Raw genomic sequence first — 121,896 nt, 5'->3', positions numbered from 1 at the left:
CAACATGATTTTAGCCTTTATAAGCACACCTTGAAAACCTCTAGGTGCTGCTCTCTGAATCTTCCTTCTTAGAAGTTTCTGGGGCAGTCACTGGCCGGCTAATAAAGACTCCAAATTGGCTTGCAGTTTTAAATTATGTGATCTCTCTTTCGGTGCACCCCACAACATATAGGAGGTTAATAAAATATATTATTAAAATGACTTCCACCCATTTCCCTTGACTTTTTAGAATGGCGCGCAAGCGTGCGCTCTGCTGGGCCAGGACCAGCTCTTGGGGTGGCGGTGGCAGGTGTTGCAGGGACGGAGAACAAGCATCTTGGGCTTTGTAGCCACATGGCCACCATCACAACCACTCGATTCTCCTGACATCCAGAGAAAAAGGACAGAAAAGATAAGTAAATGCAGGGGCCATGGGTGGTTAACCCCAGAAAGGTCTAGACCAATGAGAGGGATCATGAGTGAGAAGCTGCTGGGGCGCGGGGATGAGTCCTGGCATGTGCGTCAACCTTCGCTCTGTGCTCGTGTGCATGAGTGAGAGCAACCATTAAAGAAGTGATAGAAAGAGGTGACAGAGAGTAGATAGATACTATGTGGACAGATGATAGAGACACAGTGATGGCCAGGCACACCGAAGGTAGGTGGGTGATGGAGATGGGTGGAGATGATAGATGGCTAGATAGGTAGATGATAGATGCGCTCCCTGTGCCTAAAGCTGCTCCTGTGGGGTGCTGGGGAGAGCAAGGAGCTGGCACTGCCAAGGCGTCTGTGCCCTCCGGTGGTTACCATGTGGCCTCCTTGGGTGTAGCAGGAGACAGTGTGCGTGGGGTGTGGGGATAGGGTGCGGGGCGTGGGGACAGTGTGTGGGGAGTGGGGACAATGTGCGGGGCGTGGGGACAGTGTGCGGAGTGTATGGACAGTGTGCGGGGTGTGAGGACAGTGTGCGGGGTGTGGGGACAGTGTGTGGGTGTGGGGACAGTGTGCAGGGTGTGGAGACAGTGTGTGGGCGTGGGGACAGTGTTGGGGGTGTGGGGACAGTATGCAGGGCGTGGGGACAGTGTGCGGGGTGTGGGGACAGTGTGTGGGTGTGGGGACAGTGTGCAGGGTGTGGAGACAGTGTGTGGGCGTGGGGACAGTGTTGGGGGCGTGGGGACAGTGTGTGGGGCGTGGGGACAGTGTGCGGGGTGTGGGGACAGTGTGTGGGCGTGGGGACAGTGTGCGGGGTGTGGGGACAGTGTGTGGGCGTGGGGACAGTGTTGGGGGCGTGGGGACAGTGTGTGGGGCGTGGGGACAGTGTGCGGGGTGTGGGGACAGTGTGTGGGCGTGGGGACAGTGTGCGGGGCGTGGGGACAGTGTGTGGGTGTGGGGACAGTGTGTGGGGCGTGGGGACAGTGTTGGGGCATGGGGACAGTGTGCGGGGTGTGGGGACAGTGTGTGGGCGTGGGGACAGTGTGTGGGGCGTGGGGACAGTGTGTGGGTGTGGGGACAGTGTGTGGGGCGTGGGGACAGTGTTGGGGCATGGGGACAGTGTTGGGGCTCGGGACAGTGTGTGGGTGTGGGGACAGTGTATGGGGCGTGGGGACAGTGTGTGGGCGAGGGGACAGTGTGCCGGGCGTGGGGACAGTGTGCCGGGCGTGGGGACAGTGTGCGGGGCATGGGGACAGTATGCAGGGCCTGAAGCCATCACCTGCTGTGTCACGCATCCGATGAACACCTGGGAACCTGGGGGCAGCCCTGAGCAGCAGCATCGTGGCCTCGGCTTGGGTGGCTACTCTGGCCCCCGAATGCCTGGTGTGACCTGCGTGGCCCATTGGAAGTGCTGCTGGCCCTGTCCTCCGCTAGCCAGCGGCTAGTTCCCAGGAGCCAAGTGGCCCACACAGACAAGCCCAACCAGGAAGTGTCGCCAGCGCTGACGGCCACACCGCTGAGGCTGAGGCAGGACGGCTCCTGGAGTCTGGGGCAGCCGACCTGTCTGCGTCCCACTGGAGCTGGTCTCTGCCTCGCCGTCACGGCCCTCCCCCAGGTGTCCCTGCTGTCCTCCCCGTCTAGTAGGCACCCTGACCACTGACCAGAACCCTCCTCCCACCCCCACTTATATGATGTGGCTTTACTAACTGCCGCTGCTAAGGCCCTTTCCCAATAAGGCCACACTTGGTGGCCCCGGCTCAGGGCATGGGGGTCTCGTGGGCTGCCCTGCCGCTTCCCCAGGGGCTCCTCAGTGCGATCCCCGGGCCCAGCCCCAGTGAGTGCCCCACCCCAGTGCCGACCCAGCATCTTCAAAGAAAATTGCAGGTAGGGGAGGTGGGTGGGCTCTCAGGAAGCCAGGCTGGGCGGGGACAGACCAGCTTGGCATGGGGTGGGAGCTGCCCACGCACGGCCGCACATGTCCATTTGGAGTTTCCACCGTGTCGCCTTCGTGATGATAAAAACCTGTGAGGGGGTGGGGGCTTCCCCAGTGTCTCCTCACAGGGACCTACATCCTGGCCAACTCGGGGCAGCGCTGGATGGGGAGGGGGGGTCATGGGTCCACCTGCTGGGTGGACAGACGCGGCCAGTCTCACTGCTTCTTTTTTTATTTTTTATTTTTTTAAATACAAAAAAAAAACACTAAATAAATGCAAACATTCCTATTTCGATCATTCCGTTCTACAAATATAATCAGTAATTCACAATATCATCACATAGTTGCATATTCATCATCATGATAATTTCTTAGAACATTTACATCAATTCAGAAAAAGAAATAAAAAGACAACAGAAAAAGAAATAAAATGAAAACAGAAAAAAAATTATACATGCTATACCCCTTACCCCTCCCTTTCATTGATCACTAGTATTTCAAACTAAATTTATTTTAACATTTGTTACCCCTATTATTTATTTTTATTCCATATGTTTTACTCGTCTGTTGACAAGAAGATAAAAGGAGCATCAGACACAAGGTTATCACAATCACACAGTCACATTGTGAAAGCTATATCATTGTTCAATCATCATTAAGAAACATGGCTACTAGAATACAGCTCTACATTTTCAGGCAGTTCCCTCCAGCCTCTCCATTACATCTTTTTTTTTTTTTATTATTAACGGAAAGAAAGAAAAAAAAAAAGAAATTAACACAACATTTAGAAATCATACCGTTCTACATATGCACTCAGTAATTCTTAACATCATCACATAGATGTATGATCGTTTCTTAGTACATTTGCATCGGTTTAGAGGAACTAGCAACACAACAGAAAAAGATATAAAATGTTAATATAGAGAAAAGAAATAAAAGTAGTAATAATAGTAAAAAACAAACAAACAAAAAAAACCCTATAGCTCAGATGCAGCTTCATTCAGTGTTTTAACATGATTACTTTACAATTAGGTATTATTGTGCTGTCCATTTTTGAGTTTTTGTATCTAGTCCTGTTGCACAGTCTGTATCCCTTCAGCTTCAATTACCCATTGTCTTACCCTGTTTCTAACTCCTGCTGGACTCTGTTACCAATGACATATTTCAAGTTTATTCTCGAATGTCCGTTCACATCAGTGGGACCATACAGTATTTGTCCTTTAGTTTTTGGCTGGACTCACTCAGCATAATATTCTCTAGGTCCATCCATGTTATTACATGCTTCATAAGTTTATCTTGTCTTAAAGCTGCATAATATTTCATCGTATGTATATACCACAGTTTGTTTAGCCATTCTTCTGTTGATGGACATTTTGGCTGTTTCCATCTCTTTGCAATTGTAAATAACGCTGCTATAAACATTGGTGTGCAAATGTCCGTTTGTGTCTTTGCCCTTAAGTCCTTTGAGTAGATACCTAGCAATGGTATTGCTGGGTCGTATGGCAATTCTATATTCAGCTTTTTGAGGAACCGCCAAACTGCCTTCCACAGTGGTTGCACCATTTGACATTCCCACCAACAGTGGATAAGTGTGCCTCTTTCTCCGCATCCTCTCCAGCACTTGTCATTTTCTGTTTTGTTGATAATGGCCATTCTGGTGGGTGTGAGATGATATCTCATTGTGGTTTTGATTTGCATTTCTCTAATGGCCAGGGACATTGAGCATCTCTTCATGTGCCTCTTGGCCATCCGTATTTCCTCTTCTGGTAGGTGTCTGTTCAAGTCTTTTTCCCATTTTGTAATTGGGTTGGCTGTCTTTTTGTTGTTGAGTTGAACAATCTCTTTATAAATTCTGGATACTAGACCTTTATCTGATATGTCATTTCCAAATATTGATTCCCATTGTGTAGGCTGTCTTTCTACTTTCTTGATGAAGTTCTTCGATGCACAAAAGTGTTTAATTTTGAGGAGCTCCCATTTATTTATTTCTTTCTTCAGTGCTCTTGCTTTAGGTTTAAGGTCCATAAAACCGCCTCCAGTTGTAAGATTCATAAGATATCTCCCTACATTTTCCTTTAACTGTTTTATGGTCTTAGACCTAATGTTTAGATCTTTGATCCATTTTGAGTTAACTTTTGTATAAGGTGTGAGATACGGGTCTTCTTTCATTCTTTTACATATGGATATCCAGTTCTCTAGGCACTATTTATTGAAGAGACTGTTCTGTCCTAGGTGAGTTGGCTTGACTGCCTTATCAAAGATCAAATGTCCATAGATGAAAGGGTCTATATCTGAGCACTCTATTCGATTCCATTGGTTGATATATCTATCTTTATGCCAATACCATGCTGTTTTGACCACTGTGGCTTCATAATATGCCTTAAAGTCTGGCATCGCTAGACCTCCAGCTTTGTTTTTTTTCCTCAAGATGTTTTTAGCAATTCGGGGCAACCTGCCCTTCCAGATAAATTTGCTTATTGGTTTTTCTAATTCTGAAAAATAAGTTGTTGGGATTTTGATTGGTATTGCATTGAATCTGTAGATCAGTTTAGGTAGGATTGACATCTTAATTATATTTAGTCTTCCAATCCATGAACACGGTATGCCCTTCCATCGATTTAGGTCTTCTGTGATTTCTTTTAGCAGTTTTTTGTAGTTTTCTTTATATAGGTTTTTTGTCTCTTTGGTTAAATTTATTCCTAGGTATTTTATTCTTTTAGTTGCGATTGTAAATGGGATTCATTTCTTGATTTCCCCCTCAGCTTGTTCATTACTAGTGTATAGAAAAGCTACAGATTTTTGAATGTTGATCTTGTAGCCTGCTACTTTGCTGTACTCATTTATTAGCTCTAGTAATTTTGTTGTGTATTTTTCTGGGTTTTCTATGTATAGTATCATATCGTCTGCAAACAGTGATAGTTTTACTTCTTCCTTTCCAATTTTGATGCCTTGTATTTCTTTTTCTTGTCTAATTGCTCTGGCTAGAACTTCCAACACAATGTTGAATAATAGTGGTGATAGTGGACATCCTTGTCTTGTTCCTGATCTTAGGGGGAAAGTTTTCAATTTTTCCCCATTGAGGATGATATTAGCTGTGGGTTTTTCATATATTCCCTCTATCATTTTAAGGAAGTTCCCTTGTATTCCTATCTTTTGAAGTGTTTTCAACAGGAAAGGATGTTGAATCTTGTCAAATGCCTTCTCTGCATCAATTGAGATGATCATGTGATTTTTCTGCTTTGATTTGTGGATGTGGTGTATTACATTAATTGATTTTCTTATGTTGAACCATCCTTGCATAACTGGGATGAATCCTACTTGGTCATGATGTATAATTCTTTTAATGTGTTGTTGGATATGATTTGCTAGAATTTTATTGAGGATTTTTGCATCTGTATTCATTAGAGAGATTGGTCTGTAGTTTTCTTTTTTTGTAATATCTTTGCCTGGTTTTGGTATGAGGGTGATGTTGGCTTCATAGAATGAATTAGGTAGTTTTCCCTCCACTTCGATTATGTTGAAGAGTTTGAGGAGAGTTGGTACTAATTCTTTCTGGAATGTTTGATAGAATTCACATGTGAAGCCGTCTGGTCCTGGACTTTTCTTTTTAGGGAGCTTTTGAATGACTAATTCAATCTCTTTACTTGTGATTGGTTTGTTGAGGTCATCTATTTCTTCTTGAGTCAAAGTTGGTTGTTCATGTCTTTCCAGGAACCCGTCCATTTCATCTATATTGTTGTATTTATTAGCGTAAAGTTGTTCATAGTATCCTGTTATTACCTCCTTTATTTCTGTGAGGTCAGTAGTTATGTCTCCTCTTCCATTTCTGATCTTATTTATTTGCATCCTCTCTCTTCTTCTTTTTGTCAATCTTGCTAAGGGCCCATCAATCTTATTGATTTTTCTCATAGAACCAACTTCTGGTCTTATTGATTTTCTCTATTGTTTTCATGTTTTCAATTTCATTTATTTCTGCTCTAATCTTTGTTATTTCTTTCCTTTTGCTTGCTTTGGGATTAGTTTGCTGTTCTTTCTCCAGTTCTTCCAAGTGGACAGTTAATTCCTCCATTTTTGCCTATTCTTCTTTTCTGATAAAGGCATTTAGGGCAATAAATTTCCCTCTTAGCACTGCCTTTGCTGCGTCCCATAAGTTTTGATATGTTGTGTCTTCATTTTCATTCGCCTCTAGGTATTTACTAATTTCTCTTGCAATTTCTTCTTTGACCCACTTGTTGTTTAGGAGTGTGCTGTTGAGCCTCCATGTGTTTGTGAATTTTCTGGCACTCCGCCTATTATTGATTTCCAACTTCATTCCTTTATGATCCAAGAAAGTGTTGTGTATGATTTCAATCTTTTTAAATTTGTTAAGACTTGCTTTGTGACCCAGCATATGGTCTATCTTTGAGAATGATCTATGAGCACTTGAAAAAAAGGTGTATCCTGCTGTTGTGGGATGTAATGTCCTATAAATGTCTATTAAGTCTAGCTCATTTATAGTAATATTCAGATTCTCTATTTCTTTATTGATCCTCTGTCTAGATGTTCTGTCCATTGATGAGAGTGGTGAATTGACGTCTCCAACTATTATGGTATATGTGTCTATTTCCCTTTTCAGTGTTTGCAGTGTATTCCTCACGTATTTTGGGGCATTCTTGTTCGGTGCGTAAATATTTATGATTGTTATGTCTTCTTGTTTAATTGTTCCTTTTATTAGTATATAGTGTCCTTCTTTGTCTCTTTTAACTGTTTTACATTTGAAGTCTAATTTGTTGGATATTAGTATAGCCACTCCTGCTCTTTTCTGGTTGTTATTTGCATGAAATATCTTTTCCCAACCTTTCACTTTCAACCTATATTTATCTTTGGGTCTAAGATGTGTTTCCTGTAGACAGCATATAGAAGGATCCTGTTTTTAAATCCATTCTGCCAGTCTATGTCTTTTGATTGGGGAATTCAGTCCATTAACATTTAGAGTTATTACTGTTTGGATAATATTTTCCTCTACCATTTTGCCTTTTGTATTATATATATCATATCTGACTTTCCTTCTTTCTACACTCTTCTCCATGTCTCTCTCTTCTGTCTTTTTGTATCTGACTCTAGTGCTTCCTTTAGTATTTCTTGCAGAGCTGGTCTCTTGGTCACAAATTCTCTCAGTGACTTTTTGTCTGAGAATGTTTTAATTTCTCCCTCATTTTTGAAGGACAATTTTGCTGGATATAGGAGTCTTGGTTGGCAGTTTTTCTCTTTTAGTAACTTAAATATATCATCCCACTGTCTTCTAGCTTCCATGGTTTCTGCTGAGAAATCTACACATAGTCTTATTGGGTTTCCCTTGTATGTGATGGATTGCTTCTCTCTCGCTGCTTTCAAGATCCTCTCTTTCTCTTTGACCTCTGACATTCTAACTAATAAGTGTCTTGGGGAACGCCTATTTGGGTCTAATCTCTTTGGGGTGCACTGCACTTCTTGGATCTGTAATTTTAGGTCTTTCATAAGAGTTGGGAAATTTTCAGTGATAATTTCTTCCATTAGTTTTTCTCCTCCTTTTCCCTTCTCTTCTCCTTCTGGGACACCCACAACACGTATATTTGTGCGGTTCATATTGTCCTTGAGTTCCCTGATACCCTGTTCGAATATTTCCATTCTTTTCCGGGTAGTTTCTGTTTGTTTTTGGAATTCAGATGTTCCATCCTCCAAATCACTAATTCTATCTTCTGTCTCTTTGAATCTATCATTGTAGGTATCCATTGTTTTTTCTATCTTTTCTACTTTGTCCTTCACTTCCATAAGTTCTGTGATTTGTTTTTTCAGTTTTTCTATTTCTTCTTTTTGATCAGCCCATGTCTTCTTCATGTCCTCCCTCAATTTATCGATTTCGTTTTTGAAGAGGTTTTCCATTTCTGTTCATATATTCAGCATTAGTTGTTTCAGCTCCTGTATCTCATTTGAACTATTGGTTTGTTCCTTTGACTGGGCCATATTTTCAATTTTCTGAGCATGATCTGTTATCTTCTGCTGGCGTCTGGGCATTTAGTCAGATTTCCCTGAGTGTTGGACCCCACAGGTTGAAAGATTTTTCTGTGAAATCTCTGGGTTCTGTTTTTCTTATCCTTCCCAGTAGGTGGCGCTCGTGGCACACGTTTGTCTACGGGATCCACCAGTAAAAGTTGCTGTGGGTCCTTTAACTCTGGAAAACTCTCGCCGTAGGGGAGGTTCGGCAGCCGAAGCGTCTTGGAAGAGTGCCAGCCGGCCTGGGGGTCTGAACGCGGGGAGGGTCGCCGGCCGCCGCAGCATGTGAGAGCGCCCGACCGAATTTCCTAGTCGGCCCGGGGCACCAAGCGTGGCGAAAGGGCGCCAGCTGTCGCAGCCCGGGAGAGTGCACTGTTCCCAGCTGGACCGGGGAGTCACGTGTTTGGAAGGGACCCCCTGGCCACCGTTCTCCGTAGTCTGGGGATTTCCAACCCAACTCTCTCAGTTGGTCCGGGGGGCCTCGCGTGGTGGGGACGCCAGCCGCCGCGGCCCAAGGGGACCGGCTGCCCAATTCTGCCAGCTGGCCTGGGAAGGAGGAAGGGAGGGACTCCGGCTGCTTGCCGTCCCGCCCAGGAAAGCCCGCGTCCCTCGGTGATCTCACCGGAGCTGGTTCTCCCAGACAGTCAGCCGTTCCAGGATGGGGTACGCTGTCCCTTTGATCTCCGTCCTGGCTCCGGGAGCTGCTCTGTATTGTCTCCACTCCCCCAGTAGCTGTTCTGGAGGAGGAAAGGTGAGGGTGGCAAGGCTGTCGAGGCTGGTGGCGGAGGAGCCGGTGAAGGCGGAAGAGGGCACCATGGTAGTTGGAGAGCCGCCAGAGCAGGAGGGGGAAGAGGGGCTGGCGGATAAAGAGGGGAGAGGAGGGCGGGCGGGTCGGCTGCTGCGGGGCGTGGGCGCCGCGCAGCGGGCCGGTGGACAAAGAGGGGAGAGTCTCTCCATTACATCTTGAATAACAAGGTGATATCTACTTAATGCGTAAGAATAACCTCCAGAATAACCTCTCCACTCTGTTTGGAATTTCTCAGCCATTGACACTTTGTCTCATTTCACTCTTCCCCCTTTCCGTGGAGAAGGTTTTCTCAATCCCTTGATGCTGAGTCTCAGCTCATTCTAGGATTTCTGTCCCACATTGCCAAGAAGGTCCACACCCCTGGGAGTCATGTCCCACGTAGATAGGGCGAGGGTGGTGAGTTTGCTTGTTGTGTTGGCTGGAGAGAGAGGCCACATCTGAGTAACAAAAGAGGTTTTCTTGGGGGTGACTCTTAGGCCTAATTTTAAGTAGGTTTGAGCTATCCTTTGTGGGGTTAAGTTTCATATGAACAAACCCCAAGACTGGGGGCTCAGCCTATAGCTTTGGTTGTCCACAGTGTTTGTGAGAATATCAAGAATTCAACTTGGGGAGGTTGAATTTTCCCCCGTTCTCACCATTCCCCGAAGGGGACTTTGCAAATACTTTTTCACTCACTGATCAAATCACTCTGGGATTCATTGGGGCATCACTCTGGACAAACCAACAAAATCTCATGTCCTACCCAAGGTTCCACCTGAGGAGTTTGCCGGCAACCTCCTGCACTGGTGGATGTCCAGTGACAACTGCCGGGGGCACCTGGCAACAGTGAAGAAAATAACAGAAGCAGTGACCCCGGCACACAGAAAGCCACTTCCTTGCCAGGAATGCTGCTCCGGGCACAGCTGCAGAGAGCAAGATGAATGGGTGTGAGGAAGGAGAGACTGAGGCAGATGGAATGCCTGCCACTTGGGCTGGCATGTCCCTGCAGAGTCATCTGCCTTATGGAAAGAAAGGGGCAGCGCTCGGGTGCTGACATGGGACTGCTAAGATGTGGGAGCAGAAAACAAGCCGCGGGCTTGCTTCCGACAGAGGTGGGACATGCCCTCCCCGGCCCCTGTCGCATGACCACAGCTAAACGGTCTGGACAAAAGGACACAGCGGTGGCCCAGAGTGTCAGAGGGAGAAGACGCAGGTGATGGAGGAGGGAAAACAGAACTTGAAGAGCTGCTGACATTGTGGGCACAAGATTCCAGGGGCATTTCTCCTTCAGTCCCTAGCTTTGATCTGTGTTTGCTGTCAGCAGTGCCGCCCTCGGGACCAATCCCAGCCTGGCAGCTGCTGCCTAGGACCACCTGTGACATAGGAGGTGATCACAGAAAGGTCAGTGGGGAGTGGAAAGGCAGGACGGGGTGGGGAGGGGCCCATGCCAATGTGCTCTAAGGCAGGCCAGTACTGCGGGACCTGGAGCCTACCCCACTGGGAACCCTGGGCGGTAGCATGGAACAGTGTGAAACAGTCAGCATGGAACAGCCAGCATGGAACAGCCAGTGTGGAACAGCATGGGACAGCGTGGAATAGCCAGTGAGGAGCAGCCAGCATGGAACAGCCAGCATGAAGACCAGCCCCTGTGAGTTGGCTGCGTTCACCACCAGAATGACCAGGGGTACCCCTCTCTTGGGCATACCTATTGAGTAGGGGTGAAAAGGGAAAGCTTCTGCAGAGGTTGTGGTGAGCATTTAGTCACTCATGGTGCCAGGTGGATTCTGGGGGCAGCCTCGGTGTAGGGGCAGCCTTGGAGAGCGGGCTCTGCCGGACAGGGCAGCAGGGCAGCAGGGCAGCGGAGACCTTGGAGATCTCTCAAGTGAGGCTGTGCCGACTGGCGGGAGCTGGGAGATGGTCCTTCAGAGGCGCCCTGGTGGAGGGCATTGGAGGTAGCTGCCCCAGGAGCGCAGCAGGGCAGGGCTGAGGGTGAGCGTGGCCCTGAGGGAGGGTCTTCTGCTCCTGGAGGGGCCTTTGGCCCGCGCACACCTATTCCTTGGCCGAGGAGTATTTCTGGAGCACCTCACCTGTGACCTAACAAGGTGATGTGGAGCCTGACGTTCACAGCCTGGGACAAGCCCGCCCGCCTCTGCCCACACCAGGGCTCCCTCCCTCACCGCAGGTGTGGGCCACGCCTCCTATAGGTGCTGGGAGGGAAGGGCTCCGCCCAGGCTTCCACTCCCTGCACTGCTACAGCCCTTGGGAGGGACAGCTGGCAGGACTCCAGTCCCCTAGAGGGCCAGCAGGGAGGCGGCTCAGAGGCACGGGCTGGAGCTCTGGGCCCTGTCTTCTGCCCCCCCTCCAGGCCCCCGCTCCCCACTCTCCCTCTCAGGGCCCAGGACAAAGACACGTGGGAGCCTTCTCGGATGCTGGAACATACCCGGGAGACCCCCAGGCCCTCAGGGCCTGAAGCTAGGTCCTTCAGCACAGCCCCTGCGGGCTCATTTCAAGGCTGAGAACTGCCAAGAGCCTCCGAGCTGGTTTGGGGCTGTGTGTGCCCCAGAAAAGGCCACGACCCTTCAGTCCATCCTGTGGGGCAGGCCTGTTTTGGGTGGGACATTCAGTTAGTTTCCATCAGTGGAGAAGTGACTGCCTCCTCAGGGGGGCTCTCCTGGAGTCCTCTGTTCAATGACGAGGCCAGAGAAGTGGCCAGAGGCTGGAAGCGAGGGACCCAGGGAGGGGAGGCCAGCAGACACCCGGATGCCGCAGCTGTTTTCAGAGCAGGTACCTTCTCTTGAGCCCTCCACTGGGACATTTTCATGGCCTTAGGACTGCAAACGTGTAATCTAATAAATCCCCACTGTAAAAGCCAGCTCATTTCTGGCATATTGCATTCTGGCAGCCTTAGCAAACTGAAACAGGGCCCAGGCCGCACTGCCGGGGTGGGGGCCAGCTGGGGCCAGCTCCGGAGAGCACCTGCCCGGTGCCCCGCCCTGAGTACATGGAGGGCCTGGCACCTCCCTTCCTCCTCTCGTCCGGGGTGCTGAGGGCGGGGGTGGGCGCAGGGGCCAGCGCTGGGCCTTGGAAGATGGTGAGCGGGTGCCACTGTGGCCTGTTTCAGGGCTCCGGGGCTCGGACGCCTGCCACCAGCATGTCCCTCCCATGAAGTCAATTCATTTGATGCTGGCAGGAGGTGCGCATTGCAGACGAGGGCTTCAAGGGGGGCTTCAGGCAAGGGCTGCATTCCCCACAAGCCGACAGAGGGCCAGAGCCCCCGCCAAGGAGACAGAGCCTCAGGGGTCTCTGCCCTGCCTGCGAGGGAGGGGCTGGCCCGGCGGGGGCACCGCCGCAGCGAGTTTCATTCTAGTCCATGCTGCTGGGGGGCCCTGGGGCTTTACCTTCTTCCGCTGGCTTAATTCCTGCCAGAGCATCCTTCATGCTGAGGTAGAGGGGGGTGAGGGCTGGACGGCAGGGCGAGGGCCTGAGGTGTGGCTCCCAGACCCCAGGGGGCCGCAGCGTTGCGGAGCATGTGTGAGCACATGCAAACGTGTGTGTACCTCTCTGTGTGCGTGCATGCGTGTGCCCCTGTGCGTGCCGGGGAGGGACCTCGCCACGCAACATGGGACTCCCACCAGTGCTCCACTCCCGCGGCCCACTCCCTGCCTCGCCTTCCTCCTGCTCTTTCAGGGCCGCCTTGTTCCTTTCATAACTTCAGCTGGGACATGGTTTCCATGGTACTCAGATCAAAACTGGAACTAAATCATAATTGCAGAGGGTGGCAGGGAGATGGGGGAGGAGGGAGGAAGGAGGATTTTCTTGTAAAAGAAACTCAGGCTCGGTGCGGCTATTTTATTTATTTAGTTAGTTTCCTTCAAATGTATTTAAAAATGTATAGGCTTCTCTTCCAACCCCTCCCCCTGCTGCCTAGCAACAGCTGATGGAGCCAGAGATGCCTTCCTGGGCGGCTGGCTTCCTTTCCAGCCCATTTCCTGGAACAAGGACCCGAGCTCAGAAGACCCACCAGGAGGGGTGGAGGGGCTTGTCCAGGGTTTCATGGGAGGGGTGACCACAGGGCTGGCATTGAGGGGTGGGCAGGGTCTGGGGCTGCCCACCCATTGCTTACTAAATTTCTCTCTGTGCCTGATCTGAAATTCCACCATTAGAGTTTCATATCTTTGGATCTTCTTGTAAAATATAAACATGCCTCTTGGAGGGGTACACCCCCAAGCCCCTAACTCCTCCGAGTGAATGGGGCCTGGGCAGCCTCCCTGTCGACTGAGTGCAAAACTGGAGCAGGCCCAGGAACAAGGCAGGAGTGGGTTGCCAAGACAGCTGCTTCCAGGTTCTCGTTGCCTGGCTCTGGCAGGTCACAGGCACTCAGTGAAGGCAGGTAGATGAGGGGTGGTGCTGGACACAGGTGGAGGAGGTTGTTGGGGCGGGGGTGTGGCTGGCGGCTGGAGGCTGGGGAAGAAACAAAGTCAATGCCCGGGCACAGAGCCAGCAGGCACCATGACAGCAGCTCTTTTTGGGGAAGTTGCAGGAGGGGCTATGGCTTAGCTTTTTCAGCATGTCCTGCCTCTGTGGCCACTACCTCCCTTCTGCCTCTTCCTGAAAGGTTTCCTGTTTGCAGTGCCTGTTCCAGGCCTCCATACCCGACAGAGCCCGGCCCCTCCCATGCTCCAGAGGCTGTGTCTCAGTCACCCAGCGCCCTTGCCCATCCACTCACCCCTCAAGCCCTGTCTGCACCCTGGCTGGGCACGCTATACCATGGTGACATGGCAGCGAGGTCCCTGACGCAGCCGCCCCACCCTATGGTCACCACCTGTGGGCGCTGGAGGACAAGCCAGGATCCCCAGGGGGTATCACGGAGGGGTGGGCTTTGCTGGGACCCCCGACCGCTGGGCAGTCCCCGAGACACCGAGGCTCAGGTGCTCACGTGACCTAGGAGGTGTCTGGATCCCGTAGCGGGTAGAGGCCAAGCAGCGTCCCCCAGGGGCCATGTGGTCTCAGAGGCCAGCAGATGGGCTGCCTTTTAGCTGTGGGTCTACAGCATCTGAGCTTACAGTCGAGACTGAGAAACGTCAAGAGAGGGCATCATCCGGGGATGCCCCCCGGGAAGACCCTGTGCGGCCATCCTAGCTCCCCCCATGTGGCCGGGTTTGCCCCCCTCTCCAGGCCTCAGCGTCTGCTTCCGCGGACTGCTCTCTCTGTGTGAGGGGAACCGTCATAAAGGCCTCCAGGCGGGGCTAGCCCTGGGGAGTACTCCTCACCGGTTGCCTCATCAGAAGGCCCTGCTCGCGAGGGGACACTCCTCCAGGGGAGAGACAGCGTTAAGGACCAGCTTTTCCAGGGAGCACACAGCCCCAAGCCAGCACACCCCGGGCCTGGGTGAGCTGGGCTGTGAGTGACTGGGGCTGGGTGGTCTGGGGTCTGGCTGTGTCTCAAGGCCTGGAGCAGTGGGCTTTGGCCATCTGAGATCGGGGGGAGTTTTCTCCTATTCTCCCAGGGGCCATGATAGCCGCCCGTGAGCCCCCAGGCATCTGCCCCCCTTCCGGCTGGGCCCCTCGGTGCTCCCTCCTCGCACACGTGGGCCAAACCTGGCTTCTCCCCTGCCTGTCCCCAGTCTGCACGGTCCCCATCTCCAGACTACCTCGACTTGGCTTTTTTTTTTTTTTTTGGCTGTGTATTCTGATATAATTTCAAACAGAACAGCAGAGTGGCAAGGACAGCACGAAAGTGTCCCCGGGCCTTCAGCGCGGCCCCCGTGACTTAGTTTCGCCATTTGCTTTATCTTCTCTCTCTAGCTGTGAGTGTGGGACATTCCTCCCTCCTGACCCCTTTCAGAGTATATTTGGGGCCATCAGATCCTTTCACACCCTAAATATTCACTGTGGGTTTCCTAAGAACAAACACCTGTCTCACATAACCGCTGTGCAGGTACAAAATCCCAGCCATTCAATATCATAAAACTATGCTCTAATTCACCGCCCACCAAAAATTTTGCCACTTGTCCCGATCATGTCCTTTATGGCAGGTTTTGCTCCTGGGCAGGCTCCATGCGGCATCGCACAGCAGTCGCCTGTGTCCTGTGCCTCCTTTGACTGACCTTCGGCAGGTACCGGCCATCACTGCAGATGCCCCTCCAGTCGGACTACTCTGGGGCTCGTGATTGGATTCACCCCGTGCATTTGGGCAGGAATCACACAGAAACAGCTTGTCCTCCCCAGTGCAGCGTCTTGGGGGGACTAGCGTCTTTGTGGCCCTTGTAGGGGAATTCACTTCAACCCCTGGGTCAAAGGTGCCTGCGGTGCTCCCCTGTGGAGCCGGGACCCAGGACTGCCGCCTGTGCCCACCCACCTGCTGCTGGCCGAAGGACACAGAACTGGAGACCAGGCGCCTTCTCCGGTCACTGCAGAGGAGGGGACAACTGTGAGACCCTGGCCACCCCACAGTGGTCTTCCGAGCCTGCTAAACCCCTCTCATTTGCTAACCAGGGCCCTGAGTCACCCCGCCCAGTGCTGGTGTTTCCTCTACAAATAAAACCAGTTTTGGTCGCTGTGGGCCCTCAAGGAGTAACAGAGATGTGGGCACAGTATGAGGCCCTAACTCTTGCCCACCCCATGCCCAGGTCACTGTGATAGTTCTGTGTTCTTCAACCCAGCATGAGGCCTTTGTGGTCATGCCCACCCCAGACCCACTACCCCAGACCTGCGACCCCAGACCCCTCCTCCTAGACGCCCCCCAGACTCCTGTTTTGTTTCACGGCCACGCCTCCGCCTGTGCTGGTGGGAGGGGCCGCGGCTTTGCTGACCCCGCACATGCTGGCTGGACTACAGCACGTCGTGTCCTTGAACCGGGCGTCACTTCGGGCGGGGAGCCTGGCTTGGCGTGGGCCACGGCCTCTCTTTGTAATGGGGAAGCATCTCCGAGGCTGGGAACTTTCACCCAGAAGTTTCGCATCCCCTGGTGATTCCCTGAATCCTTCTATACTGTCAAGTCAGCACTGTGCTGTGAGGAAGCACTGTCCTCTCTCCCGTTAATTTACTCATTCGTTGTTCACGTCAGTCTAATGTTAGCATGGACTCGTGGACTCTTATTTTGTTAGTGAGTCATAATTCACTACTCTCATATATTCTGAGGCGCAAATTATCCAGGTTTGGCCAGCAGAAGCCCTTTCACGCTGGCTCCTGTGTCCTTTCAACAAGGCCACGTCCTGTTCTGAGACTTTCCTTAGCCTCTGAGTTATCAGGAGGCTCCAGGCTGGTGCTACCCAGCCCAGCCCGGAGCAGGGACTCCTGCTTCCTTTTGGAGGACAGCAGATTCTAGAACCCAGGTCTGAGTGGCCTGTGTGGTTGCCGGGCTGGAATTGTCCTTGCCAGGTCCTCTCCGCCAGCAGAATGAGGGAATTTATGTATATGTCCTTATTTTCCACACCAAACAGCCCCGGCACCTCCAAATCCCAGCCAACCCCACAGGCATCGTCTAATCCCCCCTTCCTTGCTTGCAGCCTCTTCCCCACTCCCAGCCTAGGGACGTGGCCCCCTCTCACCCTATTTCACCTGCTCCGGTTGGGAAACCCTGGCATGGGTTCAGGATTAGTCACCTGGCCACTAAAAGACGCAAACCTGCTAATTAGAGTTCAACGTTTATTTACAGCTCCTCATTTAGGTAAAATGTGCGTGTAGTGAAATGCAATTCCACACTGCTGGAGGCAATGCAAATGCAGCAGAAGAAGGTGAGGTCTCTGTGCTGCGATGAGCGGAGGCATCCCCACCTCCCACCTGGCTTGGCCTTGGCTTTAGGCACAGATGGTTGTGAGTTCTCACTCGCGGGCCTTTGGAAATGTATGTAAATGTGAAATGCACAGAGGAGGTTAAATACATCTGCAAATTTCACCCTCTAGGATGCCTCCTCTATGGAGTGTGGTTGAGGAAGACATGGCCCCTTTCTCCCAGGGTCCTGGGAAGAGGAAAGCAACTCCAGGGGTTTCTCGCTGCCCATCCAACCCATGTCTGGTCATGAAGATGCGAGGAAGGTCCCAAGAGCGTGCTGGTGACGGCGGCGTCCACTTGACCATGGGACAGTGAGGTCTCCCTGTCTGCCACCTGTGATGGCAGGGGAGACCTCAGGGGACCTGTGATGCAGCACATTCTGGACTCAGCAGTAAAACTGCTTTTCTTTCCCTTCTCCCTTTGTGGAGAGGTTTTCTGGGTTGCGAGAGCTTGTTTTTAATCACGTTTCCCCATTCATTTGACAAATGCACATGCATGTGCCCATGTCCCTGTGAGGTGTACCGCTTTCCCACAACCTAGCTAGCTTACATGTGCCTTGTGGTTTCATCCCCGGGGCCCTCCCAGCTTCCCCAAGGAGTGGGAGCCTCAATCTCAGACACGTGTCACTTAAGCAGGCTGACCCTGGGGCCCCCCCATAGGCGGCATCAGGCAGAGAGGGGGGACTTGGGGTGTGCTGTCCCAGGGCCTGAAGCCACACCCCAACCCTGTGCTGCGAGCCGGCCCTCCCGAGGGGCACCTGGCAGGTGAGGGGAGGGGTGGGGGGCAGTTCTCCCATGTCAGTGAGTCTCAGAGTCCCCTGTGGAGGAGCGAAAGGTGCACATCTCTGGGGACCCGAGGCTGCCCAGCCCGGCTGGTTCCGCTCACAGGCTGCCCTCAGGCCGGAGGGGAGCTTGCCTTCCTATGCCCCAGACAGCAGCGTTTGTCCTGGGGTGGGGGCTGGGGTGGGGGCCACGGGGTCCCCCGCTGTCGGTGGGATGACGGCAGAGGCAGGAAGGGAAGTGGGGACTGGCAGGTCAGAGGGCACCCCCTGTGGTGGGGGCCTGCCCCTGGGCACGTGAGCCCTGGCTTGGCAGCTCCAGAGAGGAGCCTTCGGTTCTGTAGAGCTCGGTGTGCGATTAATCCCCGGACACGGCGCCGCCCTCTCCCTGTCCCCGGGCACCCGGCTCTGAGTCCCGCAGCCGAATCCACACGATGGCTGGAAAGAGACAGGCCTGGAAAGAGCCAGGACACATGAAATTGTTCAGTGGAGGATGTGGTGGCCGCACAGTCGTGAGTGTAATTAACACACCACTGAACTGTGCGCTCAGGAGTGGTCAAAGTGGAGAATTTTGGGATGTGTGTATGTTACCAGAATGAAAATAAAAAAGCATCTGTGGAACTGTACAGCACAAAGAGTGACCTCTAAAAGTATAAACAATGGGCTGGAGCTAATGATATAATGATACATGTTTCACCAATTATAACAAAGTTTCTAAACTAATATAAAATGTGAATAAAGAAAACTGTGTGGGAGGGGTACATGGGAACGCTGTATTTTCTGCATAATTTTTTTGCAAACCTAGAACTGCACCAATAAAAAAGAAAGGGGGGCGGGCCGCGGTGGCTCAGCGGGCAAAGTGCTTGCCTGCTATGCCGGAGGACCTCGGTTCGATTCCCGGCCCCAGCCCATGTAACAAAAAACGGAAAAACAAAATACAATAAAACAAGAAAATGTTTAAAGATGTTTCCCTTTCTTCCTTCCTTCCTTCCTTCTATCTGTCTATGTTTCCCTTTCTTAAAAAAAAAAAAAAAAAAAAAAAAAAAAAAAAAAAAATAAAGGGCAGGAAAAGACCTGGGGCGGGGGGTGATGCCTGGCAGCCGGGTCTCTGCTGCAGACAGAAATGCCGAGAAAATGAGGTGGCCGCATGGCTGCTGGGCACCCAAATGACGACGTGTGAGTTGCTGAAAGCTCCTCTGTGGGCGCGGGGGTGTCCCAGGTTAGGGGTCAAGGCCTGCTCCTGTGGGAGGGGGCTGCGGGGGCTCCAACCCCAGTCATGCCGGCTGCCCGCCACCGCCGAGGCCCTGCGCCTTCTCTGGATGAGGGACCAGCCCAGCTGCCGTCCGCACACCGTCCGCAGGGCAATGCCCAGTGGCCTTGCCAGCCATGTAGCAGCACCTGTCCTTCCTGGCCCTGGACACAGACTTCATTTTAAGGAGAATTAGGTTGCCTAAAATCCAGGGATCATTTTTTTAAAACTTTAAAGGTGATGAACTGCTTGGAAAGAGCACTTCATGGGGAGCGTTTCTTGCCCCAGGACAAATCAGGAGGCTGAGCCCGGGCAGCCGGGAGCAAGGGCAGGCCAGGGCCTAGGCGGAGGATGGGGCCTGGGGCTCCACGCGGCTACCGGAAGGCTGACATTGCTGGTCTGGCCTTCCAGGGGCACTCCGCCCACTGGCCCCTGACTTACACCCCCACTGCGCGGCAGCTGCGAGCCGGCACCGTGCTGAGAGTCCTGGACAGGCCCCCTCCCCAGGCCCTGAGGTTTCCCAGAGAGCAAGTAGGGTTGGGATTCGAACCCAGGACGGCCCACTCAGTGGCCAGACTCCTGTGGGCACCAACCAGCCTCGGGTGCCCAGTGCGACATCCCTCTCCCAGGGAGCTTTGCACAGGCCACAGCTCAGGCCTGCAGGGTATCTCCTGGGCCCCATTATGCTGAAGGCACAATCCTCCTGCCCCACATGCCCCATCCCCCTTCCCAGAGGCCCCTGGCTTTCACCCCGCAAGGTGAGCCTATCAGCTAGGAGAGCCACCCGGGAGGCCTGCAGTCTCTTTGGGGTCAGGGCCTGGGAGTCCTCTCCCCACATCCTGCCCCCGAGCCAGGCGCGTCAACACTAGGCAGACTTTACCCCGGAGCGGCGGTGCCTACTGTGCCCTTTGGGGGCAGGCATGGGGATCTTTGTTACCAGGGAAAGCTATAGACACTCACACTTTAGCATGAATAAGGACAGACTGGACTTGATGGGGAGCTGGGAGAGGGCAGGTGGGAAAGTAAGGGTCTACAGCTCAGAGCTGAGCCCTCTGGGGAGGGCGGTGATTGTGGACTGCTGGAATGGGCTCTGCCCATGGGGAGGAGGGTGGAGAGGAGGTTGGTGCCTGCAGGGTACTGTAGAGTCAGGAGTCTTTTGTATATGATTGGGTGGGGTGGTTTGTCTCCCCCATCACCACCCAGACCCCTCCCTGGCCATGCTGCCATCCCACTGCACAGAAGGAAGGTGCTCTAGGCCCCCAAATGCAAGAACATGTTGAATACATGGGCAGAGTGGGCTGCAGAGAACTGGGTGCTCCTTACTGTCAGGACCCTGGGGACCGGAATTCGGATTTGGCAGAGCGTGACAGCAAGTGGGACCCAGGTAAAGTTCCACCCCCTCTGTTGGCCTCCAAGGCCCCCATGAGCCCCTAGCCTGACTCTCAGACCCCTCTACTGTTTCCCTAGCACCCACCCTTTCCCTGTTGGCCACTTTGAACCCCTCAGGTCCCCGGGGAGACCCTGCCTTCAGTCCTGCACCCTCCTTGCTCTGGTTGTGCCTCCTGCCCCATCTTCCACCTCCAGGCAGCCTTCCCAGATGGTTCCAGCCCAGGCAGATGCTCCCTTTGCTGAGCTCTCTGGGGCTGAGCCCAGGCCCCCTAATCCTGAGTGGCTGTGGACTTGTGGGTGGGGCCCCACCTGGGGCATCACCACAGCTCTGCCTCCCTGGGGGCCCTGCACCCAAAGGGTCCCCCCCCCAAAGTCTCTTCCTCCTCTGTTGCTGCTCACAGCCCGAAGAAGGGGGCAAGACTTAGGCAGGGGGTCCTGGACGGTCACGGGGCTTGCACAGGAGGCCCCGGGGAAAGCTGCTCCAGTACTGGGGTTAGAGTGGGGGTCGGAGACAGCGGTGGGGCCCCCTCAGCCTCTGGGAGCCAAGCCTCACAGCTCACGTGTCCTTGTAAAAGGGTCCTCAAGTATGGCTGGCAGCAAAGGTCTGAGGAGTGAATGGGGGAGAGAATAGATGTAGGCAGCTTGCCCCTTGACATAGAGTCCAGGCCGCAGGGTCCACACGTGTTCTTTATCCACGGATACAGGCGGAGGCATGTCCTGCGTACCCCAGGTACAGTGCCTGCACCTCCGGGGGCATCCCTCTTGTTCCTTCCTGCAGGGACCTCCAGAAGTCCACATCCCAGCCCTGGAAAAGGGCTGAGAGGGCAGAAGGCCCTGCCTGTTTCTAAGATGGGGAAACTGAGGCTTGGAGAAGCTGGGCCTGCCCGAGGCCCAGGGAGCGCCAGGGAGGGACGTCTGCCCGAGCCCTTATCCTGCCACCCAGTGCTTGTGCCCAGCTGGGGCCGCAGTGATGGTCTCAGGCTGAAGCCCCTCCTGGTGGGGCCTCAGGGGCTGGGCGAGGCGGGCTCCCCTGCCCAGAGCAGACCTGGTGCAGAGGTCCCTGCTCTGGGCCAGCCCCATCCCCTTAGAGGGCAGCAGCTAGGGGCCTATGGGGGTTGCTCAGTCCGAGGGCCTGGCTTCTGGGAGCTACACTCGGCAGGACGCTTTCCCAGAGGCCCTGCCTGCCCTGCCCTGCTCTGGTGAACAGAGGAATTCTGTGGGGTCCCAGGAACCCAGCCAGCCATGCCAATGGCAACGTCCACCTCCCATCCAAAGACCAGGGGACAGGCCCACGCAGGGCCCACGCCTCCCGGCTCTCCGTGGAGCCAGTGGGTCCATACGGGCAGTGGCCCCTCCGGCCTCAGGAGACCCCAGATGAGGGAAGACCCCCTGTTATGAAGCTTCAGTCTGCTTGGGGACCTGTCTGCCTGACACCCCTCCCCCCGTGGGAGATGAGCTCTGGGAACCTGCCCGTGGCTGGTCAAGGATGGGCTGGGGCTTGCCCAGGATGCTGACCTCTCCTCTTGCGGCCCTGGGTGCCCAGACCTGGCATCTCGCCTGGAGACCTGCAGGTCCCCCCCCCCCACTGGGCATGTACCCGAGGGTGCCAGGCCCAGAGCCCCTCAGCCGGCAGGGCAGGAGGGCGCCAACCCCTGCCCAGGCAGGATGGCTGACCCGAGCGCCCCTCCTGAGCTGAGGCCACTGGAGGATGGCGAGGGGGTGGTGGGCCCCAGGGGCGAGGTGACCTTCGTGGGGTTCATGTCGGGGCCTGGTCCCTCTGGAGTCACAGCTGCCCACAAGAGGGCAGTGGGGTGGCCCTGAGCCCACCCTGGCCCCTTCCTCAGCATTGCCTTTGGCTGGGCATGAGGGGGGAGGAGGCAGCATTTGGGGGGGCCTTGAGTGGCCCCCTGGAGGTGGAGTATGTGCCCTGGGCCCGGCTGCCCTGCTCCTAGGCTGGGCCGAGCTGGGACCCGTAGGCAGGGCCGTGGCAGTGGACGATCCCACCCAGCGGCCTCCTTCCCAGCATTCACTCCCGGGGTCACCCTGCCTGCCTGGCCTGCTCGGGGTGCCAGTGCTCAGGGGGGAGACCAACTGCCCGTGAGCCGGCCCGTGAGCGCCTTTCTGTTTCCTGCTTCTCCGGACAGCTAGCAGATTGGGGACAAAGCAGACTGCCTTTCACCCACACTCCCTCCTCCTCCTCCCAGGCCCCCCTGGATGTGGGGGGAAAAGTCTCGCCAAAGCAGAGGGTGGGGGAGTGGGCAGAAGCCGAGAGGAAGGGGGGCCGGGGTGCAGGGTCAGGTGTCCCCGCCACCCCCAGCTAGTAGAGCGTCTCGCGGGTGGTGGCGTTGCTGGAGAAGGTGTGGTTGGTGGACACGCTGCTGCCCTTCCTGGATAGTGCCGGCCTTGGGCGTGCACGCGGCCGCCGCGGGCACAGGCAGGCCAGGGTGGACAGGAAGGTCTGGCGGAAGTTGGCGGACACGAGGTTGTAGAGCACGGGGTTGATGGTGGAGCTGACGTAGAAGAGGGCGTTGGTCAGCATGTAGAAGTAGTGGTAGAAGTCGTAGAGGAACCTGGTGGAGGGCAGGCGGCTCAGGCCCGGTGCCACCCTGCCAGGACCCTACCCAGGAATCGACTCGCTTGGCCCTTCCTCGCAAAGTGGCACGTCTACCATGGGACCCCGCGACCCACCCCAAAGGGCTGATGGCAGGGACCAGCCGGCTCCGCACACCCCAGCATTCAAGGCGATGCTCAAAACAGCCCCAACAGGGAACCACCCCAGCGTCTGTCTGCAGCTGCACGGACAGACACAAGGTGTCCACTCATACAACCGGAGCCCACTCAACCACCAGAAGGAATGACATGTGGATACACTCTACACTGCAGAAAGAAACCAGACACAAAAGGATAGTGTATGATTCCACACTAGAAACATGAGAAAAGGCAAATTCATGGACAGAAAGGTGACTGGGGGTTCCCAGAACCAGGGTGGTGGGGGGCAGGAGTTTTTGTTTAATGGGAGCACAGCTTCCAATGAGGGGGATGAAAATATGTTGGCAATGGATTGCATGATGATAGCACAACATGTAAACATGATAAAATTAAAAATAATAACAACAAAACAGTACTTGTTAATGTTTTAACTTGGGGATATTCCCTAATAAGTTCCAGGGTTCTGGCTTCTCTTGAGACCCTGGGAATCTGGCCTGGCAGAGCTGAGCTGTGACTGTCCTCTTGGGACAGGGCATGGGTGCTCCACTTTGCCCCAGACCTCAGCGCTCCCTGTAGCCCATCTGCTCTGCTGGCTTTGGAGTCTGTGCAGAATCATCGCGTCCTGGGGCTGCAGGGCTTCAGCAGCAGGACAGGAAGCCCTTCCATGTCTCTCAGACAGATGTGCACCTCACCCTTGGCTTGCTTGCCTCCACTGACAGGCAGCTCACTTCTTCCCCAACGGTCAACCCACGTTCTGGGTTGCCTCTGTAACTCCCCCTGCCCCATCCAGGCCTTCCGTTTGAAGCCCCTCACACCCCTTAGACCTGGCAGATCTGCTGGGCAGTGGAGAGTTGCCCCAGCAGGCCCGAAGCTGCTGTCCTGATAAAGGTCCTCAGCCGGCATCTGGGGACCTGGCTCTTTCTCTGCCTCAACCATTTCTTTGGACAGGGGTCGTGCCTGACACCTGCTTCCTTCTGGGGATCTGGACGTTGGCTGTGCCAGGCCGAGGAGCCCACGTGACCAGTAAAAGCCCTGGGACGGAGTCCCTGAAGGTGCCTCTGGCTGACAGCTTCCCCACGTGGGGTCATTCTCCTTGCTGGGGATTCAGCAGGTGCCACAACCATGCAGGGAACTTGAGGAACCCCCCCAACCCAGGGTCACCCCTGACCACGCCTCAGCTGCCCCTTCCCCTGCTGAGTTTGCCCTGCATCCTTTCTCAGGAAACTTCTCAGCCGGGGGAACCATCACTTCTCAGACCCTGAGTCCTGGAGACACGCCAAACCCTGTGTGCTTCCCTGGCCTCTCCTCAGGCTGTGTCTAGGACGGACGTGGACGCAGATCCCTTAGGATCGCCTTTCCTTTGCTGCTCCAGAAGCCGCCACTTGGCTGAGCCCCTCCCCAAGGCCCCCCACCCACCCGCAGCCACTGCCCCTCCTCTCTTGGGCCCCCAGCTGCCCTCTCGAGGCCTGTGGGACCAGCCCTGAGAGGTCTGACCTGCCCTCCTGCTGGGCATCTGCCCTCTGCCCGTGGGTCCTCTCAGAGGGATGTGTCCATCCCGCATCTCCCCTGGTACTCACGGGGTCCACTGCTTCTCGGAAACGTAGCAGAACATGAGGCGGCGCACGTGGTACGGCAGCCAGCAGACCACAAAGGCAATCACCACTGCGCCTGGGCCGGGAGAGACGGGGAGACGCACTCAGAGACACGGAGAGACAGAGAGACAGAGGGATGCAGAAAGACAGAGGGGTGCAGAGACACAGAGGGACACAGGGAGACACAGGCTCGGTAAGGCAGGGGTGACTTCCCAGCAACCCCTGGTGGCTTCAGAGGATAGTTCTCCTAACCCATCCTGGCATTTCTGGGTTTTAGCATGGCCCAGCTCTTGTGAGATGAGGGAGCACCCGGTCTTTTCCACAGGGTTCGCCGGGTCTGTGCCATGGGCAAGTTCCCCTTCCTGAGACTCAGTTTCCCCACCTGTGCCCCTCCATGGCTGGCTGTGTGGATGAGGAGGGGTGGTGCCTGGCATCACCCAGCCCCAGGCCTGGCACGGAGGGGCCTCCTGCGGTCAGTGGTCAGAGTCACCGTTACCCCTAGGGGCACGGCCTCGGGCAGAAGCCCAGCTCCCCTGAACTGCAGATCCCCTGGGTGCCTTGGAGGGCAGGGGCGGCCATTCCTCCTGGGGTCTCTGTGCTGGGGCGGATCTGCCCAGTGGGTCACCCCGAGGTTACCTGTGCCTTGGAGGGGGCGTCCCTGCGCCCCATCCCTGTACCCTGTTCCTGCATCCCATCCCTGCAACCCACGTCTGCGCCCCATCCCTACGCCCCGTCCTTGCGCCCTGTTCCTATGACCCACGTCTGCGCCCTGTGCCTGCGCCCCATTCCCCCACCCTCACCTGCGCCCCATCCTTGCAATCCACGCCTGCATCCCATCCCTGCACCCCATCCTTGTGCCCTGCCTGCAACCCAGGCGTGCTCCGTGCCCTGAGCCCACTACTCTGCCTCTCTCGCTCAGGGTCTGGTCTCTTCTTCTCTGTATCCGCGCCCTTCTCTCCATCTTCCTCTCTAGGTGGGTCTGCCTGTGTCACTGTGTCCCTCTGGGGGGAGAGAATAATGGCCCCCGAGGATGGCAGGCCCTCGTTCTGGGCACCTGGGGTGTGATCTTAACTGTGGATGTGACGAAGGTGGAGCCTGGGCAGAGCGAGGTCATCCTAGCCACCCAGGCCCACAGGAGGACCCAAGGGGGCTTGGCACCCCCAGGAGGACCTGGCTGGGGGCAGCGGGGGCAAGCCCACTGGGGGCCCCCAGCAGCTGGGAGAGGCCAAAAGGAAACAACCTTCAGCCAGAGAAGTACTGCCTGGGCCCCACCTCAGCTGACCCCGGCTCCAGAAGGGACCCCGTTTGTGGCAGTGGGTTACAGCAGCCACGGACGCCCCCATTAGGCCTGTGTCAAGGTGAGGTGCCCCCAGACCCCCTCTCCCCGGGACACTGGGGTCTCTCCACAACCCTCCAGAGAGCTGCCCTTGACGTCTGCCCTGGGTGGGTCACTACCTCCAAGGGGTGTGTCCCCTTCCAGCCCGTCCCACGGGCCCACCGGGTGGGCCACAGAGCTGCCAGATGTGGGGTGGGGGCAGGCACTTAAGGGCAGGAAGGTTGTGTCGGGACTGCCCATCCCAGCAGGGACGTGGCATATGCCACACCCTTACCTCGGGCGAGCCCTGAAAAAAGATCCGGGCAAACTGTGAGCAACTGGAAACGTGAACCATGCTCCCCACAAGTGAGGGGGTCTCTGTCACTCTTGAGGCATTGTCATCTGGCTGGCGTCAGGCCCCCTCCCCAGCCTACATAGGGCGTGGTCTCTGCCTAGCCCCTGCCCTCTCCACCCTCGGGATTTCCTGCCGAGCGCCCTCCCAGCCCAGGGCCTTTGCACAGGCCGTGCCCTCTGCCTACAGATCGTGTCCTGCGTCTTCTCTCTGTTCATCACCGTCTGAACTCCGCTGCTTGCTTCTGCGGCTGCGCGTGGCTCCCAGCGGAGAGCAGGGCTGGACCCGCCCTCCATTCCTCCCTGTAGCCACCTTGCTCCTCGCTATGAGCAAGATGCCTGGTCCAAGACTTGATGAATGAATGAATGAACTAATGAATGGGTGAAAGGATGTAGGGATGGATGGAAGGATGGAAGGAGGGGGTGAGGAGGGATGAAGGAGTGGGCGGATGGGTGGGCACGTGGAGGAACAGGTGGAGGGAGGGCGGGAGGCTGACGGTGGGCGGGGCGGGCGGCAGAGCGGAAGGGCACCGCTGACGGCGCCAGCAGGGGCACCCGGCCGTGGCTCTGCCGTCTCCGCCCTTCGCCCTTTAGCACTGCTGTAGGCCGGGGGCCGCCCCCCCACCCCCAAGAGGCCCCAGAGGCTACGCACGTAAGACACGGACGCCGTGCCGCAGGGCCTGCACCCGGCCGGGCTCGACCGCCATGCTGAAGGGGGCGGGCCGCCCCCCCAGGGTGCAGATGTGGCCCTGCGCCGCCGCCTGGCGGGCCATCTCGGTCAGCTTGTTGGCGATGATGGTGTTCAGGACGGAGATGACCAGCATAGGGAGCACGAAGGAGACAAAGGCGTTGACCTGGGGGAGATGTGAGAGAACGTGGGCGACAGCACGCTCAGAAGAGCTCCAAGGCTGTCCGTTGTCTCGGTGACCCCTGGCCCTCGGCTCCGCAGGCCCGGACACGATGGCCCCGACACAGGCCCTGGCCTCGCTTCCAGCACGGCCGAGCCCCAGACCTGCTATCCACGCCAGGGCACGGACGATGCTGGTCTTCTCTCCCTGCCCCAGCTGCCTCTCAGCTGTGAGAAGCGGGGGCCCCTCTTTCTAGCACCTCGGGGCTGTCTCCACCTCTATCTTCCACATCAACCCACAAGGCTGGGCCCCCACGTCCACTCTGCCCGAGGGGAGACCGCGTCTCCTAGAGGACGAGGATCGTCCAAAGCCACCCGGTCTAAGTCTCGGCTGGACACGCCCTCTGCAGGAGCCTGCTTAGCCAGGGGCAGCCGAGGGCTTCCTGGAGGAAGAGGTGGCTGCATCTCCACCTTGAACCCCGGCCAGGTGCCCACGGCAGTACACGGACTCATGGGTGGGTAAGCCACAGTTGGACACGGACGGGGGAATGAGTGAGGAAGAGCACGGCACATGGCGGGCTGTGGGGAAGGACCCCACAGAGCTGGTCCTAAAGCCAGCACCCTTTCTCTGAGATGGGGAAAGCAGCGTTGAGTGGTTTAAAAAACGATTCTCTGCTTTTTATTCTTCTTAAAATGCTCTTCTTCTGACAATATTTTGACGTTTCTTGCTTCTAAGGGCTGGCAGCGTGCAATCTCATGATTGGGGAAGAAAGGCTGCTATTTTCCATGTCTGCTCTGCTTACTGCGCATTTTGAATTTAAAAGCAGAGGCTTCTGGTTGCATCTGGGGAAAATGTCCGCGATGGTCCCCCAGTCCTGCAGCCACGGCTTCGGCAAGAAGCTCCCGGGTGTCTGCACTGGGGTCCCCCGGGCTGCCTGAGGCCTCCCTTCTGCCGTCGCCTGGCTCCAGGCTGGCCCTTGGCCCTCGGAGGAGAGCCACATGCAGGCCGGTGAGGTCTGCGTCCTCAGCGCAGAGATGGACACGGCGGTGCAGGGGTGGGGGTGGGGGAGGGCGGTGGCATGAGGGAGGGTGGGTGGGGACGGGGCAGAGGACAGTGGCGCCGACAGCATGAAGGTGAGATGGCAAGGGCCCTGTCACACCTTCACTTGGCCATCTCTCACCAGCCCATGTACAGGTGGGGGCACCAAGGCACAGAGGGACTCCGGGGCCTTCCCTGAGCCCAGGCAGAGGTGGGGTGCAGAAGCCTGACACCTCATCCTCCTCTCAGGGGACGGATGGCTCCCACACACCCTGGGCATTTCTTGGGGCGGGGGGTCCGGGTTCCCGAGGGCAGACGCCCTGGAAGAGGCCAGCAGGGAGGAGGTGTTTCGTCCAATGAGCAGGAGCAGCCCAGGGTGTGGGGGACACAGGCTGTGTCTTCAGGGAGCGACTGCATCGCCCCGTTCCTCATTTTCCTCACGTGTAAAGGGTGGTAACACACTGAGGGTTCACTGACACAGTCCACGAAAATGGGGTGTTTGGGGCCTGGCCAGGGTCTATGCTCAGTAAATGTTAGGGTGTTGTGAATAGGACTGCGGGTCTGCCTGGAAGAGAAGGGGTGCGCTGGGGCAGGGGTTTGGGTGTGTGTGCACATGCTGCACGGGCAGCAAGGCTGCTGTCGGTGCCTGGGAAGAGAAAATGTGCACGTGTGTACCCATGCACATAGGCTCATGGGCGTGAGTATGCACGTTTGTGCAGTCCATGTGTGCCTACGCCCTACACTTAGGCACACACACTCTTGAGGGACCCCCCCTGCAGGCAGCCAGTCCCTCACTCCTCACGGAGTGGCCCGAGGCCCCCGGCTGTGGGACATGACCCTCCTCCCCATCCAGACCTCTGGGCGGGGGGACGTGAGTTACCTCAGGCTACCCTGGGCGCTGGCCTCTGACCTGCAGGCACCACTTGGTTGGGTGCTGGGAGGAAGGGCTGGATGGTTCCTGGGGTGAGGGCGGGAGAGGCTAACAGCCCTGGGAGAACCCCTCTTCTTCTGGGAGGAGGCAGTTGACTTGCCCAGGAAATGGCGGGCCACCTGCGTGACTGGAGAGGACAACGAGTGCCCCCAGCCTCGGCAGCACAGGCCTTCGGATAGCCGGGAGTAGCGGACCAAGACGCTGAGCTGCCCAGGAGCAGGCACCCCCCCGGGCCCCTGTGTGCCTGCCAAGGGGCCTTGGTGGTGGTCACAGCACGCAGCGGAGGCTGGCTGGTGTGGGGAGCGACAGGGCAGCCACCACGCAGTGCGCAGGGCTCCTGGCCGGGGACTGTGCGGGACATGGACGTCCAGCCCCGCTGCCTCGCCTGCCTGCTTTCCCTGGCACTGGCCGTCCCGCCCACCCGTGGGGCAGAGCCGAGCGGGAGTCCCGGGGCCCATCACGGGGCCTCACAGGTGTCCACGGAGGAGGCTGGCCTGGGAGGCTGCAAGGTCTTGAGGCTGGCGGGGCTCTACCTGACGTCACACAGGGCAGGGCTGTCTTCCCCGTGCTGACCCTGGCACCAACCCACCCCCATCCCCAAACCCCCAACCATCTTTGTTGCTGTCTTTGGAGCCCGCCTTCTGCAGGACGGCAGGGGCAGGCGAGAGCCCCTCTCCCCACTGGGAAGGGTCCCGGGGCCCCTGCTGTGTGGGGCAGGAAGGTGGGCAGGGCCGGGGCTAGGGGAAGGCCAGCGGCAGGAGACAGAGGCAATCTGCCAGGAGCCCTCAGCCCGGGTGTAACTGAGACAGAGCAGCACCGTCAAATGTCAAAAATGTAAAACGCCACGCCTCGTGAGCTCAGCCTGTGAAAATCGCTTCCTCTGGGGCTGGACAGGGTGCCTAGCCAGCAGTAGGCTGTGTGGGGTCCCAGCGAGGCACCTGGGATCCCCCAGCAGACTGGCCTTTAAAGCCGGGGCTGGATTCTAGAGGGAGGGACCTGGGCACCCGGTTGAGGCCAGTTGCAGAGTGTCAGGGCCAGGGACCCAGTATGCATGTGCACTCAGGAACCCCCTGCAATTCCGGCTGCCTCCTGGGGCAGGAACCCCCTACGCCCCCAATAGGGCTCAGCAAAGGCGTCTCACCCTCCTGTCAATCAGCTCCCTGCCCTCCCCTGCCTAACCCGCCCCCAAGTCTTCCCAGAATAGAGCCCAAACCCTCCCTGCCAGCCTGGCCCCCCACTCACCCCCCTGGCCATGCCGGCCTCCTTGCTGCACCCCGGCCTCTCCCCACCCCTGCCTCTGCCCCAGCTGTGCCCTTGCCTGGACTGCAGCCACTCCCTTCCTGCCCAGGACTCCTCCCCGACACTCAGCCTCAGGCTGGGTGTCACCCCCTAAGACAGAACCCGGGCCCATGCTGTCATTTCAGCAAAGCACCTACTGTGTGCCGCCTGTCACTCCATCCGGCATTCGCTTCTTTCTCGTCTGGGCCACCTCCACACCAGGACTCCAGCTACCCAAGAACCTCTGTGGCCGCCTTAGTCACCACTGTGTCCCGCGGGCTTGGCCGCGGACGGGTTGAGGACACACTTGTGGGAGGAAGGCATCGCCCTCTTGACCGGGAGCTGCCCCGGGGCGGGACGAGGACCTGCCAGCGGCCTTAGCTCAGCACAGCAGGGCCTGGGCTTCGCTGCCCCCACCAGCCCCCCTCAGCCCTTCCCCGGCACTTGCCAAACCTCCACACTGGCCGCCTGCTCCATGCCAGCTACATCCAGGCCCAGGTACTCGGGTACACACTCCCAAACTGGAGCAACAGCTCTGATCCTTGGGGATGCCATCTGCCTGAATGTCCCCTCCCAAACCCACCCAGCGGGACATTCTAGAAGCACCTCCTCTCTGAACCGGGGGTTGGGGGGTGCGTCTGTTCTGGAGATGGGGCTCGGCTGGGAGGGAGACGCCCCAGCCACCCCCAAGCCAAACTTGTGTGATGACCCCTCCCCACCCTCGTGGGACACCCTGGTCAGCTGCTGCCACCCGTACCTTCAGGCCATAAATGCAGAGGCCACGCTCCAGGAAGCCTCTGCTGAGAGGCTCAGGAACGCGAGGGGACAAGGAAACAGAATCCAGGAGCTTGGATGGCATTTTAATTGGGCCACTCAGACACAGAGTGTATCTTTTAGGCCAGCTGGACACCAACGGGCCCCCCTATCCCTCATCTCGCCCCCTCAAGGCTCCAATTCTAGGTCTGATGGAAGGAACTGGACAATGACAAGGACGACGATGGTGATGAGAACAGGACGAAGATGACAGAGACGACAATGCAGGCAAGATGATGAAAAGGACGATGACAGTAATGACAGTTGCATCTAAACATGCTCTGCCCCAGGGCATGTGTCTCTGGGCCCTCGCCTGGCCTTGTGAGAAAGGAACGAGCATCAGATCCACTTTGGAGATGGGGACACTAAGAACAGAGAAACTGAGGGACCAGTGCTGGGGACCCAGGGCAGGTGGTGGCCTGGGGCACAACCCTGAGTCAGACACCCAGGTTCTCAAGCTCAGGGTCCCAGAGGGGCCGAGAGGGGTTCCAGGCCTTGCAGGACCCAGAGACCAGGGGTTGCCCAGCCATGTTGTGCCTGGAGATGGCTGCCCTGGGCAGCACTGGCTTCCTCAGGGGGGTGGGAGGCTTTTCTCAGCACCCGGCCCCACCATGCTGCCAGCTGGGAGACCGGTTGTGGGGTTCAGGGGAAGGCACATACCGAGCCCCCAGGGTCCCTTCCCTTCCTTGGCTTGTAGCACAGACCAGGGGTTTCGGCCTGCACTCCCTTTCCTGCACTCTGCCCTCTGTTTCTGGGACTTCCCTCTCTCCTGCCATGTGGGAACCGGGGAGTAGCCCATGCCCCGGCAACAAGCAGGGAGGAAGACACTTAGTAAGCCACGCACAGGATCTGTGAAAAGCAGCAAATGCTTCCCAGGCGGGCGAAGATGCTTCACAGACCAGAAAGACAAGCTTCCTTCTTAGGACGACGCACGGCACAGGCTATGCATCTTTACAGCACGTCCCCATGCTTAGTCCCAGTAACATAGCAGTTAACTGTGAACAGATGGGCTGATTCTAAAATTCAACGAAAAATAACCAACACCCAAGGACAGCCAGGAAAGCAAGGGGTGGCAGCGTGACGGTGGCCGTGACGGGAAGCATCACCGGCCAGCACCTGGACACACAGAAAGGGCCTCAAACAGGACAGTCTGGCCAGGAGAGAGGTCGGGGTGGGGGTCATCATGTGGAGGGCCAGGAACAATTAATCAGGCCCAAGCAGGAGGAATTAATCAGGCCCAAGCAGGGAAAGTCCCCACAACATTGGGGTGGAATGTCCTCAAGAGTTAAACAATAACCAATGTTAAGAAGCTGAGGGAACAGGATGTGTTTTGGCAACAGCTAACGGCATTTTTCTGCTTCTATGATACACTTGCTTGCTAGCAACTGCAAAACCACAACATGATTTTAGCCTTTATAAGCACACCTTGAAAATCTCTAGGTGCTGCTCCCTGAATCTTCTTTCTTGGAAGTTTCTTGGGCAGTCGCCGGCTGGCTAATAAAGACTCCAAACTGGCTTGCAGTTTTGAATTATGTGGTCTCTCTTTCAATGCGCCCCACAACAACCAGATGGCACAAGCCAGTGGGAGCTGCAGGGTGCTCAGACCCGGCGCCAGGAGAGGCAGGAGGCTGACTGGGTGTAGGCTCCTGCCCGCAGCACCCACCTGCTCCACCAGGATGCACCTGGCCCTTCCCAGGAAACCGGGGCTCCCGCTGACCCACCTCTTCTGCGCAAGCTGCCCTGCGACCCAGCCTGGCCAATCAACACATTCCAAAGAGTCTCGGCTGGTCCTCATTGGACAAATGCAGATCATGTGCTCATCCCTGAGCCAATCACATTTGTTCAGTAAGAAGCCCCAGGTCTTTTGATGAAAAGCCGGGAACGACCCCCCCCACCTCTTCCCACCCTGGGGTCTTGCTGAGCGGGAGGCGCTGCATTGGTGGTGCTTGGCGCCATTCCCATCTCGTTTGGAGGACCCAAGAAGAAGCCAGTGCTGGAGGAAGAAGCGCAACTGGACACTGCGATGGCCTCACTTAGCGCCTGGATCCAGCTACGCCTGCAGGCATTGCTCCAAGACTTTTAGGGGTTTTATAGTAGCAAAACAAATGTTCCTCTTTCTCCCCTTAAGACAATTTGAATCAGTTCCTGATAATTGTCCCCTAAATGAGGAGATCTCACACCAAAGAATATTCCTCATGGAAAAAAGATGAAAACATACAAATGAAACTCAAGAAAGTATTAGGAGAAATCTTGGAAGTTTTATCCTTCACTATGTTTGAATTTTTAAAAATAAAGTTCAGGCACTGCTTTAAATTTTTGATATAAACCTTGGTGATTAGCAATTATGCTTCTTGCAGTCCCCAGAGAATTTCCTGTCCCACTTCACCCTCTAAACACTCCATAGCTACCACCCTTGAGGGCTAGCTCCTCACCCAGGGCCCCCTCTGTGTGCGTGTGCATGCGTGTGTGCCCACGTGTGTACGTGTGGGGGGATGGGGGGGCAACTCTGCCTAGGCCGGGCCTGTTCTGCTCCTCCCACCTGTCCCAGGTGGGGGGCTCATTGCTCTCCACTCACAGCTCATGGAGAAGCCCACCTGCGCCAGCCCACAGACCATTCTGCAGATGGATGCAATTCCAAGCAGCTGGGGTGGGAAGCAGCCGAGAGCGAGCACCCTGGTAAGAGCTGAGAGGAGGCTCGCGGGGGTCTGCAGAGGGGCATTTGGCTGCCAGGGCGGGACACCCCATGGTGTCCACAGGGTGCTAAATGTTCTTTCCCCAGAAAGTGACACAGCATGTGGGAGCACACGTGTCTGGGAGTGTGTGTCTGTGTGTGTTTCTATCTTTGTGTGCATCTGTCTCTGTGTATGTGTGTCTGTGCAAGACTCTCATCTGTGTGTCTGGGTATGTCCCCGTGCGTGGGTGTCTCTGTGTCTGTGTGTTTGTGAATACAGCAGCAGCTATAGGGGAAGGAACTGAACCGGGCTCTGGCTTCTGCAGACATGGTGTGGAAGCCCTGGTGGGTGGGTGGAGCACAGGCCCATGTTGCCTGCCTGGCCAACGCTGGGGAAAGTGTGCTGAAGGAGGCCAGATCACCTGCCCTGCGGCCAGCTGGGTCACTCTGGGCAGCTCAGCTGCCCGCAGACCTTGGTGGTCGGTTCTGTAAAGTGGGAAGTCCTCCCACATGCAGGGTGGTGGACATGGGCCAATCTGAGCAGAAGGTCCTGGGGTGCACAGCCCCCCACCGAGGAGGTCATGTCTGGACACGGCCACCCCAAGACTGGGGAGATGATGCTGCCTCCCAGGGCATTGCTCGCTCCCTGCAGAGTCTCCGTCCTCTGGGTCACTCTGGCTCCCAGCCCCTCCACCTCTGGCCCAGAGAATGCTGCAGACCTGTAGTTCTGGTGGGAGTGGAAACCTCCAAGTTCAGCCTTCTTCTCTTAAAGTGGGGTGATGACGGCACTTGCCTTAGGGTCCAGAGCAAGGCAAGGACCCAACGGTAGTCTTGGTTTTATCTGGGGGGTCAGGCATGAAACCAAGGAGCCAGTTGTTTGAACAAGCTGCAGCAGCCACAACTGCGAACCAGGAAGGCTGGCCCTGTCTGCTAATCCTGATGACACGATGAGGCCCCATTTCAGAATTGATGATAAATCTTTCTGAGTTTTAGGCTGGTTCTAAAACTCTCATAACGTGCAGTGTGGTTTGTGATGCTGTCTGGGTTTCGTACAGAGCCAGCCTAGACTGCATCTGTTAAGAACACATTTTAAGTTTCCCGGGTGTGCAGGGCAGTGCAGGCTCTGAAACAGTGTTACTATTTTGTATTCTGCCTCAGATGTTGTTGTTGCTGTTACTATTGTTTACTTTTTGTAGTTATTGTCATGTAGTATTTTGTTAAGAAGAACTTGAGCCAGAGATGAAAATGCCCATGAATGTTCTCTGGTTTTTTTTTTTGTTTTTTTTTTTGGTTTCATACATTGTGCAAATTTGTTACTGGGGATGGGGAAACAGTATCTTTCTGACATTTAAGCATCCTATTCTTTTTGTTACTTGTTTTGTTCCTTTATTTTTAATGAGCATCACTATGGATATTTGAGAAAATCCTCTGAACCTGGGGAACTCCTGGCTTGTTAGCTGGATTTACTTCTTTGGACCAGTGGCCAGAGTAGTCTCCCCTTTGTCCACCCAACAAGGTAGACTCTTGAGTGTGAACACGCCACAGATGGTGCAACTTCACTGAATGTAACTGTCTTTATATCAGAACTTTGGATGGTTTGACTGCTTTCCAAACATAGTTGAGGCTTCCAAATGTTAGTTTTAGTATATGCAATTATTTGAAGCATTATTTAAATCCTATTAAAGAACATACCATAGTTAAAATAAAAGAGAGCTACTGGGTGGCTAGGGGCAGCTGACATGGGGACAGCCTCTGGGTGAAGGGTGTGCCTGCAGGTGAGGCCTGAGCTTCAGGGGAGAGGCGAGGACTTGGGATGCCAGAATGGGGGACCCCGTCTAAGGCCGGCTAGATAGGGAAGGAGGGAGGGGGAAGTGACCCTAAGACCCAATATAAAGTTTCTCCTTCAGGTCGGCACCCAAGAAGAACCAATGAAAAGTGCAGCTCATCAATCCCTTATTAGCATAACCAGAAGGGGAAGGGACCCCCAAAGTCCTCATAATACAAGAATCCCAGCTTCAAAGTGCTTATCCTTTGGAGAATGCACCCCCTTTGAGCTTGTACTTTTGCTATGTTTTAAAATTTTTGGCTATGCACACCAATGGATCCTTGGATTCTTTATGCACACTGACCAGTCCTTAGATTCTTTGGCTGTGCACACCGACTGGTACTTGAATTCTTTGTGTGCACCAACTAGTCCTTGGGTTCTTTGGCTGTGCGCACCGACTGGTACTTGGATTCTTTGTGCACACCAACTAGTCCTCGAGTTCCTTCCTGCAGCTGAGCCAAGAACCTTCATGGCATTAGCCTCTGACCAAGGTCTCAACTTCTCTGAGAACTCCCGGAATTCTCTGGTATCACCTCCATCCTGTTGGGGTTCAACCATTCTGGGTGAGGGCATGGCAGGAGCAAAGGCTTGGAGGAGGTAAGGCCCACAGCCTGCTTTTGAACAGGTAAGCGCAGACCTGGCTTACCTGGCTGGTGGGAGGGCCCTGAATGCTGGGCTGAAGCATGCAGCCCATAGGGACTGGATTGAAGTGGCCTCAGCCCTGGACCTCCATGCAGCCATTCTCACACAAAGACATGACAACACCTCCTTCCCCCTTACATGGTCCTTGCCACCAGCATCTCCTCTCCACTCACCATCTCGTTCTGCACTGGGGCCTTTTTCTCTCTAATTAATCCATTGTGTTTAGACAAAGTGCCCACCCCTGGGCTCCACACCTTCAAGCCAGCCACCAGCCTGCACTCAGTGGGAAGGAGCAAAATACTGCTCAGGATGTATGCAAAAACAGCTTCCCAGGCCACCCAAAGGGAAAGGGAGTGTTTCCTGGCCAAACCCTCCCATCGAGATATTGCTGGGACCAGCTCACTGGTCAGGCAGGGATGGGCTCTGGGGGACCTGCAAACTCCCCAGACAGATTCCGGATGGAGCAGAACCCACAGACCCATAAAGGCTGGAACAGGGAACAGATTCCTGGGGTTCCCCACAACCTCCTTCCTCCCTCTCAGCCAGGTCTAGGCTATTCAGTGCTGCCTGTTTGAAACAGCAGATCTTCGGGGACAGCGTTAGTACCCACCATCTGGGATGACTGACTCGCTCCCTGGAGTGCTCAGCTGCAAAGGGAGTGGGGTGCTGGTGGAGAGAGCACAGCGAGTGAGGACGGCAGAGATGGAGCCAGATGCAGAGCTCTCGGGGGTCTCGGAGCTTCAGCACCACGGACAGCACCCAGCCCTGTGGCTCTGGCCACACCCCTGGGCACGTGCCTGGGGTGGTATGGGCGCCTGGGGTGGGGGACCCCATGCCCCGCAGGAGCAGGGACCATGTCTAGCACATTTAAACAGTCCCCAGGCCACTGTCCCCAGAGCCCCCCCCAAACATGGTGCAGGTGAGCACCCTCTGCCCCCCCATTTAGCCCTGCACACAGGAGGCACCACTCCCCTCCTAGCAACTGCAGCCAGAGGCCACTTGGTGAGCCAGAAGCCGCATCCTGTCTGCCCTGAGCAGCGGGGCCGGCACTGGTGTGCTTTGGAGACCAGGGCCTTAATCGAATTAGGAAATGGCCTTCCCAGTGTCCCTGACTTGTCCACCTGTGCTGGCAGACAGGCCTCGCTGAGGCTGGGGCAGAGGAAGGCCAGGTCTCCGGAGAGCAGGTGGCCGCTGCAGGGTGGGGGTGGGGCCGACAGTGGAGGGTGGCAGTTGGGGTGGCAAATGGCTCACTGGGAGTGCCAGAACCTCTCAGAAATGCAGCCAGCCAGCAGGGGATGGAGGGCCCAAGGTCTGCCGTGTTTTCAAATATCTGTAGCTAAAAAGCCCATTAGGATCTTCCCATCGGTGGGGCCTCTGCTGAGTAGCAGCAAGTAGTGACATTTAGACACTTGACAGCGTCCGGCGGCAGTAGTAGGATGGAGTCCCGAATGGTCATGCACCCACCTTAATTGGAGGTATTGTGAGCCCCAAAATCCTGAGTGGGAAGGTGGCTTGGGCCCCCTGCTGAAGGCCCCATTTCACAGATGGGGAAATGGAGGCAAAGCCCACCCCACCTCCCCAGGAAGACCGCGAGGTGCGACCCTGGGCTCTTGCTCCCCTTGCAGGCTGAGGGACTCCCCTGCATGGCTCCCCACCCACCATATAAGAACAGGCTGTCACCATGTCCCCTAGGCCTTTAGTTTGCATTTTCCTGAATTTTAGGGCACTCTTGTGACTCTGAGGGATTCAAAGCAGCGCCAACTCATTTAGCATAGAGGGATCTTGAGGGTTTAGCATGTGCACTTGATACAAGTCATTTAAGAAAGGTCTCTGCTCCAAGCTGGGGACCTTGGAGGCGGGTCTCTATCAAGACCCCAGGGCCGCCCTGGAGCCGGGGGAGGATTTTGGAGGACTCTGAAAGGCTCCCCCGCTGTTGTCGGGAGGGCCCGCACTGGGGGTGAGCAGGGACAACTGGAATGGACGCTGCATGCTGGAGCGCAGGTAGGAGACAGCCAGCATGGCTCCAGCGAGCAGCCCCCGCTGCCCCGTCTGCGGTGTCCTCATCCCCGCTGGGAGCCGAGTCTCCAGCCCCACAGCTTCTGCTGTGTTTTCTTGCCGTGTAATTGTGTGGGCAGTTGAGCGAATATCCTCTTTCCTCCCAACCTCTAATTGCCACCCCCAGGCCAAGCTGGTGGCTGTGCCTCCCTCATGGACATCTGGCTCTGGACACAGTGCCCGGCGCCTTCCAATGGAATTAATGCTCTGTCCCTGCGCCAGGTGAATCTGATTAGAGTGGACACACAGTGGAGTGTCGCCCCCTCTGGAAGAGGCTGCCGTGGTGGCGGTGTGGGGCTGGAGTGGCCGTCCACACCCACCCAGGGCCCCCGGTGGTGGTGGAGTGCCCCAACCCAGCCTCTGTTTCTTCCCCAGCTGACCAGTCCTTGGGCTTCGATGGGAGCTGGTCATTTGGAATCAGCCCCGGAGATGTGACATGTTGCGGCCCTCTGGCCGCCTTCCCTCCCGGAGCAGCAGGACCATGTGAGTCCATTCTCACGGCTGCACCAAAGAGCAAACAATAGTGGGACCTGTGCAGCTGCCATGTTCAGATCCCAAAAACATGGAGTCTGGGGACTGGGGGACTGAGCCGGGCCGCAGTTCCCTAAGTAAATCCAGAGGGACCGCATGGGTGGTGCAGCCGGTGGGCAGGCCCCCACGCTGAGTTCAACCAAGACTGTGCTCCCCTCCACAAGGCCCCAGGCCCCAGCAGGGGCCACAAATTGAGTTTTTATTCCCCATTTGTCTTTCTCCTTTACAGCAACACAGAACTTTTCTTTAAAAACAGTTAACAGTCCTGGCTTCTGTGTCTTATAGAGGGACAGCATGTGGGATTCACTGTCCTCAGCACACGAATGCACAGGAGAAAGGGTTGGGGGCTGAGGGGGCCACCCTGACTGCCGGCCCCTGATGCCAGGCTGTGGCCGAGGCCCCTGGACGTTCTGAGCCTGGAGGCCCGGGGGAGGCCAGTTGGCTCAGGGACGCCGCATTCGCCAGAGAGCCAAGACCTGCAGTGAGCCTGAGAGATTTCTCTGACATTTCACGCGGTCATCAGCAGGTTCCTTTTTTGATTTCAGGAACTCAGCAGCAGCTCAGGCAATTTAGGGAAACGGCAGTTGCACGGGCTTCCTGTGTGCCTCCACTCGCCCTCCCAGGGCTGTGCCCTCAGACCGGGGCAGGCCACAGGCTCCCAGGCCACCCTCCCCTCCCGGCCGCACCCCACTTGTGCCTGCCCCCCACCCTCCAGCCTCCCTCCCTCCCTCCTCCAGCTCCCTCTGAACGTGCCATGTACCAGCCTCTCCTTAGTAGGGAACCTTCACGGGCATATACTGAGCGTCTACTGTGTGCGAGGCACTCTGCCCGCTGTTGGGGAGACACAGGCGAGCATGGGGGTAGGTGGGGCCCTGTTGAGGCACAGAAGTAAGCTGGAGGTGCAGAACGGGGGTCACTAGGGGCCGTTTCCTGGGGGAGAGACTTCAAGGGTGAGGGGTATCCGTGAGCCAGGGGAGGAGAGTGGGGAGAGTGACCCTGGTGGGGCCACGTCCAGGCGAGCCTTGCCCCGTAGGTGCCAGGAGGCAGAGGTGGCTGTGCCGTGTCCTGCTCCCGTCCCCTCGCTGATCGCAGCCCCGCAGGGGTGGCCGAGTTGTGAAGGCTGACTCGCGAGTAGTGGTGGGGGCTGAGGTCCGAGGACCTGTGGACACTGCAGGGGAACCATTCCAGGACCCACACCCGCCCATAGTCCTCCCCCGGTGTGGTGCGTGACCCAGAGCAGGGCAGGTAGACAGTTTGTGTAAACGGCTAGAGTGGGAGTATTTTCGGCTTCATTGCCATATGGGCTCGGTCACAACCCAGGGCGGCGTGGGCCACAGACGGGGCTTAATGAGCACACGAGGCTGCGTGCCAACACACCTTACTTAAGCAGGAGGCGGGTGCCCTGTGCCAGCCCTCCCTGGCCGTGCACCCGTGCCCCGGGACATGCGCTGGGAAGTGGACGGTGGCGCGGCCCATTGGGGGACCACTCGGGGGGTGGGAGTGATGGGCGCTCCTGTGGGGGCGGGGCTGGGCCCCCATCCATGCCCCCAGAACCTAGAAAGCGATGGTCTTAGAATTAGGATATTTGCAGACCCAGTTAGGGCTGAGCTCGGGCCTCTCAGGGCAGGTGGCCTCGGCCCCATGGCTGGGGTCCCCGTGAGAGGACAGTAGGGCCAGAAGGGCACAGGGGACTCAAAGCACACGGAGGCTCTGCGGTGCACGGGACACCTGGGACCCAGGAGCTGGCAGAGGCGGGAGGAGCCCCTGGAGCCCAGGAGTGGCCTGTTGGCTGCCCAGGAAACTAAGTGCCAGCTGTGGAGTCATCAGACCAAGAGAAATTCACACTGTCCTCAGAGAAGGAAGAGATGTCATTTCCTCATTTCAGGAAACAACTGCCCCCACCCCCGAAGGTGGTGACTTCTGACCCTCGTGGGCTGCACTGGGGTGCATGCTGAGCTCTGGGGTTTGGGGGACAGCCACCGCTGTCCCCAAGAAGCTCACAAGGCCTTCTTGTCAAACTGCCCAACAGGTTTGTGGTGCGCTTGACCGAAGCAGGACAGAAGTTCTCGTGTGGTTTAGCTGCCCCTTGCTGTGAGCTATCAGGGGCCGCTGGGGGTGGCGCCCCCTTGGAGTTGTGCCTCCTCCAGGTTCAATGACTCCTTCAATGAACTCCCAGGCCAGAGGTCATCGTCAGAGTTGCCATCCCGAGCAGGGGGGCCTGCACCCTCACCCCCTCGCCCTGGCACTGGCCTGTGAGGTGTGCACGAGGTGTCTGTGAAATGGGATTTGTGCCACTTCAGTATAAATCCATGGAGAAAGCCACATACAGGTGTCCTCTGGCTGCCTCCTGCCCAGCCAAGACAAGTGCCATCTGCGGTGGGGAGCAGGGGGGGAGGGCGTAGTGCCCGCTGTCACCAAGCCAGAGGCTGCAGCCACTGCAGCTCGGATGCCACGACCAGGTGGCTGTCCGCTCTCATTACCGGGTGCTGACCGTGTCCTGCAGAAGTCACATTCGGGGATGGTCGGGCCTGCTGTGCTGGCCAGACCCAGGGGTGCGGCCCCCATAGTAGCGCAGAGCGAGGACCCCTCGAAGAGGCCAGGGCTTGCAGTGAACCCTGCGGCTGGAGGTCACATTTCCTGGATGCTCCCGGGTGCACCGAGTGGGGAGGGCCAGGAGACGCGTGGGGGTGGTGGGTAATGGTCACGGCTCTCTGCTTCTGCTGGCCAGTGCACTGTCGGCGCAGAATCTGCACCGTGAGCCGCGGCGGCCGGGAGGCTGGGCTGGGGGGCGCCCTCTCTGGGCTGGGGAGCAGCTGTGCCTTTCTTCTGACCCAACCCCTAGGGCGAGTGTCACCACAGGCCCTGCATTCCAAGTCCACTGCTCCGGCCACCTCTTCTCTGTCCCTGGGCCGGCCACTGTGTGAGGCCAGAAGCTCAGGGTCCCGAGGCCTGAGTCACCGAGGAGAGCCCAGACCACATAGGCTGTCAGCTCAGGGCGGGGAGGCTAGTCCAGGCTCTGATGCCTAGGCAGCTGGACCCGCCAGGAGGGGACGGTGCCCACGGGACAGTGCAGGAGGGGACGGTGCCCACGGGACAGTGCAATTAACTTGCAGCCCTGTGGAAGATGGGCTACAAAGATGGGGGCAGTACTGCACCCTTGCATGCTGCCCTCTTTGTAAAGCGTCTTGGCCCCCCAACCCGGTGAGAGGTGGAGCCTTGGCCCTGCGGTCTGGGCTGGGCTGGGACTGGCCTTGCCTGATGGAACGTGACGGGAGGGATATCGTGTGCCATCCAAGTTGGGGCTGATACTTCCTGCTCTCGTCGTGGAGAGTGGCTGCAGCACGTGAGGAAGGCCTGGTCCCCTCCCAGACCCCTGGCCCAGGCATGAGAACAGAGCTGCTCAGACCCCTGGGCCTAGCTGAGGCACATGAGGAGACCGAGGAGACCAGCTAATCCAGCCCGACTGTCACCTGAGGTCCCAACAGCCCCCAGGCCATGGAAACAGATGCTGAACCCAGAGGAGGGGGGCAAAGCTGCAAAGCCACACTGTGCCTGGCCACATGGGGGGAGGGAGGATGGCCACACGGGGTCTTTGGTGGGGGGGGCATCACGGGATGACACCCTTGCTTTCACGTTCCTCGGCCTCAGTTGTAAGCTTGGACGCTAACAGGTGCCCGCAGTGAGAAGCTGGCCTTTTGCAGATCTGCCACTGGCTGCCTAGCAAAAGCACACAGGTGGTCATTATCCCACTTCACAGATGGGGAAACTGACGTTGACAGATGAGTCACCAGCCAGTGAGGGCAGGGCCCCGGGCCTTGCTGCTTCAGGGGGTCTCCTGCGGCGTGCCCCTCCCCCACGCGGGACCCCCAGCGTCCTCGGTCATACCGCCTTGGGTGTTTTCACCCGAAAGAAGTTGTGTGGAGCGGAGGGTGTGCTGGGGAGGGGCCTGCCCCCGTGTGCCCACTTTGCTCCGGGGCAGTTCGCCAGGGAAGGGCGTCTCGGGGCTCCCAGGCCCTGAGCTGACCCCGCATTTTCGACAGGCCCGCGGCAGGCACGGGTCTTCCCTGCAGGTGTTCCGAGGCGCACGCGCGACGGTGCTGCGGGGCTGCTGAGATGAGCTATTTAAGTAGCACCAGCTGCTGATAAAGTCAGGTGCCCACACAGGCCCCGCACGGAGCACGGCAGGCAGCTTTCACCAGGCTGTGGCCACGAACCTGGAAGCAGAAGACCCGCAGCCCCCAGGCCAGCTTGGATGCCCCCAGCCCATTCAGGAGCGGTGGGTGGGACACCCCCATTTCAGCCGAGACCTTCAGCCCCCACCCAGACTGGGGCCCGTGCCAGGTTCCAAGGAGATGGGACCCTCAGCCCCTGCACAACGTCCGCACTTTCCCTCCCATAAGAGTGGGAAATGCCCGTCTTGTGCCCTGCGGGAGGCAGGGCCGTCCCCACGGGTGCCTGGCCTATGCCCAACTGTACCAGCCCTGGAGATGGGACCCGGTTCAGGCTGGGGCTTGGGGCTCGTTCTGGAAGGTGCCAGCAGCGTCCGATCCGATCGTGGCCCCAGGCCTCCTCCACAAAGCCTGACTCGGGGGTTCTGCTTGTTGCCTCCAGCCGGGTCTGGACAGCAGGGGGTCTGCAGGCCTCACCCGGAGGAGGGGGCCTGATTCCTCCACTCCCTGGGAAGGGCTGCCCTGCCCACCCACCCAAGCATCTCCTCATCCACCCACCCATCACCCCTCATCCACCCACCATCCGTGCACCTCTCATCCATCCACCACCCGTACACCCCTACATTCACCCACTCACCCATCACCCCTCATCCACCCACCCACTGGCTCAGCCCTTCAGCCACCACCATCTGTCCCTGTCCACCACACAGCCACATGCAGTCCCTGTGTGTAGCAGGGTCCTGGAGGCCTCGGGGCTCTGTGTGGCTGCATGCCTTGCTGCTGGGACCCCGTCACGAGGACTCTGCCCGCCACATCCTCGCCCCACACCTGACCAGGTCCCCGAGACTAGCCCGTGCACAGAAGCTGTCTAGAGGAGTGACTTCCAGTGGAATTCTGTGGCTTCCTCGGGTGCTGGGGAGCCGGACCAGGGCCTCCACTGCCCGCCCGAGGGGCACCTTCCCTGGGAGCCTGCCAGGCTCATTAATAAGAGACCCAAAGTGAAGGCCTTGGAGGTCGGGGAGGCTCTGTGGGCAAAGGCCCCCACCCGCCCCTTCCTCCCATGGTAGACGTGGCCCCAGCCCTCGCCCGGGCTCGGCCCCCCTCTGTGCTGAACCCCCTGCTCCCCTCAGGTCCAGCTCTGCAAGTCCAGCTGTGTCTGGGTGGATGGCTCCAGGGCCCCCAAGGGGGCAACAGCCCCTCACAGAGACAGGAAGGCCAAGGTACTGGACACAAGAAAGAGGGCCACTCCTTGGGGGCAGCTGCCCACCTTCCTGGGGCAGGTGGCCTGATGTGCCCATGTCCCGAGCCTGGGAATGGGAGGGCAGGGCTGTTTTCTCTCCTTCTCCCTCCCCCAAGCCCCCTTTGGCCCCCTGACCCCAAACACAGCTGCACCCTGTCCTGCTGCTCACCCCGTCCTCCACCTTCCCAGGCCCGGCAGCCTGCCCAGAGCCTGTCCAGCTGGGGCTGTCACCTCCTGGACCCCATGCACAGGGCTGGGGGGAGCTCAGAGGGCTGGAGCCGGGGCCTGGGAGGGGCGGCACTTGTGTTGGCCCTTGTCCTGGGGCCTGGTGCTGGGGCCACTGCAGGGGTCTGAGCACTGCCCGGGCCTCAGGGCACACCAGAACTATGGCCTGAGAGCAATTAAAACCAAGCCTTAAACTTCCTGTTGCCCGGTGGTGCCCAGGGCCAAGGAGTAGCGCTCACACTCAGACAGGGCGGCCACCCTGTGTCTCCTTGCCTGGGACTCTCCCAGCTGTAATCCAAAGTCCTGCATCCTGGGCAGGGGAAGGGCTGGTCACGGTGCTGGACTGAAAAGCCATGCACTTTTAATCCAGTCTGTTGGGTGGGACCTTCTGATTAGGTTGTTTCCATGGAGATGGGACCCCACCCATTTAAGGATCTTAATCCTTTTATTGGAGTCTGGTACAAAGAGAATAAAAGACAGAAAACACCCAGAGAGCGCAGAGCCGACAATGAGCAGGGAGACGAAACCAAGTGTAGGATACACAGGGAGAGATGCTTGGAGTCAGAGGAGGCCCTGGGAGATGCTAAGCTAAGAGATAAAACCCAGCGTCTGCCCTAGAGAAGCTAAGAGAAAACCCACAGATGCTTGGAGGAGGAAAACGCCCTGGCCGAAGCCGGAGGGACCCACAGGAGCCGGGAGAGCTGGTTTTACGGAAACCAATCAGGAGAGGACAGCAGACGCCGCATACGCCTTCCCATGTGACAGAGAAACCCCAGACAGGATCGGCCTTTCCTGAGTCAAGGTGTCCCCTTACTGAGGCCTGAATCTGGACATTTTTTCATAGTCTTAGGATTGTAATTTGTAACCTAATAAAAGCCACTCGTTTCTGGTATATTGCATTCTGGCAGCTTTAGGCACCGAAAGCCACCCAGCTCAGGGCAGCCCATGCCATAGCCCCTGCCGTGCACACAGTCACCGACACCCCCTCACTGCCCCCACCCACACAGAGCTGTTCCCACAGAGAGTCCAGATGCGTCCCTGGGTTAAGCCATGTGTCCCTGTGCAGCAGGGCCCGGCTGAGGAGCCATCTGGGTGATCCACGGGGTGCTCGGGCGGGGCCAACCCTGCCAGCTGTTCCCTTGGGGGTCCTGGGTGTGGTGGGAGGTTGGAGAGGCGGGGCTGGTGCCATCAGACGGCTGTGGGGTGCCCCTCCCCCTCCACACCCCCGGGCTCCTGCAGAACACCCACCCCAAGTCCTGAGTGCGTCCTGAGCCAGGGCGGTGATGGCCGCTGGGGACCCTGCTGAGGGCTGGGCCTGGGCTGGTGGCCCGGTGGATGGGGAGGGGACAGAGTGCACGCCCTTTGTGGCTGAGATCCTCAGCCTTGCGGGGTCATGTCCGTCTTTCCCGGCTTGCCCATTTTTTCTTTTTTCTTTTTGCATGAGAAATGAACTTGAACTGCTCTTCTGTGGAGACTTGTCCAGCCCATGTGGACTTAGGGCCCAGGATGTGGGACAACTGAAACCACAAATGGCTTTAATTTCCCCCGGAAAAACAGCTTTGCAGAGACGTTGAGAAATGAGTGCTCTGCTGCACTGAGAAGCCAAACGGCGAACGCCCACGGGCGGGAAGCCGGTGTGGAAAGGGAAGCTGGGCTTACCCAGCTGTTTGCTGACTTATTCACCAAATGAGCCCCTGTGGCTGTGCCAGGCTCTGTGCCGGGCTCTGTGCAGACACGGTGCCAGACTCCATGCCAATGCTATGCCAGGCTCTGTGCCAACACTGGCACCTGCAGTGTCTAGAGGGTCACAATAGGTGCTCAGTGACTATCTGGTGACCTCCTCTGTTCGCTGACCAGTGCAGCATTTCTTCAAGCCCCTGCCCTTGGCCCTGACTGACCCGTCCAGGGTCTGGGTCTCCTGGGGCTGCCATAACAAGCCTAGCAGCTTAAAGGCATCAGCAAGGCTGCACCCAGGGCTCTAGGCAGAGCCCTTCCCTCCCCTCCCCTTCCCTCGCCCTTCCCTTCCCAGCCCTTCCCTTGCCCTTCCCAGCCCTTGATTCGTGGCCCGCTGGTCAGGCTCCCATCACCCTGCCCCTTGCTCCTGGCCTCTCCTGTGCATCTAAGGACCTCATGATGCACTGGGGTCCCTGACAATCCAGGATAATCTCCTGCTTTAGAGCCAGCTGCTCCACCCCCATGCCTCGTGCCCCGTGTGCCCACAGGTTCCAGGGTCAGTGCACGGCCACCTGGGGCCAGAGTCCCGCCACACACCCACATCTGTGAGGTCTACACAGAACTGCAGCACCTCGCTTCCCCAAGGGTGAGGTGGAGACCATCCCACCTCAGGCGCTTTGGAGGCTCAGCAGGATGTGGGTGGAGTGTAGCAGGGTCTCAGGGAGGCCGCCACGGGCCACAGACACGGAACTTGGGGAGGCCGCCATGGGCCATGGACACAGAACTCGGGGAGCCCATGATGGGCCATGGACATGGAACTCGGGGAACCCGCCATGGTCCACAACATGAAACTCAGGGAACCCACCATGCGCCATGGATATGGAACTCGGGGAGCCCACCACTAGAGCATGGACACTGGAGCACTGGCTGCTGCCCGTGTTGAGGGGTCACTGTGGTCAGCTTAGCCGTCTCCCCAGGGGAGGCTTCATGTTGGTAAGACAGGCTAGTGTCACTCAGCTTGGTGGGTCTGGGGTCTGCAAGTGGCCCCCGGCCCTGGGCCCCTGTCACAGGCCACGAGACAGGCCCCTGTGACCACTCCCTAATCACAGCCCTCTCCCACCCAGGGCAGGGACCCTGGGCTCCTCTGGGAGACGCTGCTGAGCAGAGAGAGCCGAGATGCCCTCCCATCCCCTTGTCCCCTGTGTGTGGCTGGGATCCACTGTGAGTTGGGCTGGGAGCCCCAGGCAGCCCTGAGCCAGCCCCTTCTCATAGCTCCCTTGGCGCCTGCTCCCTGCAGGGCTGCCACCCCTCCCCACCCTCCCCACTGTCCTCCCCACCCACCCTGCCGCCCTTCCCACCCCACAGAGCCCTCGTGGGGCGCCTGGGGCCGAGGACCCAGCGCGGAGCAGGTTGAGGCCCAGAGCTGTGGGGTGTGCTGGAGGGCACGGCTCAGGGCAGCTGGCCCCCATGTCTCAGGAGTGGGACGGACAGACAGGGAGGACGCGGGTGATGGGGCAGCAGTCAACGTTCCCGTGTCTCACTGTGGGGTGGTGTTATGGTGGGATGGGGCAGCATGGCGGGTGGAGACTCCACTCCTCCTTTTTGCTGGAGCTGGGCCGGCAGCAGCCCCATCCTGGGGCTGTGCCCCCGCCCTGGGAGAGGCCACCTGGGCCTGGTGCAGGGGCCGATCAGAGGCCCCGAGGACAGGACCTCTTGGAACCCGCACATATGACCTTCTTTGGAAAAAGGTCTTCGCAAATGAAGTTTGGGGTCTTGACACAAGCCCATGCTGGGGTCGCTGGGCCCTGCAGCCAGTCAGGGGGCCACGAGGGGCAGGCAGGGCCTCTGCAAGGAGCGCCCCACGGCCCCGGCCTGTGCTGGTAGCTGTCACTGTGAAAGAAGCACAGCATTGTTTCCAGTACCTGTGGGACGTGGTGAGGGAGGCCCTGGGCCCCCTGGAAATGCGGGCTGCAGATGCCCATGGGGGTGCCCGTGGCTCTCCGTGGTAGCAGAACCCCATGAAGGGGTAGGGTTTTCCTGTGGGGGATTTAACTGGAGGCCGAGTGCCTTCCCCCACTCCAGATCGGACACATCGAAGGGATTTTTAATCCTTGAGACAGCATCTTCTAAACAAGCTGCTGGAGAAATTAATGGCAGGAAGCTTAGCCGGAGGTGACGTGGCCCGAGTGCCTGCTGTGACCCTGCCTGGGCCGCGTTAGGTGCCTGGCAAGAGCGTGACAGGACAGGGCCCCCCGAGGCACCCCACTGTCCCCAAAAAGATTGAGGTCCACCCCCTGAGCCCAGCCCTCGGTCTGGGAGCTTGCAGAGAGGGACTGGTGGCTTGTGCCCCCTGACCGGGTCCGAGCAGACCCTGTGCAGCTGTGAGAGTGGCGCGGCAGGCGCGTTCTCTTCTCTGGGCCAGAGCAGCGTCCCCGAGTTCTCATCCCTGTCCATGGATGTGACCTTATTTGGAAATAGGGTCTTCAAAGCCGTGATTATTTAAGAAGAGGCCACACTAGACTAGGGTAGGACTCAACCAAGAGAGCCGTATGAGTGGAGGACATCTGGACATGGAAGGATGGAATGATGGAGAGGCCACATGATGACAGAAGCAGCCAGCCCAGGCATGTCAAGGCAGTCTGCACACTCCGGGAGCCGGGAGAGGCAGGGAAGGGGACTCCCTCAAGGGTTCTGGTGGACCCCACCTCTGCACGCTGAGAGAACCCACAGAGCCGCCTGCTGCGCCTGGCCCCCCGTGCAGGACGCTAGGGGCTCCGTCACAGCCTGGGGCTGTGCAGGGACCTCCAGTCTCGCATCACCCGTGGGGGGCGCACACCTTAGCTAAACAGGCTTCGGCCCTGGACAGAAGCTGGGGAATGACTGGGCCCCTGGTGGACAGAGAGGTCTTTGGGGACAGCCGCTCTCCTTTCCTGCATCCTGCATGTGTGGCCGAGGCCACAGAGGCTGCCAAGGCAGGTGCACATGGGGGCTGTGGCTCACAGGGGCGGGACGCCTGGCTCTGGGGTTCTCCTGGCACCCCTTGCTCTGCCTCTCCGCCTCGTGCCCTGGAAGCAGGGGCCTGAGGCCCCAAGTGGCCATTATGAGGAGAAGAGAGGGGCACCTGCCACAGAAGCCACTTGGGAAGAATTCAACGCTTGCCACTGCTCGCACGTCTGGAGAGGGCTGAACACGGGGTGGGGACCACCTTGGAGAGAGCCCCTGGTCTGGGGGAGCCCTTGGTCTGGAAAGATGCCCACCACTTGGCCCAGTGCCTCTGTCCTTTGAGGTAACCAGGTGGGGTCAGGAGCCAGTGAGCCCAGGCCAGGTGGAGCTGGACGCAGGCCGGGACGAGGGTCCCAGATGGTCTCGCTTCCCCGGCCCGTGCAGGCAATAAATAGCGCCCTGCAGACAGCGGCTTCCCCCGCACATCCTGCCGGGCGCGCCGCCTGCGGCCCCAGCGAGTGGGGATGTGGCTCGCCCAGGCCGGGTCCTCCTCGTTGGAGCCCGGGTGCGAGGCCCCCACACCAGCGGGCAGCGGTGCAGGCCCAGCGTCCCAACCCCCCCTCCCTGGCTCCCCCCACGCCACCGGGACTCTTAAGGGCTGTGAGCAGTTGGAACTGCTGTGGGTTTTTTGTTTAAACAGAGGAGCCGTTTTTGAGTTGTGAGCGTACAAACCCCCTGAAGAATGCACTTAACCTTTAAATACGTCAAAGGAGAGTTCCTGAAATTTACAATAATTCACCTTTTCACAGACAATGAGCTTAAAAGGTTGAAGTCCAAATAATGTTGCTCTTTTTCATAAGCCTCAGCCCAAGACACACACCGGAAGCCGCCAGCCGCTCTGTGGCCAATTGTATCTCTTTGTTGTGTTTCCTTTGCAACATTGTTTTAATAATTTCTTTGAACCAAAGTCTTTTATCAGGAGCTGCCACAGATATTTTTGAAAGTAGGCAGTGTTTAAAATCCACAGATGACTCCCACGGGGCACTGGACTCCCTCTCCTGTCAGAAACAACCATAAAATTGAGGACAGAGTTCTGGGCCGCTGTTTTCAGACACTGGACAGGCTGCCCTGCAAGGCTGGGCCTCTGAGAGCAGAGAAACTCATAGGATGTATTTAAAACCTGCAACCTCGCTAAGAAAGACATACATTGAAATAAACAAATAGAAAGACAAAGAAGGAAAGAAGGACAAAAGACTATGCCCCTAAGCTCTTCACCCATCTCCCGTTCAACCAACACAGGGAAGTACGAGCCAGACTCATCAGGAACGGAAAGAAAAGCCATCAGACTGCAAAGGAAGAAAGAAAGGTCACCCCACTCTACACAGAGAATTCCAAGGAACCTACAAAACAGTTCCTAGAACTAAATACATGAGTTTATACAGCACACAACAATCAGTTTTGTATGTTGACCAGGCAGGATGCAAGGTCCATGTACAGAGATCAATCTCATGTATAAAACTGGTATTCAAACTAGGGTAATTGACACTCTAACAACAGCACCCGAAATGGGACTACAGTATTTACTGAAACTACTACTGCTGAAAGCAATCGCAGAAGAGCTAAGTAGACGATGAGATGGGTTGTCCCTGTGGGTTGGGAGGTTCGAAGTTCCCCCCAAATGATCTGTATAGATAGGACAAACCCAGTAAAAACCCCAGCAGGCTTTTCTGCAGATGTTGACAAGATGATTCTAAAATTTTTGTGGAAAGCAAAGGATTAGAGTAGCCAAAACAATTTTGAAAAAGAACAAAGTTGGAGATCTCCTGCTACTTGAGAGCTACAACGATTAAGACAGTGTGTCCTGGAGAAAGCACAGACTCAGAGATTAAAGGAACAGGAGAGAGTTCAGATGCAGAGCCACACGAAAGTGGGGAATTGATTTTTCACAACGGTGCAAAGAAAACTCAATAGAGAAAGGACAGCCTTTTTGACAAATGGTGCTGAAACGACCGAATATCTATATGTAAAAAATGTATATGTCATACCTTTTGGAAAATCAATGCAAAATGGATCATAAACCAACTATAAAAGATAAAACTGGAAGCTTTTTGGGAGGAAGCATAGGAGAAAATCTTGGTCCCCTTGGGTTAGGTCTTGGGTTCTTAGACATGACACCAAAAGCACAATTTATAAAAGGAAAAAACAGTACATTGGATTTCATCAAAACTAAGACTGTTTGTGCTGTGAAATACATTGTCAGGAGAATGAAAAGACCAGCTAGAGCCTGGGAGATGTATTTGCAAATCGCACACCTGACATAGGACTTGAATCCAGAATATAAAAAGAATTCTCAAAACTCAACAGTAAGGAACAAAAACCCAATTTAAACAATTAGCAAATGACTAGAAGGGCCACTTCATTGAAGAAAATATACAGATGTCAGGTAGCACCTGTTTACCATATTCAGTCATTTGGGAAATGGAAGTTAGACCCACAGACACCACCGCTGAACCTGTCCGAGTTGCTAGACAAGAACAAGACGACACAGACACCCGATGGCCCCGCACCCCCATTGCTGGTGGGCGTTCCAAACGGCGCGGCGCGGCCGGTTTGGGGGAGGCTGCTAGCTTCCTGCAAAGTGGAACACATGCTTCCTGCGTGCCTGGCAATCCCGCGCCTGGGTATTGGCCCAAGAGAAAGGAAAATGTAAGTTCGCGCAGAATCCTGTCCCCGAATGCTTGCGGCAGCTTTATCCGTCCCTGCCCCAAACTGCCCCAAACCTTTAGTGGTTGAATGATAAACAATTTATGGTGCATCCATGCCATGGAATCCAGTCCACAACAAAGAGGAATGAACTATTTATAGAGCAGGCAAACGCCCTGTGTGAATGAAAGAAGCCAGGCTCGGCCGGCTCCTCGGCGCGGCTCCCCAGAAGGGCCGTGCTGCGGGTCAGAGGAAGGACGGTAGCTGCGGGGCTGGAGGAGGGCGCGGGGCCTGCATAGCCAGCCTCTGTCCCGGGAGGGGGTGGCTGCACGATTCTGCCCACTCATCACAACTCATAGATGCAAACAAAATGGTGAATTTCACGGTATGCACATTTAAAGGCAAATTTTATAACAAAAAATGTGTTGCTCCCACCAGCCCCCTGTCCCTAAGTGCACTGTTCCCTCCGCAGCCAGGACAAGGCCCTTGAGGTGGGCAGCAGACGCTGCTCTGTACTGCTAAGATCAAAGCTTCAGCACTGTCCAGCACTGCCCCTGCTCCCTGGGCTCTGGCTGCACAGCCTCCCGCTGTCCATTCAGTCCACCTGGCCTGTGCCTGCCTCAGGGCCTTGGCACGGCTGCCTCCACTGCCTGAACTCTGCTGCCCCCAGTCCCCTGTGCACTGTGGGGATGCCCATGCCACCCCCAGGCCATTCTGTCTGACCTGCCTGTTCGGGCTGCAGTCCCATCCTCCTTTGCTGAACTTGTTACAGCTTCTCCTTCCTATGGGAAACCGTTTTGCTCATTTCCTGTCTTCTCTGCTGGAATGTGACCTCCATGGCACAGACTCTTGCCAGTCTGTTCACGGCACACCCCTCAGCCCGGCACCATGAACGAATACTGAAGGAAGCAGGGGAGGGAAACGAAAGGTTGCCCTGCAGAGGCTGGGGAGAAGGGTCTGCAAACTGGGTTGCCAGCAGCAGGTGGGATGTCAAGGCACCACCAGGCAGAGCCCAGGGCACCCAGCAGCCTCCAAGCCCCAGGGCCATGCTGTCTCTCAGCCGGAGAAGTGGCCCCTCCTTCCTCTTTGCTCACAAACACCTGACGTCCCCAGTTGGAAACTGAGAGGGTGCCCAGGGACTCGGCGCCCCCCAGGAGCTCCACACACTGAGCCCCAGCTTGTTGTCCAGGATGAGAGGCCCATCACTGGGCAAAGCTGGCCAGAGACGTAAATGCTGACCATCCCTACCACCCCACACCCCATGCAGCTTTCACTTCTTGAATGACAGGTCCGAGAGGTCATTTGCACTCACTGCAATTCGCTCCTTCAGTCTCTGGATCTTTGAGTTTTGCTAAATGCTTGGTCGTGCAAACTCCATCACTCTCCCCGCCTCCCGAAAAGCCCCTAGGCACCCCTCAGCCAGGCCCATGCACCCCTGGCCCTGGCCACTGCTCTGCTCTCTGCCCCCACAGCTTTGCCTTTTCCAGAATGTTCTAAGAACGGACTGCACTTGTGAGTACAGCACCTTTCACTGCATGCCTCCGAGTGCGGCTTGCAGCCTCCAGGCGGGAAAAGGCTTCAGACTCACCCCCTCTCAGCTCCAGCCACTGGCTGGCCACGCAGGCTTAGGCTCTGGGAGCCCCACACCGCAAGGCACACGGGGCGCCTCTGGGCCTAAACTGTGGGTCGGATGCCCCCTGCCTTCTGCACCGTTTGGGGGCTCCCCAGCCAGCCCAGGGACCCCACTTTCCTGCTCCTGCCAGGCCGAGCCTCCTGGGCCAGCATCAAAATGAACTAGCTGGAGTCTTCTCAGAGCCAACGCTGGAGGATGCAGGCGGGGCCTAAGCTGGGAGGGTAGAAATAGGTCACAGCTGCTCGCAGGCCCGAGGGGCTCACACGGACCCTAACCCTAACCCTAACCCACTTGTCCTTTAGCACTCCCGCAGGGCTGGAGACTGAGCCTTGAAGACAAAAAGTCCTAAAAACGCCATCCATCAGTCTGAGCTCAGGGAAAGCCTTGGAGGGCCCAGGACATGAATGCTGACACGGGGCTCTGATCTGAGCCAAGGTCACTGCAGGACCCCTCTCGGCTGGCCCTGCGACTCCTCTACTGCTCCCTCCTCCCCTGAAAGTCTCGTCCCGTGGGAAACACCAGCGGATCAGGGACATCCCTGGGTCAAGGGCATTCTCGGCTCCCTCTTTCCAGCTGCATGGGGGATGCAAGTGGCCCCTCTGAACCTTGGTTTCTTCATCTGATAAATGGGATGACAAGATGAGCTGCCCAAGGGGGCTGCAGGGGCCCACAGAGATTGTCTGCTGTGCTGGTTTGAAAGGATGAATGTACCCTAGAAAAGCCATGCTTTAATCCTAATCTCATTATGTAAAGGCAGCCTTTTCTTCTAATCCTTATTCAGTAATGTATGTTTGAAACTTTTATTAGAGCATCTTCCTGGAGATGTGACTTAATCAAGGGTGGTTGTTAAGCTGGATTAGGTGGAGATGTGTCTCCCCATTCAGGTGGGTCTTGATTAGTTTACTGGAATCTTATAAAAGAGGAAACATTTTAGAGAAAAGGAACAAGAAGCAGAGAGCCCACCAGCCAGCGACCTTGGGCGAGGAAGAAGGAAAACGCCTCCCGGGGAGCTTCATGCAACAGGAAGCCAGGAGAGGAAGCTAGCAGATGACGCTGTGCTCGCCATGTGCCCTTCCAGCTGAGAGAGAAGCCCTGACCTTGTTCACCATGTGCCTTTCCAGATGAGAGTGAAACCCCTGACTGTGTTGGCCATGTGCCTTCTCACTTGAGAGAGAAACCCTGAACTTCATCAGCCTCTTTGAACCAAGGTATCTTTCCCTGGATGCCTTAGATTGGACATATCTATATAGACTTGTTTTAATTGGGACATTTTCTCAGCCTTAGAACTGTAAACTAGCAACTTTTTAAATTCCTCTTTTTAAAAGCCATTCCATTTCTGGTATATTGCATTCTGGCAGCTAGCAAACTAGAACAGCTGTCCACCCTTGCCCTCGGCCTGCCTGCCCGCCTGCCCTTGCCCTCTGCACCCCCTCCCCTGCCCGCCACCTGCCCTCCCCTCTCGCCTGCTGCACCTCCCACGGCACATGTGCTATCTGCACATACCCACGTTGCCACTGCCCTCTTCACTCCAAGGCCAGGCCCCTGGCAACTGGACATGGTCACATATACCTGCTCCTGGTGATGACCTGTCCCTCCACCCCCACGCCACATGGCCTCGGTCACCTTTATTAGCCCATGGTCTGTACTCCACAGGTCATGACCTATTCTGCATTTCAAACCTCCAGCATCACAGACTCTTTTTTTTTTTTGTATACTGTATGGCGGGGGTCACATTTCATTCTTTTTCCATGTGAGTATACCATTATTGCAGCACGATCTGTTGATTTTGTCTGTTTGTTCATTTGTTTTACTGGTTGGCTTTTTTTGGGGGGGGGGGGAGTGCTTGGGCTGAGAATCCAACCCAGGTCTCCTGCATGGCAGGTGAGAATTCTACCACTGAACTACTTTTGCACATGCCAGCATCATAGACTTTTATGAGTTTTTTTTATCACTGCAAGTTTCCAACATATGAAAAAAGCAGATAATACCAGGCTCCTGCAATGGTCACTGCACGGCCAGTCTCGGCTCACCTCCCCCCCCCCCACCTGCCTCTCCCCTCCCCAGATGAGGGTCAGGTGAAACCAAGATGCTGTATCGCTTTGTCTAGACACATTATTTCAGTATGTACTTCCAGGAGACGAGGACTCTGTAAGAACGATAACCACAACCGCCTCACCATGACAGAAATAAATTACAAAATTCCTCACTGCCCTCGTGTTCTCAGTCGGTGCCGAGTTCCCAGATCGTCTCCAGCTCCTGCAGCATCTGGAGGCCCCTGGGAGCCGCCCCCGAGCCCAGCAGGGCTGTGTCCCCTGAGTCCTAGGAGCAGCGACCCTCTGATGTGGCTGCAGCTTACCAAAGGCAAGAAACTGAACTCGATGTTGGCTCTCCAACACTGCCTCCTCTACAGCCCCGTTCGGCCAGTCCGTGGCGCAGCAGGTTCTTCTCCAGCATCTTCTCTCCTGCTGAGGCCTCGTGTGGCCGCAAGGTCTCCTCTGATGGAGAACCTTCCCCAGCCTGTCCTTTCTCCTGGACCCTTAGACCGGGGGCATCCTCCTGCCCCCGTAAGTGGACCAGGTGCTGCATTTGGGGCAGGAGCCCCCAGAAGGGATGCAGGACCCCCTGCTGGCACCATTTCCGTAGGTGCAAACCATGTGGCGGGTGAGACGGTCCCCACCTGGTCCTCCCCGGCACAGCTGCCACCGCCCCTCACAGTCAGCTAGAGAGACAGGGCAGGAGCCGGGCACAGGGTGAGACACTGAGAGACGGTCCATGACCAGATTTTATGGAGCCAGTTTTCTTGCACACTGTGGATACAGCTTGGCCACCTCTCCCTCCCTGGAATCCCATCACATGTCCACTGTCTGGGCGTCCACTGCGTCCTTTCTGACCGACCCACCAAGGACTTGGAGTGGTGAACGGGGAGCTCCTTCCTGGGCCAGGAATTGACCTCATTCCCCACCCGGCCCTGGGCTGGCCACCCTTTCTGAGCCAGACTTTCCAGTCCCGCTGACAGGGAAGGAAGCTTCCTAAGGCACAATGCTAGGGAGGGAAGGCCGAGCACCCACGGACAGGTCCTTGGGGAGGTGCAAGGCCCCCTGCTCGGGCAAACAGCACCAAGAAGAGCACTCAGTACGACTGGGATTGGTGTGTGTGTGTGTGTGTATGCGTATGCATATGTGTGCACGTGTGCATGATATGTGTGTGTGCGGGGCACGCCTCTAGAGCAACTTAAGGGATGCTTTCACCTGGCTTGCCGGCCCCCGGCCCCTGCTGTCGCCCCACTCGTCTCCCCGCAGGGCTCTCTGTGCAGCTGGGGTGCCAGGGCCTCGGCTAGAGGCCCCTGAGGCTGGAGGCTGATGCAGAAGATGCTGACCTGGCTCTGCCTGAAGGGAGCCAGGCTGCTCCCGGCCACGCGCAGTGACCGCTGCGGCCTTGACCTTGTCAACCCACGTGTTTCCGCCTCTGCTCCGGGCGCCTCGGGCGAGAGGGTGGTCTGCAGCCTCGGGTCTGGGCTCCCCTTGCCAGCCGTCCAGTGTCGGGACCCCACGTGCTGTGGCCCCAGGAAACACAGGTGCCTCCCGACTTTGGAGGGAAAAGGGAGTCAGGAGGTGCCTCTCAGAGCCTCTCTGGCTGCAGAGATGGCCCCAAAGTCTGGGAAGGCTGGGCAGTATCAGGGCCCCAGTACACATTGTGTGCGTATGTCTGTGTATGTCTATCTGTGTGTGCAGTCTGTGTGTATACACGCACATGTGTATAGATATCTGTGTGTGCATGCATGGCCGTCTGTGTACACATGTGCATGTCTGTGTGCAAATGTCTGCATGTGTGCATCTGCGTATGTCTCTGTGCATGCACATGTGTCTCTGCATGTGTGTCTGTTTCTGTATGTGCATGTATGCACAAGTGTCTCTGTGAGTGTGTCGGCATGTTGTGTGCCTCTCCATGTGTCTCTCTACTGTGTGTGTGCAGGTGTGCGCATGTGTGGCTCTGTAAACACCCATGTGTGTGCCTGTGGTATGGTGTGGAGGCAGGTCCCTGGCCCTCAGTCCCTTCTGTGACTTCATTTTAGAACGGGGCTGAGCCAGGGTCAGACCCGGACAGGCCACATCATGCAGGTGGGGCCAGAACCCAGACACAGAATTTCTCTCTTGCCACGCCTGGAGCCTGGGGGCATGCACAGCAGCTGCACTAGGGCAGGTGGCAGGGATGTGCTGAGGCCAGGGGTCTGCGGGGTGGTACGGGGCTGGACAAGTCCTGGCCAAGGTCGCCTCTGGAATGGACACCCATGTTCACAGGCTCGGAGTGCCATCCTCTCGGCCACCTGCCAGAGCCTGTCCTAGTGGTGCTGGATGGAGGGGGCCGCCCAGCCCCCAGGAGAAGTGAGACTGTACCCCAAGTGCCTGCGGTGACGACTGAGGACGGCCAGATTGCAGCCCACGTCTGTATCTCCCACCCAGCAGCCCTCCCTGTACATGGCAATCCCGAGGGTTGGCAGAGGGCTGGGGGCTCCTGGGGAGACCCGTGGGCGGACATGGGAGGTGAAGTTGACACCCCGCAAGCCGACAGGCCTGGATCAGCCCCCGCCCCCGCCACACCCATCTCTGAGCTGGGACCGAATCCCGAGCCCCCCGAGCTGAGTTCCTGAGCTAAGCCCCGAGCTGAGGGGCTAGAAGGGTGCTGGCCTGTCCTTGGCTGGCCCCCACCACCCCGTCTGAGGGCCGGAGGCTCAGGAAAGGCCCATCTCCACAGAGCAGTGATTATTCGAAGTTGCTCAGGCATTTTATCAGAGCAAACTCCCTCACTTTAAAGCACAGCCTCTGTTTGCAAGTGCCCAGGACAGAACCCCAGAGAAGCAAAGGGCTAGAGGGCCCCAGAGGAGGAGCCGGAGCTAGGGAGGAGCCCCGCTTTGGAACGGGGGACTGCTTTGGTCAGCTGACGCCCCAACACTTTAACACCTGGTTGATGAAAGGGGACATACGGACAAAAGGGGACTTATGAACAAGGGCATGTAGCCCCTGCTTGGCAAGACAGCACTGCTTAAATAGTGGAAGCCCACCCAGACTCGCTGAGTGGGGAGGGTGATACCCTCCCCCCGGGGCAAACCTCTCCTCTGCAGAGGGTGCGCCTCATTGGGGGAATCTTTCCAAGTACCCCGAGATGCAGGGCGGCAAGGAGTCCCCGTCATCAGCCCATCCATTGCTTGCACGCTCGCTGCCATGTCCTTTAAAGAAGGAGGCCGTTTTCCAAAAGCATCCAGTCCACAGCACCGAGTCCATGCTGGGTTGGTACTGATCTGGGGGTGCAGACAGGTAGGAGCTGGGCCCACAGGACACACACAACAGATATTTACTGAGGCCACTGGCCCCCGCCCGCCAGCTGCCGAGCGAGACTCAGCTAAGTAATGCTCTGAGACGTCGCATCAGCTTTCAAGCCCTTGAAGATGACAGAAGTGCCTTGGGGAGGGACAGAGGACGCTTTTGAGGGGGCTGCGGCTAAGCTGTCTGGTACCTGAGTCCCTCACTATTTGTCTTTTGTTTTGGATGATCTGAAAAGGCCAAACTGCTCCTGCCCAGAGCTTCTGTGTCCTTATGTCCTCCAAAAGCAGGTTAAGAGGGGCTCCCCCACCCCACGAGCTGGGGTGTCCCCCTGAGCAAAGCCCACCCAAGACAGGAGCTCGGGCAATGCCGAGCAAACCTCAGGGGAGCTGCCGGCTGGGGACCCTGCGCCATTTGCCGTGTGGTACCCCATCTGGTCCCGCCCTGGTGCGGGGAGGGGGCTGGTGGGTGCAGCCTACTCGGACCCACCTCAGCCCGGGAGGGGGCCACTCCACGCCCACCACAGGGACCCCGGGGCACCCATCCCAGCCAGGGAGCCCACCCAGGCAACACTACCTGCCCAGGGTGCAGCATCCCCACCTCCCACCCCCCCACCCCGCCCCATCCCAGCCCCAACTGCTCCTCCAGACCCCGCCCCTGCCCCCATACCTCTGCCTGCACTGGCTGATGAGCCGCCCACCAGGTGCCTCAGCCCCCAGAACGCCAGGACGTCCCGTCTAGGCTGATTCCGGGGACGGCTCCCACTCTGCCCCCACCCCCAGGGCCCAGGTGCCCCACACCCAAATTTCTTCCCCCTTCCCAGCACAAGCATCATCACCACCATACCACCACCTGCCCGCTACCCGCCAGGGAGCCGCCTTCTCCTCCTTAAGCCCACAGAAGTGGGTGCTGGGATGCCTCGCCTTGTGCAGATGGGGGAACTAAGGCCCAGAGAGGCCAGGGAACTGGCCTGAGTCAGCCCTGGTGCAGCTCCAGCTCCAAGTTGGGGCCTGGTGGGGCAGCGGGGAGGCCCAGGGGAGTCGGCGAGGGGTCTGGCTGCAGGTGGGGTGAGGTGGGGTTTAACCTTTGGGGGCACAGAGTGTTGGGAAGCTGATGAAAGGGTCACGCCCCAGAACCCTTGTGCCAGCACCCTGATTTTATGCTCAGCCTTGGGGAATCTGGAGAAACCTGAGGCCTGTGAGTGGCCTCCTGGCAGACCACTGACCCTGGGGTCCCGGTCCCCTTCCTTCAGTCGAAGAAGCGACTGAGGAGGGTGAGTGGTTCTCAAGTGAAAGGTGGGGGGGTGGAGTCAGGCCGCTCCCCGGATCCCAGCGTCCCTTCCCAGCTTCCCAGACATCTCCTGGGACACTGCTCCACCTCCCTGGAGAACCAGGGAGCCAGACTGGAAAGCGCCTTCGGGGCGAGGGACAGGGAGCCCATGCACAGAGGCTTTCCCAGGGGGCTCGGGGAGACCCCGGCCCACTCCCCACTGCACCACACAGAGACACTCACCTGGATGACGGCCTTGACAGTGGCAGCGTCCACGGTGGGAGTGCACACCAACCCGCCCGGGTGCTGGCCGTCGGCACTGCGGTTCTGCTGGCCCATGGTGAAGAGCATGGGCACTGCCAGCAGGCCTGAGGCCAGCCAGATGCCACCAATGAACTTCTTGGTGCGGCTGCGCGACATGAGAGTCTTGGCCCTGAAGGGGTGGCAGATGGCCAGGTAGCGCTCCACGCTCAGGCTGGCCACGTTGAGGGCCGTGGCATAGGTGCAGGTGTCGCGCAGGAAGTAGTAGCCGCGGCACCCGGCGTCGCCGAAGGCCCAGGGGTGGTGCACCCAGATGAAGTTGTACAGCTCCAGCGGCAGGGCCAGCAGCAAGATGAGCAGGTCGGACAGCGCCAGGCTGCCCAGGTGGTAGTGCACGGTGCCCTGCAGGTGCTGCAGCGGCTTCCTGCGCGCCAGCGTGAATGCCGTCACCGAGTTGCCCACCACGCCCACCACAAAGAGGGCTAGGTACACAGCCGTCACCAGCACCTTGGAATAGATGTCTGTGTTCACGTCCAGGTCGCTGCTGGGCGCCGGGGGGACGCGCTCCGACGCATTGTCCGAGCCGTTGCCCAAGCCCAGGGCCAGGAGCGCAGACAGCCCCGACGGCGGCAGCGGGAAGGGGTCAGCGGCCGGCGCGCCCGGGGATCCCGGCGACGAGCCGTTGAGGCGCATGATGGGTGCCGCCGCCTTCGCCAGGGTCCGCAGCTCTGCCCCGCTCCTCCGGGGCTGGGAGCACGGGCGAGGTGGGTCTCCAGGCAGGGGCAGAGGAGGGGACGCCGGAGAGAAGGGCGCTGGGAGGCACAGGGGTGCGCGCCGGTCAGTCTGGAAGCGCCCGACCCAGCCCTCACAACCCCGCGAGCGCTCAGAGCTTGCGCTCTCCCCGGGCTTTGGGCTCCCTCCGAGCCGTGCGTTTCCTCTGGGTTCCGGGGTCCCTCCGCTTTCCGGCGGCAGCTCGGTTGAACCCCCGCGGAGAGCGCCCGGCGGGCTGGGGCGGCGCAAGGCGAGCCTGTGGCGCGGAGCGGAGCGCACGCATGGCCGCCCGGCGCGCACACCTCCTCGCGCTTTCCCGCCCCTCCCTCGCTCTCCGCGCACACCCCTCCGCACGCCTCCCTCCGCGCTGGTGCCTCTTTGGTCTCCGCGAACCTGGGGCTGAGCCGGCGGCTGCGCGATCAGCCCCGTAGTCAGGGGTGGGGGTGGGGGGTGGGGGGTGGGGGAGGGGGGACGCCCCAGTTGCTGTCCCTCCCTACCCAGGTGCAGAGCTGGTGGGTCGCCCCGCGGGCGCTCATGGCCAGTCTGGACTGGGTGGGAGCCCCAGGGAAGTGGGATCCTGCGTGGAATGCGGTGTGAATGGGGGGGGGGCAGTGTCTGCGGAGTATTGGCTCTTTCAGTCACTCTTTCTCCCGGCAGCACACCCTCCCCTTCCCTGTTCTCCCCAATTTACCCCTCCCCCACAAGGGAACTGTCCCCTGGGCGGAGGCAGGAGGTGGCTTCCTGCAGAGCTGGCCCCAGACACAGCTGGCTGGTAACAGCCCCTTTCTCCTCCCGGCCCACGCTGTGAGAAGCTGCGGGGTGCCAGAGGTGGGGTGCCCAAGAGGAAGCGCCCCGGGTGGGAGGCCTATAGTCAGTCTAAGTCTGTGGGGGTGGGAAAGGACAGAGTGGGAAGAGAACAAAGCATGAAGCCTCCCGATCAAGCCCTGTTTCTTTGAAGGCATCTGGGGAGCTTATGCCACCAAGACAGAGGCTCCCCCAGGCTCCTAGTTTGGTCACATCTCTGTGCCTGGGCCATGCCCTGGCCATGCTGCTGCCCCAGAAGGCTTCAGGCCATTGTCATCGTGTGGTCTTCAGGAGTCCCCTCTGAGCCCCCACCAGGGCAGATTTGGGGAGGGGCAGTCGAGGGGTGCAATGCTGGGCAGGGGGTGTTTGGTCCCTTTCCCCTGGTGGCCTTCCCCTGCTGGGCTCTGCTGCCCTTGGCACCACACACGTTTGCGAGCACACGGGGTGCCCCAGCCCCTGGCTGGGGTGTATGTTTGCTGGGAAAGGCACCCCAGCACAAGCTGGCATCTCTGGGTGCCCAGGATTGCCTGGGAATTGTTCTGCAGACAAGAAAACTGGGAGAAGCTCATATTCCTGAGAGTGGGGGAGGGGCCACCACCATCCCTCTCTGGGCCTTCCCTTCTCCCACGCTGGAGGAGACCTCTGGGCTGCCCCCCTGGACTGCCTGTCTCCGCAGCCCAAGGCGTCCGATGTGACGGATCACTCACGCCAGCTTCATAGACTGTGTGGGCAGGTGGCGGTGGCACCCAATTGGGGAGAGTGGACCGGTGAGGCAGGCCAGGGTCCAGGCCTGCAGGGTTAGGATGCGGTCCAGGGAGCTGGGGCTGGCCTGGCTCCCCATCACTCTTCTGTCCCCCACCTGCCTAGGGCCTGCCCATCCTCATCAGGGAGCCAGCGCTCAGAGAGCCGGCTTGAAGCCGCCTCTTCACGACTGCACAGAGGGTCCCCAGGCTGGCCGCAGCACGGCAGGCTACACAGGGGGTCCCGCTCTGCTGCCTCGTGCTGGGGTGGCTTCTGCCTTCTCTCTGCCTCTCCTTAGCTGTCTGGAGAGTGGGACCAGGCTTGAGGACTGGCTGCACGGTGCCCAGGTGGCGAGTGTTGGTGCCAGCATGCAGCAGGCGCCCGGCAAGGAGGGCTTCAAAGCTGTGCCCGGCTGGCCAGGACTCGTTTTCTGAAAGAAATGGCCCCCCACTAAGTGGCCAGGACGTTGGGCTGGGACCTGTGATGGTGCCAGTCCTGTGGGAGACACCGGAGTCCCGCTCACTGTGGGGTCTGACCTCGGGCCGGGCTGTCTGCTGGGCCCACGTGGGGGCAACAGTGGGGGCCAATTGGCTTCCACCCCCAGCTGCACCCACCGCCCGGCCAACCACGAGTGGGCACTGCGCCCCTTCTCTGGCAGCCCACTAAGCACTGTTTGGTTTTCAAACCCTTGACCTTTTGGCTCAGCCAGCCTCGGGGTTTAAAAAGTCATAAAAGGCAACTTATCACAAATATTTTGACAAGGTATTTGCTTAAAAACACCGAGGAAAATGTCACTTGGAAGAACTCCTTCGGCAGAACGTGGGCAGTGGGCCCGTGGAGGAGGCTCCCCAGTGGCCCTGCCCACTGCTGGGCCATCTCCATGTCATCTTTCTGCCCTGCATGGAGGGCCGGGCAGCTCAGCAGCCAGGTTGGCACTCCGTGCCCCTGCCTCCTTCTCTGACCCCTGGCCATGAGCCCTTTCTGAGCCTGAGAGCCTCTGAGGGACATGGTGGTGAGGTGCTTGGAGAGGGCCAGGGCCAGGCTAGGTCGTCCCCCTTGTGACCTGCCACCCCTCGGCCAGTGCCCGGCTCACACACTGACGCTGGCCCTTTGCCACTCATTGGGGCAGAGCTCTAGGGTGGGAGAATCTTGCCAGTGGGCTGCTCTGGCCCTGCTCCGAGTCTTGACACCTTTCCCAACCCCGACCTCCAAGTGCTGCTCAGCCCAAGAGAGGCTGCGTCCTGGGGCTTCCAGACGCAGCAGGAGTTGACCTGAGAAGGCAGCAGAAGGGAAGGCTCCAGCTCTGCGAGTTCCCTGGGTGATGTAGGCGGGGGCTGTTTTCACTGCAAAAGGGGGTAATTATGTGTGTCCGGGAGGAAAAATCAAGGTCAGGTGAGTCATCAGGCAATGCTCCCCTGACAGAGGCTCCCCAGCTTGGCTCCCTGTTTGTTTATTTGCTTTCTCAAGGGAGGCAGGACCCCCACCCTCGCCTCAGCCATGGCTATGAGTGGCCGCTGTAGGAGGAGGGGTGGCCCGAGGAGGGGCAGGCCTGTGCAGGCAGTTTTACTTTTCTGGTTATGAGAATTGAATCACGGGGTGCCCAGAGGTTGTCGGGTCCCTTACATCTTTGATGAGTGACCCCATTATGTTTGAAGGCCCCATTCTCTTTGGCCCCATACAGTGTTGAGCAACTCTTCTCAGCAAGACGCCTTCTGGCTCAATGAGCACATAAGAGATAACTGTCTTAGTTATCATGCCGTGTAACAAAATACCCCCAAACTCAGCGGCTTCCAGCAACAGACCTTCATTACCTCTGGGTTGTCGTGGGTGGCCCCGTTGCTGGCCGGGGCTGTGTTCTCATCAGGGCCCAAGAACTGAAAGCCAGCACAAGACACACAGCCCTGCCCCAGCGAGCAGAAGGGGGAGGGCGGGGGAAGGTGTCCCAAGGCTGCTTGGGCTAGGGGCGTGTGGGAGACACGAGGGCTGGTGGCTTCCTCCCAGCCAAGGGCGGTGGGGGATGGAGAGACACTGAGACACACCATTTGTGGAACTTGGCTGGCGATTTTCCTACCACGGCATGGAAATTGCACGTATTCCAGAATGAACAGCTTTCCAAAGAGGATTTATAAAAATAGAGCAGCACATGTACATGTGCAAGTGGGGTCTGAGTGTTAGGGGGCTGGGAAAGAGGGCTGGCAGAGCCCCTCTCCATAGGCCTGGGCTCCGGGCTGCACTTCTGGCACATTTGGGGCTCTTGGCAGGTGCAGAGGTTGAGCTCAGGGCCGGTGGCACCTCGGCCGGCGACACCCTGTTCTCGCAGCGTCCCCGACCACCCCTTTCTGGGAACGGGAGCTGGATTCACAGGAAAAGTGAGGGGAGGAGGCGGGCACGGCGGCCTGCTTGGGCATGCCTGACTGCAGGGGCCGGGCCCCAACAGCAGAGGGCACACACGGGCAGCGGTGCTGGGCCCACCGCAGGGCTGTGCCTGTCGGGGCACATGTGGGTGTCAGGTCTGGGTTTCGAGGTAGCTCTGTCCCAGCCGTGATCTGATGGTGAGGTTCTCGGTGGTTGAGCTGGACGCGTGTCCAGTGCCCTGAGAGGTGCACAGGCTGCCGTATGCAGGCTCCAGGCCATTGGGGAGGCCGGGTGGGGAGGGCGGCTCAGGCGTGCACTCGGCTGCGGGGGCGCTGCCTTGGCCATCGCCTGTGCTTGGCAGAGGGCACCTGGGGGCAGGTGTCCAGGTTCCTGGACCTGGTTGCACCTGTCCCCCGCCTGTGAGGAGCCCATGGGTCCCGTCGGCATGTGGCAAAGACAGGCCCAGGGTGGGGGGTGGGTTTTGGTTTTAAAGCGGCAAGTCTCGAGTTGTGGGGCGCTGAGACTGGGGCTCGTCCTGGCCCAAGGAGGTGGTGCTGGGTATTGGGGTGGGGAGTCCTGGGGGGCCCTCTGCTCGGACCCGTTCCAGCCCCCTGCCTCCCTCCAGCCTTTTACCAGAGGTCATCTTTGCTATAAGTAGGCGCCAAAGTCTCCCACTCCTGCAAACCATTTCTCACCTCTTTCCAAACTCCAAATCACCTCCCATGGCAGAAGGACCAAGACTGTTCTAGTCAAACCCTGGACTCTGTTCCCATGAGCGCTGCTGTACGTTCCCTCCCAGCTCAGCCACCGCCTGCGCAAGATTCTGCTTTCTGGGAGGCCAAGGAGGCCGCTGCATCTCCTGTCCTGCTCTGTCCCAGGGCACGTGTCCAGCTGGCAAGCACGACCGCCTTCTTGATATTTCCTGCCCCCTGTGGGGTGGCTCTGCTGGAACAGGGGCAGGCCCAGTACCCGGTGGGCACAAGTGAGTGGGCACCGAGTGGCTCGTGCTCCTGCAGAGGCCGGCTGGCACTGCTCCTGCTCCAGGCCGCTTCCCCTGGTGTCAGCACACCTGCGTCTCCTGGAGAAGCACCTGCCACTCACATGGTCTGTATGTGCACGTATGCATGTGTGTGTGCTTGTGCTCAGATGAGTGTGCAGGTGTGTGGGTATAAACACATGTCTGTGCATGTGTGTACAGGTAACACAAGCACCCTGTGTACAGGCATGTGTGCAAGTGCATTGTGTGCACATATGTAAGCAAGGGCAAGCATATGTGCATGTGTGCCAGCACGTGTGCAAGTGTACATGGGGGTGCAGGCATGTGTGTTGGGTGCCCAGGCACAGGGGCCTCCTCCTTGGTGTCTCCCCATGGTGCTGCCCCCTCCCCAGGACTGGGTGGGTGCTCTGTGGGGAAACTGAGTCCCAAGCAGAGATGGGGTCCCTGGGCCCTGCCAGCCATTCTCTGCCTTCTTTCTGTCAGATGCTCGGCGCCCCCCTCCCCCCAGCCCTGTCTGGGAACCACACCTCCTGCTGGTAGTCGGCTTTTCACATTGAGCGTGGACCCTAGTCCCACCAGCTGGGCAGCATCAGAGGCATCCAGTCTTGGCTTTGCCACCCCCAGGGTGTTTGACTGTAGGTGGCTGGTCCTCAGTTTCCTCCCCTGAACAGCGTGGACCTTGGTTGTGCCCCCTGCTCAGGGCTGTTGAGGCGACTGGCGGAGGCAGGATGCTGCCCCAGGGTGCCAGGTCCGAATCCCTGGAAGGGGAGGCAGCCCACGAAGGCAGGTTGTAGCAAAGGGAACTCAGGCCGCCAGTTAGATGGCCTTGGCCTGGGGGCCAGAGAGATGGGGAGGGGGCTCGGCTGGGCACTGCTGCCTGTGCAGATGAGGGGTCGTGGGGCCAGGGTGGCAGGGGCCCCAGAAGCTGGAAAGGCCCAGAGGGATCCTTCCCTAGAGCATCCAGAGAACAGCCCCTCCTCCAAGCCCCACCCTCCTCCCAACCCTTCCTCCTACCCCCACCCTCCTCCCAGCCCCTTCCTCCCAGCCCCTCCCTCCCAGCCCCTCCTCCCACACCCTGATCACCACCTGTGACCTCACGGTGGAGGCTGAGTGGGGACCCTCCTGGAGAGTAGGGGTCAGGAGGAGCCGTGGAAGCCGAGAGCTGGTCTCCCGTTTGGAGATGGGGTGCACTGGGTTCCTGGGGTGGCCGTAAACAAAGTCCACACCCAGGGGAGGCGTGCCTTAAACAACAGAAATGTTTTCTCTCGTGGTTCCAGAAATTGCAGTGTCCCCTGAAGGCTGGGGTGCGTCTTTCCTGCCACTGCCTCTGCCACCACTTGGCCTTCTCCTCCATGCTGTCTGTGTGTCTGTCCCCTAATGAGGACACCAGGCATTGGACTTAGGGCCCTGGTCCAGGGCCTCATCTCAATTTATCTGCAAGGAACGAGTTTCCAGCTGAGGCCGCCTTCTGAGGCTCCAGGTGAAAGTGAATTCTGGGGGACACCGTTCACCCCAATGGGGTGGGGGTGGGGTGGAGATGGAGGAAAATGAGGCTCAGTTCCCTCCCCCATTCTGCAGACTCGAGATGTAAGTGAGGAACAGCTTCCTGGCACTTCAGCCTCCCTGCTGCACGCACCAGTGGGACACACCCTCAGCCCACCTGTCCATCTGTCCATCCATCCGTTCCACATTCACTGAGTGCCATCAGGGGATGGGGGACTGCTGCCCCGGGAACTCACAGTCCCTTGGGGACAGAGGAGGCTAAAGCCAGCCTTTTACAAGGTGACAGGCATTGTGGAGGGAGGGACATGGGGTCCTGGCTGGGTCCCCTTCACGGAGCCCTGGGCAGGATGTGTTCAGCTGGGCCACCCTGGGTGGGCGGCGAGGGAGGAGGCCAGCGGAGAAGGCAGAAGTAAGGATGTAGAGGCAGGGGTGTCCCTGATGCCGCAGGGTCAGGGGGAAGGTTTGGGGGGGCGGGGAGGCACAGGGCTCAGGTCCCACTGCCGCAGGGCGCCTCCCCCCTCCCGGAGCCCCACCCCTCCTTCCCAGATGGCGCATCGGGCAACGGTGAACGACGCTCCAAGCAGAAAAGGCCTGTGTGCCCTTGGGTGGAGCTGAGCAAATGCGAGGTATAAAGACTTGAGCCAAAAAAAAACATACAAGGAAAGCTGGTGTCCCGGGGGAACAGGGGCTGTTAGCAGAGCTCATCTCTAGGGGAAAGAAAGAATCCCATTCCCAGTGTCTGCGTCACCACACTCAGCGTCCTCCGGTCCTCTGGGGAAGCATTTGCGCTGGCATTTGCTTCCGGCTGATCAGCACAAAGGATGGTGGCTACAGATTCCTTTGAAGCTGCGCACCGACTCCTCTGGACCGGCATCCTTCTCCGTGCTCGCCCTACCCCTCCTGTCACCCTGTCCCACCTCCAGCACCCACCTTCTTGCCCACTGTTCTCCCCACCAGGCTGGAAGGATGCCCCCTCACTGCCACCCCCCACCCCACCCCGAGGACTGCTCTTGGGCAGGGGACAAACAGCACATGCAGTGCAGTAGGACAAACAGCTGCACCTGCTCAGCTCACAGAGAAAGGCGGCATTTTGGGAAGCTGAGAATTGACGCCTCTTATCAATGTGCTGATTTGTGGTTAAACTTTTCGGACATACTTATGACCACACGAGGTGATTTAGAGCTAAAGGGGTCACCTTCGGTTACTGTTGAGTGTAGAAAGAAAAGTTGGAGTTGGGTTTGCGAGGACAGCACTTTATCCAGGACCCCAGAAGTCCTGCTGCAGCAAAGAGGGCAGTGTGGCTGCAAAAGCGGACGCGGCTGGGAGCGTCCAGGACTGGTGAAGGGTTCTCATAGATGTAAGAAGGACAGTGGCTTCCTCCTGGCGACTGGAGGGTGGGTGCAGGCAGGGGGCCTCCATTCTATGTCGGGTCAAACTGAGGAACTGGGGCTTCATGGGTGAGCCACCTTGAGGGGATTTCAGATTTCAGAAGATCTCAGGACGGAACTCGAAAAGGAGTTCAAAGAGAAAGGAGGCATCTCGGGTTCCTCAGGCTTTCTTAGAGAATGTTATCATCAGCCTTGCTTTGTGGTTGGGAGGGGTGGAGGGGCTGCCTCTGGACCCCGTGGATTGCCTGTTCCTGCCAAGGGGGCTGGGCCCGGCGCCCCCACGGCCCCACCCTCCGCCTGAGTCTGGGTGAGCAAGGAGGGATTCCTTACCCCCTGCCCCGTCCCCAGCCCCTCCCTTGGCATTTGGATTTTCTCTCCTCCGCAGGGGGAAGGACCATGTTTGCAAAAAGGTGATTTTGACATTTCTGACAAGTTCTCTAGAGATCCGGGACGTGCTCCTCTCGGCACAGCCGGGGTTTGGGTTGTTTAGAAACATTTCAAGAGGAGGTGCTGGGTCCTGGCCTTCGTAGCGCTCCGACCCAGTGCCCCACAGGGCTCCTGCCTCGCTATCCCTGCTGGGAGCTGTCCTGCCTTTCAGCACCATGGCCGACACCCTCCTACTGCCCGGCGCCCGGGGCCTCCGGGAGAGGGGGTCCGCCAGAGGGTCAGGCGTGGGGCAGAGCTGGGGCTCGCTGTCCGAGGCTTGGTCTGCGAGTGAGGCCACCTGTCCCTGCCCTCAGGGCTCATGGCCACGCAGACGGACCTCCTTTTTCTCTGTGCAGACAGAGGAAAGGCTGAGTAGACGCGGCTGCACCCTCCAGCCCAAGGCCTAGAGGCCACAGAGGCCCAGCTAAAGACACCCCCCCACCCCCGCAGCTGGGTGTCCAACGGCTCAGTCCCAGGAGGTGAGGGGAGAGGGCTGGGCCCCTCCACCTGCTGGAAGGTGTTCAAGGTGGTGACAGCTGGACGGTCCTTCAGGACCACAGAGGAGGACAGCCCAGTGGCAAGATAGAGAGGCCAGGTCCCCGTGCTGTGCCTCCCACCTCCCTGGGCACCCCACCTCCTTGGACCCCCCACCTCCCTGGACCCCCACCTTCCTGGAGCAGCTATGTGGGGAGCCCCCTGATAACTCCCACGTCTTTGCATGCTGTCAATTCAGGTGGCAAGTTTTGCAAATTAGGTAAATATTATCTTTACCCTCCAGAAATGTTATTTATGATATCTCTGGCTTGTTAAAAATAGCCTGAACTGCACGGGAAACCAATCAGAACGTTCTATTTCTTTTCACTCAGGGCCTTCCACCCTGTAGACACTCTGGGGTATGACGGTTTCCTGGCAGGGCACCCAGAGCTCAGAAAAGCCAGGGAGCCCACAGTCACGGCTTCACCCAGCCACGGACAAGGGCAGGGCCTGGGGAGCTCCCTGCTGCTGCCTCCCAGGGCCGTGGTGCCACCGAGTTCTCCAACAGTGGTGTTGGAGGTGGGGGCCGTGCCAACCGGGGATCCCCAAGCCTTGGGGCTCGGTCCCGGAGACATGGCTGACCACCCACATGGCTGACCTTCGTCTCCTCCCTCTCCAGACAGCAGATTGATGTCACGTGGCCGAGGCCCCCCTGCTGCATGAAGACCCCTACGGGCAGGGCCAGCAGGGCCATCCTTTGCTGTGCAGGCTGGTCGTGCCCCTTCCCCTCACCAGCCTGCCCACCTGTCAGGGCACCTATCAGGGCTGGCCGGGTTGCTTTTGGCTACTAGGGTTCAGTCTGGGCTGGCTGAAAACTTCAGTCTTCCCACTGGCCCGCTTGGGAGGACGAGACCTGGGGCGGCTGCCCAGCCCTGTGTGTGAGCGGGGAGCCCCTGCTCGTCTCGGTGCGGAGCCCACAGCTCTGAGCACTGAGGTTGGTGAGAGAAGCCCTACAGTGTTTTAGGAAACTAGACAAAGGATCTTTTGCAGAGAAAGCAGTGGATGGGGGCGCTTCTCAGGTGTCTCCCAGTCTGGGCAGGTGAGGTCATCTCCTCGAGCCACGTGTGTGACCAGCTATGAGTCCCCTGTGTGGTGTGTCCCCTCGTGCTCATGTCTGGAGGATGCAGAGTGGCCAGGAGAGCCCCTGTCCCCAGGCCAGTCTGACCCTGGGGCTTCCCGGCGCCCTCTCCCTCTTGCAGCTTAGGGGGCTGGGTGGGGCTCCCGGACTGTCTGAAGAGGCAGCTGATGTGGGTGGGGTGGGGCCTCACTGCTTCCCACTTCCTAGCACCTGTCCATCAAATGGAGGGACGATGCTGCCACTTTGTTCCACGTTGAACCGGATAATTCTTGTTTGTGTTATGGGCTCACAAGCAGAAGTCACGCGTGTGGCTGCAGGATGAGAAGTCAGTGGCTGGATAAAGCTTCTGCCTTGGAAGCGACGTGTTCCTGCCCAGCAGACTCCTGGGGAGCCCACGTTTGTTTCTCTGATTTGCCGTGACAGGCTGCTCGTGCCTTGGGGAGCAACGGTCAGAAGCAGCGAGAAGCTCCTTCCTTCCAGAACCGCACAGACCCGTGGTGTCCTCACAGGCCCCGAGAAGTGGCAGCAACCTCTGAATGGGGCCCGGCAGCCAGCGGACGGCCCCGGGGAGGGTTTGCATGTGACCCTGGGGAGGGTGGAGGGTGTGCGCTTTCTGGATGTGCAGCCACTTGTCCCTCTTGTCTTCGGGAACAGTGACCCGCGCGAGAGCCTGGGCACTGCAGATTCCCAGATAAGCGCATGCGGACCGGCCGGCCTTTCCAGAGGCGGAGAGGACAGCAGAGGACGGGTGGAGCCGGGTCTGAGCCGGGTCTGAGCCGGGTCCGAGCAGCCCCGGAGCCTTAGCACTAACCCTGAGGGTGGAAGAACTAGTGGGGGCTGTGTCTGTGGCTCGGAGCAGGTCCCGCTGCGCATGTCCCGTCTCCTGCAGAGAGCTGGCCGCCATCTGGGACCAGAGGGCCGCAACTCAGTGGCTTGGAGCAGCCTGGGCCATGGCCTCCGTCGTGTGGGCCTGAAGTCCAGGGGCTCGGCACCCTCTATGCCCCATGTCGCATGAGGCTGACACCAAGGGGTCCCGGCTGGACCCGGGAGGGCCTGCTGCAGGCTCAGTTCATCAAGCCCACAGCTTCGCCCGTCTTTGCATGGGCCCCTGCATCTCAGGGCCCCCCACACCTCAGGGCCCCCCACATCAGGGCCCCCCACATCTCAGGGCACCCCGCATCTCAGGGTCCCCCGCATCTCAGGGTTCCAGCATCTCAGGGCCCCCCACATCTCAGGGTCCCCCATATCTCAGGGCACTCCGCATCTCAGGGTCCCCCGCATCTCAGGGTCCCCCGCATCTCAGGGTCCCCCACATCTCAGGGCCCCCCATATCTCAGGGTACCCCGCATCTCAGAGTCCCCTGCATCTCAGGGTCCCACATCTCAGGGACAGCAATGGCATGTTGGCCCCTCCCATGCCTCGAATCTCTCGACCCCGCCTCCCCACTTCTGTCCCCAGCAGCACAAGCTCCCTTCTCCTCAGGGCTTGTTGGTCATGTCGGGCCCAGAGAATCCAGACAATCTCCCTAAATGGCCTCTGCAAAGTCTCCTTTTGCCAGGTCACATCGCGGCGTCACCAGGCACAGAGGTCAGAGTGTGGCCACCCCATAGCATCCTTGGCCCTCTATGGTGCAGCAGGTGTGTGGCCGAGGCCTTCCGGGGCCTCCTGGGGCCATCCTGGGAGCTACCTGGCCAAGCAGGGTCCCGTGGGCATGGTGGGGTTGCAGTCCCCCCAGGCAGACTCTGCCCAGCCCCCATGCCAGGATGCTTAGGAGGAGGGGCAAGTGCGGAGCTGCAACCTCCACTCCTGGACTCCGCAGTCTGGCAGAGGTGACTCCCCTGGGAGCCCCTCACAGCTGCCTGCACACAGGCCTCGGGAGGACTGCTGAGGGGCTGCTCAGGGGCTGCTGGGGGCTGCTCAGGGGCTGCTGGGGGGCTTCTTGGGTAGCTGCTGGGGGGCTGCTGGGGGAGGCAGCGTGCACAGGCCTGCTGGGGAGAGCATCAGCGGCTTACCTGGAAGAGGGGTGGGACTCGCCTGGTGGTCATTCAAGGGTGACAACAGGATGATGACACGTCTGTCTTCGTGGGTAGAATCGAAATAGCGGAAGAGCACACAGACTTTGAGGGACCTTTTCACTGCCCACAGTCAGTCTCCGGTTCTCGGAGGCTGAGCAGACCTGGTCCCACCCCTGGTGGTGCCTGCCCTCGGGAGGGGCTCATGATGCAGTCCCAGCCTGCCCGGCTGCCGGGGAGGCCAGGGAGCGGGGCGGGGGGTGTGGGCAGTGGGGGGGATCAGGGGAGTCAGGTGGTGTAGGGGGTGGGGGAAGAGGAGGGGGAGGGACAGAGGAGGGGGAGGGCCATGGGAGGGGTTAGGGGTTAGGGGAGGGGGGCGCCAGGCCTTCTTCTCATTTGCATGATTCACAGGGACAGCAAGTGGCAGCATAGCGGATGGCCAGCTGCTCGTTTTCTTCTCAGAACCCTCTTCCAGTACGCCACTACGGCATGCAATCTGGTTTTTAAAAATATCATCGTTGGGGAAAAGGAGCATCACCACACTGAAAAAAAAATGTGTTCTGGTATAAATGAGCAGTTAAAATATAATCATATTATGCCCACTTTGCAAACGAACAGAACTTGCCAAAATCACATACTTTCTTTCTTTCTTTTTTTCTTTCTTTCTCTCATGTATATACATGAGCTGCCGGCTCACATTATTACCATATAATAACTGGAAGTTGTCAGAGGCTTACTGTAGCCTGGCTATGCTAAGCTCTTTTCATGTCTGTCTCCTCTAATCTGCACACTAACACTCTCTCCTTTCCCCTCCCTCCTTCCCCCACCCTTCTTCCCCCTCCACACACACTGAGCCATATTTTTATATTAAATACATACACACATAAGGGGTATAATGACTGAAAGAGATGATGTGTCATTGTATTTTTTTTTTAATAAAAAAAGAGCTGCGGCTGCTGGATGTCAAGGAATGAGAAGTCTTGCTGTCTACCTCCTCAATGGGCTTTGGGCTTCAGAGCCTGGCTTCTGTAATCTTTTCTCAAATGTCACTTTTGTTTAAGCAGGATTTCCCTCTGGAGGGGAAATTTGTTGCTCCTTTGTTTGTCTCCACAACAGCCAGACAGTGCTGTCTGCTTGGACAGCTGGCACTCAGACCCCAAGGAGGGGCTGCCTGCCCCTTGTGCTGGATGCAGACTGTGGAGGCATGGAGCTCTCTGGTCATTGCTGGCATTCTGGATCCTGCTGTGCCTGAAGCCCACATGCTGCCCCTCCAGCTGGTCTGACGCGTCCCTCACCTGTGATCACAAGCTGTGCACTACAGCCTGAGTGGACGAGCCTTCAGACGTCACCTGAGGGTTTTTATACCCTTTGTGGTGTATCAGGGCTACGGGGGGCCGAGAGGGGCTGGGAACTGAGGGGCTGGGAACCATCCCCAGCTTCATTCCTCGGTAACCAAGCGGAAAATGATAATGTCACGCATGAACACACTCTCCTCTTCTATAGAAGTCTTGAGTCTTGGTAATAAAGACATTCGTTTCCGAGATGATTTCATCTAGTGGGAACCAAGCAGAGGCCATTTGCTTCTTCCTGTGAGAGCTAATGATGAGCTGTATAAAAGCAAGTTGCTGCCTCAGGTTTATTTGCCTACATGGCCAAGTTATTTAAAAAATTTTCTGTGAGAAAATATAGTTTTAAGACTTTAATGCTACTTTATTCAAAACGTCCGTGTCCAGCTTGTCCCAAACAGCCCTGAGTTGGTGCTTCCCCCTAGTCTGGGGTCCCTTAACTCCTCAGAGCCCCCCCACCATGCCTCACTGGGTGCTGCTGGCTCTTCAGAGGCTCTGCCCTGGCGTCAGAACACTGGGAACTGCTGGACACCAACTTTTACCTCTTTCCTAACCTACCCGTGGGTCGGAGGAGGATTTTTTACTTTGTCACATAATATTTTAAAAACTGACTTGGAGAGAGGTGTCAGAGGGATGCATGGCAGAAGTGAGCTCAGCTGCGTTGGGGGTCTTAGAGCTGGAGCCCGGCTGGGGCTGCGGTACCCCATTCTCTCTCAGCTGGCGTATGATTAACAATTTCCACAACAAAGTTAGCAAGACAAAGTCAGGGTTAGAATGAAGCTGTGTTTGTGCACTCACAGTTCTCTCCTTGAAGAGTATGAGCCATTAGGGCTGGACGTGAAGCCAGGATGAGTTCCCTCTCATTCATAAGAAGTAAACCTCAGATCAGTCTGCTAGGCTCCTCACGGCTGCATGGGGACGTGATTTCCTTTCCTGGCTTCCCTGGCTGTGAAATAGAAGGACAGCCTGAGCCATGGATGTGAAATAACTGCATGGGTCTCCTGGGCCCCTCTCATGACGAGGCCGGTTAGAGCCAGACAGGCGTGGTCCCCGCCGCCGCCCTCCCCCCGCCTCCTGGAGCCCCTGCTGAGTCCCCGGAGGTCCGGCCCCGTCACCTGGTGCAGGTCACACCCGCTCCCGAGCCTCAGTGTCCCCCATGGGAAACGAGGCGACACGATGTGGCCTCCGCCTCGCCAGGCTGAGGAGAAAGTGGATGGCATGTGCCGTGCTGGGGAAACTGTGCGCTGCCATCTGCCCTCCTGGAGCTCCCTGGAACAAGGAGTCAAAGGCAAGTGGCACCTTAGGAAGGATCCCAGGAGGGGCAGGAGGTGTGTGAGGGGCTGGGGTGTTACAGTAAATTTCTAACAGTCATGTTGGGGACAGCTGGGGGCTCTGATCCCAGGGCCTGCCTGGCCAATGAGTGCTGAGGTCAGGGCAGGCCGTGGGCAGGAGAGGGTCGGCTGGGCACGGAAGGGGTGACTGTTCCTGCAGCTTCTGTGTCATTCCTTCTCCTGAAGTGCAGACCTACTGCCGGGACCCACGCCTCCTCACAGGCTCCCAAGCCCTGGGCCTGCGCAGCTGACCCCAGGGTCCCACCCCTCTGATTAGTGTGGGCTGAGGTGATGGGCGCAGCCTTGGGGTGCCAACGGAGCACCCCTCACCTGGAACACAACGGAGTGGAAGAACTAGACCCATTTGAGGAAGATGCCTGCTGCAGAATGGGCCTGGGGCAGATTGGGGGGTGTCCTGGGATTGGGGGTTCACCTGGGGTCAGTTTTGGGACTGGCCTGGGTCAGCTTAGGGAATGGCCTGGTCACTGACTTCGTTAATTCTCAAGGGATGGAGATTGAGCAGTTTCTTGAGACTCTTGGCACTCGATACCCATCTGGGAGCTCTCCAAGGCTGCTGCAGCCCCAGGAGCAGGAAATCTGCTAATGGAGGTGTCACAGGCAGGGGTCCGGTGGTTCCCACTGGGCTGTCTTCCCTCCTCGGCTGCACCCCTGTGACTGACACTCAGGGGGTTGGAGGGTCTCGAGGACAAAGGTGAGGCCGAGTTCCTTCTGAGAACCCAGGCCCCGTTCTCTAGGGGAGAACGCCCAGGACCCCCACCTCCTGCCTTGGAGGCCTAATATCCCCTTCCCCCAAAATGCTGGTTTTTAAAAAGGAAACTCTCTTGGCTACTCATGCCTTATTTTATTAATAGAAAATTAACTTGGTTGTAGTGAGCTTTGGTGGTGAATCTAATTTTCCAACATTCTCTGCAGATGTGCTTTTGTGCAGAGGGATGTGCTTATCTGGCTGGTTTTAAGGGAGGAATGGTCTTCCCTTCTGATGACCACCCATGCCCCCCAGCCTGGTATCCTGCTTCCCCAGGGACCCCGCAAATTGCCCCTCCCTCCAGGGGCGCTCTCGCTCAGAACCCTAGGGGTTTCCAGACCACCCTGTCCCCTCCGGGTGACTGAGTGTGTGATTGCCCCGTCCCAGGCCCAGGCCCCACGGAGCAGGTCAGAAACAGCTTTCTGGACACAGCCAAGGTCGGCTGAGCAAAAGAAGGGGTTCGCTGGAGCAGGAGGGCCTCAGCAGGCACCCCCTCGGGCAGCCTGGACCTCGAGGTCCCAGGAGCAGCGGGCACAGGGCAGAGGGTGCTGGCCTCTCGGGACTGCATGGCATTGTGGTTTTTGCCTCCATGATCCTGAAGCTGGGCTCGGCTCACCCAGGGGAAACCTCAGGGGTCAATGAGAGCAAGACAGAGAACAAGGGTGACTGCACCCTTTGGTAGGGTCTGAGCTCGGGCAGGGCATGGGGGTGCTCAGTGTGCAAAGAAAAACCCTGAGACAAACTGCATGGGGAGGGTGAGGCTGAGGGCACAGCTGATTCTATTTTAAGTGCTCACTGATAGTAGATCACTGTGAACCGATACTCCCTCCCCTTCCCCATGCCATCCTACTCTGCCTGTGGTGAAATCACTGACATACTATTTCAAACTAAAGGGTAAATAGCTACTAAATCTTTTTTTTTTAAAAAAAAACTTAATCATATAACATAATATATATATACAAAGTAAAGAAAGTATAAAGCAATAATTTTCAAAGCACACTTCAACAAGTAGTTGTAGGACAGACCCCAGGATTTGTCATGGGTTACCATTCCATCATTTCAGATTTTTCCTTCTAGCTGTTTCAAAACACTGGAGGCTAGAAGCAATACTAATATAGTGACTCAGCAGTCACACTTGTTTGTTGAATCCCATTTTCTCTGTTTTACCTCTTCCTTCTCCTCCGATCTCATCTCCCAATCTATAGGATCTTTGGGCAATGCCTGTTCTGACTTTTTCATGTTGAGAAGGGGTGTCCACACTAAAGGATATGGGGATGTGATTAATTGACAATCCTGGAGAGGCTGGTCCCTCTGGGTTTCAGGATTTATCTGGCCCTCTGGGAATTATATGTTCCAGGGACTCAAACCTAGTGTATGAAACCTTTATAGGGTCTCAGTTCGAGCCCCAGGTGCTCTTAAGAGTCAGCAGGAGTGATGTGGGTTGGGGTTTAGCAAACATGGCAGTCAGCTCTATCCAACTGAAGCTTGCATAGAGCAGCCTCCAGAACAGCCTCTTGACTATTTGATCTCTCTTGGCCACGGATGCCTTATTTTATTACACTTCTTTCCCCCTCTTTGATCAGGAGGGCGTTGTGGATCCTGTGGTGCCAGGGCCAGACTCATCCCCAGGAGTCACACCCCACGTTGTCACGGAGACTCACACCCCTGGATGTCACATCTCACGTAAGTAGGAGGGCAATGATTTTCCTTGCAGAGTTGGGGTCAGGGGCTTCTTGGAAACAACTTTTGGGCCTCGTTATGGATGGTCGTAGTTTCTCCCCTACAGAAATAGGTTTCATACGGGCAAGCCTCAAAATCAAGGGCTTGGCCTATTTTCTTGGGAGTCCCTATGGTTGAGAGAGTACCTGGGATTTCCCAAATAGGAAAGTTTAGTAGTTCCATATATATATGGAACTACTAAATATGTATATTTATCCTTCAGATCCTCAAGACACTCTAGCAACACTTTTTAATTATCAGCGCACCATAGTCTGAAATGCATCCTGGTATTATGTGAAGATATACAGAATTACAAGGCCTCATTCCCATTCTGGACTCCAGGAGTTTGGGTTGTTTAAATGAGCTATCTAGACAGGTTGATTTAGATGCTGTGTTGTAGAAAATTTAGGTCCTGACATAATAAGCCTCTCTGCCTTTGGTCTCCTGCAGTAGCTGAAGGCCTAGCATACATATGCCGTCATCATTTACCCTGCATTCTAATTTACTTTAGACCCAGCCAGATTGGCTTTGTAACTCAGTTGAGGCCTGATCTCTTTTTCGGTCACTTTCGCTGTTATTGCATACAGCTATGCTAACTTTCAGGGCGCAGCACTCCATTTCTGGGTCTTAGGTGTCATAGAGTTCCTCAAGGTTCCAGGAAAATACCAGCTGATACACATGTAGCTCAGGATCTCAGAATCTAGAAACACATTTACAACCTCAGACCAAATGCAGCTGCTGTAAGGGCTTACAACCCAGGCTCCCATTTTCCTATAAACGTTTTCTGAGAGAGACTTTAGCATATTTGTCCTTTTGTTTCTGGCTCATTTTGCACAGCACATTGTCTCCAAGGTTTATTCAGTTTGTTGTGTGCCTCTTGACGTCCTTCCTTTTTGTAGCAGCACCACATTCCATCAGATAAACACACCACAGTTCACCATTCTGCTTCGCTGTCATTGCACCCTTCGGCTCCTCCATCTACTGGGCATGACGGATGATGTCCAAAATAAACCAGCCACGCCTTACAGTATCTTTGTTTGATTGTACAATCAGCAGCACTCTCAAGTTTAGGCAATTTTCATTGGTTCATAATGACAAAGAATCGGCAAACATAACAGTACCAACCATCAAATCAAAATTACCCCTTATCACTTGTCCCTTCTCCAATCCCCCCGCCCCCCCCCCCCCCAGTTAGTTGTCCCTGGTAGTGCTGTGGTACTGTTGATATTTTCCTGTTAACTATTGGCATTTTTACTGCCCCTCCCCATATCACTCTACTATTGACTATTGAACCATTGAAATAGTGCATGCAAGAACTTACTTCAAATTGCATATTTCAAAAAAAAGAAAGAAAGAAAAGAAAATTGCATATTTAATCATTGGGATGCATGGCACCATACATCCCCTTTCAATCATATTCACCTTCAATATGTCAATGTTACTTATAAACCTGCTAATTAGTTACCATCTGTCATGGTTAGGGACAGGTGTCAACTTGGCCAAGTTGTGGTACCTGTTCATCTGATTGGGCAAGCGCTGGCCTGTCTGTTGCAATGAGGACATTTCATAGGATTAGGTCATGATCACGTCAGCTACATCCACAGCTGATTCCATTTGTAATCAGCCAAAGGGGAGTGTCTTCTGCAATTAGTGATGCTAAATGCAATCATGGGAAGCCTTTTAAGGAGGACTCAGAGGAGACAGGTTCCATTCCTGCTTTGGCTGGTGAGCCTCTCCTGTGGAGTTCATCCAGGCCATCCATTGGAGTCGTCGGCTTCGCAGCCTGCCCTGTGGATTTTGGACTCTGCGCTCCTACGGTCACGTGAGACATTTTCATAAATTTTATATTTGCAAGTGTTCCCTGTTGATTCTGTTTCTCTAGAGAACCCTAACTAATACACCATCACTTCTGTCTATTCCCTTGCATTTAGATTCAACCCCTTTGGGTAGCGTTACCCCCTTCTCCAGCTTCTGTGCACCTCTAGGTCTGCTGTATCTACAGTGTAACCTCTCAGAGTACTTTACCTGAGTCATAATAGTGAAATCATACAGTAGCTGTCCTTTAGTAACTGATTATTTCACTCAGCATTACGTCCTCAAGGTTCACCCACATTGTCATATGCTTTGGAACCTTACTTTGCCTGACTGCTGTATAACATTCTGTCATGTGTATATACTGCATTTTGTTAATCCACTTGCCTGGTGATGGAAACTTGGATTGTTTCCATCTTTTGGCAATTGTGAATAGTGCTGCTATGAACATCGGTGTGCAAATGTCTGTGTCACTGCCCTCAGCTCTTCTGGGTATATACCGAGTACTGGTATTGCAGGATCAAAGGACAACTCAAATATCTAGCTTTCTGAGAAACTTGCAAGCTGTCTTCTATAGTGGCTGCACCATGACACATTCCCACCAGCAATGAATAAGTGTTCCAATTTCTCCACATCCTCTCCAACATCTGTTTGTTTAATAGCAGCCATTCTTACAGGTGTGAGGTGTGTCTCATTGTCGTCTTGATTTGCATCTCCCTCACAGCTAATGAAAATGATCGTCTCTTCATATGTCTTTTAGCCATTTGTATTTGCTCTTTGGAAAAGTATCTATTCACATTCTCTGCCCATTATATAATTGGGTTAGTTCTTTTGTTGTTGAGCTGTATAATTTCTTATGTACATAGGTTACCGAGCCTTTATCTGAAATATGGTTTCCAAATGTTTTTGCCCACTGAGTTGGCTGCCTCTTCACCTTTTAAACAAAGTCCTTTGAGGCATAGAAGCTCTTGATCTTAAGGAGTTTCCATCTATTTTTTTTTTTCCTGTGCGCTTTAGGTGTCAAGTTTAAGAAGCTTCCTCCTATTAGTAGATCTTGAAGATGATTTCCTACAAATTCTTCTAGAAGTTTTATGGTACTGGCTCTTAGATTTAGGTCTTTAATCCATTTTGAATCAATTTATATATTGGGTGTAAGGTAGGGAGCCGCTTTCATTCTTTCGGCTATAGAAATCCAGTTCTCCCATGCCCATTTATTGTAAAGACTACTCTTTCCCAGTTCAGTGGATTTGGGGGCTTTGTCGAAAATCAGTTGTCCATAGACTTGGTGGACTATCTCTGCACTCTCAATTTTATTCCATTGATCAATACTTCTATCTTTGTGGCAGTGCCATGCTGTTTTGACCACTGTGGCTTTATAGTAAGCTTTAAAGTCAGGAAGTGAAAATCCTCCCTCTTTGCTCTTCTTTTTTATATCTTTAGCTATTTAGGGTCTCTTTCTCTTTCAAATAAGTTTGATAACCATGACTACTAAGTCTTAATGTACACTTTTTTTATTTTTTACCTTATAATAAAGGATTTTTTTTTAAAAAAAAGGAAACAGAAGAGAAGAAGAGGAAACTCTGATTTTCAAATGCCAGTGGGGGAAGGCATGGCAGGACTCGGGGGCCGGGAGCCAGCTGGGGCTCAGGAACAGTGCGCTCAGGCAGCCGTCTGACCCCTCCACCCCCTGCAGCTGGTCAAACTGGCGCCTATACCTTGAGCCTCCATGCCTGCCTCTGCCGCTTGGTGGAGCCAAGTTTTTCATTCTGAAGCTTTAGAACATGATGTTCAGTCACATCCACGACATTAGAGTTGTTTTGTCCTCAGTAAAAGGAGGGAAGCGCCTGCAGTGCGAGCTGCGAGGGCGAGAGAGGCTGGTTCAAACTGGGTGCTTGGAGATAATTTCCTCCTGAATAGCTATTTAGACGTCACCTGTCATGCTGAGCCAGGAAGCTCCTGATGGGGGTGAGGTTTATATTAAGATGCAGCTCACTTTCCCCAGAGAAGCAGCTCAGTGGGAGAGTCTGTGCCCCACGTGTGAAAATGGGTCCTGCCAGGGGCCTTTGCCTGAGATAGCTGAGGCCACAGGGGCATCTGGGAGCCACCTGCCATGAAGGCCCCCAGCCCCCACCCCAGCTGTCATCTTAATTCAGTAGCTCTTGGTCATGGCCTGCTCTGCTGTCCATCGCCCTGGCCAGGGAGGGCTGTCCCAGCCACCCAACAGGCCGATTCTACAGTCACAGGCTGGGGGTGGGGGGTGGGGGAGGAGGGGAGAGGCAGGAAAGGAGGGGAAGGGGAGGGGGGAAAGGAGGGGGAGGGGAGGTGGAGAGAGGGAGGCAGGGGAGGGGGAGGAGAGGGAAAGGGGGAGGGGGGGGAGGCTCTGCATGGAGCACTCTTTCCAAGGTCTCAGCTGCCAAGGCAGCCTTCCGAAGCTCTCTCACTTTCCTAGAATGAAGCAGCTTATTTACACGTTTATTGTGACACTTAATTTAGAAATGACCGCACCCTGCTGGTGCTTCCAGGCAAGGCCGCCTCCTCTCTCCATCTTTTCACTTGCTGCCTTTGTGCCTTGGGCTCGGCCCCAACACACTTCTTTCCAGAGGAGAAGCAGGCAGCTCTGCTCCAGAGAATAGCCGTGCTTTGGAACGTGCAGGCGCCGTCCCCCCCAACCCCCACCCCCGCTCCACCCTAGCACCACGACAAGCCAATTAGGGAGCCATGGAGGGGGTGCACAGTGTCTCACGCGCATTCTCTTCCCTGAGAAGCAAACGAGACCAACCAGGACGTGACCCACACTGGTGCGGGGAATGGCACAAGGAAACCATGGGAGGTGCCCCAAGAGCCAGGCCCGGGGGGCCAGCTGGTGTGTGGGTCCAATCCCCACCCCACACCCCATGCCCACCTGGGCCACCCCCACCCGCTCCATCCTCAACCCCCAGAACCTTCCTCCACCCCCCACTCCCCACCCCTTCCCTTGGCCACGGGTACCGGGGTCCACTCGCTGGCCCTGGCATTTCTGATCCCTCCCAAGATAATCCCCGGGGACCCCACAGCACCTGTGACCCCCAGACCCAGTCGTTTCTGGAGAAAGGGAGGAAATAAACACGGGAGAGGTCACCGCCGATGAGGCGGCCCCACGGCTAATGAGACTGCTAATTAGTGACTTCCAGGTGCAGCGGTTGCTGGGGCCGGAGGCGCCGTGTAATTAATTGTGGAAGGCTCCATAAGACCCTGGGAAGAGCATGATAAGCTGGAGAGGTGTGTGTGGGGGGCCAGCCGGCGGGAATGATGAGCCTGTGTGCCCGAAGCAGGTTTAGGGAGATCCTTAATCAGTGGGGGTGAGGGGGCTGGACGCTGCATCTCAGAAGCAGGTTTTCCCAGGGGTGGGGAAGGCGTGGCTGGGGCCTCCCACCTGCCTCCCCCCTGGGCTGGGCTGCTGTCCTCGTCAATTCCTCCGCAGGCTTCCACAACAGAAGGGCCTGGAGGCTGGAGGTCCAAAGTCCAGGGATCCGCAGGCTCGGGGGAGGGGCCTTCCCACCTCTTCCTGCGCCTATGGCATCGGCGGACCCCTGGCCTGCAGATGCGCCCCTCCTGTCCTCATGTGGCACCTTGTGAGGACTCTGGTCAGCAGGCTGGGGACCGACAAAGTCACCCAGAACGATGGCACGTCGAGATCCCCCCATCAAACCTGGAAGGACCCCCTCCCAGACAGGCCACAGGTGCGGGGAGGGGGAGGAAAGGACCGTTTCCCCCCAGGGCGCCCACGGGGACCTCTCATAAACCCCAGGGTGGTCCCACCGCCTATGTCCTCTTCTTGGAGCGAGGAAACCAAGGCACGGAAAGGTTAAGAGGACGCCGGGGCCACACGGGTCTGAACTCTCGGGAAAACAGCACCAAGAAAAGCAGCAGAAAGCCTGGGGTTGGCGTGTGTGTAGGCGTGTATGTAGGCGTGTGTGTGAGTGTGTGTGAGTGCGTGTAAACCCTCTGGGGGGTCCACGCTGCGCCTGGGGAGGCTGAGGGCCCCGGAAGCACACGGGGCACCTGAGTGTGACCCCCATCGGGCCGTGGGGGCCACAGTCCTGCCGCGCCGCCTGCAGCTGCCCCAGCAGGGGAGGGAGCAGCCACAGTCAGGCCCCCGGCCCCCCCTCGGCGGTCCCCAAGCGCTTCCGTCCACATTGAGGGCAACTTGCAATAAATGGCCAAGTTATGAATGAAACACGACAGAAATGTAATTACGCTTGGAGCCGGCTGAGAATAAAATGGATTATACATGCAGCAGTCATCACACAGTTATGGCGTGTGTCCTCCTAATGTGTTCCGTAGTTAGAGAAATCTAAATGCTAACAACCCCCCGAACCCCTTCTCCCACCCTTCGCCTCTGTGCCTGCGGGGACTGGCCAGAGAGCACAGCCTGGGGCTGGGGGTCCAGGAAGGCGCTGAGCCTCCCCCAAAGGAAACCGGGAGCACTGACGCCAGGGGCCTTTCCGGAGCTTTCTACAGCTGTGCCGGGAGGGCCCGGCCGTGGAGGGCGCATGGAGGGAGGGCCCAGGAGCCACCAGTGGGGCTGTGCCCCAGAGGAGCACCCAGATAGAGCTGCCCGTCCCAACTCAGCACTGGGGCAGGGCGACCTTTCCCGACAGCACCTAGGGGGTGTGCGTGTGCATGAGCACTACACACGAGAACTCGCACACTCACTTGCACACCCACACGCACACCCACATGCACTTGCATCCCACATACACTTGCACTCCCACATGCAAACACACACAAGCACTTGCACACATACACTAACACTCCCACACACAAACTCACATGACACACTTGCACACCCATATGCATACTGGCATACATGCACACGCCCACATGCATACTCTCACACCTCAATACTCACATTCACATACACACGCATACTCACACATGCATACTTGCACAATGCACTCACACACCCACACTTATACTTGCACACACACCCCCACAGACATATGTAGTTGCACACTCACACTTGCACAGTATTATCCAGCTTCTGTCAGATGCCTGAACACGGCACATTCGTGTACCTTCCCCCAAGCACAGTGGAGGCTGCCCAGCCCCCGCCCTCAGGGAGCAGCCCCCCCACAAGCAGGAGGTGAGGGATTCTGGGAAGAGCTGGGTCTTGGACCTTGTTGGAGGACTCAGAGCCTCCACGCCGGCATGAGAGGGAGGGATCTCGGGAAAAATTTGAAAGCAGGCGCTCGGTGGTCTCCCGCAGTCGGCCGCTATTGGAGCAGCCCCCAGAGAGGGCCTGCCATGTAAGCACCAACACCCCTCCCCCGCCAATACCTCATCATCAAAAGTAATTGTTAGAAGTAGAGATGTATGCCAGCAAGTGGGCGAGGCCATCCCAGGCCCCCCAGCCCATCCTTCAGGCACTCATCTCTTCACATTGGACCTCTACTGCGAAAACGGCTTTACCTTCCTTCTCACTGAGTGCATTCCTTGGACCTATTTCTAGGCCAGTTCACCTGGATTTACCTTGCAGAGGCTTCCATGTATGGCTTGCTCAGCCGAGCCTGTTGAAGGATGTTTAGACATTTCCACCTTTTTGAGATTCTGAGCCACAAGCTCATGGAACAAGTTGGCGCCGGTGTCACTCACGTTTGTCCACTTCATTCCCCGGCAGAATTTCTGGAACTCACTCCTGACAGATGTTATAAATTGCCCTCCAGGAACGCTGAGCACTGAGCTCCTAGCAACAGGCGTGACTCAGGAAGGCACACCTCTGCCTTCCCCAGACAGCTCAGCTCCGGCCGCGGGGCCGGTAGGGGGACGAGCCTGCCTGGCGCCCCAGGGCCCGCAGGGTCACAGGGTCATCGCTAGATGACGGGCAGATGGCACGTGGGCCTGGATGTCCCCCTTTGTCTGAAAGGTCTCTGATTCCATGAGGCATGGGAACGTCATGTGCCTGGCCTTTCAGAGACTCCCCAGGGGTGACCGCTGGAGGGAAAGGTGGCCAGAGTCACCCAGCGCCACTTCCTCCAAGAGGGGTTCCTGGCACAGGTATGGGGCATGGCGACAGGCAGGTGGCAGCCCTGCTCCCCTGGGTGATGGACCACGGGTGGCCAGCCCCTCTTCTCTGCCAACTGCTCCCACTCACTCAGCCCACAGTCCCGGCCCCTGGCTCCCACTCACTCAGCCAACAGCATACATTGAGCATTGATGACATGCTCTAGGTGAGCAGAGCAGTGCCCATCCCCAGGGCTCAGGACACCCCCATTCCGGGAGTGAACAGACCCCTAAGAAGTTCCATGGCGTGCCACAGGGAAGAAAGCGGCGGAGTGCAGCTGGGGGCTTGGGGCTGCTAGGATGTGGGGAGCGGGCCACACGTTCCTCCAAGGTGTCCCTGTGGGGTTCATGGGAAGCTGACATTTGACAGAGTCTGAAGGAGGAGGCGAGGGAGGAGCATGGGGATGTCTCGGGGGAGAGGCTCCAAGTAGAGGGGCTATTGTGCAAATATTCGGGGCAGGGTGGGCTTCGTGTCTGCAGGAGGCGGGGAGCCAGGGACGGGGAGCTGGGGTGCTGCTGGGAAGGTGAGTGTGGGGTGGGCCAGTAAGAGGAGGGAGGTGGCGGGGCTGTGCTTGAAAAGAATTGGTTTGGCTGTCGGTTTTCAGTCCTGAGTCAGGTGTGGAAATACTGTGGTCCCCATCATATGAGGCAGCGTTCCCCCAGAGAAACAGAACCGCTGGGAAGCGTGGATGTGCTTGTGTGCATGTCTGCGTGCGCATCTGTGCATGCACGTTTGTGGCTGTGTGCATGCGTGCATGTCTGTGCCTGCATGCGTGTCTGTGCATGTGCCTTAGTGTGCCTGTGTCTGTGCATGTGTGTGTGTTCACATCATGAGATTTGGAATTGGCTTGCGCAGCTGTGGGGATAGGCAAGTCCAAATTCCCCAGGCAGGCTACAAGGTGAGGGCTCCAGTGAAGGTTTCCACAAGCTCCCCAGGAGCCACTGGTGAAGTCGAGGAGGAATTTCTCCCCTCTGACCGTGGGAACCCTCAGTTCTCCCTTAGGCCCTCACCTGTCGCAGGAAGCGGCAGCTTGCTGGGCAGCTGCAGTGGGTGGAGCCAGCCGGACGCTGCCCCCTGAGAGATGCTGTCAGCCGGGAGGAACCTGGTGGTGGCACCCATCGGGCTGGGGCTTGCTCGATCAGACATCTGGCCACCTCCGCAGACCCTCTTGTCCACTGGCACCCCCATCCCCTGAAGCCACACAATCTAAATAGAAACTGACAGTCGGGCAGCCACCTAAGCTGGCCACTGTCCCATGTGTGCCTGTGCGGCATCAGCTCTCCCGGGAGGGGGGTCAGAGGCCACATTCCCTCTTAAAGGTGAAGTCCCGTAAGTCCACTTCGGCAATTGAAGCTAAGGCAGCCTCTGCCGTGCGGTAAAAGAAGAGGGGCTTACTTTATCCACAGCACACCCCTTCCGGGCCTCGCTTCTGTACCTGGCCATGGTGGGGCTGCGCCCGCTGCCCATGTTGCGTGCCCTTTCCCCACAGCGGGCTGCTCCAGCCATGGGTTGCCTGGGGGGTGGTCCGAGACCTGGCCCTGCCCTCGGTGGTCCTGCCTGATGGGGTCGCAGCTGTCTCCTGCTGACTTTGGTCTCAGGGCAGGGGGTGCCAGGAGCCACCCTAGGGGTCCATCTCTTCTCTGCCCTTTGGGTGGCGCCATCCTCCTGCCCTCTATGGGGACTCTCCGGGCCTTGGATCTAGGACTCCAGGCCTCCCTGAAATCCCGCTTCCCCTTCGAGCCTTGGTCTGCCAAGGGCCTCCGAGGGCCTAGGACCTTCTGTTGGGTGCTGACCGGAGTCCTGGGGCGTCTGCTCTGCCTCCTTGCTCCCCCTAAGCTGCATCCCCTCCCCCCAGGCCCTCCCCCTCCCCCAGCCCACCACCGGCTTCTCCTCTTACTGGGTGGCACGAAGCCCTGTGGGTGAGGGTTGAATGACGATGGGGCTTTGGTGATTCCAGGGCTGCTTTTGGATGTGTCTGATGTCCTCGCAGCTTGTTTTGATGTTTTGACAACTTTAATATCTGCTTCGGGTTCTTGGGACTTTACTGCCTATCATTTCAAATTCTATTTGTTTTGGGCAGAATTAAGTCCACTGCTGACAAAGAATGGGTGTTTTCTCCACTCTATAAAAACATCTTCTTTTCCAAAATTGTGTAAAGACTCAACATCATCCAGAAATTGGGAAATTAGGTTTGTTAGGTCCTAAGTCTTTACACTCCATTCTAAACCACCCAGGCCTCTCCAGGGGCTTAGTGGGGGCCTCTGGGAGGAGTGGGGTCTTCTATCCTCCCAGCCCCAGGTTCAGCTCACGGTGGCGAGCCAGCTTTGCCAGCAGCATCCTGGTTAACCACACTGGAGGGCCACCTTCTGGAAATCGGTGATTCTCTGTGTTCTAGTTTGCTAGCTGCCAGGATGCAACACACCAGAGACGGTTTGGCTTTCAATAAAAGGGGATTTATTTCGTTAGTTCTTCAGAGGAAAGGCAGCTAACTTTCAACTGAGGTTCTTTGTTACGTGGGAAGTCACAGGATGGTCTCTGCTGGCTTTCTCTCCAGGCCTCTGGGTTCCAATACCTTTCCCCAGGCTGATTGCTTTCTGTATCTCCAAAGGCCTGGGCTGAGCTGTGAGTGCTGAGATGAGGTATGCTGAGCTGCTTGGGTTGTACTATGTTGAGCTCTCTCATTTAAGCACCAGCCAATAAAACCAAACATCATTGATTGCAGCAGGCACGCCTCCTAGCTGACTGCAGATGTAATGAGCGACAGATGAGGTTCACATGCCATTGGCTCATGTCCACAGCAACAGAACTAGGCACCTTCACCTGGCCAAGTTGACAACTGTATCCATCTACTACATCCAGGGAGAATCTTATTCACGACGCAGAGTCCTGGGCCCACTGAGTCGGACGCTCCTTGGGTGGGGCCCAGGAATCTGCATCTTTGACCAGTGTCCCAGGTGATGCCTCCTGGTGTTTGAGAACTCTGTGTACAGTCTTTGGGGCTAACAAAGGGCTTCCCGCCCTCACTGTGGCCACCTTGGTTATGGAGGTGAGCTGCGTCACAGGGAGGGGGAGAGGGAGGGGGCTGGGGGCAGCAGGAGGGAGTCAAACGTCCGGTTCCCGTTTGCCCTGAGCATTCCCACCTGCCAGGTAGCCTTGACGAGTATATGGTCAGGATACGTGGCCAGGTGTCCAAGCAGTTTGGGTGTATTGGGGGCAGGGCTCGGGCTGGCGGGTGTGGCAGCACAGCCAGGGCCGCGCCCAGCTCCTCTCCCTTTTACCTGTGGGCTTCTGCATCGCTCATGGCCAGAGCTCCTTCCTGGGCTTAGGTCCACTCTGCCACATGCCTACAGGCCACAGGTGCCAGGGCATGAGCGTCTCCTGGGTAGCTTGGCAGGTGCTGAGTGAAAGGGGAAGCATCTGCTCCCTACCTGAAGGCGGGACCGAGGTGCGTGTCTGGTGCTGGCTGCAAGCACACTTCACCTTCCCTTCCCTCCTTCCTTCCTTTCCTCCCACACCTCCCAGTGCTTCCTAAACCCTGTAGCCAAGCGCTCATGTCAGGTCTGCTTCTGGGGTCCCCCACCAAGACAGGGGTGTTCTGGTTGTGTCTCGCTGCAGCACAGACCACCCACACCTAGTGCCAACAATGGCCATCCCCGGTTCTGCTCACCCCCGGCAGAGAGGGGCTTGTCTCCACTCCACACAGGGGCACATGGGAGCCTCTGCCACGGGTTGGAGGAGGCCACTGGGCCGGCTGTGGTCAGGACCTCAATTGCAGGTGCTCGGTTCCCTGGTTCCCTTCCAGATGGGTCTCTTCCCTGCTGGATTCCAGGTGTGGCCCGGGAGGGACCGAGGTGGAAGGTGTAGCACCTTTTATAGCTCAGCAGCCACACGGGGCACATTTCCAGGACTGTATTAGTCGCTGCAGCCCAAAGGCTCACCTGTGTTCAAGGGGTGGGGGCTTCACAAAGCCCCTGCTGGGTGCAGGGGCATGTGGGATGGGGATTGCTGTGCTGCTTTGGGAACCTGCAGTCTGCCCTTTTGCTCTCTGGACACAACAGTTTATCCTCCTGCCTCGGGCACAGCAAGCCCATCCTCCCCCAGGCAGCCTCCGCAGCTGCTTCCCCACCCACCTCAGGCTCACACTCCAGAACCTTGGCACCAAAACCAAGTGCAGGTGTGGCTGAGGTGGACACCCTCCCCTCCCTTGCTCAGGTACGCAACTCAGGTACACAGCCCAGATATGTGACTCAGGAGAGCAGCTCAGGCAGGCAGCTCCGTGAACAACTGCCTCTCACTCTGAAGAGCTATGAGCTCTTATCTGTTCCCCCACAGCCCAACGCATGGACAAATGCCCATGGGACAGACCCAAGAGGCTTGCCATGTGCCTTCCTGCTCAAAAAGAGGGAAAAGAAGAGTTTTGCTGCAGCCACCGGTCATTGTCACCTCTGAAGTTCACTGGGGACCTACCTGTTCCATGTCCTCGTTAGGGCTCAGTCCCACCTGACGGCTGTCTGCTGAGTCGCCTCCCTTTTCCAAACCACACAGCCACATTTGCAGCTGACAAATGTTCACGAACTACCAAAACTCACCCAAGAAGAAAGACATAACTGAATCATCCTGTATGTTAAAGAAATTGACTTGCGTTAATACCTGAAAAACAAACCACTGGCACAGATGGTTTCCTGGTGCCTTGTCCACCCTTTAAAGGAAGAAATAACCCTGGGGCGTCTGCGCCTGCCACCCCACTTCTGGCTATACTGCACCCCAGGGCCTCATCTCGGGGGGGACAACTGCACCCCAGCCCGCTGGCCTCAGGGGTCACCAGGATCGCTAGGAGGCAGGTGACAGCCAAGTTGAGCCTTCAAGAGCAGCAGGGTGACGGCCCCGCCTCCCAGCTACTCTGGGCACCTTGGCGCTACCCAGCGACGTCCAGGGTGGTGTGGACTCAGCGCCCCCTGGTGGCCTCAGAGGGAACCCACGCCCGGGGGCGGGGGGGGGGGCTCCAGGCATCATGCCCTCTCCAAGGACCCACCCAGGCGGGGTGGCCAGCTCTAGAAAATAAAGGTGCAGGACACCCACTTCACCTGCCTTTTTCACGTCCTCCGGCCCATCCGCCCACCTTGGGTAACTCCTGGGCATCCCCAGATATCTTTCTTCCCAAGCAGTCACAACACAGCACACAGGTACATAGAGAAGACAGGGTGCCTGTGCGGGGTGCAGGCGGAGCCCACAGCAGACCTGGGTGACCCCGAACACTTGTGGCCTCCTAGTCAGGAGCAAACTGGGCAGCATCAGGGGGCAGGGGCAGGGACAGGGGCAGGGGCGGGGGTAGGAGCTGGGGGAGGGGCTGATTGCCACTCCTGGGCCTCTGCTCTCAACCCTCTCCGTCTCTCTCGTGAGAGACACTGGGCAATATGGGGGACAACCCCAGGAGTGGAGAGGCTTCAGGCAGGGCTTGATCCAGGAGCCTAATGATGCCACTGGCCTGGGTTGCTCCTCAACTCGGGGATCTGCCTCTGCTGGCAGAGGCTCCATATATCTCCCTGGAAGCTCTAGGCTGGGGAAAATAAAACAATAAAAACCCAAAACAAAAAAACATTTCTCTTCTTAGCAGCTCCAGCCCAGTTCTCAGCAGCTGAACTGAGCCTGGCACTCCCTTCTGAGCTCAGGGACTGTGTGACTGGGCTCAGTCTGTAGGCTCCCCCCTGGCACCAGGGGACGGGCACCCCCTGGCCTCGTGGACTGGGGCAGTAGAGGGGAATGAAAGAAGTTGAAGGTGCTATAACCAAAGGAAGGGGATGGAGCTCGAAGCCCAACCCATGGCATCCCCCCAACATCTGTGGGGTTTGGCTGAGCTGGCCCTAAGAGGAAGCTCTGGGGCAAAGCCAGGGGTGGCTGGGTTTACACCTGTACCCTGAGGCCAAGAGTGTCTTCAGGGAGACAAGTCTAGAGTGGAGACCCCGACTCTAGGCCCTCACGCTCCCCCACAGACTGGGCCGGGATTCAGTGCCTGGTGATCTGGGGTGGGGTCTTCCTGCATCCCGAGGAGTGGAGGGTGCAGTGGGAGCATAAGCAGGCACGGGGCCAGGGTCGAGAGCCAGGAGGCGCTCTGCACTCGGCCACCAGCTCACATATAGTGTTAATGCGGGGCCTGCCCCATGCTGCCCGCCAGGTCAACTCAGACCATTTTTCCAGTACCTTCTGAGGCAGGTACTGTTCCATCTCCATTGACAGAAGGGGAAACTGAGGTACAGTGAAGCCTTAGCCAGCTGCTAGGAGGAGGTCCACCTGAGCGGTCGGGCTCTGAAGCCAGTGCTCTAGCCTTCCCCCAGTCACTGCCCTGTCCCAGGAGCTGGGCTGTGTGGGCAGCCCCCTCTGCCCCGGCCACTCACCTTGCGTCCGGCTCAGGGAGAAGAGGGCTGGCCACCAGTGAGTGCTGCGGAGGCCTCTGCATGGCCCTGCATGGCCCTGCGGGGGCAGAAGCCCTTGTGGTCAGCAGCATGGGGCCCAGGGAGCCACGGGCATTCCTGAGCTGGGAGCGCCCGAGGCTGTACACTGGGCATCTGGCTGGACACCCAGGCTGATGGCAGGCCACAGTCCCTCTGGCCAAGACCAGGTGGCCCATAGTGGGGAGTGGGGACCACAAGCAGGTCCAGCGGCTGCGCCCGCCACCAAGAGGCAGGTGCTCACCCCGAGGTGGGTGGCAGACCCACGGGGACCCTCCGAGTGGGGGCGTGTGCAGGGCCACAGGAAACAGCAGCCCTGTGAGCCCCACCTCACCTTGGGGTGCTGCTCCCCTGGCTCGAAACCCTGGTCTCCACTTAAGTCCAGCCTGGGAAACACTGGGCGGAGGGAAGGCGAGGCCTACTTTATACTTCGGAACAGTGAGATAAATAAAGGAGGATGGATCCATTCGAGAGAACCATCCTCGGCCATCAGAGGGAGGAAATGAAATGCCTACCACAGGCAGATCCGAAGCTCCCACGGTGGGTCAGGGGTAGAGAACTAGGGGTAGATGTCCCAGGCAGCCAGTGGCAGGCGCAGCTTCCGGGGACTCCCGGCCCCTGGGGGAACCTGGGGACCCTCCCGTCCCTGGCAGCGGGCCTGGGGGTGCTACAGGGGGAGCCGGTCCCCAGCCCCTCAGTACCGGACGTGGAGATGACGGCTCCCTTGAGTCCCAGATGGCACCCTCTCTTTCTTCCTTTCGGGTCCCCCCAGCCCTGCCCTGGTTCCTACAAAGGAAGGTGGCTGGGCCAGGCTTGTGGGGGGGATCCTCAGTTCACATTCGCATAGGGGTCTCTGGGGGAGGGGAGGCCCTCTCGGGGCACAAATCTTATCAAGGCTGGGCAGCAGCTTTTCTGGGTGCTGTGTCCAGGATGCCTCTCCTGCCCCCTGGTGACAACATGCTGCAACTGCAGACCCCCACCACAGAGGTCAAACCACCCCCACCCCCCCCCACCCCGCCACTTCCCAGGGCCAGGGCCAGGGCCAGGGCCAGGAGCCTCCTCAGAAGCATCCAGTTGCTTGGACTGAAGATGCCCATCTGTGGGTACGTCGGGCTAGCCTTGCAGGGGCTACAGGGCTGGGGAGGGCTCTGGGGAGGGGGGGAGGCAGGTAGGACCCCAGGACGTGAACCCCGCCGCCGCAGCCCTGCCAGCCCTCTTCAACCATCCAAGAGGTCAAGTCAGGGGCAGAGGAGTCCATGTCCCGTGGCAGTGGCCTTGTGGACAGCGTCTATTCAGGGCCCAGTTCCCTGGCACCACCCTGGGCACCTGGACGGGTTGGGGCTGGCAGGGCTCCCTGCCCTGGGCACTGCAGCTCCTGGGACCAGGTCCCAGACAAACTCGAACCCCCTGAAGAAGGCCAGTGCCCCGGGACCCCACTGTCTGCCAGCCTAGCGGACTCGCACTAGGTGCAGTTTTCTCCAAGCACAGCCGAGTGCCCATCTGTGCCTGGCCCTCCAGGACATGGTGCCCACACAACCCCCAGGAGCCGCAGGCCCGGGGGCACTAGGGACAGCTGGATGCTGGGACTGGAGGCCTGGCAGGAGGGTGCAGGCCGTCCACAAAGGGGCCTCCAGCCTGGGTCCCTGAGAGCAGGGTGCCAGCCAGCGGGAGGGCAGAGGGAGGCGCCAGGCCTGGGAGGGTAGGGCTGAGGCCGTCTGCATTGGGGCTGGGGCACCCCAGCCGGGGGGTCCAGGGGCTTTGGGTCATGACTGAGGGGAAGAGTGTGGGGAGGGTTGGCGGCCACCACCGGGTGGGTACCGAGTGGCCCCAGCCGAGGGGCTCGAGGAGCAGAGTGGTCAGAATACGGTTTGGGGTAAAACTGGCGGGACCTGAGGATGCAGGGGTGCTGGGGTGCAGAAGGCCGTGGGGAGGGCACAGATCTCATGAGGATGAGGACATGGGCAGGGGTGTGACCGAGGGCTGGGCAGGGGGACCAGGAAATGCCGGAGGCCGGGGAACCCCATCTTCCAGGGGTGGCCGGCTTGCCCACAGTCCTGGCCTCATGTCTACTCGGACCCCACCTGACTAAGGCTGCATGAGAAACCGAGTTCTCGGTGGCTGTGCCCAAGTTGGGGAGTCTGGAGTTCCAAAAGAAAGAAGGACAGACTTGGTGAAATGAAAATTAAAATCTTTGTGCAGTGAAACAGATGGAAAGTTTAAAGAAGAGCAGCAGGCCAGGAGGTGATTACAAACAGCAGCAGAGGAGGGCAAAAGGGTTATTTCCTGGACATGCCAACAGCTCCTGTGACTCGGTAAGCAAAAGCTGCTTCAACATGCTCCAAGGCCAAGTGGCATCCCCGGGAGGAAAACAAACGAGAGAAGCTGCTCAGCCTGTATAGGACGGGGCAGCTTTGTCTGCAGCCTGAGGAGCCGCCTCTGGTGCAGAGGATGTGCCAACAGGCCCGTGTGGGCAGGAGGGTCGTGGGAGTGGCCTCCCTGGGGCCCTGGCTCCCAGACTGTCCTGCAGGGATCTTTGCACAGGTGGCTTGTACACGGTGCTTGAGGCCAGGCTTCTAACTGCACAGCCAGAAGCTGAGGAACACGTTACATTTTGGAGTATCCGTGCCCTGCCCTACTGAACAGCGTTAAAAAGGGGGGTGCAGATTTGCTGGGCCAATAGTGGAAGGGGCTGCCCCACAGAGGGTGGAGGGAGAAAGTGGAAGAGGACAGGGACCCAGAGGCCCGAGCCTGCAGGAAACAGTAGATAAGGCGCTTTCAGAACCCAAAGTGCCCCTGCCCCAGTATCAGCCTTCGCACTTGCTTTCTTTTGCCTAAACTGCTGCTTCCCAGGTCTCAGCACAAAGGTCACCTCCTCTGAGAAGCCTTCCCTGACCACCTGCCTCCTGAAGCCCCTGCCACGGCACCAGCTTGTTTTACTTCCTCTGCAGTCACCCCCACCTGGGAACCCTGTCTCCCCTTGCCGTATAGAGCCATAGACCCGTTCCCCCATCTCAGCTGTATGCCACCTCCATCCCCCGTGGGGGTGCCTCAGAGCCCAGGCCCCTCGCTCATGCTTCTGGGTCCCAGCTTGCATTGCTGGGGGGAGGTGAGCAGGACCCCTGGGCTGAGCCGGGTCTGGTGCAGCGAATGGAATCTAAAAACAGGTGCAGGGCAGGCTCTGTGCGCAGCCACTGGACAGGCTCCAGGCCTGGCCCTGAGGGACAAACGCGAACTTCCAAAGGCCATGTGCAGCAGTTCTCTGTTTATTTAACGGTCTCAAAATGACACAACTACCAGAATGGAGACTGATGGGCAGAAGCCGGGGCGGTGGGTGGGGGGACTCTGTGCCTGGCTTGTGCTCCCAGGACTGCCACCTATGTCCCGTGCCAGGCCCGGCCATGAGAGTGCAACCGTTGTGGGGCGCGGGTGGGAGGGCCCCAGGACCCTCTGGCACTCTCCTCACCGCCCCCCACCCTGAGCCCCTGTAGTTATTTCAGGGGCAAGTCCACCCCCTTGGGTCTGGACTCTTAGGGCAGACGTAGCCCCCTCTTGTTGGGGACAATTGAGTTGGCGGATCTGCAGGCTCCATTGCCTCCGTCCTGGGATGCAGACCCTTCTTTCCTTGGCGTCCTAACCCCCGGCCTTCACTCACTTTGCTCCTCCAAGAGCCCGGGGTGTCACCTTGCAGACGCTGCGAGGGCTGGTGAGACCAGCACCCACAGCTTCCCTTGCTGCCCGGTCCCCAGGGGATAGGCTGGGAGTTGAGAGAGGACGTCCACCCCAGCAGCAGCGTTGGCAGAGCCGGACCACTGGGCCCCACCTGGGCCGCCAGGATCTGTTCAAAGGGCGCCCACGCCGGGCTTCCCAGTCCACGCTCGCTCACCTCACACACTCATCTGTGCTCACACTCATTCACTCGCACACTCAGATATCCAGACAATACAAACTAACACTTACACAGGCACACCCAGCCCTTACACACTCCCTCCTCTCACGCCCAAAAGGTGGGCCTGGCTGCTGGTCTCTAATCCCACAGGGCAGCTGGAATCTGGGTCATCCACGGAGCGGCTGGATATGGGGGCCCAGGACCCTGGCAGGAGGGGTCATGAGGGTGGAGGGGACTTCACCTGGGGCCTGGGGCTACGTGTGCTCATCCATGGGGACCTCCAGGCCCATCTCAGGAGCGCAAAGAAAAACCCACGTGAAGAACATGCAAAACCACGAGACTGCGAATTCATAGGCGCAGAGCCCTCCTAGCCGGTTGTGCTTACAGGGTAGGATGGCCACCACGCCCGGGTCCCGCAGCTGGGACCCCGCTGCCCCCCCTAGCAGAGCTCACGAGCCCCAGCGGGGTTGCCTCTGTTCATACTCTCCTGGCTACACAAACAGCTTCATAAATACGTTTTTATGCAAAATATGAACTCATAAATACATGTTTATGCACGTGGCCCCACCCCCTGGAGAGACGGCCTGCAGTGGGATGGCGGCAGAGTCCACACCACACACTGGGCAGGCGGGTCCAAGTGGATCTGGCACCCCACGTGGACTGGGCAGAAGAGGCTGGAGGTCCGAGGTGGGCAAAGGGCCAGCAAGGGGGTCTGTGCTCAGGTGCCCACGGTTCCCTGCGCCGGGCGAGGGCTGGCCCTCCTGAGCACCGGGCGCTGTGGGAATAAATCCTGTGCGGTCAGTGGAGCCCCAGCCTAGGCAGCTTTGTGGGGGTCGGGACATGCAGACCCCGAGGCATGGAAAGGTGGGGGCTTCTCCCCTGTGCCCGGAAAATGGTTTCCACAACTGGGGGGAGCAGGCTGCACAGCAGGTGGGAGATGCACCCACTGTCCCACAGCCCCCTCCCGCCACCCCATTTCCTCCGTTGGAAAAGGCCAATCTGGGAAATGGGGTGTGGGGCACAGAGTGGCCTGGGCCCCTGCACCCACTCCTTGCTGTGTCGTGGAGACACTGCACGCCCTGCTTGTGTGGGCCGGGACAGGGTCCTTGTTGTCTCGCGTCCATTTCCTTTTTGGGGCCTCCAGGCTTGGCCACACCCGGCCCCTCGGCTTGGACCCGACCCGGACCCCAGCGCTTTGGGCTTGGGGCAGTATCAGCCTCAAGAGAAAAAACGGAACCCAGGTGCTGTCTTGGGCCAGGCCAGGCTGGTCGCTGCCGAGTCCTGTGTCCCTGAGGGCGGCAGGTGGACCATCAGACGTTGCTCTGGAGCTGTGGGGCAGGGGGCCTCGCCTGGAAGTCCGCAGGGCTGTCGGAGGCTGAGGACCGGCTGGGCAGGGATGCCTGGAGGCCTTCGGGAGAGCTTGCCGGTCGCCGGTACAGGCAGCAGGCTACCGCGAAGAAGAGCAGGCCCAGCACCTGAGGGGACAGGAGGGACTGCTGGATGCCACTGCAGGCTGCTGGAAGCCCCCCCACCCTAGCATGTTCCCCTCTGGAGGAAGAATTCCTGGGTTGAACACCCTGATTTAAGATGGAGATAAAGGCTCAAGACCACTGGGCTGAAAACAGGGGCACAGGAGCTTAGAGTGGGCTCCCCCAAAGGCCCACTTTGGTGTCCCTCAAAGATAAGGCTCACCCCCAGAGCCTGATTTTGAATGAGGGTCTTTGTAGGTGGGGCTAAGCTGGGTTTGTCCTGAGCCCAGGACAGCGTCCCCAGCGACAGGGAAGGCAGGGTCCAGGAGTGCTGGGGGCTGCCAGGGGCTGGAGGAGGCGAGGCGGGTGCACAATCCCACAGCTCCAGGACCTGAAACTCCTGAACCCAGAGCCGCGGGAACATCTGTGGCTTTCAGTCATCGGCTCCTTGTGCCTGGGACACTCATGCGGAGCTGGTCAGGTTCCGTCCTGCCAGCCTGGTCCCTAGCCCCAGTCCCATCCCCGCGGATGGCCATGCAGCCTTGTGGTCGGGGTTTCTGCGCCTACTCCTGGCAATTCGGGCCTGCCCCAGCTTTAGGCTTGGAGGAGCCGTGAGCGCGACCAGAGGGACAGCCAGTGACCTCCCTTGGCCCTGGGAAGTGCGCAGAGTTCACGCGGGCTCAGTGCCCACCAGCTGGTCTCCTACAGAAGGCCCTCTCTGCGTGTGCTGCAGAGCCCGCTGGGGCCATGGGCAGCCAGCACCTTTGCCAAGTGTTCCAAGGTGAGGCAGCTAGCAGGCAAGCCATCCACTGCCCCTCTACCCCCTCTACTCCCGTGGCGGGGTTTGGATGGGTAGACATCCTAGCACCCCCTGCACAGCCTGCCTCTTGGGACAGAGGGACGCAGGGCACCTGGGGAGAGGAGAGCGAGGGGAAGGTGGCCACCAGAACTGAATCCACAAGGTCTCTTGGAGAATCCTGAAAAGCCTGGAGGCCAGGGGTCGTTCCTGTGACTGCCGTCCCCTGTGGGCTCTGTGGCCCCTCAGCTTCGTGGTTGGCCCCAGGGAGGAAGGTACATCGTCAGGTCTATTTTTTCACTGGAGGGGACCCTAAACCTGAAGGCAGTACATCCCCCCCCCCCCCCACCCAGAGCCTGAGCCGAGTCGGGGCAGGAAGTTTCTCCAGCAGCTTTGAAAGGCGAGCCAGCTGTTGAGAGTGATGCCCCAAAGGGGGGCAGTGATGCCACTGCCAGGAGAATGACCCCAAAAGGCTGCCATTGTGGTTCCTGCCCCCCAGCCAGGGACTGCCTCCCCGGGCCCCATCCCCAGAGCTTCAGGACTGTGGGGAGGACGTTGGGCTCTGCCCGCCGGGTTTTTCGGCTCCTGGCCCTGGAAGACCCGCCCAGCATCCTTCGGGAGTGGACACTGGCCCGCCCCCGCCTGCACCCGCGACCCCTCACCTTGTACACAAGTCCGGCCACAAGCATGGAGCGGCTCATGGCCGTGTTCTGATAGACGAGACAGGAGCCAGGCTGGCCACACTGGTCCTGCCACAGCAGGCAGGCCTTGTCGATGACCCAGCCGAAGGCGATGGGCCCCGGGATGGCCCCTGTGGAGGGAGGGCGTTCAGGACTCCGCAGCCTGAGTGGGACCCCTGCCCACCACCCTTGCCAGCCACACCCTCAGCCCCCGGCACACTACCTAGAGTCCGAACGACGATCCACTGGATCCCCAGTGCAAAAGATCTCTGCTGGTCACAGACACACCTGCCAAGGAAGCCTCAGCGTCAGCACCAGGCAGCGGCCGCACACCCCGCGCCCCCATGCTGACGGCCGAGTCCCGGCTGCACCACCCGCTGGCCACACCAGGCCGAGAGGCAGTCAGCTCCGGGCTGCACATGCGGCAGGTCTGCTCTGCGAGGCCACAGCGGAGCCTGCAAAGGAAGGTTCTGGAAGGGGGCACCCCGGCCCATGCTTACCGTAAGGTCGCCGTGAGCGCAGGGATGCTGCTGAGGAATGTAAAGATAATTACAACGAATATGAAAACCAGAAGGAGGGGCTTTCTGTGACAAGTCGAAGTGCATTTCCCTGCGGTGGCATGGCCAAAGCCAGAGGACAAATTCTGAGGGATGCAGTTACACTCGCGGTATACCTGGGGAGCCCAACGACAGCGCCAATTACAGGGGGCCGGCCAGGGGCCCCTCCCGGGGCTGGGCAGGCACGGGGCCCTGGGCCACAGCCCCACTCACCTTATGGCCGTTAGGGTCCGTGGCGGCCACAGCACAGCCTGCATGGCAGGGCGAGTGGTAGGTGAGGCCATTGGAGCCACACACGGGACTGTAGAACTGGGGCGGGCAGCGGCAGGCAGCATTGCAGGTGGCTGTGAGCTGCAGGTGCCCTTCGGGCAGGATACTGTGGGAGAGGTGGGCGGTTGAGGGGCAGCCAGGGCACCCCAGGCCAGGTGTCAGCCACTGGGTCCCGACCCCATCCCACCCACACCTACGTGGGTGCACAGCACTCTTGGAACTGGCTGGGTTTGCAGCACCTGCACCCTGTGCTTTGCGTCGCCTTTCGTAGGCTCCTTTCCTCCCCCATGGTGCATGACCAGGCCGTGGAAAGCCCCAGCCTCACGGGCGCCCACTTCCCCAGATAGGCCCAGTTTGCAGACAGGTGATACATTCACATGAAAATTCAAAGTGAGGAGGCCCCCAGAGCAACGGCCTGAGCCAGCAGGCATGCCCCTCAGCTGCCTGGAGCTTCTCCTGCCTTGCGCTGGGGCAGAGCCTTCTGCCCTGGGGCCCTGTCTCCCCTCTACCGGCTTCTCGCTGGAAAAGCTTCTGGCGGTTTCCAACCGTCGGGGCCTCACATGGAGCCAGGATGCCAGCCTGTACCCTGTGACCAAGCGCCCCCTGACGGGCCAAGGCCGCTGTGAGTGCATCTGGGCCACGGAGCCCCCATTGCTGCCCCACAGGCCCCTGCCTACCACACAGTCACGCTCAGGCCACTGGATGCACTGTGAAGGCAACTGAGGTACCCTGTCCCGCTTCACAGAGGAGGGGGCTGGGACCCTCCTGAGGGGCCGAACTGGGATCCGAGCCGGGCGCTTCCAAGCCACCTCCCCATACCCCGCACCCACCAGCAGCAGTGGGGAGACTCCACAGTAGCCCAGAGCCTGGCTGGGTGCTGGGCCCCCTTGGCCGTGCCTACCGGACCTACTCACCTTCTGTTGTAGGGGACTGTCACGCCGGCCATGGGCACGTCGGGGCAGTGTGCGGCAAAGACCAGGAAGGCCAGAAGGCTGACCAGGGTGCACAGCAGGCAGAACTTGAGGACACCCTGGCCGCGGAGCTTTAGCCTGTTCACCAAGACGCCTCCAAGCAGTGTGCCGCCCCCGCCCGCTGGCACCACCAGGTACCCTGTAGGAGCGGAGGAATAGATGACGCCTTGGGAGCCACAGAAGGGGGGTCTTAACCTCTGCTAGACAGGGTAGGAAACTGAGGCTCGGAGTGGGCGTACTGTCCCCTGGGCAGCAGTGCTGGGGTCAGCAAGCCTGAGCACTCACCACTGCCCTGGAAGGGGCCCTTGGTGGGGAGAGGGCTGGGGGAACTGGAGCCCAGGGAGGCCAGCAGGCCTCCTGTCCTGGGCTCAGGGCAAGCATGCTCCCCACTCACCTCCCGGGACCCTCTGCCAGGCCCCTGCCAACCACCCAGCACAGCTGCCATCCTTTGGAGGGAATTTGGGCTTAGTGGGCATCTGGTTTCCATGCTGATGGGCTTCTCCCAGGCGTAGGGAGGTGACCACAAAGCCTCCAGACCTTGGGGGTCTGGTCTCTCCCATTGGTGACCCAGCCAGCCCCAGTATTAACCCCTCATGTCCCCAGAGGACAGCCCAGATGATGCTCTCAGAGGTCGAGTGGGGCTGTGCTGGGGAGGTGGGGGGCAGGTTGCCGGATGGGGATGGGGTTCTTGGCGTGGAAGACCCCCTGTGAAGGCCAGGCAAGCAGGGGCCTGCAGGCGATCAGGTGGGGACCCTCCCCTTCCGGGTGGTTCCAGGCTGTACCTGGCCTGTGTACTGCTCAGACACCCCCGCCCTGCATGCCACCCTCACCCTTGTACCCATCCTCCTCAGGGGTGTTCTCGTGAGGCTGTGGCCCCGACCCTGGAGCACAGGGCAGGAGGAAGGTCTAGGGAGGGACCCTGAACCCCTGGAAGGGCCACTGGGCAGGTCCACAGGCCCCTGATGCCCAGCCTTTCCCCAGCCCTCTCCGCAGCAAGTGAGCCATGGAGGCTTGGGCTGAGGCCCAGGTGGTGGCTGGGGAAAAGGGACACATAGGAGGCCCTACAGGAGCCCCTTCCCGCCCATCCTGTGGGACTGCACCGTCTACCCAGGGCCTGGCTGGGTGACGGGGGCCCGGACAGTCAGCAGGCCCTGCACCTCTGCTCCATGCTGCCTGAGTTGGCCGACAGGATGTTCCTTCCTTCCCATCCCCATGGCCAACAGTTGTAAATGTGATAAAAACTGCACAGCAGCATTAATTGATGTAGAAGTTCCCAAATGCTGCTCTGCCTGCCTCTGCCTTGGGTGGAACAGGCACCCACAGTGTGTGGTCACACCTGGAGTGACCTGGACGAGTCTTTCTAGAAGACATTCTCCTGGACCCTTTACTCGTCTGAGAACTAATGAAGCAGAAAACCCCAGGATCCTGGGAGTTTCTCACCAAACAAGGTGGCAGCTTCCGAGGCGCTCAGGCTAAACTGGGACTCGAGGAATTTGGGGCCGAACGTGGACATGCTGGCAATGAGCGTGGCCTCCGTGGCCCCCGCCAGGCAAAGCAGGACAAACGGGGGGTTCTTCAGGAGGAGCCAGATGGAGCTGATGGGAGGGACACAGAGACCAGAAAGAAGAGACAGAAGGTCAGAGTGGTCCAGAGATAGGGTCTATAAGTATCGCTCTCCCACCTGAGCACCAAAGTCCCTAGATTCGAGAGGAATGGAGTGAGGAGAAGGGAGCATCAGGGAATAGCCCCCATTTGTTTTAGAGAAGCCACAAGGGGCATGAAGTGGGCATGATGAGCAGGGCCTCTGTCATGTGGCTGAGCCTGTAGCTGGCTCATCCCGAAGGCTGCACTGGCCTCTCTATGCTGCCCTCACTTCTCACCGGAGACCCTGAGAAGCTGCAGCACTGTTTCACTACCTCATGGTGATGCTGTGAGGTTCTGCAAGGGACCCGAGAAAGGGAGTGAGGGCCTGGGTGGGGGGTGGTTGTGCCAGGTTCCCAGGGGGCTGCCACCAAGTCCAGGGAATGGGGGGCAGACCTCCAAGATGTGGGCTGCTCTCAGTCATGAGTCCTGGGAGGGTCTGTGCAGGAGCCTGGTGCACTGGGAACAAGGGGCCCTCTGGGAAGCCTGGGTGATAGGGCTGCTGCCAGCCTCTTCTTCGTTTGCACCAGGGGCAGTGGGCACAGGGGTGGTGCTAGGGACTCACATAAGGGCTTATAACATTGGCCCCTCGGCCTGGCTAAGTCACTGTGTTCATCCTGACCTCTAGTCTCCTGTCTGAGAACCGGCATGATATGGGGCTCTGCATGGCCCTGAGGGGACACGAGGTCACAGGGTCCCTGAACCCCCATGTGGTGTCTTTGGGGGACCCAGGAAAAATAACAGTCACGTGCAGGCCACGGCAAACTCCCAGGCCAGGGTTTTCAGGAGCCCCAAGGCCTGTGAACCTGGGGCACCGACATCAAACCACTGGGCCTCCACTCGGGTAACCCCATTTCCAGCGGGAAGTTGGCTCTGACTGTCTCTCTAAGGTGACAGCAAAGTGGCTCGAGCTCAAAGTCCCCTGAGGGCTCAGCCCAGAACACGTACTGGGCCATTCACCTGCGTGTGGCGCACAGGGGGCCTTGGGCACCCCAGGGCAGCTGGAGCCTGGAGGGCCAAGAGGGGCCGACACCTGAGGGCAGACCAGGTGCCAAAGCACCGTGAAAATGTCACCAATGCCACGGAAGACCGCCCTTTCTAGGTGGTAGGGGAGTAGACATGGGGGAAGCTGAGAAATAGGCTGGATGCTTTCTGGGGTCACAGGGGTTACCACCTGCTACGCTCCTCTGCGTCTTGGGGCCTCCAGCCCCTCTCAACCACTGAGGTACACTCCTGGACCCCAACGAGGTGAGCCTGCTGCCCTAGAATCCCGGGAACATGACAGAATGGTTCTTCGGAAAGTGTTGGGTCACGGCACAACGCCCCCCTCAGCCCCACTCGCGAGACAGAGGGCATTTAGTCAAGTCCTGGGGTCTGGCCAGTACCGTGTGGGTTCCGAGTGGCCAAGGGGCCCCAGAGCACAGGTGGGCAAGGTTTTTTGTTCCCCATCCTGCTTAACATCGGGGACCCTAATTTCTTCAAACTTCAGGATTGAAAAGGTTTCTTTCTGGCTGGCCCCTGGGGTCCTGTGTTCCAATGGGGAGGGGGAGCCTGGAGGAAGCCCATCCCAGCAGGGGCCTCTGCCTTGGGGTGGGGGCAGGCGGTGCCCGCCAGGGCCATGGGTCCTTGAGCCCAAACCCGCCATCGTGGGGGCAGTCCAGCCTCGGGGCCGCGGGGCCATGGGGTTGCCAATGTGGGAAAGGCGGCCATCAGCTATGGGCACTCCTTGCCGGGCCCGGCCGCGGCCTCCCCAGCTGTGCATCTCACGTTGAATTTGCTCAGGGATCAATCCTGGCCCCACGGGGGTCAGATTTTTCCAGAACAGCCGCTGGGATAGGGAACGTACTGCAGGCCTTGGTGTCTCTATCGCTACAGGACCAGGAGGCCACCGTGCCCACAGTGCACACCCGGGCCCAGGTGTCCACTCCACACGGCCGTGTTGGGACTTGGGGACCGAGGACACGTCAGCCTGTGCACGATGGCTCCAGCCAAACCTGCCCGACCCAAGCTTGGGGGAGCGCTGTGCCGGGGGCCACCCTTCCTTGGCAGCAGCTCTTGTTCCTCCAAGGGGTGTGACGGGCATGGGGGAGGTGGGAGAATTGACGTTAACCAAGGAGACCCCTCATCACGCCCCCCTATCTGTTCCTTCTCCTGTGGGGCTGGGGAAGGTGGGGAGCTTCCTGCCTGCCCCCACCCCGGCCTGGGCATGACTGTCCAAGGGCCTCCTGCCCCAGGAGGGGATGATCCCCAACGAAGGCATGGGATATTGGTTGCAAGGAGCTCCAGCCCCCGCGGGGTCCCTAAAGGCCCCAGCAGCACAGGGCTGTGTGTCTGTCCTGGCAGTGTGTGCAGACAACGAAGCAGGAGCAGAGGCATGTGCTGGCGAGAAGACAGCAAGAGAATAAACGAACGGCCTGCAGGCAGGAGAGGGAGGGCGGATGCCGAGAAGGGAGGTGCAGGGTGGGGTGTCTGGGGCCCCCACGAGCCACATGCCCTAGAGCCGTGATGTGGGTGGAAAGCGGCTGTGCTCATGGGTAGCTCAGGGAATCCCTGGGATGTGTGGGCCGGTAGGGCCACTCCCTGGGGCGTAGGTATTTGCTCTGGGACCACCAGGGCCTGAGGTCACAGTTGCAGCCCCTGGAGGTCCCCCAGGGCGACAATGCAGCTGGGTTAGCTGCTTCCAACGGCAAGGAGGCCTATGTCCAGCAGGCCTAGGGTGAGGGCGGCTGGTGCCCAGGCTGAGCCCCCCTCCTGCGGGACTGGCCCTTGGGGGCTGGAAATCTGGCCGCATGACCCTTGGTACAGGACACTGTCTGCTCTTTCAACTTTTCACCCAAGTTCCAGGACCCGAGACTCAGTGCCAGTGGGTAGGAAAGGGGCCAGGAGCTGAGTGTCTGCTCTGTGACCCCAAGGATGCCCCCTTGCCCAGGAGGGGTGCAGACCTCAGAGGCCCTGGGACACGGGCACCGGTTGGTGGGCACAGGGCCGCAGGTCCCAGGCCCCGCTGGAGGCACTTACAGTGGCAGGTCCCTGATGGTCTTCCCGAAGTCCGGGCTGCTGGCCGCTTTGTACCCACTGTCTGTCCACTGATGGGCGTCGGATGCCCTCATGACCACATAGCGCTGGGAGCCTAGATGAATGCAGGCATGTCCCGAGTCCTGCCTGGCTGCCCCCATGCCCGGGTCTGGGGATTCCACCCCCTCCCCCTGAGGCGGGGACACACCTGGCAGCTGTCGAGGGTAGCCGAGGATGGGGATGGCGATGAGGAAGGCAGCGGCCCCAGCCCCCAGGAAGCCGACCCACCAGGCACCCACCCACTGGGGGCTGTCCGGGGTCAGCTCAGTCCTGTCAGAAGAGGTGGGCAATAGTCAGGGCTGTCCTCCTGTCCCACATGCGGCCACCTGCCCGTGCCTGCCTGCCAGCAGGCCCCACCTGTGCCCTGCAGCCAGAAGCACACTCTGCAGCTGCCCAGTTCCTGCAGGAAGGCCGCAGTGGGCGCTGGCCTCGGGGCAGCTGGGCTTCTGGGCACCTGCCAGGCCGAGGCAAAGGATGGACAGATGGGGCCCGGGGCCTCTGGCAGTGCCAGGGACAGAGGGCTTGGGCGGGTACACTGGGACTACCATGGCCAGTGGCAGCCACCTGCCCCTGCGTGAGCTTTCCAAATTCAAAGGGAAAGCCATCAGAGGGACAGCTGCAGTCAAGGAAGGTCTGAGACCCCAGGAAGGGGGAACCCAGAGGAAGCTGGGAGAGGGGAATCGGGGCAGGCAAGACATGGGGCAGAGCTTCCCACCACACTCGTCCCAGCACTGGGTGCCACACTGGCGCCCAGCAGGGAGAGGCCCTCTCGCTCCTCTCTCTGCACAGTGGGCCCTGGGTCCGGAGTGGGTACAGGGGGGGCACAGAGCAAGTGGAGTGCCCAGTTCTGGGAGCTTGGGCCCCTCCTTCTGCTGGCCACTGTGGGTACAAGGGCCAGTGAGAGTCACCTCAGAAGGATCTTCTGAGCTGAATGGGGTGAGAACAGGGGGGTTGGGCTGGACCCAGGCACCGAGCAACCAGTCCGGCGAGGTGATGACAAAGAGCTGAGCCAGAAAGGGAACTGGCCCCCAGCAGGACAGAGGCCAGGGCCGGCCTCCTTTGGAGAGACTTCGGGGTTCCCAGGGGCTTTGTAAGCTTGGCAGGGGCAGGTGGGACCAGGGCAGGCAGTAGCCCACAGTACATGTGCTTTCCCAGAGCCAAAACGTGGTCACAACTTCTCTGGTGCCACTCACCGTCGGCCCAGCTCCGTGTAGATGTTGAGCAGGGCACCCCCGAGCAGGTAGCCGGCCGCGGGGCCCAGGATGGCTGCCGTGTAGAAGATGCCTGCAAGGGAAGTAGAGTGCTGGGGGTCACCTTGCTACACTGTGCCATGCCCTGTGCCCGGCACGCAACTCTGCAGCCATGCTTGTGACATGCGTAACCCCTGGTCCTCCACACCTGCACAGGTATTCCTGCACCTGTCAGGCCACCCACCCCAGACTGCCGACCCTCTGAGTAGGGTTTGTAGCTTTGTACCCTGCTGTGCCTGACCTCCAGCTGGTACCCTACTTGCTAAGGTGCCCATAAACATTTCCTCAATGCCACCTGTGGATGGACTGGGCCCTCACCCGCAGAAGGGTAGAGATCCTCAACCTCGCTGGCAGGGGAAGGAAGCGTCTGAGCAGGAGGCCCAGCCAGGGAGCAACGTTGGGGCTTTCGAGGAACCACCATTTCTTCCTCAGCACCCATAGTATCCACACGGCTCAGCCCCAAGACCCTCAGACAGGACCCGAGAGAGCACGGGCTGATCCTGTGTGGGTCCCCTGCTGACGCCTTGGGCTACCGCTGGGGGGGCTGGGCCTTGAAGGGAGGTGCAGGGAGGGCCTGGGGACGGCCACCAGCGCAGCAGTGGCAGTGGCAGGGCTGAGCCTGCCGGAGGCCCAGCAGGGAGGGCGGCCCTGGCTACGCAGCCTTGGGACCGTGACAGTGGCAACTTGCTCTGAGGGACCCTGGCACAGGGAACGTGCGTGAGGGGTGCGGCCGGTTCCCGGGGCCCATGGCAGTCAGCGGGCATCACCCGGGGATGATGTACTCACCGATGTAGACGGGTGCATGGCTGGACTTGACATTCTCGTCCAGGTAGGTGACGCCCAGTGTGTAGAGCGGTGTGGCGCCCAGGCCGTGCAGGAACTGGCCCAGCATGAAGACCAGCCAGAAGCTGGCCAGGCCCGGGGCGCGGTCGGCGCAGACGGCGCTTCGATTGCCCCAGCAGGTGCCCGTATCCGGGGACGTGTCCACCTGGTGGCGGCCGGCAGCGAAGTGGGGCAGTGCAAAGAGCAGCGAGCCGGCGCCCATGAGCAGCACGCCCCAGCCCAGCCAGCGCGGCCGGTGCCCGCGGCCCCCAAAGTAGCTGACAAAGACCAAGCCGAGGCAGGCGGCGATGTCGTAGGAGCTGGCCACGAGCCCGCTCTGGTAGCTGTGCAGGTCGAAGCGCCGCTCAAGGGAGGTGAGGACGGTGTTAACGAGGCCGTTGACTGTCAGGCCCTGCAGGAAGGAGGCTGCGCACAGCACCAGCAGGAGCGTCCGGGGGGTGGCCAGGGCCTGCAGGCACTTGGGGGCAAAGGCCCACCAGCCACACACTGTGCCCTCGGGCGCTGCAGGCACATACCGGATGCCAGGGGCCCCCCACTTCGTGGCCTGGGGCTCACAGAGGGGCTGGCCACACGAGTCAGGCGGGCAGTGGGTGGTAGGGTGCAGGGGCGTGGGGCTTGGTGGGGGTCCGAGGGGCGCCCTTCTGCTGGGGGCCAAGGCTGGGCCAGGGAAGGCGGGTGGCGGGGCACAGGGCATGTCCTCCACCGAGTGCTGGGGCATCTCCACGTCTCACGGCTGTGTGGCCAGGGCGTTGTCTGGTAGGGTATGGGTGGCCTGAGCGCAGTTGGGGGCAGCTCATTCTGCAAAGAGAATTCGGGGTTAGCACAAGTACCTCTTTCCACATACACACCAGGTCACAGAGAGACATTCCAGCCCCTGCCTTGCTTGGGAACGGCTGGTGCCTGGGTTGGCCACATCCACAGCCTGGGGTGTTATGGCCGCCCCCCCACCCCAGCCCTGTGGTCAGAGCATCACAGCCCCCTGGCTGGCTCAGGGGCTTGGTCCCAGCACTTGGGGCTTCTGGAGAGGGACACAGTTGGGCTGAGACGATCGTAGAGCCCCCTGGCTGCGGTCTCTGGGCAGAGGGCAAAGCTGAGAAACCAGGCTCCAGGACCCCCAAACTACGCTGCCCCATCCTAGCCCTGAACTGGGAAGGGGGCCCCTGAAGGGTGGTCAGTTAAGAGGAGGCCCCCACGGAGGAGGCCCTGTGTCCTCACAAGAGGGGAGAGGCTGGGTGGGGCAAGGCAGAGCCTAGTTGCTCCCCAAGAGCGAGTGCTGACCCTGGCCCCCTGGCGCCCAGGGCTGTGAGGAGTGGACCCCGCACTGTGAGCCTCCTGGTTTGGGGATGCTTTCCCTCCTCTCCATGAAACTCCTCATGGTCCAGCCCTGTCTGGTCACCTTTTGATCCCCTCGCTGCACCCCCTCATCACAAAGGACCAGCTGAGGCCCTGGGGGACTTCAGGCCGGGATGATTCTTCACCTTCGGGGGGCAGCAGCCAGTCCCCCCCAGAAATGAGGCTATGAGGACACGGTTCTCTAGCCAGTGCATGTATACAGCCGGCCTCTTCATGGGGGGAGGGGCGCCCCTTTACAGACCCCAGCAGGCTCTCATCTGGGGGCCGGGGTTGGGTAGGGATGGGGGTCGCTTGCCCGAGGCCACTCAGCCAGCAGCGTCCTCATCACCCCTCGTGGTGAGTGCTGTCTGCAACCCTGGAGTTGGCCCTCCGAGCCGTGGGGTGCATCCCCAGCCCCCCATGCACTGCCTCTGAGGCCCCATGTCTACAGGTTCGCAGAGCCTGGCTTGGAGGTCCTGCCCAGGGCTGAATGGAGACCCCCAGAGTCACATCTGTGTAACCCCAAAGTCACATCACAAAGACCATGCCTGTATTTGGGGAAGGGGCTTCTCAGGCATGACAAGGACTTGAGATGGGGCTGCCCTGGATTGTGGTCCAAAGTCTGCAAAGGTCCTTCAAAGGGAAGGCGAGAAGCAGCATAGGATGCGGCTGGAGGAAGACGGCAGAGCTCAGACGGGGGCACAAGTCCAGGGGTGCCGGGGCCGCTGGGAGCTGCAGGAGGCAGGAGGACCCCCAAGCCCACAGGGAGCGGTCCGGCCCGCACCTGGGTTCCTGACCCCCAGCTCCTGACGGCGGAGGAATGTGCTGTCACTCAGCCAGGCTGTGGCCTAGGGGACAACCCCCAGAACCTCAGAGATCCCAAGGGAGTGAAGATGGCCAGGTATCCTCTGCTTTGGGGAGACGACAGGCTGGCAGGGGTTCCCAGGAGGCCCATGTGGGATCCAAGGCCGAGTGAGTGACCAGGGACCACAGTGACATGTTGGCGTGGGTCTTGTGCTTCTGGGGACCCCAGAATCGACGCCTCAGCCCTTGGGGATGGCAAACTGCTGCCTTGGGTCTTTGTTTTCAGCCAAGGGGCAGCCTTTGTCTCATGATGTGCAAAACACTGGGAGCCGCGGAGTACCTGAGGCAAGGCCAGGCCAAGGGCCCCCAACCTGAGGCCCGCATAAGCAGCCCCTGGAAAACTGAGCCACAGAGGCTGGGGTACCCGTACTGCTGCCATGCCTGCTGTGGACACTGGGCCTCTGGGTTCACCACCTGGCCGCATCCACCATGCCACTCCTGGGGAGAACTCAAGGGGCTGCCCTTATGGGGGTCTGGCACCCGAAGCGCCTCACCTGTACCCTGAGGGCACAGGGCGCCAGCCCAACACTGCCCTGAGATTTGGGGGGAGCCCCCCACCTGGCATGGGTACAGGCAAGGGCACAGCCCAGACAGGTCAGTCATGTGTCCCAGGCCACCTGGCAGCAGGCAGGATGCAGCCAGAGCATCTGGTGCGAGCATCCCAGCTGGCCTCGCCGACTCTCATGCAGAGGACGGCGTGCTGAGCACAGGCTGCGCATCGGCTGTGGGACCGCCCTGATGGCGGTGGTGCGGCTTGGCCACGCCTGGGCATACCTAGGGTGTACCCAGAGCCACCGTCAGGGCCTCTACCCCAGGCTGGGGACGGAAGGCTCCTCCACCAGGAGAGCCGAGAATGGACGGCTGTGAAGTGAGTGGGTCTGTGTGTGCTAAGAGACCACATGCCTCTTGGGTGCCCCCCTCTCCCCACGGACCTGGCAGAGGCACCTGTCCATGAAGGCACGGCATGAGTTTTGCACGCCTGTGCCTGGGACTTGAGGCTGGTGGGTGTACAGAGCGACACCACGCCTGGCCCACCGTGGGAGTCAGGACACTAGTGGGGCCTCACCACAGCCACATCTTTTAAAACTGGACCCCTGGGTTAAAGGGTGACGGAAAGCCTTCATACTTGCACTTTCATTTCTGCTCCTTATCTACTGGGCTCTGAGGCCCAGCCTGGCTCCCTTCCAGGTGGGCAGCTGGAAAAGAGCAGGACAGCCCGAGTAGTGCTGGGCACCTGGCCGGGGGACCTCAGCACCTCACAGTGCGGCTTCTGGGGAAGGGGGAGTTGAATGGCTGTACCGCCACCGAGCAACCTGGGGGCTGCTCCCTACACTTCAGGGTGCTCACGGCTCTTCCTAAACCACAGTAGGAACTTAAGTCACAGGTTGGGAGCTCTGGGTTTCACTTCCCTTTTCTCTTTATGCTCCGGCCAGTGTATTCCGGGGGGGGCAGGGAGTGGGCTAGGCTCTGCTCCTTCCTCCTGCCTCCTCCCACATTGACTTTCCCCTCTGGCATCTGCCCCCAGCCTCCCCGTCTGGAGCTCCTGGCCCGCCTGCTTCCTTGGGTGTGAGCACCCCTCCTCACTCGGCCCCTCCACCCCTCTCCATCACCTCTTCTCCCTGGAGACAGGGGAACTCCCTGGAGAACTTTATTCCCTCACCTCCCAACGTCACCCAGGTATCTGGTCCTCTGAGCGGGTAAGTGGGGGCTGTGGTAGAGCGTTCACTGCTTTAAGAGGCTCAGAGCTGTTGTAGAGCAGAAAGCCAGGGCAGCAGGGCTTGGGGCGGCGCCTGGCACACCTGCCATTTGCATACCAGGCGAGTGAGCAGGCTGAGGGGCGTGGAGGCACCGGGCAGGGTTGAGCGATAGGGGAAGTGAGAGCTGTGGCCCTTCCGGGCTCGACCTCACTCTTAGGGACAATTCACCCAGGCCCAGCATGGTCCTGCCGTACCAATGTGGACGCAGTTGTGCCCCCCGCCTTTGTCCCTACTTGTGCCCAGCCAGGCCTCTTGTTCTGGGGAAGGCAGGGGGAAGCAGACGGGGGCGCACAAGGTCGGGTCACATTTCATCCTTGGGGTTGAAAACTAAATGACCCCCCGACACCAAGCCTCCAACCTCGGCCATTCAAAGCCGGATTCCAGGTGCAGACAGAGGGTGGCCCGAAAGAGGCTCAGGCAGGTCTGCCCACCTCAAGTGGGTCACAGCCCTTTTCTAAGCCTCAGTTTCCCGCCTGTAATGTGGGCATGATGTCATGGGAGACCCCCACCATGCTACTCAAAGGGGGGTCTGCGGTGCTGCTGGGAGGTCGTGAGACACATAGACCAGCAGGATTGTAATCTGCGTTTGTATGAGACCCGTGGCCCTGCGTGCACTTGAGTGGGCTGGGGGTCTGCATGCCCAACCCCCACGCCTCAGGTCCCCCAGGCATGGGGCTTCTGAGGGTCCCCTGCCCTCTGGGGAGTGAGTCCTCAGGCGCCAGTCCCGGTCCCAGCATCTGCCTGACCCAGCAGCTGGGGCCTTAGGACTGGTTCTGGGGCCTCAGGTGACCCACTTGGGCACAGACTGGTCTCAGCCAATCTGCTGCAAAGTGACCTCTTATGCAGGCCACAGCGCCTCCGAATGCAGGTCTCATGAGGGAATGTGAGGGGCCCAAGTCAGGGGATGGGGGAGCTGCATGCCATCCAGTGCATCCCTCACCCTTTTCAGGGGCTGAGATCCCAGGTGCCCTCTGAGGCTCACCAGATACAGTGCCACCCAGAAGAGGCGAGGGCCCCCGTGGGCACAAATGATGCTTGTCTGGAGCCCGGGGTTGTGTGGGGAGGAGGTGGCTCCTGGAGACCCTGCCACCCAGTAAGTGGGGCCGAGCCAGTGATCAGCAAGCCCCAGGCTACACTTGGTCCCTGGTGTCAGGGCCCCATGGCGAGTGGCTTTTGGAAATGGCATGCAGTCAGCGAAAAGGTCCACTGCTCCCCTAGAAATGTCTAATTCTAGGCCAGATGCTGCTCGGACATACTGGCAGGCAAAGGGGCTACGCTGGGGACACTTGGGAGAAATGAGGGCTCTCGGGGGGAGCTGAGCAGTCCCAGGGCCCAAGGACAGCAGGCCATTGAGGGAGGAGTCCCCAAAGAAGGCTAGCCCCAACCTGCTGCTTCTTCACTAGTGGTGCCAGCAAGGGAGTGGGGGCATTAGTGTGACAGCGAGGATGTCCTTCTCCTGCCTGGAGGGGCAGGCAGGAGTCCACGGGAGTCCTGGTGATGGGACACCCACTGCTGGTACTTCCCGCCTGCCCCTCCGCAGTCCCCCAGGGTCTGCCAGTCACACACAGTGGTCGAGGGCCCGAGCCCTGCCTGCTGTGCAACCACCCCCGTGGCCATACACACAGCCATGGAGAGTTCCTAAGGACTCGGTGTACCTTCCCATCCAAAAGGAAACAGTGGGCCCCTCGCCACTCTTGAGAATGGGGCACATGGCTCTGGAGGGAATATTTCTATCTATGGCTTCTGTCCATGTCCCAGGCTGGATGCAAAAAGGAGAATCCTGGTGGGTCCCCACTCCTTCCTCCCAGGAGCCCCAGGTACATGCCAGCCTTTCCTCAGCTTATTGCCCACTACTTGCAGCCTACCCACTGGGAGAGAATCAAAGCCCAGATGTCCTGCCACGCACAGCAACTCCTTCCAGATTATAAGTGTATGCAGTTGCGGGGTCACCTGGGCTCAGCACTGCTGATAGGGGGAAATGGGTGAGGAGCGGGGAACAACCAGCCTCCCTGAGCTGAGTTGCTTTGGAGCCTGTTGCTCTAACAAGGGTGGTTGGTCCGCCCCAAGGAGCCCTGCAATAGCCCACCTGGCCTCTGGCCTGCCCTGACCTCCAGGCTGCCCACCCCCCACCCGCCCCACTGCAGGCAGCAGGGAGGCACCCTGCTGGACTTGCTCAGCACCTGCTTTGGGTCACGCCCAGGGAGTCATGGATTCAGCCGTAACAATCTTTGAGGAAAGAAACCTCAGGAAGGATTTTCCAGGCATACCAGCTGGCTCCACCCAGCAGGAAAGCAGGATGGGTGATATGAGGTAGTCTGGGACAAGCCGGCTGGGGACTGGCATCCGATATCAGGTGCATATCCCTGTCCTCCTCTCTCTGGGAATATCTTTTAAGACATTTGTCTGCCTCTCGACCCTGGGGGTTGTCCTGGGGGTCCCTCCCGCTTCTTAGGAACACAGTGGGCAAATGGGTGCGAGCCCAAGCCTGGATTCAAACCTCTCCCATTTGCAGTTCTGTGAGTGACCTTGGGGAGGGGACATGAAACCTCACTGCGACTTGTCCTCACCTGTAAAAGTCGCCTGGTAGGGTGGTTGCAGCATTAAAATGAGTTCATGCTGGGAGCCCTTGTCTGCCTCCTTCCACCCGCTCTTTATTATTATTCGTTCCAAAGACGGAGCCCGCTGAGACCGCAGGCTTTCCCTCCCCGGAAGCGCATTTGCCCGGTGCTGCAGAGAAGAAAAATGGCACAGCGCGACCACGTTCAAGTTTCACCAGGTCCCAGCCCGGCTCCCCAGGGCCAATTTCTGATTAGATGGAGGTAACCCGGTTCCAAAAATCACAGCCGAGGAGCAGGGGGCTGTGGAAAAATACTGCGCGATTCTTACACGACTCCAGACAGAGCCGCAGCGGCTCCAGAAACCGCGGATCCGCGGCGCCGGGAGCGTTCAGGGAGCACGTGGGAGGGCCCACAACGCTGAGCCACTGCGGGGGAACCGACGTCGCGAAGGGCCCCGGGCTGCCGGGCTTGCCTCTCCCTCTGCGGGCGGGGGCCGAGGAGCGGGCGCTCCCGAGTCGGCTTCTTACCTGTTAGGAACTGCCGAGCCGCGCTCCGCGGAGGCGGAAGTCCCGGCGTCTGCCTCGGCTTTCCACATCGGGGAACAAATGCACCCACAGGGCGCCTGGGCGAACCTGCTCCCGCGTTTCCATCCTTCCCGCCAAAGCGCCCCTCTGCGGCGTGGGGGCGAAGTCCGCTGAGCCACAGCTTTGTGCCCGGCGCGGGGACATCGGCTGGCGGGGCGGACACAGGGGCACGGACCCCATGCCGCGGCTGGGGACCAGCCCCAAGAGTCTGCCCCGTGGCCTGTCCCGCGGGGCCGGCTCCGCCCGCGCTCCCCTCCCAGAGGCGCCCTGAGCGCGGCTGGCGGGGACAAGTCTGTATCGCGGGCAACATCTGAGCAGGACGATTTCCTCCTTGACTCAGCAGCCGCATCCGCCACAGGTGGGTGACACGCCACCCGTCCAAAGTTCCGGAAGGCGCGTCTGTCCCTGGCCCACGTGCATGCTCGCCCGACCACTTGCCTCGGCCGCCAGCCCTGCCGCTCCCTGATCCACATACCCATCGGGGCCGAGGCCCAGCCACCCCTTTCCCTTCCCCTCCGCACCCAAGGCTGTGTGTGGGGGGGTCTCCTCGCAGTCCCCAGAAGGCTGGAGGGTTCCCGTTTGGGGACCTGGTAAACAGAATGGGGCCTTTTGCCCCCGATTCCAGCCGAGGCAGCCGGGCTGTGAGGGCAGTCCTCGCTGGGTCCCTCGCGCCGCCCGCCCGCTCGGCCAAGGGACACACGCGGGTGCCCAGGCGTCCGGTCCCGCCAGGCACTAGCCTCCCGCCAGCCCCGGCGCCCCCGATCGGCGGACACGCCGCATTTCTAAGCTAGGCACTCGAGCCTGCCGCCCGGGGCCGGTTCCCCCGGCAGCGACCGGTCCCTCACGGCCCCGCGCCCCCGCGCACTCACCGTTCTGTGCCGGCCTGCCGGCTGCGCTCTCAGCTCTGACCTCTGAGCGCCGCGCGCTTGCACCTCATTCATCCCCGCGGGCCCGCCCCGGAGCAGGGACAGGGCGGGGCCTCCTGGCACGCGGCCCACGCCGGGCTCATCTGCGGCACCCAATGGCAGCGCCGGCCGAGCCGTCCCCGCCCCCGCGCGCCCAGAGCCCACTAAAACTGACAGCTGCGGGAGCGCGCGGCGGGCCGAGGGGCGGGGCGGGGTGGGAAAGGGCGAGGCCTGAGGGGCGGCGGCGGCGGCGGCGGGGCGAGGCCTGCGGGGCCGAGTGTCCCCTGTGGACCGCACTGCAGAGCGGGCGCGCGCTTTCCGCTCACCCGGTGTGACCGCCGGCGGAGACCCCAGAGGAAAGTTCATGACTCGGGCCACACGGCGAGTGAGTTTCGAACTGACCCGGGCGCGGGGGTTGCCCGGCCCTGGGAGGGGGCAGGGGTAATGGCGTGAAGCCGCAGATTCTCGCCGTATACCCTCGGAAAGGCCTCCGGCCCGGGCGGGACGCGCGCAGAGGAGGGCCGCGCTTTGTCCCACTCCCAGATCCAGCCCGGAGCTCCCCACGGGCCTGTCCCTGGGGAAGGGGAGGCGCGGGCTCCGGGGCGCGCGCGGGGAGGGCCGCACTCTCGCCTGGGAAATCCTGTGGGTTTCCCACCTGTTGCCTTTATCGAAAAAACGATCCCTTGTCCTGCATTAGTCGGCCACGGGGGTGGTAGGGGCTGCAGGCTCTCCCTCCGCGCCGGGCGGCTGAGTTCCTGCCCGAGCTCAGGGCTGCGAGGCCTTGACCCCGCGGTCTGGTCCATTGGAGCCACGTGAGTCCTCAGAGGGCTGTTGGGATATCGGATGAAGCAGCCAGGCAGGCTGGAGGCGCAGCGGAAGGCTCCGTCGGCTGTGACTGCTGCAACACCCCTAAATTTTCCTTTTCGGTTTCAGAAAATGAATTTATTTTGGAAGGAGGCTACAGGACTCACCCTTGTGTGTGCGTTTGAGCGCTGAGGTAAACCAGGTAATGGGGGTGAGCAAGACGTGAAGAAGGCCTGCAAGTGAAGGTGGAAACAGCCGTGGAGGGGAGGTGGGGAGGGTGGCTGCCCTTCCTGGGGGTGGGGGGAGGAGCGGGGTCCCAACAGCGCAGAGAAGGAGGTGCTGTGGCTTGCAGGAGGGGGCCTGCACAGTTACTTGTGGAATAGCCCTCCTTCCCCCAGAGTGTGGGGTTTCTGTCTGTCATTTGGTCCGTGGTATCTGCAGGGCTGGAGTTGGTCTCCAGTAAGCCTTCCCGCCCTGGGTGAGGTCCAGCTGCTCCTGGGGTGTGGGCCTCCCTTCCCTGGCACTGCCCTTTAAAACACAAAACCACCAGTTGTTGTCTCCAAATGGAGAAGGCCCTGCCCAGAGGGTTAGACAGTGCTGGTGGAACAGGGCTGTTCTGCCAGAAAGAGGAGGCTTGGGGAGCTGCAGGGAAGGACTAGCAGCAGGCTATGCAAATATTGCCCCCAAGAGAAAAGGGCATCTGAGCTGTTCCACGGACCTGGCCTCAGGGCTGGAACCTGCCCCAGCAGCAGGTCCCACAGTCAACACTGACCAAAGATGCCATTTGGAGGTAGTGAGTTCCCCACCACTGGAGGAGTGCGAGTAGAAGCTGGCCAGTCTTCCAATAAGGGTGCCATAGGAGCACTTCAAAAGCCAGAGGCAAAGTGGCAGAGTACAAGAGCAACATCCTGAATCAGAAGTATTTCTATACACTAGTAATGAACAAGCCAAAGAAAAGATTAGGAAAAAATTCCATTTACAATAGCAACTAAAAGTATCAAATATTTGGGAACAAATCTAACCAAAGATGTAAAGGACTTGTACACAAAAAACTACAAAACATTGCTAAAAGAAATCAGAGAAGAATTAATTTTGCTAAGAGGTCAGTTCTGTCCAAAGCAATTTACAAATTCAGTGCAATCCTAATAACATTCCAGCAACTGTCTCTGCAGAAATGGAAAAGCCGATTGACAAATTTATATGGAAGGGGGAAAGGGGTCCCGAGAAGCCAAAGCCATCTTGGAAGATAAGAATGAAGTTGGAGGACTCACACTTCCTCATCTTAATGCTTATTACAAAGCCACAGTAATCAAAAGAGCAATTTACTGACTGGCACAAGGACAGGCATATAGACCCATGGAGTCAAACTGAGAGTTCAGAAATCAACCCTCACATTTGCGGTCAGCTGATTCTCGGCAAGGGAGCAAAGACCACTAAATTGGGAAAGAATAGTCTCTCCAACCAACAGTGCTGGGAAAACTGAATCTCCATTTCCAAAGGTGTAAAAATAGACCACTACGCCAAACGTTATACAGAAATCAAAGACCTAAATAGAAAAGCCAGAACTTTAAAACTCCTAGAAGAAAGCCAAGGAAGCATCTTCAGGGTGTTCTCTTAGGCAATGTTTTCTTAGACTTTATACCCAAAGCACAAGCAACAAAAGAAAAAAATAGATAAATGGGACCTCATCAAAATAAAAACTGTTTATGCATCTATATCAAGTAAGTAAAATGACATCCTGTACAATGGGAGAGAATATTTGGAAACCATATATCCAATAGGGGTTTAATGTCCAGAATATATAAAGAAGTCCTTCAGCTCAACAACAAAAAGACAACGCTGTTAAAAAATGGGCAAAGGACTTAAATAGACATTTCTCCAAGGAAGATACACAAATGGCCAAAAAGGACATGAAAAGATGCTCAACAACATTAGTCATTAGGGAAATGCAAATCAAAAGCAATGAGATGCCATTTCACACCACTAGAATGGCTTCTGTTTGAAAAATGGAAAATTACAAGTGTTGGAGAGGATGTGGAGAAATAGGAACGGTCATCTGTTGGTGGGTGAGACATGGTGCAGCCATGGCAGAGGACAGTTTGGCAGTTCCTCGGGAAGCTAAATATAGAATGACCAAATGACCTGGCAATCCTACTCCTAGCATACACCCCAAAGAATTGAAAGCAGGGACTCAGACTGTTATTTTTATGCTGACGTTCACAGCAGCATTATTCTCAATTGCCAAAAGATGGAAACAATCCAAGTGTCCCGTCAGCCGATGAATGGATAAACAAAATGAGGTATTTTTTCACAACAGAGTATTATTCAGTTGAAAAAAAAAGGAATGAAGTCCTGATACATGCAACATGGATGAACTGTGAAGACGTCTTGAGTGAAATAAGCCAGACACAAAAAGGACAAAAAAAAGTTGTGATCTCACTGATGTGTAATAACTAGAGCATGTAACTCAGAGTCAGGCTCTAGAATACAGGTTACCAGGGAGGGGAACAGGAAGTTAAGGCTTAAAATCATTGAAACAGAACAAAACACCACAAAAATGTCAGAAGCAGGATTGGTCTCAGTGTTTCGAAATATTTTAGATTATATCTCCTTAACCATTATTTACAGAATTACAACTCACATTTCAATACATGTATTCTGGAAAAGGTAAATCAGATCAGTATCAATTACCATAGAGAGGTTAGCATAAAAATAGATAAAAGAGAACAGAAAGTGCTGTTAACTTCTTGCAGGCTGCTGGGCAGCTGGATCGATCCCTCCAAGCTTAAAGCAGGAGCCAGCGGAGGCAAGGGGGTGGGCAGAGACCCGTGTTCCACCCTGGGCAGTGTTGCCTTGGTCACCCCATCCCCTGTCACGCCCCACCCCCCGCCCCACTGCCCCCAGGGCACTTCTGGGTGGGCCCCCTTCCCGGGCTTCCGAGGCCCCATTTCCAGGCAGGATTTGACAGGTAAATCGGGAGCAAACAGTCCAGGCTGATTAATGCAAAATGCAGGCCTGGAGGTGCCCGGACTCCCCACCCAGCACCTGCCCCAAGGCGGAGCCCAGACTGCAGACACTGTTGGAGGCAGGGGGTGGGGGGCTGTGTTTGAGCCAACTGTGCCCCCGCTCTTGCTCTCAGGCAGAGGGGCTGGGGAGGGACCGGGGAGGGACCAGGGGTGGGGTGGGGGGGGCGCGGCCCTGGTAATTCGCCGAGCACAGCAGCATTTGGAACAAGGGCAGCCCAAGGATGTTCCTGGAACATTCTGAACTCAATAAGTTCTCTCCCAGAGGGGATTATTTTGGAGAGGAAATAATTAAAAGAAAGAAAGAATGCACCTCCACTGGCATCCCCAGGCCCAGCGGGCCTCCCTCCCCAAGTTGGGGCATCTGTGAGATTTGGCCTCACGATCCCTTTCCATGGACAGTCGTTATTCTCTGACCTGGTCATGGGGCACCCCAAGAAACAACACTGAGGAGGCTTGTTTTCCCTCCACACACCGCCGCTGGTTTGGGAGCAAACATAGGTCTCTTAAACTCAGAAGGTGGACAGAGCAAAAGAGAAGCTTCCTCCACAGCGTGGTTCAGGTTGATGGCCAAACGGGAAATGCACCCTGCTGCCCCCCCCCCCACCACCACCACCCCAAGTCTCCATCCCCCAAGCCCCATTCCTGGGCTTTGTGACCAGGAGTGATATTCAAAAACAACCTGGCGTGGTTAATTTCACACAAATACTTTTTCTAAGAATACTTAAACTTTCATATTAATGGAGTATTTTGTGGTCATTTCTGTTTTGGTGAATTTTGCATAAATTTAGTGAAATCATTTGAAACTGCCACTGTGTGTCTGTGATGGTGGCGTCTCAGAGCCTGAGCAGGTCACTCTCGGGCAGATCTGGTGAGGGATTAGAGTGGGGTGTGGTCCGGTGAGGATGCTGGCCCATGTGCAGCTTTTGGGGTGTCCCAGGGAAAGACGGGCATCCATGCTTCAAAATCGTCAGTCAACCCGAGGGAAACAAAGCAAAACTCTACTCCCTTGGAGTAGAGTTGTCCCTGGAGGCCTCCAGGCTGGATACCAGGGCTGGACACATGGGCTGGAGGTCCGCACACGGACCAGCCACCTGCTGGCCAAGGCTTCAGACGCCTGGTTTCCCCCCTGAGTCTCAGTTTCCTGCTGGGAACCCAGGGAGATAAGGCGCCTTCTCACAGTAACCCCACCCCCACCCCCTGTGTTTGGGGTCTGCGACCTCATCAGCAGTGGTTTCCATTTTTAATTCTGCATTTGTTTACTCAACTGCCCCTCTTCATTGAGCCTCCAGACAGCTCTCGGGAGAGCGGGTCTCGCCTTGGTTGTCTACATCAGAAAATCAGGTGTTTGAAGCAATTGCCGGGAAACCTGCCTCCCAAGTGCTAGTGGACAGGAGGGGCTCTCCCTGGGCTGCAGTCACATGTGGACTGCATGCCATGCAGGTGCTGCCTGGCTCACTGTACCCAGCAATGGAAACCTGTGCTCCAGCCTGGAGAACTGTGCCAGCTTCTTGGGCACAGGTCTTGGGGCGCACTCCATTGGGACAGCTGGGGCTTCCAAGTGCTCGGAGCTGGGGTTAGGGATGAGTGTGGGGTTGGAGAGGAGACGGAGCCGGGGTGTCCCTGCCTGGCCAGGCACAGCTGAGCACCGTGTCCAGGATTCCAGGAGACCTAGTGCCCCGAGGACAGGCAGGCCAGTGGCTGGGAGAAGCCACCGCCTACTGGAGGCCACGAGCTGGGCATCATGGTACCTGTGCGAAGAGGGGTGCCCACCCCGCCACCCTGTGGAACTGCGAGCTTTGTCCAGACACAGGGCCTTGTCTGCTCCCCAGCACTGCCCGCACTGCCCAGCAAAGGATAATTTGAATTTATTGTTGAGTCACATGTGTGGCCAGCCTGCCGGGTGTTGCCAGCTGGAGCTGCCCAGGTGCCTGCACTGCTGTCCTGGCTGTGAAAGGAGCGGGAGGTCAGCTGGACCGAACATTCCCGAGGGACCTCAGCTCGGTCACATCACACTGCTACCTTTGAATAAAACGGCGCACACAGTTGGGCCACCCCGAGGCCTCAGGGCCAGGGCTGGCCCTCCCCCTCTCCTGCCTCACCTGTCCTCGGAACTCCTGGAATTATCTCTGACTAGCCTAATTATATTGTACAAAGGTTTTTCGATTGTTGTTAAGAACATTCATTTAAGTCCAAGCAT

General features: G+C 58.1%; 2 protein-coding genes and 1 long non-coding RNA gene across 6 annotated transcripts; 1 reads left to right on the top strand and 2 right to left on the bottom strand.

Moving 5' to 3' along the window:
• Positions 1 to 10,550: 10,550 nt before the first annotated feature.
• On the top strand, positions 10,551 to 17,324 carry LOC143647354 (uncharacterized). The gene is made up of 2 exons (XR_013158003.1): positions 10,551 to 10,785; positions 17,041 to 17,324. It is a non-coding gene; the product is annotated as an uncharacterized LOC143647354 (long non-coding RNA).
• A 4,952-nt stretch (positions 17,325 to 22,276) lies between these two features.
• On the bottom strand, positions 22,277 to 61,052 carry NTSR1 (neurotensin receptor 1). Its single transcript, XM_077117239.1, has 4 exons — positions 60,342 to 61,052; positions 26,945 to 27,146; positions 24,612 to 24,702; positions 22,277 to 22,895 (listed from the first exon to the last, which is right to left on the bottom strand). Exons 1-4 carry the CDS (start codon positions 61,050 to 61,052, stop codon positions 22,643 to 22,645), a joined length of 1,257 nt encoding a protein of 418 aa, XP_076973354.1. The 3' UTR covers positions 22,277 to 22,642.
• A 34,634-nt stretch (positions 61,053 to 95,686) lies between these two features.
• On the bottom strand, positions 95,687 to 115,869 carry SLCO4A1 (solute carrier organic anion transporter family member 4A1). Of its 4 annotated transcripts, XM_077117204.1 has the most exons (13): positions 115,834 to 115,866; positions 114,390 to 114,549; positions 107,813 to 108,667; positions 106,970 to 107,060; positions 105,925 to 106,046; positions 105,720 to 105,831; positions 102,501 to 102,655; positions 101,004 to 101,199; positions 100,033 to 100,195; positions 99,763 to 99,935; positions 99,486 to 99,550; positions 99,245 to 99,393; positions 95,687 to 97,792 (listed from the first exon to the last, which is right to left on the bottom strand). In XM_077117204.1, the coding sequence occupies exons 3-13, from the start codon at positions 108,585 to 108,587 to the stop codon at positions 97,628 to 97,630; spliced, it is 2,166 nt and encodes a 721-aa protein (XP_076973319.1). In that variant the 5' UTR covers positions 108,588 to 108,667; positions 114,390 to 114,549; positions 115,834 to 115,866; the 3' UTR covers positions 95,687 to 97,627. The 4 variants fall into 4 exon arrangements, with proteins under 4 accessions (XP_076973319.1, XP_076973331.1, XP_076973323.1 ...); XM_077117216.1 differs by lacking the exon at positions 114,390 to 114,549 and having other exon boundaries at positions 115,834 to 115,869; XM_077117208.1 differs by lacking the exon at positions 115,834 to 115,866 and having other exon boundaries at positions 114,390 to 114,718.
• Positions 115,870 to 121,896: the final 6,027 nt, after the last annotated feature.

This window comes from Tamandua tetradactyla, chromosome 1, assembly GCF_023851605.1.
Source record: "Tamandua tetradactyla isolate mTamTet1 chromosome 1, mTamTet1.pri, whole genome shotgun sequence".
In the NCBI taxonomy this organism is placed as follows: domain Eukaryota; kingdom Metazoa; phylum Chordata; class Mammalia; order Pilosa; family Myrmecophagidae; genus Tamandua; species Tamandua tetradactyla.
Note: the sequence above shows the minus strand (reverse complement) of the source record. Positions and strands in the feature narration are given on the sequence as shown.

Excerpts from the sequence above, each read along its gene's own strand:
- NTSR1 (XM_077117239.1), bottom strand. The coding sequence starts at position 61,052 with ATGCGCCTCAACGGCTCGTCGCCGGGATCCCCGGGCGCGCCGGCCGCT. Across the intron at positions 27,147-60,341 it reads CTGTCAAGGCCGTCATCCAG|GTCAACGCCTTTGTCTCCTT; the intron begins GTGAGTGTCTCT and ends CATCTCCCCCAG. Across the intron at positions 24,703-26,944 it reads GCACGGCGTCCGTGTCTTAC|GCGCAGTGGTGATTGCCTTT; the intron begins GTGCGTAGCCTC and ends CTCCCGGCCCAG.
- SLCO4A1 (XM_077117216.1), bottom strand. The coding sequence starts at position 108,587 with ATGCCCCAGCACTCGGTGGAGGACATGCCCTGTGCCCCGCCACCCGCC. Across the intron at positions 107,061-107,812 it reads CCATGCACCCGTCTACATCG|GCATCTTCTACACGGCAGCC; the intron begins GTGAGTACATCA and ends CTTCCCTTGCAG. Across the intron at positions 99,394-99,485 it reads GATCGTCGTTCGGACTCTAG|GGGCCATCCCGGGGCCCATC; the intron begins GTAGTGTGCCGG and ends CTCCCTCCACAG.